Consider the following 136417-nt stretch of genomic DNA (forward strand, 5'->3'; position numbering starts at 1 on the left):
GTTGTTGAACATCGACCTATAAACCAGGAGGTCACAGGTCTATTCCTGGTCAGGGCACATGTCCAGGTTGTGGGCTCAATTCCCCAGTAGGAGGCATGCAGGAGGCAGCCAATCGATGATTCTCTCTCATCATTGATATTTATACTTACTCCCTCACTAAAATCAATAAAGATATATTTTAAAAACAATAACAAAACACAAATGAAAAAAATCTCTGGCTGCCAAATAGAGAATAGACAGGGCAGGGGAGGGCTACTGAGAGGGCTGGTGCTTCACTCCAAGGGAGGACTAGGATGGGGCAGTACCAGCAGGGAAAATTTGATAGCAAATAATATAAAGAATTCAATATAGAGAGCATCAGATGGTAATACTATGTGCTATGCAGAAAAACAACAAAAAAGGAATATGTGCGATGGAGGAAAATAAAGCAAGAAGGTTATACTCGTAGAGAGTATGGAGGATGTTACAATTTAATTTTTAATTATAAGACAAAGTTTACTTAGAAAGTTGCAGAGGTAGTAGAAGTGAGCCAGCTGAGCTTCTGAAACAAGTTACAGCAGCAAAAGAAGGGCCCTTGGAGCTTAGGAGAGAGAACGGCAAAGGTAACGCGCGCCTAAGGGGAGAAGGGGAAGGGAAGGTGCAGGCGTGCTCTGAGAGGAGAGGCGGGAAAGCCAGCGAGGACCTTGCACTTTGGAATGGGATGGTGGGGAAGACCTCACCAGGACCTTGGAGCAGAGGGTGCAAACATGGAGATGTCTGGGGAAGTGCTGAGTCCTGCAGAGGCCCTGGGGCGGGAAGGGCCTTTGGGAAGGAAGGAGCCCAGGACCTGGAGTAGCCTGAGCCTGAGGCAGAGGGAAGGGGAGGGCTGAGCCACAGGGCACTACAGGCGCTTTGGGGAAACCAGCAGAAGGTTTTGAGCAGAGGATTGACACAATCCAATTCACATGCTCATTCTGGCTGCTGTGTGAAGAGCAGAGTATCACAGGGCAAGAGTGGGTGTGGGAATACGATCAGGAAGCAGAGGCAGCGATCCAGGTGAGAGGGAGCGGCAGCTGCAGAGGTGACGGGGAGCAGTCAGATTCTGGACACGTGGGCATGGGAGACAGACCCAACGAGATTTGCTAACACACTGAATGTGGGATGTGAGAGAAAGAAAAGCGTCAAGGCTGACTCCCAGATATTGGGCCCAAGAAACTGGAAAGATAGGGGCGGCTGGCTGCAGGGGAAATGCGAGGGGAGGTCAGGAGTTTGATCTCAGAGTTGTTTTGCTTGGGGCCTTCTATGAAACACACTGTAGAGAAGTCGAGAAGCCAAAAAATGTGCGAGTTTGAGGTTTAGTGAAAACAAATACAATTTTTTGGAGTTAGTGGTCCTTAATACCACAAGACCGGCAGAACTCACCTAGGCAGAGTGGAGCTGGAGGAGGGCGAGCCCGGGGTGGAGGCTGAGCAGAGCCCAGGAGGCTGAGCAGGGCAGCCGCGCTCAGGAGGCCCGGGAGGGCGGCCGGAAGTGAAGACGCTCATCCGGTCCTTACCCAGGACGCCCACCGCTAGTTACCGCGGGGAGACAGTGCTCATCGGAGGCGACTTGGGGGGAAGCAGCGTATGAAACACAACGTTAATCGTGCTTTTCTGTACGTGGTGGTGGCTGAAGACCACTGTTTTCTTTACAATTTTCGATGTTTTCAACTCTGAACATGAATTACTTTTATAAAAATTCTTAGACAAGGATATTTGAAAATAAACAGTGGAAAGGAGCTCTTGCTGCTCGGCGAGTTCTCCAGCCTGTTTCGACCTCAAACGTGTGTGCACAAAAGGGAACTTGGGTCCTTCTCCCTGCAGCGATGCCATGGAAGGGGCAGTCCCGGGGGCCTCGGAAGGGCCTTGGCCAGTAGAAGCACCCTTGGGTGGGGAGGGGGAGGTTGGTCCGATAAGCCCTGGAGGCCCACTCTGAAGAGCTGCTGAGCTGGTATCACCTGACCTGCCAGCCACGCTTCTCAGAGCCAGGGGCACCAGAAAGGCCGCCTGCATCCCCGGAGCACACAGTAGGTCCGCCCTGCTTGGCCCGGCATGGACGGACGGATGGACGGAACGGCACTTCATTAAAAAACGGTTTATTAGCTTCTGTGCTGCCCGGTGCCTGTGAAGACAGGCCCCCGCCCCGGCCCCCCCGCCGGAGCCCCTGGGGGTCGGCTCCGCAGCTGACCCCCGTTTCGAGGCAGTGTCCTTGTTCCTCTGACTCCAGTCCCGTCGCTCCTGGCCCAGGGCTAAGCCCCACCTCGAGAAGCCATAGGGATCGTCTCTCCCGAGCGACTGCTGCCCCCGGCGTCTGAGAAGGCGCCCCGGCTGCCGGAGGCCGGGGCCACGTCCACCTGGATGACGCCATGCACCTGCGAGAGCTGGGGGCTGTCCAAGCTGGCGATGAGCTGGCGGGGCCCGGGCCGCACCGGCACGAACGTCTGGCGCAGTGTCACTGTCTCGTTGCCCCCGATGTCCCTGTGGGCAGAGACAGGGTCATGGGCCTGGGGTGACTGGGGGGGGGGGGGGCGCGGAGGAAGGGCCGATGGGGCAGCCGGGAAGGAAGGAGCGGGAGGTGGAGCCCTTCAGGCACAGCTGGGCTCAGCTAGGATGCCCACACCCAGGACCAGGACAAGCTTGAGTCCCAAGGCCACCTCCACACAGATCAGCAGTCACCCACACAGCTGCCCGAGTTAGAAGTGTCCCGAATTAGAAGTGTCCCAGTCATCCCGGACTCCTCCCTCCCCTTCCCACAAACACCTGGGCAAAGCTGCTGCACCGCCTCCCCCTCACCACCTTTGCCAGCTGCTGCCTAACCAGACCATCTCCGCCCCTCACAGGGTCTCTGAGGCCGAGGAAACTTCAAATGGAGACTTAGGGGCTCAACACAGAATTGCCAAATACTTTCAGTTTTGCCAGGGAAGAAAGTGGAGGGAAATTATCTTCTGCCACAATCATCTTTCCAAAGATGATTTTAATCCCCCAAACATTGGGAAAATGTTATCTCAGAAAAAAAGGGAAGTCTTTCCCAAGAACATGCATGTTTGTGTGTATGTATGTGCAACACACACACGTACACACACACACACACACACACACACACTACAGTGCTTTTATTTTCTCCCTTCTTAATGGATCTCTGAACATCTATTCCCAGACCACACCTCTGAGAATCGGTTTCACCAGCCTTCTAAATGCCCTTCTTGCCTTTCAGCTCGTTTTTCATTCAATTCTCTAACCACTCGAACTTGAACTGAACCCTTCTAGGGCTTGGCTTCCTTGGTGCTTAAGGAATGAGACTGCAGCTCCCTAACCCGACACACAGGCTCCCTCTGACTCAGCCTGCCTGCCCGCACGACCTCATCATCCCCCACCATTCCTCCTGCCCACCAGCCTCCTGGGCCCCTGCCCTGCCCTGGACCCACCTCCTCTTTTGTGCTTTGCCTTGGCCTCCTGGGCAGGCTCACCCTACCTCCTTGGCAATGGCTCCTTGAGCACCTCCTGCCCTCAGGAAGATGAATGAACCTGGCCCTTCTTTGATAAGGTGACCAGACATCCAGCTTTTGGCGGGACAGTCCTGATTTTTAACAATTTGTCCCACATCCCTAGGCATTTAAAAACAGTCCTGATTTTTGAAAAGAATCTTTCAAAAAATCGGGACTTTTTTTAAAACATCGTGGGATGCGGAACAAATGGTTAAAAAATCAGGACTGTCCTACCAAAAGTGTCTGGTCACCTTATTCTTTTAGCTTCTCCAGCATCTGAGTGTGTGCTTTATTTACTGAACGTGATTGTACTTACATCACACCTGCTCATTCCTGTTAGCATCTACTCTTTCCTCCTCCGCCTCAATCCTTACCTCTGTCTCCCCACGCAACTCAAGCCTGCCATGAGGACCTTCCCTGGAGCCACACCTGGTGCAGACACCCCAGTCCTCCAAGAGAATACACCAACACCCCAACTTCAAGGATAAGCTCTCCTTGGGGCAAAACATTTAGCTTGAAGCCTGCTTGCTTACAAGAGGTGTCCCTGGAGCATTCTGTACTCCTACCATCGCCAGCTGTGTGGTTTAGGACACGTTACTGAACTTCTCTGATCCCCACTTTCTGGTCTACAAAATGAAAGTGACTATACAACAAGGGGTGGTATCAGATGGTCTTGAAGATGCTTCCAAGCTCCATGCAGGAGGAGGCAGAGAGATATAGAAAGCCTAACCATTAAGTTATAGATCCGATTGCTAGACTTCCGATCATAGCAGGTAACGAGAAATTAAGTCTACAATTTAGTAGGTAGGTTATACTCTGGCTGGTTACAAATGAGTATTTTTAACTTGTTCCCACTTTTCCAAAGGTACAAAAGTAAAAGTGTTTAGGCTCAGACTGTAAAGGCCTACTTGCCCTGTACTATAATCAACCTGTACTATTTCAGAACCTGGCCTTTATTTATAACATTATTTCCATGAGAAATGGCTTTCCAGTTTCCAGCATGGATGTCAAGATTTCTCCCTGCCCTGGGCTTAGTGCCAGGTGAGACTTTTGCCACACCCCTGTTTGGAAGTTTAGCTGAGCACATCAGCTGCTGAAGCTGGAATGTGCCTGTAACAATGAGTACAGGCAACGAAACCAACTCCCTTAGACATCCCAAATTAGCACTGTCCTTCCATTAGGCACTAGTTCAGCCAGGTGCCAGTGCTTGAAACACCTTTTAAAACTTCTCCTGGACTTTTCTTCAGAGCCATTGAAAATCATACACACATCACGAGCACCCTGCCCCCTCTTTATAGCTTCATTTCTGATTGAAAAGGGCATTATTCCCACCCTGTTTGCCCACCTAGATGACTTCACAGGCTGTTTCCCTAAAGTTAAATGCACCCCCAGAAAGACCACCCTAGGAATGTTCTGGAGAGTATGATTCAGACTCCGGGGAAATTCCCAAGAAGGATTTGAGAGAGACATTCAGCCTCTGCTGGTGGTGGTGACAACAGTCATCTGGAGGAGTAAGTTGTGGAATGTTTATTAAATGGCTCGTCACCACTCTAGGTGGCACACCTCCTGCTATAATGGGGTTCCATACCACAGTCTTTGATGTGCAAACGGGAACAAAGTAACACCCATCTTGGAATCCAACGTATCTGAACCAGCAGCTCAGGGACTTCCCCTCCGGGTTCTCAATTGTCCTGGTGGCCCTGGCCTGGGACAGCAGTAGCTGAGGAGCCACAGGATGTCCAGGGAGAACCTGCCTTGAGAACCCATCTTACAACCCTGTCATGGACTGGGGGGGAGACTGGACGTTTAATGGGAAGGGGGTCTTATACAAGCCGAGGGGGAAGAGATGGGGCAGGTCTCCCTGCTTAGCTCGGTGGCCCTCTCCTTTCCGGGAGGAGGCAAGTCCAGCTCTGGGACCCTAGGAACAGGGGAATCTCCTTCCATCATTTGCAGGTGAGAGACGCCGGCAGGGAGGAGCTATCTGGGAGCCCTAGTTCCACTCTCTTTATCTCGTAGGGAGATAAGGGAAAGCACTCCTCTGTGACATATGACATCATCCAGGGTTCGGGCTGGGGCAAAGATCAGGAAAACCACCTTTTCAGCTTTGGCCTGTTGGCAAAAGTGGAGGCTACCACCACGCAGAGCCTGCTGCGCGTGCGCGCGTGTGTGTATGTGTGTGTGTGTGTGTGTGTGAGAGAGAGAGAGAGAGAGAGAGTGTGTGAGTGTGTGTGTGGTGTGTGTGTGAGTGAGTGTGTGTGTGTGTGTGTGTGAGTGTGTGAGTGTGTATGTCTGTGTGAGTGTGAGAGTGTGTGTGCGCATGTGTGTGTGTGTATGTGTGTGTGTGTGAGAGAGAGAGAGAGTGTGTGAGTGTGTGTGTGGTGTGTGTGTGAGTGAGTGTGTGTGTGTGTGTGTGTGTGTGTGTGTATGTGTGTTGGGGAAGGGATGTTAGGCAGGGCGGGCAGGGACCGTCTGCTCCCCACACCCAGCCCCTCATACAGGCCATCTCTTTCCCTCAGGCCCTCTTTGTCTAAAGAAGAAAATGCCAGAACACTGATCTTAAGTGTCAGCCTCTGGCCTTCCCTGCTTTCCCTCCGTGCTGTTCCCTCCTGAGGAGGGAGAGGGCACTTGGAGGTCTGTGTCAGGGATGACAGCACAAGCCCAGGAGCATAAGCATGTGTGAGGCCCTCCCACGGCCTCGCCTGGCTCAGGCCCAGGTCCAGGAGGGCAGGTAAGGGCCTGGGGTACATAGGGCCCTCACTCCTGTGACTGCTGCTCAGCCCTCATGGCTCAAACCAAGCAACAGCCTTAAGAGTCTTAACGCGGCGGGTGCCACGCACAAGAGCAGAGTCTGGCCCTCGTGAGCCACGGGGCCCTGTGAGACGTGGCCATTAGGTCCCCGTCTGCAAAGGGGGGCGGGGGTGATGGTGGCAATAATCAAAATGAGCACTAACTTTGCTCCAAGCACTAGGCTAAGTGTGTTCGGTGCAGCATCTCATTTAATTCTCAGGATGACCCTCAGAACCAGGTACTATTGTTTTCCCATGGGGGGACGGTGAGAACAGTGAGGCTCAGGGGAGGAGTCGCCTGCCCGGGGCTCCCAGCCAGTGAGTGATGGAGGTGGAACGTGAACCTGCTTTGGGATCCCAAAGGGTTGCTTTTAATTATATGATGATCTCTAATGCACTTTAAAGGGCTTTTATGGTCTCCTGAGTGAGAAAATGTTCCTGAAAGTGCTGGGCAACTCCTGAGCGCTGGGCAGTGTTAGTGGCGAGCTGCTAACGATTCCTGTGTGAGTGTGAGCTCCCAGTGAGAGGGTGAGGCAGACGGGGGCACAGCACTGCCCACACAGTAGGTCTCAAACGTGGCTTGGACTGAACTCAGTCAGGTGCTATTGCTGGCTGGCCCCAAGCTGCTTTCTCGGACCCTGAGAGATGGTACCATCCTGACCAAGAGAGGAAGCCATGTGGGGCCCAGGCTGCCCAGGAGGCAGACAAGGCGGCATCAGACTCACCCAACGTTGAGGATCTTGGGCCTCTGTAACCCGGAGCCCTCGAGCCGGAAGACGACGTTGGTGAGGGTGACAGGCACGGGGTTCTTGAAAACAATCTGTACTTCGCACTCCTGGCCCACCACGGCTGCTCCCAACAACTGAGAGAGAAAGAGACACATCCCCACGTCAGAGACGTCGGTCACATAGAGGGGGTCCATACACCGCTTCAGGGAGGGATCCAAACCTCCTGGAGTCCCACACACCCGTCTGCCCCCGAGAGGAGGGTCTGCAGCAGCCGAGAAGCCACCACAGAATCGGGGAGACGAGATCTCATTTTACAGAGGAGAAAACGGAGGTCTGAGAACCTTCAGCCAACCTCTGACCTCCTCCCCCTAGAACCGCTGGTCAGGCCATCGTGTTCCTGACGTAGCACCCTGTCCCCTTCCACTCCAGGGCCCCTCAGCCCCTGGCCCCCCTCAGGCTCTAGCCGGCTGCCCTCACCGTGAGGGAGAGGTCCGGGGTGCGCAGACGGAAGGTGTGCTGCTTGGCCAGCACCTGCCCGCTCTCCTTGACGTGGCCTGAGACGTTGAGCAGCATGGCCCCCTGGTCCACAAGGTGGGGCTTGTATTCCTTATAGGCCACGGGCATGGTCACACGGTCCGCTGGGGAGAGAAGGCGCGGCGTCACGGAGGCCTGCCTCCCCAGACATGGCTTCCCGGGGTCTCCAGGGCCACAGCCCCCGTGCCTGGCCGTCTAGGCGGCAGGGCTGGGGAAGCAGCACTTACAGGCGCCTGGAGCCAGCACCACTTCCTTCTTGCTGTCCTTGAAGACGGACCCGGTGACACCCGTGTAGAAGGTGACGGAGAGGTAGAGGTGTAGCTTCACAGTGCGGCTGCTGCTGCCGTTGCGGTTGGTCAGCACCACGCTGACCGACAGGTCCTGCCCCATCACCGCGTCCTGGGCCTCCACCTGCATCCCCACATCCTCAGCGGAGTCCCGGGTGGCGTACACATTGGGTTTGCTGCCGTGGGCAGTTGCTGTCTCCACTGCCTTACGCTCCGCTTCTGAGCCTGGGGGTTGAGGGTCAAGGGTGAGGTTATCGCTCCTGTGAGGGTGGGGGTGGGGGGGAGTGCTCAGCGGGAACATCCGGGCGGGGCCTGCGCTGGCTGGGTTGGGGGGATGGTACCTTCTGGGTGCTTATAAAGGTGGGTGACATCCTCCTGCATGTTGGAGCCAATGGCCTTTGTGATAATGAGTGTGCCGATGGCCTTCTCCTCCACGTACACGATCTTGAAGCTGCCATCGTCCTGTCGCTGCCAGTAAACCTTGTCACTGTTCACCTGTGGGGAGAGGGCAGGGGGTGTGAGCTGCAGTGAGCGAGCCATGGGGTCGGAGATTGGACCTTCCCTGGATCCTGCAGGAGCCGGGAGGGTTAGGTGTGAAGCTGGGAGCTTCCCGGCAGAGTCAAACAGGGACGCTCCCAGCTGAGCCAGACGAGGCCAGAGAGCAGGGAGGCTGGTCCCGGAGGCTCCTCGCAGAGCACTCTGGCATTAATAACAGTAATCCCTTACACTCGTTTGCCGACTTTATGACTAGTAAAGCCGTTCCACACCCATTACTGCTTTTGATCCTGAATACAGGAAGCACAGCGGCCATTATTATTCCCTTAGTGGAGGAAAGGAAGACTCTTAGAATGACTTGCCCAAGGACACACAGCTGATCGGTCAGCGGTGAAGTCAGGACCAGAGAACCCACAGCTACACCGGGCCTTGGCCTGCAGAAGGCACTTGGTGCACGACCCTCACCTCGGCGAAAATGAAGGGCGTGTCGTACTTCATATAGACCAGGCCGTTCTTGATGGACTGCACGGAGCAAGGGCCGCAGCAGAAGATGCCTAGGGGAGTCAGGGCAGGATGGAGGTGAGAGACCCCAGGGTCCTGGGAGGAGCCCACCCATCCAGGCCTAGTGCCCACTGCCTTGGGGTCAGCTGCCACCCAGTCCACCTGAGGGAGGGCAAACAGAAGAGTGAAGTTCCATTTGGCCTCAGTCAGTGGGGGCGGAGGGGAGGGGAGGAGGGCAGGGCCAACCCCGAGGACAAGCCTGCCTTGTTAACCAAATCATTGACACTCTCTTCCTCCATTGGCTGACGCTGGCTGTTGGCTGTCTGTGATCCCCAGAGGTCAGGACCTTCTACATCAAGACCAGTCCAGAGCCCACGGTAACTCTGCTTGCTGTCTGGGAGACCAATGACACCACAGACACCATTCCAGAAAAGTCCAGGACAACCCCTCGGCTCTACAGCCCAGTGTGCCCTCTCTGTGGGGAGCGGAGGGGGGCTGGTGGGAAGCAGAGCTGGCCTCGTCTGCTCAGGAGGGTTTTGAAGAGGAGATGGGCTAACAGGGAAGGTGCTTGTCAGGAGAGGACGCCCTCCAACAGGAAAGAGCACTACAGTCTTCTTTTATAGCGGGGAAAACTGTGCCTCAGAAAAGCAAGGTAGATGCCCAGGTCTCACAAGACAGCTGGGTACAAGAGAATGGAAGGAGCTAATATTTATTGCGGTCTGGGGATGCTGCTAGTCTCTCTGATATACAACAGCTCACGCGATCCTCCCAGCCACCCTGTACGGTGTATGTTACCCTCATAGAACAAACAAGAACACCAAAGCCCAAAGACGCACGGGCCTTGCCCACGAGGACCTAGCTGAGAAGTAATCAAGCTGGCAGCAAGCCCGGGTCTGACTGGCCCCAGAGACCCTGCCTGCCGCCCTCCCCGCCGCTTCCCACAGCAGGGACAGAACTCAGGTCTCACAGCGTCCTGGGCCCCACGTTTCCAGCATCGCAGATGCCTCTGGGTTGCGTGACTCAGGGGGGCACTGTTCACAGAGAGAGCAGTCTGGCCAGAGACCAGAGGAGAAACATAGGCTAGGCCAGTAGTCGGCAAACCGCGGCTCACGAGCCACATGCGGCTCTTTGGCCCCTTGAGTGTGGCTCTTCCACAAAATACCCTGGCCTGGGCAAGTCTATTTTGAAGAAGTGGCATTAGAAGAAGTTTAAGTTTAAAAAATTTGGCTCTCCAAAGAAATCTCAATTGTCGTACTATTGATGTTTGGCTCTGTTGATAATGAGTTTGCCGACCCCTGGGCTAGGCGAGGGCTATCTGACCCAGAGAGAAGGGAAGGCAGAAGACAGATAGCAGGAGGGCAGGCTGGCTGCTTGGGCTGCAGTGTTAAGGTGAAAAGGAGAGGGCCCTCTTTGAGAACAAAGGGCATGACTGGCCTTATTTCTGCAGTCTTTTTCTTTACTTTTGAGCCATCTGAGTACATTAGCCATTACAAAGAAATAAAATGTAAGCATATAATTATGCAGAACGGTAAAAATAAACCAAAGGCCGCGTGGCTAATGAGTTTGTTTAAGGACCCATGGCACTGAAGGACCTGGCTCCAAGGCCCCGTCCAGCACTGACCCTGGAGCTTATTACCCAGGTTGGGGATATGGGAACAAAGCCAAAGGGGGGTACAGGAGCCAGACAGGGCCCCGCCTCACCACTGCTGGTCTCCTGGGGTGTGGCATCCACAACCTGCCAGCCATCAAAGCCTTTGGGCAGATCCGGCCTCTTCATCCAGCAGTCATTCCACACGTGGAAGTTCCTGGGCAGACAGGAGGGAGTGCGGGGACTGAGCAGCCCACCGGGCATCCCAGCACCCCTCGGCATCCAGGTCCTAGGCCACTGTTTTTTGTTTTATTATTCCTTTTTAATCCTCACCTGAGGATATGTCTTCATTGGTTTTTAGAGAGAGAAAGAAACATCGATGGGCCCTGGCTGGTTGGCTGAGGGTTGTCCAGCCATGCACTGAAAGGTTGCTGGTCAGGGCATATGCCCGGGTTGTGGGCTCCATCTCCAGGTGGCAGCAGATCTATATTTCTCTCTTACAACCATGTTTCTCTCTTTACCTGTCCCTTTCTCTCTCTAAAACTCGATAAAAAAAAAAGAAAAAAAAAAAAAAAAAAAAAGTCTTTGCAAAAAAGAAATAAGTGAAAGAAACAGCCCTAGCTGGTTTGGCTCAGTGGACAGAATGTTGGCCTGCGGATTGAAGGGTCACAGGTTTGATTCCAGTCAAGGGCTGGACCCAGGTTGTGGGCTCGATCCCAGTAGTGGGTGTGCAGGAGGCAGCCAGTCAATGATTTTCTCTCATCATTGATGTTTCTATCTCTCTCCTTCTCCCTTTCTCTCTGAAATCAATAAAAATAAAAATAAAAATAAAAAAAGAAACATTGGCCCTAGCTGATTTGGCTCAGTGGATAGAGCGTCGGCCTACAAATTGAAAAGTCCCAGGCTCAATTCCGGTCAAGGGCACATGCCTGGGTTATGGGCTCAATCCTCAGTGGGGTATTTGCAGGAGGCAGCCGATTAATGATTCTCTCTCATCATTGATGTTTCTATCTCTCTCTCCCTCTTCCTTCCTCTCTGAAATCAATAATATATATATATATATATATATATATATATATATATATATATAGACAACAATGGGCTGTCCCTCATATGTGTCCAGACGGGGAATCGAACCCAAAACATAGGTATGTGCCCTGACCGGAAATTGGACCCGAAGCCTTTTTGGGGTACAGGAGAACACTCCAACCAACTGAGCCACCTGGCCAGAGCTCGGCTCACTGTTCTTGGCGGGGATGAGCCATCCAGCTCCAGCCCCAGCCCCAGCCCAAGCCCCAGCCCCAGCCCAGCCCCGGCCCCCGCTCCCGCCCCAGCCCTAGCCCCAGCCCAGCCCAAGCCTCACCAGACAGAATCATGGTTCAGGTGCTCGAGTGGCTTCATGTTCTCGTCGAAGTAGATGTCCATGGTGAGGGACGTGTCTGTGTCATGCGCTGAGTTGAAGTTGGTGACGGTACGGGTGGCCAGGCCCAAGCAGCGCAAAACTGCAGAGGAGCCAGGGTTGGGGGTTCAAGGCCCAGGGCCCAGGGGCAGGGCAGGAGTCAGGGGCAGAGCAGGCATCAGGCGAGGAACAGCAGGGGGAGAAGGGCAATTGGGTTGCCAAGCTGGGCCAGCGGTCATTGGAGTCAGGAGGCCTTTGGGTCAGGGTGTGTTGGGGGTGAGGGGAAGCCAGGCAGCCTGACTGGCTTTGTCCCTGCCTGCCTCCTCTCCCTCCCCTCCCCTAGGCTTCTCTCCGGTCGTTAACATTAATTAACGATAATTAAGGCCAGCCTACCATCCACCCCCACCTGCCCCTACACCGGGGCCCAGCTGGGCCTGGCTCACGAAGGTGCAGCCCGGCTCCCCCCACCCTTGTCCAGCCCAGGCCCCGCCCTGTGCTAGTCCCCCCACTACCTGTGGTGGTCACACCGGCAAAGACCCAGCACTGGCCATAGGGGACAGAATAGCCGGTGCGCAGGTAGCTGAGCAGGATCTCCACGCTGCCCACCCACGCTGATGGGTTGGTGCCTCGGGAGTAATCGCCAGACCAGTTCCCAATCAGGACCCCATTGTCATCTAAGGAGTTCACCTGTCCAGGACAGAACGGGATGGGAGGAGTTGGAGGAGGTGCTCAGGACCGGTCCAGCCCCTGGCACTGCAAACTCTCTCACCCCTACATGCCTCAGGATGTAGCTGAGCCACACCCACCCCTCCTAGAGTCATTCCCCCCTCCCCCACCTCCACCTCTGGTCCGACACAAGAATGTGAATCCTGGGTGTGCCAAGTATTGGGTTTGGCCCTGCATTCCACAGAGCTGGGACGGGAGCCAGGAAGGGAGGGGTGGGGGACTGGCAAAGGAGAGAACAGGAGTGAGACCCCTTTCCAGGATACCATGTGCTAGGACAGGGCAGGGCTGGCGTCCTGGAGGAATCAGAAAGGCCAGGCGAGGGAGGTAAGAGAGGCAGCAGCAGACACACAGTAGGGCTCAGAGTCAGGAGGGTGCTCACCATGGCAGAGATGACCCGGGAGACACTGACTGGGTCCCCACGGCCTCCATATGGCATGCCCCGCCGGTCCAGGATGTACAGGCAGGCATCCAGCACCCCATGATCAAACTGCAAGGAGGGAGGGCAGAGGTGACCGCAGCCCGAGGTGGCTATGCTTGACCCTAGGCCAGCATCTCCTCTCCCCTCCCTTCCACCCCACCTGCCTCTAGCTCCCCCTAGTGTGTGTACCTGGCCGTAGTTCCACGTCCGCTCGCCAATCTGTGCCTCAGTCCCATAGTAAATCCTCCCGGACTCGTTAAGCACATACTCCTGCCGCCAGTCCTCACGGTCCACGTACACGATGTCCTCTGAATCCCCAAACACACATGCCTGGTTCCCTCCAGCCCTCTCCCTGCCCGGGCCAGCTCTGCAGGACTCACGCCCACAGAGGAAGAACAGGGACCCCTCTAGCCTGAGAGCGCTCCTCCCAGGAAGGACCGGGGGAGCATGTCAGCGATGGTGGGAGGAGGATGGGAGGAGGATTCTCACCAGGAGAATCGAGGCTGTGTGACCTTGAGGTGGTCACCTTTCTCCATAGGACCTACATCGCCTCACCTGGCTTCTCCCAGGGTCAGGCACCCAGCTGGGTCCTAGGAAAGGAAGCCCGACCTTCCTCCTGTCCTGTCTACCCCCTGCCCCGGACCCCAGCAGGCTCACCTGGGCACCACGGATTGAAGAGGATGTAGATCTCATTGTGGGGGTCGAAGGGCAACAGGAACTCGCCAGCATCCGAATGTGTGCGGACTGTGAACTGGAACTTGCCGATGATGGCGTTGGGGGAGGTGTGGACCCGCAGGTTCAGGTTCTGCCCGCTGGACTTGGTCACCTGGGCCTTCCAGCCCCCACTGCCGCCCTTGCCCACCGGGATGATCACATGGGTGCCCTTGCCCACTTCAGGGTTGTTTCCTAGGACGGGGAAAGCAGCAGTCAGCGGGTGAGGGGGGATGGAGCCTGTGACTTGTCCCAGCCCCACCCAGGATGTGTGTGAGCCGGTGTGTGTGTGTCCCTGAGTTGGGCCATCGCCTTACAGTCTGAGAGCTGCTCTGTCCCCGCCCAATACTTGCCCACAAGCCAGGACAGAAACCCAGTCCAACGTTCCAAACCTGTTCCCCTGACACTGAACTCAGAGGTGGGCAGGAGAGACCAGGCCACTGTCACCCTCTGCCTGCCGGCCCCAGCTCCTGCCCTGGCGGGCCCAGATGCCGGCGCCTCAGGTGGAAGGGCAGTCCCGACCCTGAAGGCCAGCCCTGCCTGCTCCCTGGGGCTGCCCCTTCCAGAACCCAGGGCATCCCCGGTGGAGGTGGCGGGTACTTGGAAAATTAGAGGCGGGGTGGGCAAGGCCAGGGCCTAATCAGAGGGTACGAGGAGTCACCCGCCCCCGGCAGCTGGGTAATCACCGGCCTGCGCGGTCAACGGCCACCAAGCAACGCGGTGAGGGAGGCACCTGCCCTGGGCCATGGCGACGGAGGAAACAGAGACAGAGCTGGGCAGAGAGAGCAGAGCAGGAAGGAGAGCAGAACCAGAAAGACACACAGAGGCAGCACCGCCCAAGCAAACATCCGAGGAGAAAGAATATTGAGCAAGATGCCCCTGGAAGCTTGAAGGTGAGCTTAGGAAAACGGGGACACCAAGACTCCCCTCAGACACACCCCTAGGGACACGCACTTGCACCAGCCTTACCCGGCAGAGGGTGGGGAGTGAGGTGAGGGAGGCGCCTCTGACCCTAATACCAGGACTGGGAGGCCCTGCTTGCCAGCCCCTCGGCCCAAGTTCCCCTCCTTCCCCCTGCAGGCCCCACTGACCAATGTGCAGCTCCAGGACGACGCGGTCGGAGGACTCGTAGGGCCGGGACAGGAAGAGCACCACGTGGAAAGGCTGCCCGCGGCGCAGGATCAGCTCGTCGTACTCGAACTCGTCCGTGTGGTGTTCTCGGCGGTTCTGGTCCGAGCGTGAACTCAGCAGATCCACGCCCGTCACCACCAGCATGCCCTCTGCAAAGTCACAGCTCCCGGTCAGCGAAGGCCCCGGGGGAGCCCAGGCCCCCGACATCCGCCTCCCAGGCTCTCCGAGATGCTGGGATGAGGCTCAGGCCCCCCTGAGGCCTTCCGACTCTTCGCGCAGGGGGACTGGCCAGCCTCACCTCGGATGGCACCGTCTCCGGCCGCATTCACACCGCCGCCCCGGGAGATCGGCCGGCGGGAGTCCGAGCCCCGGGAGCCAGGCCTCCGTCCCCCTGAGCTGGACCCTCGGCCCCGGGAGTCTCTGTGGGGGTCGGGCCCCCAGTCATCGTCCGCCCCCCTCCGGCAGGAGCAGCAGCTGCAGCACCGAGCCCAGAAGGAGCGGCTTCCTCTGCGGGACCGGCGGTCGGGCTCCGGCTCCGGCTCCGGCTCCGGGGAGGGTGTGGGGGGCAGCCAGGGGCTCCCGCCCCAGCGGCCCACATCGGAACGAGGACCGTCCATCATGCCTGCGGGGGAGAGGCAGGGCGGCTCGGGTCAGTCACCGCCCCGGTTTCCTTTACCCAGGACACCAGCCAGCCCAGCCAGAGACCCGCTGTTGAGAGCGCTGCTCTGATTCCAGCCGGCGACAAAGAGGGTCTCATGTTTTGATCCAGAGATTCCCCCAGGCCCCCCATCCAGAGACCCTCCCTGAACACCCCTCTCAGGCTTACCTCGGGACCTCCCCCTGCAGGGGAGAGCTCCCTCCCCCCAGACACCCACCAAGCCAGACACCCAGTGGAGACACATTCCCAGGAAATGTGTGAACGCTGTCACAGCTCTAGACCCCCCACCCCCGTCCTGCTCCCTCCACTCCACGCGCCTCTCCTCAGTCTAGATAGAGGTCGGTGGGCCAGCTGACCGCCTTAGGACTCCTTCCTTCCTCCCTTCCATTGATTTCAGAGAGGAAGGGAGAGGGAGATAGAAACATCAGCTGCCTCCTGCATGCTTCCCCACTGGGACCAAACCCATAATCCGGGCATGTGCCCTTGACTGGAATCAAACCGGGGACCCTTTAGTCCGCAGGCTGATGCCCTATTCACTGAGCCAAACTGGCTAGGGCTCTTTCCTTTCCCTCCCTTCCTTCCTTCTTTCCTTCCTTAATTCTCATCAGAGGATATGTTTCCATTATTTTTTAGAGAGAGGGAGAGAGAAAACGAGAGAGAGAGAGAGAGAGAGAGAGAGAGAGAGAGAGAGATCAATTAGTTGCCTCCTACCCGGCCCCAACCGAGAATCAAACCCACAACCTTTCTGTCTCCTGGATGATGCCCCAGCCAACCAAGCCACCCAGCCAGCTAGGACCCATTTCTTGGCAGAGATATCCCACCCAAAGCTCCTTGCAAAAGACAAGCGGGTGAGGAGTGAGACTTGGGGTCCTGGGCATTCCCCACGTCGGGTCAGACCCGGCGGGGCTGCGGGAGCCCGCGCTCTCCCGCACATCGGAGCGGGGCTGGGCCCGCTCTGCTGGGGCCGGACCTGGGCGCGCGCGGCCCCCGGACGGCTTTGGGGGGCTCGGCATCTCAGAGCCCGTGGGGCCTCACCTGGAGGCGGTGCTGGCGAGGGCAGCGCGGGTGGCGCGGCCGGGGCGGAGCAGGTCGGGCTGCCGGGACGGGACAGACGCGCCGGACGCCGCGGCTCCAGTGGAAGGTGTGGGGCGGGCGGGCAGGTGGTTTATGTGGGGGGAGGGCGGGGCCGGCTGCTAATAAGGGGAAGCGTGGTTGCTCCATCGAGGCCCAGCCCCTCCGGAGGGGGTGATAAGGCCCCGTCTAAACCTCGTTTCCGTGGGAACAGGGCGGTGCAGGCCTGGGCTGGGGCAGGGAGGGCAGGGTGGGGGTCTGTCAGGGCTGAAGCTGGGGGAAAGTGGGAGGCGGTGGTGGGACCGTCACACCCGGCGGATTTCTGTCAGACTGCGTGCTTCAGGAGCCCCTCCGAGGGCAATGGGGCAGGGAGCCCTTCACCCACACCCTGTCCAGCCCCTGCTGTCCAGCTCAGGCTGCCCGCCTGTGGTCCCACAAGCCCCTGCGAAACTGGCCTGGTTCTGGTCTTCATCCCGCCCAGGGAGGCCCCTGGATCCCATCCCACCCAGGGAGGCCCCTGAATCCCAAGGTGACATCAGCAACCCGGCCCTCAGACTGGCTCCACCAGATCCTCTGACACCCACCCTCTTCCTGCACGCCCCCTGGCATGAGTGAGCAGCTGCCAGCTTCCTGTGTCTCCCCAAGTTTGGGATTGGAGGGTGGTCAGAGTCGTTTTCTCCCTGTGGCCTGGGGGGTTTGGGGAAAGCTGAGAGCTTCCTCTGAGGCTTGGGTGAGAACTGGCTGCACAATACCACCCTCTCTCACTGAGAGGAGTGTCTGGTCAGCTGGAGTCCTGGCTTCTCCAACCCTGAATTCTTCCTGGGAATCCTGACCAACCAGCTCTAGGAACCTGCCCTGTGTCCGTCCCAACTCCACCCTGGCACGGGGGAGACAGCGTAGAGGAGGCCAGTGACTTCAGGGAGGCTTTCTCGGGGGTTCTGCAGAAGGTTGGGCCCCTTTCTTAGGGCCTCTTCCCTCCATCCCACCTGTGTCCCAGCTCTGTCCACCCCCCACTGAATAGAAGACAGTGAAATCGGGGTTGGCAAGAAGCCACAAGGAAGCCTGAGTTTGATGATGCATCAGGAAGGGAGGAGGCTCAGGGAGTGGGGACAGAGGCAGGGAGCTCTCCACACTCACGCTGACCTTTTTCAATCCATCTTCAAGCCCCAGCCCTGCAGGGAGTCTGCCCCGCCTCCAACACTTTCAGACAAACCACGAGTGGAATAAAAATCCCAGGCGGACGTGAGGCAGGTCAGCCAAAGGACTTTGCTGGAGGGCTATTTATTCATTACCAGGTAAGGAGAGGGGCGGGACCCTGAGGATCCGGATGTGTGTGAGCCAATGTGGGCCCAGGTAGATCCTCAGAAAACCAGGAAAATGCCTTGTCACACTCTCTCCCTCTAGTTTCAATCTATTTTTCTTCCCCCACCCAGCCAGGTTGACTCAATACCCTAACCCGAGCCACTCCTTCTTCCTCCCTCCAGGAAGTTCAAGTGTCTCAGGGATTTCAGGCGGGACAAGGTGTTTGTATGTGTGTGTGTGTGTGTGTGTGTGTGTGTGTGAGTGAAAATGCATGAGGGTACATGTGTGCACGGCCTGTGTATTGGGGGTCCCCATGAAGCAGACTCTGGGCTCAGCACCTCAGGGGGTGAGGCCAGGCTCTGCCCAGCCATTCCATAGCCACAGAGAAGCAAGAACATGAGCCTGGAATCCCCGGGCAGGTGTACAGGCAGCTCTGGCTCTAGCACTGAGCTCAGCAATCGTGGGCACGTCTTAACAGCAGTTTCCTCATCAGTCCAATGGGCCTAATCATCTCAACTCTGAGAGCTTATGAAGATCAAACGGGGTCAAGTATTTTCAAGGACTCTTCAACCAAAGAATGGAGACGGATGCTGTGGTTCTGAGGGTGGAGCGAGGCCGGGAAACAGCCTCCTCAGCTGTGGTGAGAGCCAGAGCCCCTGGGCAGAGTGCATCTGGGAGGGGCAGGGGCCATGGAAGAAAGTTTTAGGAGTCCTTCCATTTGGAGACTTAGAGCTGACTTGGAGCCTAACACCAATCAGAACCCGGTCTTAAACCTGATCCCAGCCTGGAACCCAGCCCCGGCACTAGCCTCAACCAGAACGTAAATTCAAGTCCAGCCTTCACCCTGATTTTGCCTAAACACAGAGGCTCTGATTCTCCATGACAGGGAACAGCAGGCCTGAGCATAAAATAAACAGGCGAGTCCACACACCCTAACTCTCTCCCTTTCTTTTCCAAAAAGGTGGCAGTAATGGTGGTGGCAGCAGCAGCAGCTTAGCAGCCTGAGACGCCTCTCTGTTCTTTATTCAGTCCTAATAAGTTAGAGGGCAAGGATGGGGGCAGGGTCTCTTAGGTGAGGATGCTGCTGACTGAAGGCAGCAGCTCGGCCAGGTGTTCCGAGGTGCCCGCTGTTTGGCACAGAGGGTTGCCCTGCAGGTTGAGGAGCACCAGCTTGGGGCAGGAGGCAACGGGCTGCAGTGCTGCAGGCTGCTGGAGACCTTGGGCAGGAGAGTCAAGGAAAGGTCGGCAGGTTCCCCCAGATCTGGTCTGCTCCTGCGTACCCAGCACTGTTTTCCCTCAGGAGCGGGGACTGCTGCCTGGCGTCCTGGTGGTGGGCATCTCGCACACGTCCCCAGAGGGAGTGAGGCTCAGGGCAGGGACCGCAGACACCTGCCCACGGGGACCAGGCGAGAAGCACAGAGGAGGGCTGGGTGTGGTACTAGGAGGAACGGTGGAGACTGTGGTCAAGGAGAAGGCTAGCCCTGGCTAGAGGCACCCATGTCTCAGCAGTGAACAAAGACTGCAGAGTGAAAGTGCAGCGAGGATTAAAAAATGCTTTGTTAAACATCATTCTACAAATAAATACATAAATGGCATCCGGACTGAAGGATACGGTTGTTGCACAGTGAGAGCTCCTGCAGCCGGGGCAGGTTAGTGACGCCGCCCAGGGACTCTATGGCATTGTCGCTGGCCTGCAGCACCTGAGGAGCAGAGAGGGTAGGGGAGACAAGGCGGGCAGGCTGGCAGCTATCGGCCTGAGACTGGCACAAGCACCTGGGAGCCCAACAGCTTATAGTGCATGGAAGCGCTCCTAGGGTCAGGCTGGATGATGGGAGGGGGAAGGCGGGGATTGTGTGCTGGGGCTGGGCGGACTGGGCAGTCTTTGCAGGGAGGGCAGGCTTCTGGAGGAGAGGATGGAAGGGAAAAAGGGCCACCAGAACAGGGATGGAGGAGTGGGTGCTTTACCTCGAGACAACGCAGGGCTGCCAGGGCAGGGGGCAAGGCTCGGAGACGATTGTGCGACAGGTCAAGGTGAGTGACCAACAGCAGCTGTTCCAGGTGGCAGAGCACCGTCAGATCCTGAGGAGACGGAGTGATATGCCCAGAGGGGAGGGGCCTCAGCCATCATTTATGAGGCGCTTGCCCTCTGTGCCCCGCACAGGCCCTTGGGGACCGCAACTGAGGGGAGGATGGGGCAGGTGGGAAGCTTACCTTACAACCCACCGCAGCACATGCTACAAGTCAAGGACATGGGACAGAGTGAGTGCTGTGGGCGACGTGGCCAGGGGAGTGAATGGAGTCGGGGCAGGTAGAGGGGACAGAGGAGGGCACTGGGGCACTGGCAGGGGTGGGCCTGGTGAGTGGGGGGCGGGTGGGTCTGGTGGGAGCAGAGGTGGACTGCAGTGATGGGGTAAAACGGATGTGTTGGGAAGATTGGCTGGGAAGGACTTCAAACAGAGGAAAACCAGTCTGGACCGTTGGTTAGGAATCTCTGGGGACTATTCAGGCGTTAGGAGCTGGCCTGCTCCGATGAGCAGAGATAGCAATATCCAGAAAGGCACCCGAGACTGATGGCCGGACAGACAGGGCCTCAGCTGAAGGCCCGGGAACGACCAGAAAAGCTGGCGGGGCCACGAGGAAGGGGGTGGGCCGCGGGACAAGGGCACATGCACAGCCCATACCTTGTGGCTCAGGTGCAGCACGCGCACCTCCGCGTACTCCATCTTGAGCACGCTGTTCTCCAGCAGGAACTTGCTGCGCAGGTCGTCCAGATAGGCTGCCCGCATGGGGTCCACGGCCTGGCGACGGGGCCGGCAAGGAATTGGTGTCAGCCGCCCTCCTCCTCCCCACAGCCCCCCCACTCCCCCGGTCTGTTCCTGCGGGCCCCGCTCGCCTTGAGGGTCTGGAAGTACTGCAGCGTCTCCTTCTCATACAGGAGGGGGTCCAGCGCCCGCATCAGCAGGATGATGGTGAGCAGGCACCCTGAGGACAGGGTGGGAAAAGGAGCGTCTCTCGTGCACCCGCCTTTGCTCCCATACTATTGGGACCCTTCCTGCTCCCTGTCCCCCCAGCAGACAGAGAAAGGGGCTCCCTGAGAGGAGCAGGCTCTCAGGAAACAGGGCCTCACATCTCACATTTATTCTCAGGCTCCAGCTCCTGCAGCTCCTTACAGGATTTCAGCTCAGACTGTAGCACCGTGGACTTCTCCACCGACAGCTCACACCTGATGGGGGTAGGGGCAGGGGGAGGGATGATGCCCATAGCACTGGGGGATGGGCCCTCCCTCTCTCCAGGCTGAGACCATCTGCCCCAGCACCCTGCCTCCCGCCCCAGTTGCCTGATGCCCAGAACCCTTTCCTGTAGGCGTGCTTCCCTGTCGTCACCTGAAGAGCTGCTCATCTGTGGCCGAGTCCCGGCTCCAGCCCTCATGGTGGCCTGGAAGAAACAGCAGGTGGTAAGAGGGGAACACTCGTGAGAGGAGGAGGGGGCGGGGGCTGCAGGTTGCATCACCTTTTAAGAGCACGCACTCCTTCTGGACGTCGCCTGCCGTCCAAACGACACGAAATGTGTGTTGGGGCAACTGGTCGTTGAGGGAGGCAGCAGGCAGGTCACAGAGCTGGGAGCACCAGGTCAAGGAAACCCCGAGCCGCACGGCTTTTCTGAGGGTCCCACCCCAGCCCTGCCTCCGCCCCCACAGCGCCCCACCAATCCTGGGATACCCAGACGGGGCTGGGCCGGTTCCTGCCATCTGGAGTCCTCCACTCCACAGCCAGGGGGGATTCATCAACTATGAGCAGCAAGGTCTCCGTCCCGGGGTCCACCTGGTACAGGAGGCAGAGAGAGACGCTGTCAGCCCGGCAGCACGAAGCTCACAATCCACAAGGTCCTCTGGCCAGAGCTGGAGGACTCACCAAGAGGGGCCGAGAGAAGGACACCGTCAGACAGGCCTCGTCCCGGCTCACGTGCAGGCAGCGCAGAGCATCCTGGGGGTCAGCTGGGGTGGAGAGACAGCTTCGGGTCTCCTTTAGTCCTCTCCCGTTCCCTCCGAGCCCTAAACACCCAGCCTCCTCCCGCACTGCTCACCTCGCCCCAGGAGCCAACGGTGATAGAACCAGGCGCTCTGATCGTTGGGGTCAGTGAAGAAGGCGTTCTGCACCAGCTCCAGCTCTGCAGAAGCCGAGGAGGCACGGGGTTGTGGTTAGGAGTCTGGTGGGATCCTGGCTGTCCCAGCATCCCCCTCTCCTTGGAGTACCCCCGGTCCTCAGTTTCACTATATGCTGGCTTTGTACAATGGCTGTATCCATCAGCTTTATTTCCCCCCACTGGACACGTAAGCTCCCTTCTGTTAGGGGCTGACTGTTATGCACCCCCAGAGCCAGGCATGAAGTAGGTGCTCAATAAACCCAAGAGCAGACTCAGGAACAGGACGGGGCTGGAAGGGCAGTGCTGCAGAGTCCTCCCCAGCACCCCTGGCCCTGCTTACCTTTGAGCAACACATCCTCAGGGAGGCGCCCCCGAGGTCCAGAGTCTGGCTGGGGATGAAGCTGGGGCAAGAGGCAGGAGCGGTAATGCCAGGAAGAGTAGTTGGAGAAGTTTCGAACAATGAGGCTGTCCGCGAAGGCAAGCTCCTCTGCAGGGGACACCGCTGCCTGTGCAGCCACAAAACGCCGGTAGTCCCAGCAATGAACTGGGGGAAGGGTTACAGCGCATCTCAGAAACAGGGCAGGGGGAGCTCCCTGGCCGGTGCCTCTGGAGTTCCCTTAAAGGTGCCAAGGAAGACCTCTGCATCCCACACTGGTTGGCTCCATCATTCCTTTGCCATCAGCTTAGTGGGCCCATCCTGGTCATCCCTCCCCACTCTGGGCCTTCCTGAGGCCCCAGGACCAGGATGCGGGGCAGGTGAGGGCTGCAGGGACAGAATCTGCAGGGACAGAATCTGCAGGCACGTACAGTTCCGTTCATCAACCTCGAGGAAGCGGGCACACAACTCCAGCTCCCGCGCCCAGTTGGGCTCTGGCAGGCGGCTCAGCAGCCAGCAGCGATGGTGCCAGGTGCCATAGGACTTGGGGTTCACTCTCAGGCAGCTCTCTAGGAAGCCCAGTTCTGCCTTCACCAGAGTGGCCAACTCCTCAGGGGACCTGCACCCAGAGAGGCATAGGGATCAGGGTCCTCCAACACCCAACTTCACCTCACCCCTGGCTTTCTGCATCTACCGCTGGACCCAGGCAGGGCAGGGGTAGGGCTAGTGTCATCTTCCTGGGGCCCTGAACCCCTACACACTTTTGGGCCTCCAGCCGCTGCAGCACCTCTCGTCGGCAGTTCCAGAGGGTAGCAAAGTCGGGGTTGGCTCCCAGAATCTGGCTTGTCAGTTCCAGCACTGACTCATCCAGCTCGCCAGCCTGGCGCTGAGGAGATAGGAAGCAGGGTCAGAAATCGTATCACTCACCCACCACAGGGCTAAATAACATCAACAGAACTACGTTCCCTAAATCCCATGCCATACAACGGGTAGTATGTAAAGCACTCCATGGGTTTACATGTATTCTCATTTAGCTTTCACAAAAGGCTTATTGCAACTACGAGGCTTATTACCATTATGAGCCCCATTTTACAGATGAGCAAACCTGAGGCCCAAAGAGACTGGGTAACTTGCCCAAGGTCACACAGGATTTAGTGACAGAGCCCAGATATAGAGCCAGACAGTCTGATTGTGAGGCCCAGCTCTTGGCCTCAGTCCTATATATATACACCAAGGGTGGCCACGTGGAGAGAGGGCTACTTCTGCGGGCCCCACCTTCTGGAAGACAGCCTGGGTGGCCGACTGGTACAGCTTCAGCTTCTGTTCCCGTTCTAGCCTTTTGGCCTCTGCCTGCTCTTCCGAAGTCTTCACCTTCAGGCGCCCGTGCTACAGGGACGGGCGGGTTGGAAGGGAGCGAGCTGACTTGCAGGGGCAGAGCCACCGACAACCCACTGCGGAGCCCCGGGTTCACACAGGGAAATGCAGAGGCCAGGCCGCTAGGGGCAAAGGCAGGGGCGTGCTGAGGTGAGCGGCCTCAGGGTTCTCACCATGGTGTCGGCTCAGGGTTCAAGACCGGAGGGGTCGAGTGGCAGCCTGTGAAACCTGGTGGAAGAAGTGTCAAATCACGGGAGCCCCGCCCCCAGCTGTCTCCCGGAAGCCGCACGCGGGCCTGGACCGAGACCCCCAGGGGTGTAAAGTAAAGGGGTTCTGGGCGGCCATCGCATGTCCAGGAGGAGTTGCCCACCGGACTGGGACTTGCACCGATGCGGCCCTGCCTACAGCCCTGTCCGCCGGGGCTAGCTCGGAGCCCAGGCATTCAGGCGATCGGGACCACTCCGCGCCCGGCGGCTACGTCCCTGCCCTCCCCGCAGCTCCCCGGCGCTCCCGCCCCCCGCGGGCGGACCCACCTGCGCCGGGAGGGAGGCCGCTTGGGGGACGTGGAGCGGCGGCACCCACCACCGAGCCGGGACGCTGGCTAGAGCGCCGCCCCGTCCCGGCTCTCCGAGGCGCAGCGCCCTCTGCAGGCCTGCGGAGGCCGGAGCTGAGTCGGTGGGTTCCGAAGGCGCGTGCGCGGGGTCCGGAAATGCCTAGTCTGTTAGCCCTCCGGGGAGTGAGAGTGCGCATGCGCGGCTGTGGCCTGTGCAGGAAAGCAGCAGGCGTGGTCGTCCGTGTCAGCTACTCCAACAGCAATTCAGTCCAAGAGGTTTCTCTCCAGCAGAGAAACAATGTCCTCACTACTCTACTGACCATTCTGCCCACACCTCCTAGTTGCCAGATCTAATGGATGGAGTTTCCTGTCCTTAGCGTTCATGACCTCTGTAGCATTTGACGCTATTGACTTCCTTCGACTTGACACTTTTTCCTGGTTTCTCCTCCTGCACCTTTGCCCCTCCCTCTCCCCTAAAAGTTGGTGATCTTCAGGCCCTTTCCGCACCCCCTTTTCACTTTACATACTGTTACCAGGAGAACGGTCACAAATCAAGCCTTCACTTGCTAGGAGTTGGAGCTCCCCAGAGCTCTGTCCTGGGCCCACCAGATCTCCTGAACCCACTTTTCCTGGGTGACTGCTGCCTCACGCATGGCTTCAATTGCTACCGGTAAGCTGATGTTATTCCAACTTATATTTCCAACCCAGATATCTTTAAAAAAAATTTTTTTTTAAATATATCTTGTTGATTTTTTACAGAGAGGAAGGGAGAGAGATAGAGAGCTAGAAACATAAATGAGAGAGAAACATCGACCAGCTGCCTCTTGCACACCCCCTACTGGGGATGTGCCCACAACCAAGGTACATGCCCTTGACCAGAATCGAACCCGGGACCTTTCAGTCCGCAGGCCAACGCTCTACCACTGAGCCAAACCAGTTTCGGCCCAACCCAGATATCTTGCAAGCTTTACATATTCAAAAGCCTACTAGATAGTACATGGGTGTCCCAGAGATACTTTGAACCCCAAATGTCAAAAGGTATCATTGGGGGAAATGATGAACAATGTAGACTGATGAACAAGAACAGACCCAGAGATAAGGAGCCATGGGTCAGACTGTTGGACCTCAAAGGGAGGGTGGGGATAAAAGGGAGAGATCAACCAAAGGACTTATGTGCACACATATGAGCCTAACCAGTGGTCAAGGACAATAAGGGGGAGGGAGCATGAGGGGGAGGGGTGGGGGATTAGAATGGGGGGTTGAAGGCAAATATGTAATACCTTAATCAATAAAGAAATTAATTAAGAAAACAAACAAACAAAAAACAAAGTCCCGCCCCTCAACAACCATTGGGTGAGGTTGGAAGTGGGTCACGCCCCTCTCCCCCCCCCAAAAAAGGTATTGCCTCTCCTACATCCAGGCTGAATTTTGGCTTTTATGTTTCCTTATTCACTATTCCCTCCACCACTTTCTTAATACTGTATCTATTAAATAGAGATGTCTACCAGTATTCCCAATGCACTTAATAATTTAAGCTCATTTCTTCCCTGGATTGTTGAATGTCGTTTCAATGTTCCCCCATCTCCACCTTGTCCCCTCTATGATGAGTTCATCCTCTGTGTTGCTGGATTAGTCTTTCTAAAATGCAGACTTAATCATGTCACATTTCTGCCTAAAAGACTTCCATGGCTCCTGACAAGTTTTCAGGACAGATTTTGGATTTCTCAGGTTAGCACAAGAGGCCTTTTGGCACTTGGGCGCTGCCCACTGCTCTGGCCTCCTGTCCTGCCTGTCCCTGTTAAAAACTCTTCATCACAGCCAATTGCACTACTTGCAGTTTCCCAAACATATTAACCTATTCTCTCTTTTAAAAAAATATATTTTATTGATTTTTTACAGAGAGGAAGAGAGGGATAGAGAGTTAGAAACATCAATGAGAATCATCGATCAGCTGCCTCTTGCACACCCCCTACTGGGGATGTGCCCACAACCAAGGTACATGCCCCTGACAAGAATCGAACCTGGGACCTTTCAGCCCGCAGGCCGATGCTCTATCCACTGAGCCAAACCGGTTTTGGCCTATTCTCTCGTCTTGACCCTCCTTCCTTTGCTAGGTAACTCCTGTTCATCTTATAGAGTTACCTCAAATGTCAGCCCCAGGAAGTTCTCCAAAATACGCCAGCCTGATTTAGAAGACCTTCATATGTGTTGTTAAAGCTAGTGCTTATACGCCAGCTGGTATGGCTCAATCGCTGAGTGCTGACCCATGAATCAAGAAGTCGCTGGTTCAATTCCTGCTCAGATTGTGGGCTTGATCCTCTGTAGGGGGCATGTAGGAGGCAGCCAATTGATGCTTCTCTTTCATCGATGTTTCTGTCGCTTTCTCCTCTCTCTCTCTCTCTCTCTCTCTCTCTCTCTCTCAAATCTATAGAAACATATATTTTTTTAAAAGATAGAAAAATACCCATATATACCCTGCACCTACTTTATTTGTATACAGCCTTTCCTATCAGATTCAGAGTTTCTGGAGGACACCAACACTTTTGGTCTCGCCTCTCCGATACTATCCCTAGTTCTTAGGAGTTATTGGATACCTGTTTGAAAGAATGAACAAAACACCACAGCGGGTGAGGGCTGGCTTGGCTGGGCCTAATAGTGAGTTCTGTTGGCATTTAGGGATGGGAGAGTTTGTGTGGCCTGGACCAGTTCAGAAAGGTTCCCAGGTGGAGCCTTCATGGGGTTCATGGTGACAATGTGTATGTGTGTGTGATGTATTTTTGAAAAGTGTATGTCCATGTGACATATATATGTTTATAAATCACATTTGGGTAAGAAAGTATGGCTTTAAATTCTTCATATTTCGTCAACACCATTTTTTAAAACAAAGTATTTTTTATTGATTTCAGAGAGGAAGAGGGAGAGAGAGATAGAAACATAAATGATGAGAGAGAATCATTGATCGGCTGCCTCCTGCATGGCCCCTATTGGGGATTGAGCCCACAGTCTGGGCATGTGCCCTTGATCTGAATCAAACCCGGTACCCTTCAGTCTGCAGGCTGACGCTCTGTACATTGAGCCAAACCAGCTAGTTTCCACAACTTTTAATAATGCCTACCTACTAGGGTTAGAATGAAGAGGAAATGAAATAATGTATGTAAAAATTATTTAGAACAGTGACTACATGGAATGAGGGCTCAGTAAATAGTAATAGTAGTAATTTTCCAATTTTTGTGACAAATATGCAAGGAAACTGAGACTCAGAAAGATTAAGTAACTTGCTAGATGTCACCTAGAGTGACCAGATGGGACCTATGTCTGGTCTGGTCTAACCTCCCATATCACCAACAGCCTTTTTTGGTCACCACCTGCTTATGCTTCCCACTCTATACACACCCATGTGCACAACCAGCTACCTGGGAAGACAGGTGCCAACAGGTGCAGATAGGCCAGGTATAGTCTTACATCATAGTCACGAAGAGAAGAGGAAAGGGGTGGGTGAAGGCTGAGACAGGCATGAACTATTATTTAGTAATTACAATAGCAATCTTAAAACTGGGAATGTTGAGTCAACCAGGCTTAAGGGAGGAAATGAGTATTATAAACAAATCTGCTTCTGAGAAGGTAGGGCCTGGTTTTGGAAAGAGAGGGCAGGAAAGGCATTTCAGGAACGTACTACACTATGAAGGTGGGGAAGAGAAACCAAACAGACTTAGCTGGCTGGCAAGACAGAAGGTGAGCCAAGTGCTTTTAAGATAAGAGCAGGGGAAGCAATGACAAGCCTCTTGCTTTAAGGCAAGATGAGCTGTCAGGAGTTATATTTAGCCTCCTGTTGTAGGAAAAGTGGGAAGCCTGCAGGTGTCTCAGAGCCATCATCTCAATGATGTTTGAGGAAGGAATTGTACTGTTTTGGGGCCTGGTGCAGTGTGGGGGTGTGGAGAGAAAGGAGTAAGCAATAGAGAGTTTCGATGGAGCCCCAGACTTGTTATGTACTCATTACATATGTGAAGTAGGTATTGTCATCCATAGGTCACCTGAGAAGACAACGCATACAGTGGGTTTACAGAGGTTATGTTGATTGCCCAAGGCCACACAGCTGGGAGGAAACACAACCAGAATTCAACCAAAGCCTGGGTGCCTGCCCACTGCATAGGTAGGAGCAGAGATTACCATAGTTGAACTTGAACTTCTTTTGTCCTGGAATCACCTCCTGCCCTACCAATCCTTCCTTTACTCCTACTCTCCAACACACACACACACACACACACACACACACACACACACACATTTACAATGCCTCTGAGACCCTGAGTCACAGATCAGAGATGGTTTGGAGGGAGGAAAGAGACCATGAGCCCTGGGTTAGGTCCTGGAGGCAAGCGAGTAAGGAAGAGGCAGGTACCAGAGCTGTTTTGGGGCTCGGTGCAGTGTGGGGGTGTGAGCATTAATTAATTCAATCAGCTGATAGATATTTAGCATCAGAGCTGGGCAGGCATCAGAGGGCCCAGGGAGGCATGCCAGGGAGGCAGTGTCAGACCACAAAGCCTCAGTCTCTGCCTTCCTGGAGCTCACAGCTTAGTGAAGTGTTGTGCTAGACTAGAACTTTCTGCGATGTGGAAATAGTATCCGCACCATCTCTATGGTCACCACTAGCCCCAGATGGTTGTTGAGCATTTGAAGTGTGGCTAGTGCAATGGAGGAAGCCAAGCTTTCCACCTTCCCTTGCCGGCTTATGCCTGCACTCAAGACTTTGTAGCCTTGAGTGGAGGCGTAAGCGGCAAGGGAAGTTGGAAAGCTTGGCTTCCTCCGTTGCTGGGAAAACTCCTCCCTCCTGCTCTCTCTGGCTGTAGTCATCTTGGTTGCGTTTATTTGCATACTCACTCTGATGGGCTCATGGGTGTGGCTTATGGGTATGGCTTGTGAAGCGGAGTGATGTTAATTTGCATATTATTCTTTTATTAGGTAGGATTTGCTTCTCGTATAACTTAATTTATATGAGACCTTGATTATAATCTAGAAAGCTAATTTATTGAGTAATTAAAGTAGGTATCTTTATTGAAAAAGGAAAGCAAGCATGTATTTGATCCATGAGGCACAAATGCTGTTCCATGCCAGCCCATTTGAAATGCAGGCTGCCTGAGGGCTTTTTGTCTTTAAAATTTCATTGCTGAGTAATTAGCCTTTACTTAAGAAATATTTTAGCAACTTTGCCTGTCCTTCCTTATAGGTTAAAACTTTATAATATTTAAAATATAAGTATATAAATAAAATATATTTATTAATTTTTATTTGATAACACATTCCACATGATTTCAAGTAGTATATTAGATTTGGCCTATTTAAAAATATATATACTTTATTGATTTTTTAGAGAGAGGGATAGAAAGTTAGAAACATCAATGAGAGAGAATCATCAATCAGCTGCCTCCTGCACACCCCCCACTGGGGATGTGCCCGCAACCAGATACATGCCCTGACCGGAATCGAACCTGGGACCTTTCAGCCCACAGGTCAATGCTCTATCCACTGAGCCAAACTGGCTTCATCTAGATTGGCCTATTTTAAAAATATTTCTTTTAGCCAAAACCGGTTTGGCTCATTGGTAGAGCGTCGGTCTGTGGACTGAGGGGTCCCAGGTTAGATTCTGATCAAGGGCATGTGCATTGGTTGTGAGCACAACCCTGGTGGGGGGTGTGCAGGAGGCAGCTGGTCGATGTTTCTCTCTCATCGACGTTTCTAGCTCTCTATCTCTCTCCCTTCCTCTCTGTAAAAAATCAATAAAATATATTTCTTTTACGAAGAGAGAGCAAACCCTTTGAATTATTCCAGGGCCATGAAATGTTTCAGAAGCTATCCCTAAGTTAAAGTCTTGAAATTGAACTTGGAAAGATTATCAAACACACACACACACACACACACACACACACACACACATATATATATATCCCAAATATTATATTATGTACTTTTTATAATTATTCTAAAATATATTAATTAATTTTAAATTGGTTTTTATATTAAAAATTTGGTTGAGACCACAGGATTAATTCTCTCTTTTTTTTTTTTAATATATTTTATTGATTTTTTACAGAGAGGAGGAGAGAGGGATAGAGAGCTAGAAACGTCGATGAGAGAGAAACATCGACCAGCTGCCTCTTGCACGCCCCCTACCGGGGATGTGCCCGCAACCAAGGTACATGCCCTTGACCGGAATCGAACCCGGGACCTTTCAGTCCGCAGGCCGACGCTCTACCACTGAGCCAAACAGGTTTCGGCTGGATTAATTCTCTTTTTAAATTAGACCATATAAAATATTATATCTTAGGTTGACATTTTATCACACTTGATACACACACACACACACACACACACACATATATATATATTTAACATTTTTGCAAATGTCTTTAATATGTGGTTTAATAGAAGAGAGCTGATTCTCGTATCTGCTTTTGCATTCAGTCTGTTAGCACAAATCACGTAGCATTGAGAAAACTCTTCAGTATACTCAGAAGAGTAAAAAAAGGCAAATCATGTCTTAGTATTAAAAAAACAGCTTGGATCTTGAGTATCCTTCAAAGGGCTCAAGGACTTCCCCAAATCACATTTGAGAACCACTGCTCTCGTCTAATCTCCTTATTTTACATTTAAGGATACTGGATCTCAAAGAGATTAAGAGAGAAATCTAAAATTAGATGGCTTGCTAATGATAGAATACAGATCTTAGGAGGTATTTCTCACTTTTCTTGGTTTACGGTCCCAATCAGAAACCTAGGAAATATACCTCCGGGCTGGCGCACCCACAAGCCACCTCCCAGGGACACATCAATGTATTTTAAACTACTAATTTCCTTAGAGAAAATACAAGAATTATTTTTTTTAAAAACTGATAGATCCTCCCTTCCTCAAGTTGATGAACAGACGTAAACCCCACTTGCCACCAGACATTCCTGAGCACTGAACCACCAATCAGCACCTGCCAAATACCCTAAGCCCCCATTCCTAAGTCCCTAGGTCCCTAATCATAGGCCTTACATGAAACCACCAATCAGAGTGTGCTGAGTGCCCTAAGCCCTGTCCCTTCTCTGTCCTCCTCTTAAAGGTGCTTGTACCCCAGCCCTCACTCTCTTCTGCTCCTCTCTCTGGAAGCAGCTGGCAGTGGTACTCTTCTCTTCAGTAAAGCCTGTGTCCTGGCATCCCGGTCTCTGGCCCTCTCTACTTCATCTTTCAAAAATAAATTTTTATACTTTATGCATTTTGTTACCATAACTATATAATTTCTCCTAATTTAATTTGAACTTTAAACTCTTAGAAGCCTTAAATTTTAGCTGGCAAGTTAAATATTTAGCATTTCTCAGATTAGTAAGAACACCTTTCCCTTTTTAAGAATATATTTTTAAAAATACAAGATATACTTAATAGATTTAATTCTACCCTCCAGATGTTTTTATGCAGCAAATTCAGGTGAGCATTTCAGTACTTTGTCATTTCAAAATACCTAGATATTCAACAAGTTTTTTTATTATTTAATTCAGTATACTCTCAAAGTTTTAAGTTGCCAAGATTTTGGAGGCAAGCTTGTAGCCATTTAAATGCAAAATAGTCACATTCTTTCCTCAGCGCTGCCTTGGGAAGGCTAGCCCCCTACTCCATCAGAGAAGCGAAGCTAGATTCCCCCTGGGCTACTGGACCCCTACTATTAATATATTATTACTGAAAAGTTTTACTACAATTTCCTTATTTTAGCTATATTTATATTTCAACAATTTTGAGATTCTAAAAGCAATTATTACTATCCAAGGCATTTACTTTGAAAAACTCTATAACAGAGATAATTTATTGACTTTTTAGCAGCCTTAATGTTAACTTTGGGATGCGGTCCATTATTATTCAAAAAATTACCCTTTATTATGGAAACACCAATCTTATTGCTTAGAACCAGCCCGTATCTTTCTTTTGGGTCCTTTCCACCATATTTCTTTTGAGAAAAAAGTCTTGGGTTTTATTTTGTAGCATTCATAGGGAATTAGGTTGAGCCCAAAACTATCTAAAATCTGAAATCAGGTGGTGAGCACATCTGTCTTAAGTCAGCTTTCTCTCTCTCTTTATAAGTACAGAAATTCCAGATGCATTTCTGAATTCGGTAAAACTGTTGAATTACGAACTGGGAGAGAAAAACATGGTGGAGATGAGATTTTCCTAATAGTATTCGGGGGGGGGGGGGGGGGGGAGGAGACACGCCCGTCGATTTTTATAGGATCACCATGTGTCTCCCAATCCCCACATCCTGATTGTTTTGGGAAAATTTTAGTAAATGGTCTGGCTATGTTTCTTTTCTTATTAAATTAAAGACATGCTTAGTAGAAAATGATAGATAAAACTACATTCAACAAATAACATAGTATAGACTTAATAAATCAAAGTTCTTTTCTTGAATCTTTTTCTATTCCACTCTCCATGGCATTGACTAGCTTTTATTTATTTTTATTTTTTATTTTTAAAATATATATTTTATTGATTTTTTACAGAGAGGAAGAGAGAGGGATAGAGAGTTAGAAATGTTGATGAGAGAGAAACATGGACCAGCCGCCTCTTGCACACCCCCTATTGGGGATGTGCCCGCAACCCAGGTACATGCCCTTGACCGGAATCGAACCTGGGACCTTTCAGTCAGCAGACTGATGCTCTACCACTGAGCCAAACCGGTTTCGGCAGCATTGACTAGTTTTAAAATTATTTTTGCTAAAATTTGCTTGTCCCAATGCATCCTATGGTAATTTTTAAACAAAGCAGAGTCTCCCTGCGAGAGAGCCGCCCTCCCTAGCTGCCCAGCCTTTCGATACTGTAGGCAGATTTGGCAGCGGGGCTTTTTGAACAAGAACCCACATAGTTAAATATGACAACGGCACTCTTTTTCCTTGAGCCTGATTTTAAAAAGTACCTTTTGACATTTTAATGTTTTTATCCTTGAGCCTGGAAGTTAAAAATTTACAATGATATTTTTGCCTTTAAACCAAGTTCTTCCCCATTATAGTCTGACTTGAAACAAAAGACTTTCCTGCTCACTCTGGTTCTCGAAATCCAAAGCTTGGTAAGAGCTTTACGCACACAGTGACCCCACTTTTACCGGTGACTAATTTCTTCGCTTAGGAGAAACTTCTTCTCCAGACATCCTTGTCTTGGGTGCCATTAATGCCAGGGTGTTTCTGCATCTCCTAGGGTCCAGGAATCTGGAGAAGGGCTGTGAGTAAATTAATAAAGAGACTAGACATGAAATATAAATTTGGGCTGAAACCGATTTGGCTCAGTGGATAGAGCGTCGGCCTGTGGACTCAAGGGACCCGGGTCCGATTCCGGTCAAGGGCATGTACTCTGGTTGAGGGCACATCCCCAGTAGGGGGTGTGCAAGAGGCAGCTGATCGATTTTCAGTCTCATTGATGTTTCTGACTTTCTATCCCTCTCCCTTCCTCTCTGTAAAAAAATCAATAAAATATATTTTTAAAAAAAGAAATATAAATTTGGAATACATGGGGGAGCCAGAGGAAGCTGAGTTCTAGTGACTAAGTTCTCTGAATCTCCACACACAGGGCTATTTATTCACATATCATGCCCTCTAGCAAAGCAGATATACATATCAAAGGTAAAGTTTGGTAAACAATAAAAAGATGATCAGATTGGGGGAACTGCCCTCAGCTGTCTGACAGCAGACAATAATATATGTAAATCTTCAGCCCTGTTTATCAGCCTTCTGATGAACTTCTCAAATTTATTATGCTAACTTCTAGAATTTGCTTTCATCACCAGTGAGTGGATTATCTAGGGGTGTCGAACTCAATCAGAGAAGGGGCCAAAATCTAAAATCCAGCCTAAATCGCGGGCCGAATGGTTTACTGAACAGTCATAAACTATCATTGTGATGGAAACGCAGCGGAGTGCAGTGATGACAGCACGGTGCAGGCCACATTGCAAGGCCTGGCGGGACGGATTTGGCCCGAGGGCCTTGTGTTTGGCACATGTGATATAGACTCATGAGGAAAGACTTTCTAATAATTAAAGCTGTCCAAAGGTGGAATGGACCTCAATTAGTGGTGGTGAGCTCACCATCATGGGAGATAATCAAGCATGTGTTGGTCAACCAATTTATGAGAATGTCATAGAAGGCATTCAAGGATCAGAGTCTCCCTACCCCAAAGTTCTGCAAGGTTTTGATTTTTGGGATGGACCAAGGACCAGAATAACTCAAAGTGCAAGAAGATCCTCTACACTGTCTATCCCAGGGTTCTGAGGTTCCTTGGGAAGTTGGTCTGAGTGCTTGGATTTTTTTCTCTCCTCCCTGCTCCCCAGATTCTTTTGCTAGGCTGGGGAAATTCCTCAATGGCCAGCGGTGCCACCATGTGCTCATAGCATACTTCTTGGCTGAGGAAGAGGAAGAGGAAAGAATAAGCTGGCTGGTGAGAGGGGAGGGTGGGGCCCCAAAGGGAAAATCCCCAATATAGAGCATCTGATCTTACCCAGCGAGATGGGTGCTGACTCAGGTTGGCTTCTCGGAGGAAGGAGATACTGGAAAAGCAAGCAAGCAGTGAGGCTGGAAATCTGGTAAAACTTCTGTTACAGGAGTCAGGCACTGCACTGTGGGTTTTGAAGATGACAGCGTTGCCTTAAAATTGCTGAGACTGGGAGCACTGGTGGGCTGGGAACATGGCCAAAAAACTTGCTGCCTGGCAGAGCTGGAGTAGCACCCGCTGCTGCACAACTCCAGGGGGCACCTTGAGTTTAGGGAAAACACAATGTGAGTGGTGCCAGCAGACGGCAGCCCTGAGGTTCTCTGCCCATGTGAGAAGCCAAAGCCTTAGAACAAAGTGAGACTGTGGGGCCTGGGGAGGCAGGGCAGTGCGCTGGCTGGTAGATGAGCACGGGGACAAAGCACCAGTCCCTGAAAGAAGAGCTCTCCGCTGGAGGAGGACCCAGCCTCTGCCCCTTCCCTATTCCATTCATCCAGCCACCAGCCTGGGTCTGAGTCCCTCTGTCCTGAACACTGTGCTAGGCCTGGGGGCCATGGCAGTGAGCCAAGCACAGACACAGGCCTTGCCCTCATGGAGCTTATGGTTCAGAGCAGGGCTGTCCGATAGAACTTTCTGGATGATGGGAATAGTGCTGAGAGGTAGACACGCCTGCATCTGGGGTGGGGGAGGTTTCCTAGGGAAGGGAGCTTAGAGCTGGGGCCTAACCGGAGGTGAGGAGCCTGGCTTGTCCTCAGTGCCCCTCCAGCACTGGGGCCTGCAGTGATGTGTTCTCGCTCATCCCATGGTGTGTGACATCCCCTTTCCCTGCACATCCACTCCGCTGGCCTGGTGTCTGCACCTCAGTGGTTGCTCAACAAACATTTACATAATTCAGCCAATCACCAAGCAATACTCATTGAGCACCAATAGCAGCTAGTCTACAGCAGTGTCCCAGACTGCCAAGGCCCCAGCTCACACAGAGCTTCCACCCTTGAGTCAGGGATATGGACTCTGTAGAAGCAAGTGCACACGAAAGATGATTTCAGAGCGTCCTAAGGGCCCCGAGGAAATGAAACAGGGTACGGAGATAGTGTCATTCTTGTTATTGGTGGTGTTGGGGTGTCCTGGGAAAGAATAAATGAATGAGTGAATGAATGAATGAATGGTAAGAATGGAGGCCCAAGAAAGGTACACCCCTAGTCTCAGTGGGGATTAGGAGGGAAAGCTGGGGACTCTTAGATCCCAGGGTGGGGCGTTTGGGGTGAGGTGGAGAGGGAGTGGACAGGAGATGGGGTGGAACCTCAGAATTCATTGAAGAAGGAGCACACCAGGAATCGCTGACACTATAAAGGGAACACCACATCCCCTTTGCATCTCATCATGACTCAGGCTTGAGTTCGGAGAGGAGGGGTGGGGCGGGGAGGACCTGGGGGTTAAGGTTCAGGGAGCTTGCCTTAGTTTCCTCAGCCGTAAGAGAGTGCTTCCAGTAGATGGCAGATGAATAAGGATTAAGTAAGACCCAGAAAGACTGTTTAGGTCATGGCTGGCGCTCAGCAGACACTAATTCTCTCAGTCTTGCAACATTGCGAGCCTGTGGCTGGCTCAGCTGTGTTCCAGTGACTAAACAGCCCACAGCCCAGTCCCCTTTGCTTCCTCTTGCACAAGCCCCTCTGCGGATGGTGGGGTATAGTCTGCTTGTGGAGTTTCAGCTTTGCTTGTTTCTTCTGGAACCACCTCTTCAAGGAAGGGGTAGCCGGGGTAGGGGCATAGGTGTTCAGGCACGCCTACAGAAAAGAAATAAAAGATCCCACCTCGTTCCCCGGCCTCCATTTCCGAGGGTTTAAGAAAGGTTCCTCGCCGAAACCGGTGTGGCTCAGTGGATAGAGCGTCGGCCTGCGGACTCCAGGGTCCCAGATTCGATTCCGGTCAAGGGCATACATATTGGTTGTGGGCACATCCCCGGTAGAGGGTGTGCAGGAGGCAGCTGGTCAGTGTTTCTAGCTTTCTATCCCTCTTCTTTCCTCTCTGTAAAAAAATCAATAAAATATATTTTAAGAAAAAGAAAGTTTCCTTTTGTCTCTGATTCCAAGTTCAGCACAGGTGGCTTCCAGCTCCTCCTCCGGCACACAAGTCCAGGCAGGCGGTGGCTTGTTGGCCTTGCTGTGAGGGAGCCTGCTTGGGCCCTGGCTTGAGACAGGCAAGGATGACCTTGGCTCCTGAAGACAGGAGCGGAGGCAGTGGGAGGCTTTGCAGAGAAAGGCAGGGATTAGAACACTGTAACACTCCCAGGAGGGTGAAACCTGAAAGGAACAAGAGTTGTGCGTGACCTGGCGAGCAGCCTGGCCGCACTGACGCTTTCTGCTCCTGCGAGTCCCCACCCAGGGATCACCGTGGTTGTCTAATTGTTTTGTGACGATGACTGAGCTGGACCCTTGTCTCATAAGGCCAGCCTGTGCCTGTCCGCCCTGCCATGTCTAGGGCACAGCAGGAGGCTGCAACGAAGGCCAGCTGATTAGGAGATGGAGAGGGGCCAGGGGAGGTGGGGTTAGAGGTCTGGTGATGGTGAGAGTGGGCACAGGAGCCAAGAGGAACAGAGGCAGGACGGGAGGTCTGAGAGGGCACAGGCAGAGAGGTCCGGGGAGAACAGGCTCTGTGGAGTAGTGGACCAACTTGGGGGTAAAGACCAGGGACAGAGTGATGGGCAGGCTGTGGCAAAGTGACTTCTGAGATACAGTGGGGTTCCTCCCCAGGGATGGGGAGGCCAAGAAGCTGAAGGGACATCATTCAACATCTCAGAGACGTGTCATGAGGACCATGGTGGGTAGCAGCCAGGATGAGGAAGGAAAAAGGACAAGTGTGGGCCCAACCGTCTCACCTCGGTTTGTCTGTTGGGCTGGGGCTCCTCATTCCTGTGCCTAAATCCCACCACTCTCACTCACAGCACCCAAAGGGGCCTTCAGGAGCCAAGGAGAACTCCTCCTCAGACGTCCCAAAAGCTGGGATCTGAGACACCTCGGTCCAGCCCTGCTTCCACCACCGTCCTGCTTTTGTGTTGGCCAGTTGGTCAGGCTCACATCCCTGGGGGCACCCTGGGAACGAAGGTGCCACAGCCTGCCTGTTTTAGCACCCTAACTATCGGGCAGTTGCTCTAGGGAGAGGAATCCACTTCAGGTGTGACGCGCACCTCACAGCTGCACTGTGGGCCCTCTTCTGTGCGGGCTGGGTCCCTCGGCATTCACACCCCTTCCCGGTGGCCGTTCTTCTCCATTCCTTAGGCCACCAGTCACTCTCTTCCCCTCTCTGCTGATGGAGTAGGGAAGTTTCTGGTGATGGGAACAGCTGCATAAGGACCTGGAAAGGGGAGGGGCCTCTGGACCCAAGGCTGCTCCTCGTTTAGAAGTAAGAGTAGGGCACAAGGGTTAGGACAGGCCTCCGAGACTGAAGATACAACCCCTCTTAGCTGGAGAAAGAGAGTTCCTGATGTGCATGCAGTCAAATCTCTTCTCTGAAGATCCTCAGCTATTTGCTTAGAGCCACTTGTCTGGGCTCGTTCTGGGGCTACCTAAGAATTCGGAAGCACTAGTTGTTTTGCCTCCGAGTTGGAGACTGGGCACTCAAGGGCAGGGATGGGAGGGGACTTTTCACTGTTTTTCACTGAACACTCTTTTATTATACCTTTTGGATTCTGAGACACATAAATTTGTGACCTTTTAAAAATGTAAATAAAAAATACAGCCCTAGCCGATTTGACTCAGTGGATAGAGCATCGGCCTGTGTACTGAAAGGTGCCGGGTTTGATTCCGGTTAAGGGCACATGCCCAGGTTATGGGCTTGATCTCCAGTGGGGGCATGTAGGAGGCAGCCAATCAATGACTTCCTCATCATTGATGTTTATCTCTCTCTCTCTCTCCCTCCCTCTCCCTTACTCTCTGATTAAAAAAATAAATAAATAATTTAAAAATGCAAATAAAGCCCTGGCTGGTGTTTCCCAGTGGTTAGAGCACCAGCTTGCTCACCAAAGGGCATGTACCTGGCTTGGTTGCAGTTTCAATCCCCAGCTCATGCTGGGGAGCGTGCAGTAGGCAACCAATCGATGTTTCTCTCTCATTCTCTCTCCCTCCTTTCCACTTTCTCTGAACAATCAATGGAAAAAATATCCTCAAGTAATGATTAAAAACATTTTTTTTTTTTTAAGAGAGAAAATAAAAATTCTCTTCTCAATCCCTCCCTGGGATCCTTTGGGGGATTGACCATATTCTGGGGACTGGTCAAGCTGGTGAGGGTAGGGGCTGCATGCATCTCAGCCAGCTTCTCAGTGTCCCACCAGGGCTAACCTTAGGCAAGCTGGCATCTCCTTCCCAGCTCAGGTACATCCTTTCTTCCTCTGTGCCTACTGCTGGTTTCATGGTTTCCCATGCCAGTGGTAACACCACAGTAGTCCGGCTATTATGGCCTCACTTCCCTTCCCACAGGCCCCCAGTCTGTTGACTCTGCCTCCTGCCATCTCTCCTTAGCCCACACCTCCTTTACCATCACATCCTGGATATGGTATGTTGACTCTTCTGATGGCTGCCTCTCCTTCTGGCTTATCCTCCCCATACCTCAGTCCCAGTGAGCTTCCTAAAATACAGATCTCACACTACTCTCCTGCTTACTTCCTCTCATAGCTGACAATGTTAGTGCTCTGCCCACACCCCTCTAGGTGCCCCTCTCTATTTTTGTGCATGACACTCCCCTCAGTGTGCTTTTGGAGGATTGCCCTTGGCCTCCTGGAGCTGCTCTACCCTGGGTCACAGTGTAACCGGTGACTGCCCCAGGCTGGGCTGCCCTGAGGCCTTATACTCCGGAGCTGTTTGGGTGACTAATTTGCTTGTCGGCCCACAGCCCCCACTCACTGACTCTGAGCACTTCTGTCACTCAGCATCTGAGATGAATCCCTCACCCTGGCTGGTTTGGCTCAGTGGACTGAAGGGTCCCAAGTTCGATTCTGATCAAGGGCACATTCGTGGTTGTGGGCTCAATCCCCAGTAGAGGGTGTGCAGAAGGCAACCGATCAATGATTCTCTGTCATCATTGATGTTTTTCTCTCTCCCTTTCCATTCCTCTCTAAAATCAATAAAATATATTTTAAAAAAATGATGATCCCATCAGTGGAAACCTATTGTTCACAACTTAAATTTCAAATCACCTGTCTTTACTCACCTTTCTCTCTGGAAATCTCTTCCATATCACATCTAAATTTAACCCACACCAAAGTTCTAGCTGTTCTACTCTGCCACATTTTTATATCTTAGTACCAGCCTTTAAAAAAAAAAATAAAATAAACCTCTTTATTCCTCTCCCCCCCATTCTTTACATCTCTGGTCAATATAATTTCCTTTAACTCTATAATGGAGCTACCCTGTTTCCCTGAAAATAAGACAGAGTCTTTGTCTTATTTTTCCATGAAGAAGAATACTGTACACATTTATTGTTAAATGAAAATAAACAAAATTTATGACTTGTATACGGTACGATAGTACGGTAGTTGTCAACACAAACCAGACAAACTGTGAATCCTACAGTATCAAGAATTTACTCATTTATTCAATGACAATCATGTCATCATCTTCTGGAACATCATCATAACGATCCAATTCCTGAATTTCCTGTGACTCCATTTCTTTCAGAATCAGTGGACCAAATCTTTCATGTTTAGCCTAGGGGGGCCTTATTTTCGGGGGATGCCTTATATTTCACTCAGAAGGAAACCTGTAAGTAGGTCTTATTTTCAGAGGATGTCTTATTTTAAGAGAAACACGGTACTTGGTTCCTCCTGTACTAGTATTCTCAGGGTACGTATGTAAACTTTATTATAGGACCCATCTCGCTAAATTTAACTAGTCTTCCCTGGTGCCTAGCACGGTGCTGGGCACAGGGTAGGCATCAAATAAATGTTTTTAAATGAATATCAATCCTCCAGGAAGATCCAAGATGGCTGCGCCCAGGTGAACACCTAGCCACAGCCGCACACAACAATTTCAATAAAAAACAACTAAAATATAAAACGGACATTGCCCAGAACTACAGGAAGGTTGACTGACTGGAAATTCTACAGCGAGAAGCAAGGAGAAAACCAGAAGGAGGCGCGGAGGAGCTGGAAAAGCCCAAGGTACGGAGACACGGCGCGCCGAGAGGACGGAGCGGGAGAGGAGGGAGGCCGAGTGCCTGGCGGGCGTTCCCTACGGAAAGGAGATAAAACTCCGACTGTGCTGGGCCCCCGACTGCTCTGAACCCCCGACTGCTCTGAACCCCAGTTCTAGGCCAGACCCTGGGGACTCAGGCTCAGCCATAGGGAGCCGGGCTGTAAGGCGGGACCCCGGGGAGAGGCGAAAGGAGGTCTGGGAGGTGCGCACACTGTGCGCAGAGAAGGGACGGTCGGCTGTGCCGCGGGATTGCCCTGACGGGAAGGAGACTGGGGCTCCAGACTGCTGTGAACGCCACCTCCAACTCCACTTCCAACTGAACTGAACCCCAATACCGGGCTCATTGTGGGAGAGCATAGACTGGCAGCAGGCGAAAATCGAGGGCACCTTTCTCTCAGAGGCGCCGGCAGCAGTGAGCACTGAAGGACCCGTATAGGGCGGGGCTGACGGAAGCCAAAGCTGCAGGCTCCACCCTGAAACCCCGTCCCATCTGTAACTGCGAAATGCGACAACAAAATAGATCACAAACGAAAGAAATGGAGGACAAAAAGCGTCTGGATATTGAGTTCAAATCTACGCTTATAAGGTTTTTCAAGAATTTCCTAGAAAAGATGGATAAGACCTATGAGGATATGAAAAGAGATCAACTAGAATTAATAAGGAGTCAACAAGAAATGATAAGGGATCAACAAGAAATAAAGAATACATTGTCTGAAATAAAAAATATTTTACAGAGTCCTAAAAACAGAAGGGAAGATCGCAAGAATCAAGTCAAAGATTTGGAACATAAAGAGCCAGAAGACTCTCCTCCACAGAAGCTAGAAGACAAGAGAATCCAGAAAGTTGAAGATAATGTAAGAAACCTCTGGGACAACTTCAAGCGAACCTCAGAATTATGGGGGTCCCAGAAGATGAGAGAGAGCAAGATATCGAAAACATACTGAAAGAAATAGTGACAGAAAACTTCCCCCACCTGGTGAAAGAATTAGACTTACAAGTCCAGGAAGTGCACAGAACTCCAAACAAAAGGAATCCAAAAAAGACCACACCAAGACACATCATACTTAAAATTCCAAGAGCAAAAGACAAAGAGAGAATATTAAAAGAAGCAAGAGCAAAGAAGGTAGTAACCTATAAAGGAGCACCTATACGATTGTCAGCTGACTTCTCAACAGAAACCATGCAGGCCAGAAGGGAATGGCAAGAAATATTCAAGGTGATGAATAGTAAGAACCTACAGCCAAAGATAATCTACCCAGCAAAGCTATCACTCAGAATCGAAGGTCAGATAAAGAGTTTCACTAATAAAAAAAAAGCTAAAGGAGTTCATCAACACCCAGAATTATATGAATTGCTGAAGGAGGTTCTTTCAGAAGAGAAAGTAAACAAAGATAAAAATTATGAACAACAAATAGGTAACTATCAACAAGTGAATCTAAAAACCAAGGAAATTAAAACAACAACAACTGATGAACAATATTAACTGTTGAATATAATAGAATCAGAAGTATAGAAGGGAAGTGAACTGACGATTCTTGGGGAAAAGGGGAGAGGGGGGCGTGGGAAGAGACTGAACATAAACTGTGCACCTATGGATGAGGACAATGGGGAGTGGGGAAAGGGTAGAGGGTGGGGTGGGAACCTGGTGGAGGAGAGCAATGATGGGGGGGAAAAAGGAACATTTGTAATAATATGAACAATAAAAACTTATTAAAAAAAATAAATGAATATCAATCCTCCAAATGTCCTAAGACTCTCCACTATTGGGCTTCTCAGTCTTGAATGTCTTTCACCTCCAATCAAAACTCACTGTCCCTGCTTCATTCTTGGAGCTTTGTACTCTATTATGTTGCTAAGACTAATTAAGTCTTGTCGGAGGAAAGCAGGATGGTAGACTATAAAGAACACTGTTCCTTCTGGTATCTTGGGATATCAGAAACTCAAAGTCTAACTGTGTTGTGTGGACTGTTGGAGGTCTAGTTTGCTCACTTCTTTCACTAAGTGGAAGGTGTATATGACTTCTAAGATCTTCCAGGGCTGAAATGAAAGTCCTTTGTAGACTGGGGTCTGGTCTGTCTTATTCTCCATTCTCCCAACACCAAGAATGGCGCCTGAGGCAGAGGATGCTCTTAAATAGTCATTGAGAGAAGAAACTACTTCAGTAGCTATATATTGCTTGGTACTATATATATATATATATATATATATATATATATATATATATATATATATATATATAAATATATATATATAAATATATATTTGTATTGCTTTCAGGGAGAAAGGGAGATAGAAACATCAACGATGATAGAGAATCCTCCTGCATACCTCCCACTGAGTATCGAGTCCGCAACCCGGGCATAGGTCCTGATCGGGAATTGAACTATGACTTCGTGGTTAATCAATGCTTAATCAATGAGCCATTCCAGCTAGGCTGCTTGGTGTTTTACATGTTATTTTATGTAATTTCCAAGGTGGTAGATTCAGGATTTATATGTAGATTTGGAAGACTTTAAGATCATGTCCTTCCCAAAATACCTTGTGGCCTTTAGGAGACAAGGCCATCACACAAGAATTTGTTCCATTATAGCTTTTAAAATATATTTATATTGCCGAAACCGGTTTGGCTCAGTGGATAGAGCATCGGTCTGCGGACTGGAAGGTCCCGGGTTCGATTCCGGTCAAGGGCATGTACATTGGTTGTGGGCACATCCCCAGTAGGGGGTGTGCAAGAGGCAGCTGATCGATGATTCTCTCTCATCGATGTTTCTAACTCTCTATCTCTCCCTCTTCCTCTCTGTGAAAAATCAATAAAATATATTAAAAAATAAATAAAAAATATTTTTATTTATTTCAGAGAGGAAGGGAAATAGAAACATCAAAGATGAGAATCATTGATTGGCTGCCTCTTGCACACCCCTGCTGGGGATTGAGTCTTCAATCCAGGCATGTACCCTGACCAAGAATTGAACCATGACCTTCTGGTTCATAGGTTGATGCTCAATCACTGAGCCATGCTTGCCGAGCCCATTAATGGCTTTAATGGTGGCTGTGGAAGGGTGGAGGGGATTCTGAGGTCCTTATTCTTCATATTATAGCATACTAGTGGCCCAGTGCATGAAATTCCTGCACATTAAAAGGGAATTAAATTAGAGGAAATATTTTATTTTTTTAAAAATATATATTTATTGATTTTTTATAGAGAGGAAAGGAGAGGGATAGAAAGTTAGAAACATCGATGAGAGAGGAACATTGATCAGATGCCTCCTGCACACCCTTCACTAGGGATGTGCCCACAACCAAAGTATATGCCCTTGATGGGAATCAAACCCAGGACCTTTGAGACCACAAGCTGACGCTCAATTCATTGAGCCAAACCGGTTTCGGCTAGAGGAAATATTTTAATATTGCTATCTGCCCTTTCTCTATAATACAAGTATCAGAGATGAAAGAAAATTAGTAAAATGTATATGAAAATCTTCCTCCTGTCAGAGTCTGGGGCATGCTGTGGGACTTAGAGTCAAGTCCTGCCCACCACCCAAATGCCCTGCCCCACCCCTGTCAAGTCCCTCCAGGCCGAAGGCACAGCCCTGGGTCCTACAGCCCAGTGCCAGGTGTGGGGCAGTTTCAGGTCCCCTGTCAAACCCCGTGGCAGGGGACACAGCCTCAGGTCTCCCAGCCTGGGGCAGTGGGCGCGGCCTGAGGTTCCTGTCAAGCCCCACCAGGCAGGGGGCATAGACTGAGGTCCCCTATCAAGCCCTGCCAGGTGAGGGGCATGGCCTGAAGTCCCCCAGCCTGGCGCTGGGGTGGGGGGGGGGCACAGCACGAGGGCCAGGACAAGCCCCACTGGGGCAGGGGGCACAGCCTGAGGTCCCTCACCCAGGCCAGGCACCATGCAGCCCCAGGTCCCTGCTGTTCGGTCTTGACATTACAGTGTCCTGGCTAATTTGCATATTCCTCTATTATATGAACAGGCAACTGCCTCTTCCCGCACAAACCTTGGGGGATAACAGGAATGTAAAGTGGTGAGGAAATCTAATCACTGTCATCTAAATGGGGTGCCTGGGCAAATGGTGGGGGTTACTAGGTACACAGCTCTAGCCATGAGCTGTTAAGCTAGCTCTCTCTAAAAATAAGTGTTAATAGCTTTTGTTGATTTCTGTGGTATATATTCCCAATATGGCTGACTTTAAGCAACCACCATGCAGTCACTAACTGCAGACTTGGCAGACCTGGGCATGGTCAGCTCTCACAAGCAGTGAGCTGCCATGGCACACCAAATGAACGGTAAGCAGGACGATTGCAGCTGCTGCAGATCCCAAGGGAAGTCTCAGCTCTTAACCTGCCTTTTTTGAAGACCAGGGTTGGTCTCTGCCCCTCTGATTTACTACCGTGTTTCCCCAAAAATAAGACATCCTCCGAAAATAAGACCTACTTACAGGTTTCCTTCTGAGTGAATTATAAAGCATCCCCCTGAAAATAAGGCCCCCCCCCCCCCCTAGGCTAAACATGAGAGATTTGGTCCTCTGATTCTGAAAGAAATGGAGTCACAAGAAATTCACCAGGAAATTCAGGAAATGGATTGTTATGATGATGTTCCAGAAGATGACATGATTGTCATTGAATAAATGAGTAAATTCTCGATACTGTAGGATTCAGTTTGTCTGGTTTGTGTTGACAACTACCGTACTACCGTACCGTATATAGGTAATAAATTTCCTTTATTTTCATTTAACAATAAATGTGTACAGTATTCTTCTTCATGGAAAAATAAGACATCCCCTGAAAATAAGACCTAGCACATCTTTGGGAGCAAAAATTAATATAAGACACTGTCTTATTTTTGGGGAAACAGGGTAGTACAGCCGCGATCCCTTCACCTCAATGGCCATCTCAGCTGCTGGCTGGAGGGCTCCCCCCAGTGGCCCTCGGCTCCTCTTTGGAATACACCATGGCCTAGCCCCAAAGTGTTCTTGCAATTAGTTCTTCACTAAGTAATTCAGGTGGTGTTATCCTGAGAGGAAGGATGGGGGTGTGCTAGTTCCATCAGCTCTCCCTCTGCCCCTCACTTGAATTCAGGCAGTACTTTCTCCCAAATTCCAGAAAATCCTCAACACCGAGGAAAGTGCGCTCACGGGTCAGGCACGGTGGAAGCCGCAGGCATCTCTGAAGAGTGTGGGATGAAGGGGTGGGGAAGCAGTGTGAGAGTGAGAAAGCCTGCTTCTGGTTGGGGAGGGCACCCGGTCCCTACTGGGGCAGGAGAAACAGGCCTTCTGGCCAAGAGCAAGTGACCCCGAGATGGACAGGTCTCCAGGGGAGAGTAAGAACTGCTTGGAGGAAGGGGCCTTGTCCCAGGGACCGGACTCCATCCTGCGTACCTTTGAGTCTTCCTCTCAAGTAGTTAACAACTGCCCAGGACAGAATCAGCACACAAATGTGTTGGAGAAATGAGAACTTTATTAGTACCAAGAACATTTTTCAAAACTTAAGCAAAACGCAGGGACAAGGGAAACCAAGGCACAAAGAAGGACCGATGGGGCCCAGGGCACACGCAGAGGCCTTCTCTTCGTGTCAGGCGCGTGTGGTGGTGGGAAAGGCTGCCTTGCTCCTCAGATGGGCTCAGCCGCCCAGTCCAAGTGAAAAGACAAGCAGAGTGGTGACCTCAGGTCAGCAGGACTAGAACTTGCTTGTGTAGAGGGTCATAAGCCACTTGGGTATTCGGAGGAAGCCAGGCACGTAGGGGGCCAGCCAGCCCAGGCTGGAGGAATGGGAGAGAACCGAACTCAAAGACAAATAGTCCTGGATGGGGCGGCCTAGGACAACAGGAAGAGAAGGAGGATTAGACCCTCATTTCCCACTCCCTGGCGAAGAGACTGACTGAATGGGATGTGAGGGAGGAAGGAACAGGGAGAGAGGGAGGAAGGAGTGAGCAGGAAACAGAAGAGAGGTCCAGGCTGGATGCTGGGCTAGAGCTTTTACCATCCACATCCCGAAGGCCGTAGCGTCGAGCAAGGTCATAAGATGGCAGCACCTTCCCGCTCAGGCTCAGGATATTGGGGTCTGTGGGCACACATACAGCTGATATGACATGGCAGTGTGCAGGGTGACAAGCTTTGGGCCCAATGGGACAGAGCACCACCGAGACAGGCTTAGGAGACCAGAATTGTTTCTCTCTGTCCCTAGGAAGGTTCCCAAGCCTCTGGCTTCTGGCCATACCTCCTAGGAGCTAGTTCTTGGAGCACCCAATCCTCAAAAAAATAGGAATCCTGATCCTCTGGGCATCCAGAAGCCAGAGAAAAGAATGGCTTATTCCCCAACCACCTCCTGAGCCAGACCCCAGAACTGGCTGCCACCACCCTGCAGATCCTCTAGGCCCTTCTGGTTACCAACTGCCCCAACCTCTTCACCTGTTGCCAAAGCCACCACGCATTTGCCACTCATTTCCGTGGTCTCCGCGGATGAGAAATAAGTTTTGAGCTGAAACATAGGAGCAGAGAAGTGAAGGGTTAACTTCCCAGAGCACTGCCCAAGTCCCTTCTCTGCTTTCAGCTCCTGCTCCAGAACAGAGGCCCTCATCACGCACCTGTAGGACTCAGCATCTTGGAAAGTGCTGGAGCCATTCCTCCCCCCATCCCTGTGAGCCTTGTACCCTGGCACCAGGACCCACTTCTTTCCTAAGTGGAAGGATCTGGGGAAGCCAACTATGTTGACCTTCTAGGTTAGTACAGTGTGGAGGTCAAGACCATGGGCTATGGAGATGGGCAGTCTTTCCACTTAAGCCATCCGTGGCCTTAAGCAAATTTCTTACTTCTCTGGGTTTCAGTTTCACAATCTATAAAAAGGAGATACTATCTCCCTTGCAGGATCAGAGGATATAACGTGTGTACGGTGCTCAGCCCCATAATTTACTGCCATGGTAAACACCCGGGTATTTGCTCCTTGCTGTTGCTACTGTCTTGACATTAGGATGGAGAGCTGATTCCTCTGCATTCTCTGCTACCCTCGGCTTCCCCTTGCCAACCTGCTTAACCATGGGGTCGTTGGCAATGTCACTCTTCTCCAGATAATCCTTAAACAGTTCTGTCTGCACCATCCCTGGCCAGAGAGACACGTAGCTGACCCCGTGGTGCCGCAGCTCCAGGGCACAGTCTGCAGCCATCCTGTCACACTGCAGAGATAGAAGACAGGGTGAGAGCCAGGGCGCTGGCCATCTCACCTTCCTCCCCTGCCCTCCCTGCTTCAGCTGAGGATGTCCTGTTCCATGCCCTTCCTAGGTGCTCTGTCCCAGCTGGCCATCTCTCCCAGTGCACTACTTACTCTGGCCAGCAGAGGAGCCCACGTGAAGGAACTGTCCATGGAAGGCCAGGAGGAAAGGTGAAGTTGGCCTCCCACTCTGATCACTGGGGATTTACCTCCCGAACTAACTGGGTACCGTCACGGTCCTATACAGTCCCAACCCCTGTGCCACTGGGTTCTTACCGCAGCTTTGCCCACGCAGTAAGGAACATTGAAGAAATGCAGTATCCCTCCAATAGAGGAGATGACCACAATGAGCCCCCGGCCAGCTGGTACCATCAGCCGAGCCCCATACACCGAGCACAAGTAGTGGCCTCTAGAGGTTGGGACAGAAAAGGAATGGACTGTGCTCAGAGCTGGCCAGGGCTCTGTAACCTTGGCAGCTCCCTCTGCCCTCTAGTGGCTGTGGTCAGCCAGAAGAAGGCAGCATGAGGGTGGCCACAGACCTGGAGAACTAAGGGCTTGAGGCTACCTTCTGAGAGGAATACTGGTAAAATTAACCACTGAAGGAGGGGAAATGGCACCCTCTGGGAAATGTAATGGAAGAGCTCTGTCATAATAGCAATTACAAACCTAAAGTAGGTCAGGGGGAATATAGCTATATATAAGATCTACAAGGAAAAACTATAAAGTGCTGTCTATTGTAAAAGAACAGGTACAGGCATAATTTATTTGGAATAGTCAACATGTAAAACATCAGTTCTACTTAATTTAATCTACAGATTCAGTCAATTTGAGTTATCAATGTACATATATTGTAAAAGCCTAAGTGACACTTACGACCAAATGACTGGTCGCTATGATGTGCACTGACCACTAGGGGGAAGACACTTAAACAGGAACTGTTCCCTGTAGTCAGTGTGCTCCCACAGCCAACCTCCTGCTGTCCCTCCCTGGGCCAGCCAGCCAACCTCCCATGGTACCTCTCCTTCAGCTAGCCAACCTCCCATTGTCCCTCCCTGGACCAGCCAGCCAACCTCCTGTGATCCCTCCCCCGGCCAGCCAACTTCCCATAGTCCCTCCCCCTGGCTGTTGCTGGCCAGGCCGAGGGGCCCCACTTGTGCACAAATTCGTGCACTGGGCCTCTAATATCTCTATAAGACTTTTGGAGGAACTGACAAAATAATCTAAAGCACCATTATAATAAACATGGAATATCCAGGTAAATTCTGAAAAAGGAAGAGTAATATCTGTGGGTGGGGGATATGCTACCCCATCTTACCACCCTTTATTAAAATGTCATACTAAAAACATATTTAATGGAGGAGAAAGATGGCTGCTAATGGGAAGGCAGACTGCAAGATAGTGTGTAAGTGAGAGAATGAAAGGAGAGTGTGTGGACATATGAGGAGTGTATATTTGTGGGTGAGGGACACTATAATCCAAAGTAGGGGTGTCGAACTCAATCAGAGAAGGGGCCAAAATCTAAAATCCAGCCTAAATTGCGGGCCGAATGGTTTACTGAACAGTCATAAACTGTCATTGTGATGGAAACGCAGCGGAGTGCAGTGATGACAGCGTGGTGCGGGCCACATTGCAAGGCCTGGCGGGACGGATTTGGCCCGCGGGCCTTGTGTTTGACACATGTGCTCCAAAGGACTGTTGGGGACTACCAACCAGGCAGCCTCCACTGCTGCTGAAATCTCTGCCAGAGCAACCGGTTCTGCAGCAGATACCACACTATCTTTAAGGGGAGAGTGGCTGTTATCAACACCCAAGGACCAGTTGCAAACCCAGGAACACCAGCTCTCAAGCAGCGCGAATATGTGGACTTGGATGAGCTCTGCACCTTCTCACGGAAAGGAGAGAGAGAACTACATAACCAGACACCTGGAGAAGAGAGATCATGGGGAGATAAACAGCCTGAATAATGAAAGAAAAGGAGGCATCACTGGAAAAGGAAGTAACAAAATAGAGGCAAGCAATTTTTCAGAGAAAGAATTCAGAGAAATGGTCATAAGGTCACTGAAAAGAATGTAAGGCAAATTCAACAATATGTGTAAAAACCAAGAGGAAATGAAGAACCAAGAAGAAATGAAAAATGACATCACTGCTATAAAGAAATCAATAGAAAGCATCAACGATAGAATAGAAAAAGCAGAGGACCACATCAGTGAGCTAGAAGACAAGGTAGGAAAAAATACACAAGCAGAGCAGCATCTAGAATAAAAGCTTTAAAAACATGAGGAGAGCCTAACGGAACTGTGGGACAACACTAAACGAAACAATATCCTCACAACAGAGAGCCAGAGGGAGAGGAAACTGAGAAGGAATAGAAAACCTGTTTGAAAAAATAATGACAGAAAACTTCCCTGATATAGGGAAGAAAAGACTCACACAAGTCCAAAATGCTCACAGAGTCCCAAACAAAATGAACCCCAAAAGCCCAATGCCAAGGCACATTATAATTAAACTGGTAAACGCCAACGATAAAGGAAGTATTTTAAAAGCGGACAGAGAGAGACAGAAAGTTATCTACAAAGGATCCCCCATCAGACTAGCAACTGATTTCTCAACAGAAACACATCAGGCAAGAAGGGAATGGAATAAAATACAAAGTCATGCAAAGGAACGATCTGAATCCAAGAATACTGTACGCAGCAAGGCTATCAATCAAAATTGAGGGTAAAATCAGGAGCTTCACCGACAAAAAAAGGTCTCAGAGAGTTTATTACCACCAAACCAGCAATGCAAGAAATACTAAACGGTCTGCTGTAAAAAAAAGAAAAAAGAAAAAAAGAAATAGGAAGTGAAGAAGGAGCACAGTCATAAAGAATAAAAATGGCGATAAATAAGTACCTATCAATAACTTTAAATGTAAATGGAATAAATGTCCCAATCAAAAGACATAGGGTAGCTGAGTGGGTAAGAAAACATGATCCATATATCTGCTGTCAACAGGAAACCCACCTCAGAAAAAAAGGACTCACTGATGGTGAAGGGATGGAAAAAGATTTTTCAGGCAAATGGAAATGAAAAAAAAAAAAAATAGCAATACTTACATCTGACTAATTAGATCTTAAAGTGAAGGACATAACAAGAGATAAGGAAGGCCACTTCATAATACTAAAGGGAGTAATCCAACAGTTAAGAAATAACTCTGGTAAACATATACGTACCCAAAACAGGAGCACCCATATACATAAAAAAAAAAAAAAACTTCTGGAGGCTATCAAGGGAAAGATTGACAGCAATACAGTCATAGTAGGAGACTTTAATATCCCACTATCACCATTAGACAAATCCTCTAAACAAAAAATCCCAAGAAAACAGAAATACCAATCAGAGAGAATATATGCACCCCTATGTTCACAGCAGCACAATTTACAATAGCTAAGATTTGGAAACAGCCTAAATGCCCATCAGCATATGAGTGGATTAGAAAACTATGGTACATCTACACAATGCAATACTATGCTGCTATAAAAAAGCATGGATGGAATTGGAGTGCATTATGCTAAGGGAAATAAGCCAGGCAGTGAAAGAAAAATACCACATGATCTCACTCACTTATGGACAATAAAGAACATTATAACCTGATGAACAAAAAGATACAGAAGCAGAGAAGCATCAAACAAACTGTCAAGTTACAGCAGGAAGGCTGGGGAGTGTTGGGGGATGGGGGTAAGAGATCAACTGAAGGACTTGTATGCATGCATATAAGCATAACCAATGGACCCAAGACACTGGGGGTGGGGTGAAGGCATGTGCCAGGGGGAAGGGGAGGCCAGGAGAAGGTCAATGGGGAATAAAAGGAGGCATATGTGCTACTATCTGTAATACTTTAAACAATAAAAAAAAAAATATTTAATGAAAAGTCATACTAGTTAAAAGAATGTAGTACTAGTATAACAATACACAGATAATCAGTGAAACAAAATGGTCAATAACTAGATCACGTGTAAATGAGAATTCAGTGAATTATTAAGGGAACATTTCAAGTCTACAGGGAGAGAGGGGTCATTCAGGAAATGAATTTGGGATAACTAGCCACTTATTTGGTGGGTGGGACTGGCTGCCTACTTCATTTATGCTTTCAAAATGCATTCTAAAAGGATAAATTATTGGACTATACAAAATGAAGGCACAAAAGCACTAAAAGCAAGCATGGCAATGTGCTCATAAACTTGGGGTGGGAAAGGCTTGTCTTAGCATCACAGCAAGACAGAAAATATAAAAGACTGACTTCTTAAAATTAAGACATATCCTATATAATTAAAGGTTAATATGCAAATAGACCAAACGGCAGAACAACTGGTCACTATGATGTGCCCTCACCACCAGGGGCCGCGTGCGAAACATGGCGGGCATTGGCTGAGGTGGATTGGTGGAGCAGGTGAGCGGGGGTGCCAGACCAAGGTGGGCACCGGTTTCTGTCATGGGGGCGAGCCTCTGCTGGTTACTGAAAATTCTTTGCTCCCGCGTGCTGCACTTCCGCCCGGCGCTCGCACCCGCCTCTGGGGATGGTGCCATTGCTTGCACCCACTGCCAGTGCCCATCAATGGGTGCAAGTTCTGTGAGAGCAAGTACCAACTGTTTTGTCTGCCATTTTATTTCCAGCTCTTGTTTTAGTATCAGTCTTTAAATCTACCCAAACCTGCCTTTTGTGTAAATCCTATGTTCTCTCACCCTTACCCCCACCCTCCCCTACCTTCCCTCTGAGGTTTGACAGTCTGATTGATGTTTCCTTGTCTCTGGATCTGTTTTTTTCATCAGTTGATGTTGTTCATTAGGTGAGGTTTTTGTTTGTTTTGTTTTAAGGACAGTTTGATGTCAATTAAATCTTTAAGAAGTACATTTTCCCCCTCCCCAAGAATTCCACTACTGCAAGAGATGAAAGGGTTAGGTAAATAAATTATGATACCTACTCCCGAGTCAAATATTTAAAAGTATGGTAGAATATTACATTATCAACAGTAGATATAACTCAGTCAAGGAAGGAAGGTGGTGATGACAGAGTAAAATAATACTGATTTTCACATTTTTAAAAAATATATATTTTATTGATTTTAAAAAAATATTTTATTGATTTTTCACAGAGAGGAGGAGAGAGGGACAGAGAGCCAGAAACGTCGATGAGAGAGAAACATCGATCAGCTGCCTCCTGCACACCCCCCACCGGGGATGCGCCCACAACCAATGTACATGCCCTTGACTGGAACCGAATCCGGGACCCCCCAGTCCGCAGACTGACGCTCCATCACTGAGCCAAACCGGTTCTGGATGATTTTCACATTAAAAAAAATTTTTTTAAAAGAATATACACATACTTGGTAACCACCCCCCAAAAACAAACAAACAAACAAACAAACAAACAAACAAAACAAACAACCCCAATACAAAACATAAAATAAGAACAACAATAAAAGTCTTTTGCCTGGGCAACTTGAGCTTCCAAATGAGAACAAGTAGAGAGACCTGTGGTTTCAAAAGGAAGCCCAGCCTAAGGTAATGCAGAGGAAAGGCACAGTGAATATGCATGTGAATGCGTGTTCAGGAGGTGGGAGGAGATGGTGATGGGCTTACAAGAGGCTCACAAAGTGATCTTTATCCTGGAGAATTTATCAGGGCTGGCTTTTGCCTTATAGGCTGAAAACCCGATCAGCAAGAGATGAGTGTAAAACGCCCATATCCTGTTTGGAGGACAAAGGATGTGGGCGTTGCCTTTTACCAGCTGTCTGGATTTTCTTTTCTTGCCTCTTGGCTAACCATCCCTCTCTGTCCTCATAATCTTTCTTCTACTTTGGAAATCACGATTGGATTCTCATTCTGCCACTGGAAACCACAGATGTTCTTAAACACTTTAGTCTCAGATTTTCAGATAATATCTTCAGTTATTCCCACAAGTAGTATTCAGGGAGTGTAGTTTATGAGAATGCCATAGTTCCCAAAATAATAAACACAGACATGACTGGTGTAGATCATGTCAAGCAAACTAAATTCTGTGTTTCATCTCACTCCTGTACGACATGTACATGTAACCCGTGACACCCCTGCCTTCCAAACTCTGACTTGGGAGTACCCATGCCTGTTGGTCTGGAGTGAGGATCTGGAGGCTACAATGACTGAAACTCACTCTTTTTTTTTTTTTTTTTTAAATAAATCTTTATTATTCAGATTATTACAAATGTGATCCTCTTCCCCCCTCAATTGCTCCCCTTCACCAGGTTCCCACCTCACCCTCTGTCGTTTCCCCATCCCCCATTGTCCTTATCTATAGGTGCACAGTTTTTGTTCAGTCTCTTCCCGCACCCTCACTCCCCTTTTCCCCGAGAATCGTCAGTCCACTCCCCTTCCATACCTCTGATTCTATTATATTCACCAGTTAATATTGTTCATCAGATTTTTTAATTCCCTTGGTTTTTAGATTCACTTGTTGATAGCTACTTATTTGTTGATCATAATTTTTATCTTTGTTTACTTTCTATTTTGAAAGAACCCCCTTCAGCAATTCATATAATTCTGGTTTGGTGGTGATGAACTCTTTTAGCTTTTTTTTTATTTGTGAAGCTCTTATCTGTCCTTTGATTCTGAGTGATAGTTTTGCTGTGTATATTATTTTTGGCTGTAGGTTCTTGCTATTCATCACCTTGAATATTTCTTGCCAATCCCGTCTGGCCTGTATGGTTTCTGTTGAGAAATCAGCTGACAATCTTATGGGTGCTCCTTTAAAGGTCACTACCTGCTTTTCTCTGCTGCTTTTAATATTTTCTCTTTGTCTTTTGCTCTTGGAATTTTAATTATGATGTTTCTTGGTGTGGTCCTCCTTGGATTCCTTTTGTTTGGGGTTCTGCAGGCTTCCTGGACTTGTAAGTCTATTTCTTTCCCCAGGTGGGGGAAGTTTTCTGTCACTATTTCTTCTAGTATTCTTTCGGTATCTTGCTCTCTCTCTTCTTCTGGAATCCCCATAATTCTGATGTTGGTTCGCTTGAAATTGTCTCAGAGGTTTCTTACACTATCTTCAACTTTCTGGATTCTCTTATCTTCTCCCTTTTGCAGAGGAGGTCCTCTGGCTCTTTGTGTTCTAAATCTTAGTCTTGATTTCTTGCGATCTTCCAGTCTGTTTTTAGGACTCTGTATAATGTTTTTTATTTCAGACAATGTTTTCTTCATTTCTAGTTGATCCCTTATTATTTCTAGTTGCTCCCTTTTCATATCCTCATAGGTGTCATTTATTTTATCGGCCTTTTTTAGGATATTGTTGAATAACCTTATAACTGCAGTTTTGAACTCAATGTTCAATCTTTTCTTTTCCTCCATCTCCTTCCTTTGCGTCCTTCTTCTTGTCTGCATTTTAGTTGTTTCCCTGATTTGATGGAATAGCTTTGTGTGCTAGGTGTTCTGGTAGAGCCCAGTAGCACAGCCTTCCCAGTTACCTGTGGTGGACAGTCTTGGTGTAGCTCTTTGTGGGCTGTGTGTGCAGTCTTGTTGTTAAGCCTTGCTTATTGTTGGTACCACTGGGAAGCATTGATTTCCAAGCCAATTGGCTGTGAGGATCAGCAGTGTCTCAGCTAGGAGGGCTTCTGTACTCTGCTTGGATAGGGCGGGGTCTCGGGGTGGCACAGACAATCTTTGGTCCCCTTTCAGTCTCGCCTTAGAAAAGTCCTGTTCGTGGAGAGTTTCGGAAGATTGGTTGCAGGCACACGCACCTCTTTGGTAAAGGTGCAGACAAGCTTTGGATTCCAGCCAGTCCCTCCTTAGAGAAAGCCAGCCTCTGGGAGAGCTTCTCTGCTCAGCCACAGATGGGGCGGAATCTCGGGTTGGTGCAGACAAACTTTGTTCTCCCTTCAGCTCCTCCCCAAGTCCCACAGTAATGGCCTCTGGCTTCACACACCTCCAAGAGATCTCTGCCCACTGCCTGACAGTCTGGCCTCTCCCTGTCTGGGGCCGTCTATCAGAGCAATAGGGTGATTCTGTTTTCCTATAGAACACTGGTTAGCTGTTCGCCCTCTCCGAGCACCAGGAGTAAGCCAGTAGCGAACTCAGTCCGGCCCGCCCTCTCTGCGTGCCAGGAGTAAGCCAGTGCCTTTTCGCGCACACAGTTCTCCGTACCTTCACAGTTCCTGAGGTTCAGTGTGCCTTCTCTCTCTTTCCCAGATGGCAGAGCCTCCTCTCAGCTAGCTGTCAGGCGCTTCCGGGCAATGCCTCCCCTGTTTTTCAGTTCTAAATTCAAATTTGTTGTGGTAGGCTGCATTTGGGTGTCTACCCTATGCCGCCATCTTGGTTTCTCTCTGAAACTCACTCTTTCTTACTGACTTTCTTTCTTTCTTTTTTTTTATTTTATTGACTTTTTACAGAGAGGAAGAGAGAGGGATAGAGAGTTAGAAACATCGATGAGAGAGAATCATCGACCAGCTGCCTCTTGCACACCTCCTACTGGGGATGTGCCTGCAACCAATGTACAGTACATGCCCTTGACCAGAATCGAACCCGGGACCTTTCAGTCCGCAGGCCGATGCTCTATCCACTGAGCCAAACCGGTTTCGGCACTGACTTTCTTTTGATCTAAAACAAAACAATTTCTGCCCTAGCTGGTTTGGCTCATGGTAACAGCATCAGCCTGATGACTGAAGTGTCTCAGGGTCGATTCTGGTCAAGGGCATGTGCTCTGGTTGCAGGTTTGATCCCCGGCTACAGGCAGTGCGTGTGCGGGAGGCAACCAATTGAAGTGTCTCTCTCAGATAGAAATTCCTCTCTGTCTCCTCCTCCCTTCCACTCTTTCTAAAAATCAATGAAAAAAAAAAATACTCAGGTGAGGATTGATAAAACAAAACAATTTCTTCTTCTAATTTTTTTTGGTGTGCATTATTGAGGGATGCAAGTTCCCTTCTGGGTCATGCATTTGGATGGGCAGAGAGTGAAGCAGGAGGGAAGCAAAGGGTACGGTCAGATGAAAATTGCTGACAAAAATAAGACAAAAGTTGACATTCCCAAGTATAGATTTACTTGGATGGAACTTCTCCAGAGATGAGTGGAGTAAATGGGACAAAAGGGAGAAGAAAGAGATGGGAGGTCAGAGGGAAAAAGGGCATACGTGGAAAGATCTGGGCTGTCAGCCTGGCTAAGTGGGTGAGGAACCAGGTCCTTACAGTGGGATAAGGGGATCACCTACCTGAGTCCAACATTGTTGATATCATCCCAAATGGAGGCAGGGCTTTCCCAGAATGCCTTCTTAAGGTTGTCTAGGACTGGCTAGAAAGCACAGGGAGAGTGATGAATTAGATGGCCTGAAGGCAGGAAGGTCTGAGGGGCTGGATCATGAAAGGACAATTAGTGGGGATAAAAACTCAGGGGTCACAGTAGGAGGTCAGAGTGTGGAGTTGGGATCAAAGTTTCAAGAGTACCTGAACCCCAGCATAGGCATTGTTGACCAGCACATCCAAACGTCCGTTCTGTTCTCGATCAACCTGCTCAAATAGGTTTCGCACTTCAGCCTCCTGGCTTGAATCACACACCACGGGCACACACTGGCCCCCTCGGGATTGTGCCTGGAGAGAGACAGAGAGGATAGGAGCTCACAGTTGCACAGGAGGGTAGACATAATGCAGCTTCCCTCCACTCCCAGCTTGGGAGCTAGGCCATCATAGGAATCAAAGCCAGCAGCTGAGGGAACATGGTGGGCAATATCGCCCTCTGATGTCGTTGTGAGGAATTTCAGGAGTGCTAGGTCTCTTTTCAGAGCAAGGTGGATTGGAACCTCAACTTTAAAAACACTAGTAAACAAACATTTCCTGAGGCCTACCATGTGCAAGGCATTGTACTTTGCAAGTGGAGGGTATGGGACAAATAAGATACGGAGGCTGCTTTTAAAAATGAGTATCCAGCCAAAACCGGTTTGGCTCAGTGGATGGAGCGTTGGCTTACAGACTGAAGGGTCCCAGGTTCTGTTCCGGTCAAGGGCATGTACCTTGGTTGCAGGCACATCCCCAGTGGGGGGCTGTGGGAGGCAGCTGATTGATGTTTCTCTCATCGATGTTTCTAACTCTCTATACCTCTCTGTAAAAAAATCAATAAAATATATAATAAAAAAAAAGAAAAAAAGAAAAGAAAAAGAAATGAGTATCTTTCTTTTTCCTTGCCCTTGGCTACTTCCATCTCACATGCCCTTAGCTCCACCCTTCACCACTCATGTGGAACCCCTACTCAGTCCCAGTCCTCTTACCCTCACGCCACCTGTGCTCCTTCCTGGTAACAAGGAAATAAAAGTTCTCAGGCATGACCTATTTCTACTTCCCGTTCCATCTCAGCTTCTACAAATGTGCCCCATCCTCTAACTTGAGAGGAAGAAGAGTACAGGCCTCCTATTCTCCAAGTCCAACCCTCTTACCTCCTTGCCTTCTAAGTGCTCACTTGGCTTCCAGTCTTTCTGCCTTAAGTTAATTCTTCATACCACAGCCAGAAAATATGAACTATTTAAAACACAAATCTGTTTTAAATCCTCCAATGGCATCATCATCTCAAGAGAATAAAGCCGAAGCTATCTACCAGGGCCCATTCTGTTTCCTTCCCAGCCTCTCATCTCCGCTCCTGCTTTGTACCTGTGTGTTTTGGAATTCTTTCTCATAGGATCCACACTCTTTCACCATTGCTTGTAAAGTTCCCTTTGCCCTTAGCTTCTTTGACCTAACTCTTACCTTTCAAGACTCAGTTCAAGAACCATTTCCCAGAACGCTTTCCCTAAATACTCACATGTCATCTCAAAACCCACCCCTCAATTCCAGAGCATTCTGTGCACACACATTCACCTCTTATCACTTACCATATCCACATTACATTGACAAGAACTGTTTCTACCTCTGCTAGAACAGACCTAGCTTTTAATAGCAGAAGTTATATCTTATTAATCTTGGTAACCCCACTACTTCACCCTGTACCTAGCAAATCAAGTGTACCCAAGTATTTAATTGAAAACAAGTAGAAAAGTCAAGTAAAAATGTACAGTTCAATAATGTCTTGCCTAAAAAAAAAGGAAAGCACAGGCCCACAAATCTTTAGTTATAATTCCAAAGTCCCTAAAGCTTTCAAACGGAACTTCTTTCCCCCCCCCATAAAACTCACTTGGTGGTAACTGTGACCTGATCTGGAGTTATTTGTGGGGTTCATTTATCCCACTTGGAGAAAATATTCACGTTTTATTGAGGAATATTATGGGTTCTGGTAAGGGACTGGGAGGAGTGGTTACGAGGAAGGGATTCCGCAGGAGGACGCACTCACCTCCTTAGCAGCAGCCCGCAGTGTGTCCAGATGCCGGCCAGTGATGTAGACGGTGGCACCTGCTTGGCAGAGCTGCAAGGCGATGCCGCGACCAATACCCCTGGAAGCACCAGTCACCACGCACACTTGGCCCATCATGGGGGCTGCCATGAATAACTCACCAGCAAATGAATAAAAACTGTGGAAGCAAAGATTTGCTCTGAGGGAGGCCTGCAGATTGTTGAAGGGGGACCCCGGATAGCAGGAGGAGCCATGGTGAGGATGGTACAGGCCCAGGGCCAGGCAGGCTGTCCATTTCGGGACGCCCAGAGTGACGAAAGGGGCTGTTCAGGGCAGGACACCTAGAGTGAAGCTGGCTGGGCCCTCAGGCCCTCGCGGAGCGTCCACGCCGAGCCCGGGGCCATCTGGAGTTCTGGCCGAGTTGTGGCCCCGGCCTGGCCCAGTCAGGCCAAGCTCCAAGCCGGGTGGCGAGGCTTCTGAGTGGGAGTGAGCCAAGGACGGGGACCCTGAACCCTACCTGGGAGGAGCTGGCGTCTCTTACCTGCCGCCCGTGCCGCTTCCGGAGACCGGCCTCACGGGGCTCCCCAGGCTCTCCAAAGGCGGCAGAGACTGCGGCCGCGGGGCGAGAGCAGCTGACTGCGGCGGAGTCCAGCACGCGACCGATTGGCGCGGGAAGCGGGGCCTGCGGAGTAGGGGGCGGTGCCGTGGGGGCGGTGCCGCGGGGGCGGTGCCGTCGGGGGCGGTGCCGTGCGGGGCGGTGCCGTGGGGCGGTGCCGTGGGGCGGTGCCGTGGGGGCGGAGCCGTGGGGGCGGAGCCGTGGGGGCGGTGCCGGGCCGTCGCGGGCCTGTGACGTTGCGGCGCCCGGAGCGCCGCGTTCGCACGCTCGTGGGAGCCTGCCCACCAGGCCCGGATTGCTCACGCCGCCGCCGAGGCAGCTTTCGCGAGCTGACCGGAACTGGAGCACTCATGGGGCTGGGGCCGCGCTCCCCCCACAAGGCCGGGCGCCGGTTCCCAGCTGGTGGCAAACGGGGGCGCGGGGCCCAGGGGTCGGGGCGCCCCTCAGGCCCCCAGAGATGTCCGCCCCCGGTCGGGCGCTCCCCGGACGGGCGCTCGCCGCCGGCTCTCGACGCGCACCCTCACCTGAGCCCCGAAGCGCTGGGGTACTTCCGCCGGGCGCTGTCGGCGCTGAAAGAGGCCCCGGAGGCCGGAGAAGAACGAGGTGGGGAGGCTTTTCCGGGTGGGACCGAGGGAGGGGTTTGCTGGGCATAAAATTCAGTGCGGGCGAGGGCTTTGGGTTCCCGGGGCTCGGGGACTGTTTTCATCTCTCGTGTCCTCTTCCTCACTTCAGCCCCGTGGTTAAGTGATGGAACATAACCTTCTCCTCCTCTCAGTCTCTTTAAAACATTTCTTTCTTGTCTTTCCAGAGCTGATGGTGCACAATGTTTTGAAGGAAGTGGAGGCTCAGGCCCTCGCCTTGGCCACAAACAGGACTGGCAGTGAGATGCTGCAGGAACTGTTGGGGTTCAGCCCCCTGAAACCTCTGTGTCGAGTATTGGCTGCTTTGCGCTCCAACTTGCGCAGCGTGGCCTGCCATCGATGTGGGGTCCATGTATTGGAAAGTGCTTTGCTGCAGCTGCCTCGATTGTTGGGGAGCTGTGAAGAGGAGGAAGAGGCTGAGGAGGAGGAGGAGAAAGAACCTCCCTTGGACACCCTGGAGGAGCTGGTGCTGGGACTAGCCTCTGAGGTGTGTGATGATTTTCTCTTCTACTGTGGAGACACACATGGCAGCTTCGTGGTCAGAACTCTGCTGCAGGTGTTAGGAGGGACTCTTCTGGAGGCCGAGAGAGCCAGACACCGGGGCTCCCGGTCACCTGGTAAGTATTACAAGACAGGGAAGTGGGCCGAGAGGAAAGGAGAGTGTAGGAAGTTCAGAGGAGATAGTGGCAGAAGAGTAATTAATTCTTCACGACCTTGAAGAACTAACAGAGAAATTAGTTGAGGGCTCAGCAGGCCCAAGATTAGTGTGCTGCAGAGGCCCAGAGGTAGGGTGCGTTTAGGGAAAGCTAAACCTGACACAGTGTACATTTGTATTTAGGCACATATTGGCAGAAGATAAGGAAATAATACCCTCACTACATGCAACCCACTCTAATATTTCCTTTCCTTTTTTATTCTGTTCTAAAGCTAAACCTGACACAGTGTACATTTGTATTTAGGCACATATTAGCAGAAGATCAGGAAATAATACCCTCACTACATGCAACCCACTCTAATATTTCCTTTCCTTTTTTATTCTGTTCTATTCCATTAAAAAGGTTCTGGTTGAGACCCACGAAATTGATTTCGTGATTCATTCATAGGCAGTGAGCTAAATTTTTAAAAAATGGGAAATAAGGTTAGAGAATTTAGATAAGGCCTGATTTTGGGACATCTTGAATTTCTGGCAGAGGAGTTTGGACTATCTCCCCTGATCCATAGGAAAGCCGGTTGAAGTTTCTCAGACAAATTGAAACAGAAATGTGGTCTCAATCCAGTCATCTAGATGAGAAGAGAAATTCAGTTGTGTTCTGCATTTTTAAGCTAAATCATTGTTCATCTGTTCCAGCGATTTTCAACTGGTGTGCTGTGACACACTGCAAGAATATTTAAAACATGTGATAATCTCTTATTTAGTCAGGGGCACTGACCTCATTTCCCTTAGATTGTCAAATAAAAAAGAAAAAAGCAACACCTAACACAACAATAGCTGTCCAGTGTGAATGAATCAAAACTATAAATATATTTTTGTCAGGTTGGCAAAGATATATTTTTTGTGTGGTGCAGAATTTTAGTAATTCATTTATGTGTGCCATGAGATGGGAAAGGTTGAAAATTCCTGACCTTGGAATTCTCCCTCTGGTATGGTGGCTTGTGATCTTGCCACTTGATCTTCCTTCAGAAGCACAAAGGACTCCAACTCGGGAATGTAAACCAGCTGATTTTGAGGTTCCTGAATCCTTCTTGAATTGTCTTCGGGACCTGAGTTCCTGCTTTCTGAAGGACATTGCTGGTAAGGTGGGAAATAGGAGGAGGGGCTAGGATCTACTTTTCTGGAGGTGATTATCTTCAACCTAGTGACCCAGTGCACGAAATTCATGCACATTAAAGGGGGATTAATTAGAGGAAACAATTTAATATTGCTTTTTGCTCTTTCTCTATAATTGAAGTGTCAGAGATGAAAGAAAATTAGTAAAATGTATATAAAAACCTTCCTTCTGTCAGAGTCTGGGGCTCACCACCAGACCCAGAGTCAAGCCCCCCCCCATCCACATGCACCTCAAAATCGTGTGAGACCCAGACCTGGCCACTACCCCCACTCCCCCAATTGGGCTAGATTTAGTCCCGGCCAGTCCCACCCTTGTCAAGCCCTGCTAGGCAGGGGGCGGGCATAGCTTCAGGTCCCTTGGCCCGGCGCCAGGATAGGGGACACAATTCCTGAGATCCCCTGTAAAGTCCCAATGGGTGTTGGGCACTGTCTGAGGTCCCCCAGCCTGGTGCTGGGGCAGGGGGAGCAGCCTGAGGTCACCTAGCCCAGCACCAGCATGGGAAGCACACCTTGAGGTCCCCCATCAAGCCCCGCCAGGTGGGGGGTGTGGCCTGAGGTCCCCTGTCAAGCCCTGCTGAGTGGGGGGCATGGCCCGAGTTCACCTGTCAAGCTCCACTGGGTGGGGGCATGGCCTGAGGTCCCCTGGCCTGGTGCTGGGGTGGGGGGAGCAGCCTGAGGTCCCCTGTTAAGTTCCATGGGGGCGGGGTAAGGCGTAGCCTCAGGTTCCTGCTGATTGCTCATTAAGGCTCCTTATGGGACCTTGGCCTCAGCTGTGGGTGCAGCCATCTTTGCGATGGAGTGATGGTTAATTTGCATATTCCCTCTTTATTATATAGGATAAGGCCCTTACTTAGTCTTCTTTTCAAATCTGATCTGATTTGTGTTGCAAAGACACTGTATACCCGTTGTCCATGGTTCCTTGTACCTTGTGTGAGGTTGCACATGTTGTCTGGATTTTGGGAAAGCTACCTTTATTATTTCTGCTCTCTCACAACAGTGTTTATCACTGACAAGATCTCCAGCTTCTGCTTTCAAGTGGCCTTACAGATCTTACACCGCAAACTGCCCCAGTTGTGTGCCCACCTCTGTAATGCTGTGATTGACTATCTGAGTAATCGCAATTCCTCAGCAGATGGCAGGTAGGTCAGGCCTCAGGATTGATTGGGATTGATGGGGTGTGTATAATAAGTGAGGTGTGTAGGTGTTTTGGATGGAGTGGAGTTAAACTACCTTCTCCTTGTCTCCAGTCCCCTACTGCTGTTTCTGCGGGATCAGACGAGCTCCAGACTTCTGGAGCAGGTGCTGCTGGTGTTGGAGCCCCCGAGGCTCCAGAGCCTTTTTGAGGATCATTTCCAAGGGCAGCTGCAGGCCATGGCTGCGCATCCCATCGCCAACTTCCCTTTGCAGCGTTTACTAGATGCTGTCACTACCCCTGAGCTCGTGAGTCCCTGGGAACTTGGCTGGGTCTGTTTCTTTACGCTGTTGCTTCTAGTAGTTCTTGTTCATTGGGCCTTATTTTATGGTATGCCTATCTCTGACTGTTGCTGGCTGTTCTCCTTAAAAAGTTATTCCTGGAGGTTTCCCAGAGCATAGGGTGAAGGTGTCTTCTTCCCAGAAAGGATTTGCTTTGGCTTTTTTCAAAAGTCAATACCAACAGGAGACTGGCTTAATCCAAGTTAGCAGCTTGAGGTTCCACCCAGACTGGGTACTTGGCTACAAATCCAAATGAGCACTGGAGCTGCCACAGCTTCTCTTTTCCTTTGCTGCTTAGTGCCAGGGCATGTTTCCTCTGGAACTCATGGGTTGGGAGTTAGAGTGGAAGGTTTGATTTTCATTCTTCTTTACCCTGACAGTATGGTAGTTTAATGTCCCCTCTCCAGGTGAGGCAGCTCCTTTAAGATTACACCCTTGTTCTGAACCTTTTTTATCCAGCCCAACCAAAGTCCTGACATTGGCAATGCTTTTTTTTTTTTTTTTTTTTTTTTTTTTTTTTTTTTTTTTTTTATCTTACCTAGCATTTTTAGTTGTTTTGGGCAGAAAGATTTCTCTGAATAACTTAGTCCACAGTTACCAGAATGCCAAAAATTCTTTACCCCATGTCTTCCCACAGCTGTCCCCCATATTTGAGGAGCTGAGTCCTGCCCTGGAAGCTGTGCTGGCACAGGGTCACACAGGGGTAGTCATTGCCCTGGTGGGAGCCTGCCGCAGAGTTGGGACCCAGCAAGCTCAGGTTCTGCAGCTGTTGTTAGAGGTGAGTGGGTGTTACTTGCAACCCATTTATGCCCTTGGTTCAAATTTTATCTCTTTAAGACTTATCGAATCTTTAGTCATTATATCTCTGGCCCCAAGATATTCAATGCTCAGGGAGTTCATAAGATAACAAGGGGAAATGAGGCCAAATCCATCTCATAGCCTTAGAATGAAAATTGTATCCCAGTCGAAACCGGTTTGGCTCAGTGGATAGAGCGTCGGCCTGCAGACTGAAAGGTCCCGGGTTCGATTCCGGTCAAGGGCATGTACCTTGGTTGCAGGCACATCCCCAGTAGGGGGCGTGCAAGAGGCAGATGATAGATGACTCTCTCATTGATGTTTCTAACTCTCTACTCTGTATCTCTCTCCTTTCCTCTCTGTAAAAAATCAATAAAATATATTTTTAAAAAAAAAGAAAAGAAAAGAAAAAGAAAATTTTCTCCCAGAACAAAGAGAGAAGTTTATTTAAGGAATAAATACTTATTGACCCCTGTTACATGTATAGAGGCTGGAGATACAGCAGGGCAGACGAGATCCTGTCCTCATGCAGCTTATATGCTTGTGAAGTTAGGCATTCTCACCACTCCTAAATGCTTTCCCTTATCTAGAAATTCAGGGTTAAAGTCAGTTCTCATATTCATTATGTTTTGTCTTCTCATCTAGGCATTCCACTGTGCAGAACCCTCTTCCCGGCAAGTGGCCTGTGTGCCTCTCTTTGCCACTTTGATGGCTTATGAGGTGTACTATGGATTGGTGGAGGAGGAGGGGGCAGTGCCTGCGGACCACCAGGTGAGGTAGGGGAAAGACCAAGCCAGTGCCTGATTGGGGACCAGGTCTCCCTGGGCTTAGGGAGCCTCTCACTATGGAGGTGAAGGTGGTGAGAGCTCTGGCTTCATCCAAGTGGAGGTGGCATTTTGGTGGCTGCCTCCTGATTGCCTATTCCTGTTCTCAGGTTGAAATGGGCACAGCCAAGGCCCTGGGGGAAGTGACAGTCCTTGGATCTCTACTGCTCCAGCATCTGCTGCACTTCTCCACTCCTGGCCTTATCCTTCGAAGTCTGGGTGCCTTGACAGGACCACAGTTTCTGACTCTGGCCCAAAGCCCTGCTGGTTCCCATGTGCTTGATGCCATCCTGACCAGCCCTTCTGTGACGCGCAAGCAGCGCCGCCGTGTGCTCAAGATCCTAAAGGTTAGACTCTGACTTCTGCTTTGATTCCTCCACCATTACCCATTTAGAGCTTCCCCCGGACTGTCTTTCCTAGATTCTTTTGACTCAGTCTTTAAATGAAAACTCCACTCCCTTCTGCCCTCCCCAGTACATTTTTAAGAACTGCCCTAGGGGGACCTACCTTGTCTGTCTCAATGCAGGGACAGTATGTGGCTCTGGCTTGCAGTCGCCATGGCAGCCGTGTGTTAGATGCCATCTGGAATGGAGCAGCCTTGGGGGCCCGGAAGGAAATTGCTGCTGAGCTGGGTGAGTACCATCAGGTCTCTTTCCAAACTTCCCTTTCCTTACTCCAAATGGCTGGGTGGCTGGGTGGTTGGGGGATGGATTTAAATTCAGCAGAGACTTCAGTTCCAAAGGGTGGTTTGGCCATGGTGCTTAGCAGTCTGCTCTCCCCTTCCCTCTGTTGATTGTGCAGTCCTATGTTCTTATCCTCCTCCCAGTTCTTTGGAGAGTGAGGGGTTAACTTTATCCCAAAGCAGACCCAGGGACCAGGTAGAATGGAGAGACCTTCACCCCAAGTAGAGTCTCTTCACGCATAGGTGGTGATTGCATGCTGATACTGAACATGATGGTTCCCTTTGCAGGAGAGCGGAACCAAGAGCTGATAAAAGACCCTTTTGGCCACCATGTGGCTCGAAATGTGGCCCTGACTACCTTCCTGAAGCGCCGAGAAGCTTGGGAACAGCAACAGGGGGCAGTGGCCAAGCGGAGGCGGGTTTTGAACTCAATTCTTGAAGACTGAGGCCTTCAGATCTGGGACTGGGTGTTTATGGGTAGGAGGAACGGGAGTATCTGTACTCCCCTCACTAATTTAAATCAGTCATTGAAGTCAAAAAAGTGTTATTGATAAACATTTTTATATTTGTATTGGAAATGTCTTTGTTATTCTTCGGGGGAAGGGTATGAAGAAATAAGAGATCTCAAGGTAAAGTCCAGGAGGGCTGTCTTCAGCGTGCTGGGGAGCTCAGCGAGAGACGTAGGAACTCTAGAGGCAGCAACAACCAGTGCTATCAAGATGCCTAGGGAAAGGTTGGGCCTTTCAGGGTAGGTGGGAGGCTGAGAGGATGGCTAAGGAGGGACAGCATTCTTCAGGAGTGGGTACAGGTTAGGGGTATAAGGCGCTATGCTGATGGGGTCAGAGGGCAGTGGAAAACCAGGTGAGTTATCTAGTCTGCACTAACTGCAGGTCCCTAAACCGGATGTCATCACAGTCCCTACAGCCATCTCTAGGGCAGAAGCTCTGAGCCCCTTCTCAGTAGGGATGAAGGTGACCCTGCTGCTGCCACTGTGTAGCCCCTTCCACTACATGGCGAAGGGTAGAGGAAATTCCCAGCAGCATTTGGCCCAGGCCATACAGCAGTGTGGAGGTCCATCGGAGGAACTCCCTGAAGGACAGAGACAAGAGGCAGTCAGGTGACCAGGAGGACATAGAGCTGGGGGGTGGGGCTGGGGGCTCTCCATAATTGAGAGCTAATGGGTTAGGTGAGTGCAGGAGAAGGAATTAAGGAACTGAAACTGGGGATGGGGAAGTAAAACATTTTGGTCTCTGACCTGAGTACTTTCTTTGGGCCAAGTCCTTGAATGTCACAACTCATGGAGTAGAGCCCGTAGAATGTGGCTTTGACATTCAGGCTCCCAAAGAGGTCTCGAGGGTTTTGCTTGTACACGTCAAAGGTGATGCGGGCGATGTCCTTGCTGTTCTTGGGCTTCTCCCGGCCCAGGCCATATGACAGCATCCCACTCTGAAGAACACCTCCATGAGTACAGTGGTCCCTCACATCCACCATCAACCCCCATCAGTAGTGGGACAGACCCACCCTTGCCTGGACTGTTAGTCCACCATAAGGTGTCCTTAAAAACTCCTTACCTCTCTCATCACTTCTGCCCTCACGATGAGGGGTAGGCAGGAGGATAAGCTTGGGAGAGATATAAAGGATTGGTGGCCTAAAGCAGCCCACCCGGTACAGGCCTCACCCTGCTGGGACTCCAGCTCTGCCCAGACTCCAGCACCATCAGGCATGTGTCATCCTCCAACAGCTGGAAGAAGTCTTCGCTCTCCACGGCAGTCCCATCCTCCTCTAGCACCAGGGTTAGCACTCCGCTCAGCAGCAGGGTCTCCAGTGCCTGCCCAGTAGCAAGAAGCAGGAGGGGAATGGCAGAGCCTTCCCTCTACAGCTGCCAGCATCTCCTGGCTGGCCCCAGACACTGGTTGATGTCCCAACTCTACTTCCTGGTGCCTTGCCATCCCTTCAAACAGCTCCAGCTCTCTGTTCTTTCATTGGGGAACCCTCACTGGGAGCTGGCCTTTTTTCCTGTTTGCTTCTGCTTTGCTCCTACCATGTTGTTATTTACCCCTGCTCCCCTCCAAGTCACTCCTGATTAGGAATTGGAAAGCTAGCCAGGCTCTCTTGAAGTCCATCCTTTGGGAGTGGGCATAAGGCATTATGCTAATGGGGCCTGATGCAATGGGATCTTATCTCCCACCTCGCTCCCCTACTCCCTACATAGAGTTCTCCAGAACCGTTTTCAGTAATAATGACCATCTTTTTGTCTTTACTAGTTCCAGGTACCTATGTACAATAGCACTTTACATACATTATCCTCCTTTATTTTCTTCAACAATCCAAGGAGGTGTATTATTATTATTCCCTTTTTATAGATGAAGAAATTGACTTTTTGACTTCTCCCCAACCAGAGGGTAAATAGCTTAAATCACCCTAGTTAAGGAGATAGAAATTCAATTAATGCCATTTGCCAACCACAGCCAAGGACAGATGAAGTTAAGAGAATAAATTTCATTTTTGGTACATCAACATAAAGCTGATGAATATTCTATTGAGATCTGCCCCTAAAATCTCCCCTAAACACCCAGCTTTTTAAAACCCCTCAAAAATGAACGCACCAGTGGGTGCTCTCACCCCCAGTAGTACTCAGGCGCCCCCTTTCCCCCAACTTCCCCAACAGTCATGCATCTCCTAAACTCAGGGACCCCACCAGGCTTGCAACCAGTGCAGCAATGGGCAGCGGCAGCTCATCCCAGACAAACCGCCTGAACCTATCTCCAAGGCCTCCTTTGCTCTGCCTTCTTAGTCAGCCAAAGCAGACCAGCCTAGGTTCACTTTCCCAGGCCTTTCTTGTTTCACGTCCTAGCTTTAACAATTGTCCTTTAAAATTCAGAAAAGAAAGAATTTTTGACATTTTTATAGGTTAGTAGCTTCCTAAGGTTTGACAGAAGGAGGCGACAATCACCCACCTCAGGATTTGAACTTGATTTGTCACACAAATTGCCAGTCCACACTATCTTCTAAATCCTATCCCTCCAACCCTCCCTACTCCTTCACCTATCCCCAAAGAAAAGCCAGCTTCTTGGTGGAAAAATAGATTGACCAAACGCAGCAGAGATCATTCCCCGCCCCTATCTCTCCCCCCCCCCCCCCCCCCCCCCCCCCCCCCCCCCCACACACCTGCTTTAGTTTTCAGAGGGAGGGGTAGCTGCATAACCTCAGCCCTTTCTGCTGGTCATTCCAAGTTCTCGCTCTTTGAGCCCCTTGGATAGGAACCCAGGGACTTGGCTCACTCACCTTGTCTAGCAGTTCCTGGCGGGTGGCGGCTGTCAGACCTTTCCGTGTGGTTCGTTTGTGATCACAGACTCGGAAAGGGCGCTGGGGTGGTGGAGCTGAGGTCCAGACCCTGCGGCCAAACTCAGAGCTCATATTGGATACTGACCTGGAAGATGGGAAAAAAGGTCAAGGAATGAGGGGTTTGCTGGGTGTAATGGGATGTTGGGGGTGATGCAGCTGGAGCGTTAGAGAAAGGGGGATTTAGGTTGTTGGATTAGAGTAGCGTAGGGAGAGAGGCGGGTGGCAGAAGCCGGACAAGCCCACTGTGGAAAGTGGAGTGGGAGGGAAAGGGGTACAGGTTCATGAGCTTCCAAGGGGCTGAGTGGAGATTTGTTGCGCTGCCCCTATCTCCAGTTAGAGAGTGGAGAGGAAGATCAGTAGTCACCTGAGCAGGCTGCTGGGGTTCATGGCAGAGAGGTACTCCATGGTGTAGGGAAAGAGCAGAAGAATTCTGGGCTGGGTTGTTCTCGGCTGTGCTGGGCTGAAGTCGTGATGTTTTCTGTTACAGAGCTGGGACCTCAGCCCCAGTGAGGTGGAGGATGAGTCAAGCGGACTCTGCCCCCCCCCCTCCCCCTCCTCCCCCTCAGGGCCTGCAAGAAGGGCAAAGTCCCAGGGGAGGGAGAAGAGGAGGGGCCTAGATGGGGTCCTGGAAGAAGGATTGAGGCCCGGAGTTGCCAGGCAGAAGCCAAGGAAGCGTTGTGTGAATGTTGTCTCTGGTGGCAGCTTGTGATGTGAGGTCAATGGTAACTATGTAAGAGGGTGGCGAATTTCTAGGTATAGAAGCTACATTATGTGATTTGTGCTGTGCATACTGCCACCTACTGAAAAATCCATAAACTGCTGCATTAGAAAAGGGAGGCGGGGCTGAGGGTGAGATCATGGGTAGGGCGTGGAGAAATGGGAGGTGAGGCAGTGTGTCTGGGTGGGGCGCCAGAAGAGGATGGGTCCTGATCCATGGACCACCAGGATCCTGTGGCAAGGGTCTTCTTGCTTTCCTGTGCTTTCCTTCGCGGTCTAGGGGAGCAGCTGGCTCACTTCTCTGATTTAATTCTGCAGAATTGCCTGCTTCAACCACTCTGGATTTCTCACTTTTCTTCTTTGGCCACTTAATAGGCATGACGATGTGAAGGGGGAGTGTCCTCTGATGGCATCAGGACTTTAGCTTCTGGTGCTCCACGCCCCATCCCTGATTTCAGCGGCAGCTGTGCTGGACAAGTTGCGTGGAAGCTCAGACTCTCACTGACAATGAATTCCTCGCTTGAGTGCAAGTGTCTGCTTTCCTGCCTAGAAGCCTCGTTTGAAGCCTTGGCAGTCTGGCCTGCCCCCTGACAAATGCAGGCTTCAAGTGTGTATAGGAGTGTCAATGCCTCCTCTTTCTCATTCAGTGGCACTTCTTAGACATTCCTGATGCCTACTGGGGGAGCTCAATAACAATCTTATTGGTTTTCCTCTTCCCTCTCTTCTCTCACTCCTGCTTCCCAAGCTGTGTTGCTGTGTCTATGAGTTTGTTTGTGGCTTCCTGATTTATATCCAACATATGAGTGAAATCATATGGTTCTTGTCCTTTTCCATCTGACTTTCTTTTACTCTTCTTCTGGAAGTTTAGTTATGCTTCTGTTTGATCTCTAATATTATCCCACAGGTCTCTGAAGTTTTGTTCAGTTATATTTAATGAGTACAGGATCACCTTAACTCAGACTCTGATTTGGAGGGAACCCAAAAGGAGACAGTACTGGTGTTCTGGCTCCCAAGGAACCCCCAGTTCTGGCTGCTGAATGGCACCGGCCTTTCCCCTTTCCTCAATGTTATCAATGAACCAGGTCCCCTCAAATTTCTTAATTTCCAAGTTTTGGTCTCACTTTTCCACCCAGAGAAAGGTCAGCATGTCTCTACCACTGCAACCTTTCCCTTTTTCTTGTAACCTGGTGCAGCCTAGGAATGTGGTCTCTTCATGGTTGTGTGTGTTAACTCCTCAGCCAGGTTATATGCCCCTCAGGCCTCCAAGCATCCCCCCAGGCCCCACAAGATTTAGCACCGTGCTTTATACTGAAAGCTGTCATTGACAGCCCAGTGGGAGCCCTGGGGGTGGAATGACTGGGGCAGAGCCCAAGGCCAGAGGCGAGAGGGGTAGGTAGGAAGCTGAGGAAAAAGCAGGCTCAGCAGGATTAGGAGTCTAGAAACAGGGAAAGAAAAGAGCAGCAGGGAAAGTGAGTAGTTTGGGTCACCTTTTATGCTGAGTGCAGACCAAGGAGGCCAGAAAGCATAAGGCTGCAGGGTGAGGGGGGTTGGGACCAGAGCTGGGGGAGGGATCTGCACAGAAACAGGACCCAGGGTCAGGATTCCGCAGTGTCCCTACTCACCCACCTACACAACCAGGGAGCCTTATCTGCACCCCTTCACTTATCCTGTTTCCTGGGAGGCAGGACCTCACATGCCTGGACGAGTTAATGATGGGAAGGAATACGATGAGGGAGGGGCCCCAGGCAAGGCCCCACCTTAATCCTCCCCATTCTCGCCTCACCCACTGCACATCTGACAGGCACCGGACAGGAGTAGGCACCAAGCCCATAGCTGTTTGCCTTTCAGCCTCCCCAGGACTCTTGTGGACCCTCACCCTGCTAGCTCGAAGCTGGGTAAGTAGATCTGCCCAAGGGCCTTTACTCACCACCTCTCACTTTTGCCCTGAGGCATAGGGAAGGGGCTGGACAAAGAAGGGTAGAGGTGTGGAGGTGGAGGTGGAGACAGCCTGGGAGTCAGGACTGGGAGTCAGCTCAGCTGACTGAGAGCAGGGGATCTGGATTCCAAGAGGTAGTGTTTGAGCTGTGGCTGGGGTCCCAGAGGAAGCCAGGGGTCCCAGACAGAAGAGAGGCAGGGGTCAGGGAAGCGAGGGGAGGCACCGTTCCTTCTCCCCTAGCATCAGGGGTCACGTTGGCTTTTGCCCCAGCCCCTGAATGCGCACCCTGGTCCTTCCTAGCCCCCTGTAGGTACAGAAGGATGACAGACTGCTACCGCCCCCCGGGGAACGAGACGCTGCTGAGCTCTCCCGCCTCGCGGGCCACAGGCACGGTCTTCCTGCTGCTGGCGGCGCTGCTGGGGCTGCCAGGCAATGGCTTCGTGGTGTGGAGCCTGGCAGGCTGGCGGCCCGCGCGGGGGCGGCCGCTGGCGGCCACGCTGGTGCTGCACCTGGCGCTGGCGGACGGCGCGGTGCTGCTGCTCACGCCGCTCTTCGTGGCCTTCCTGGTGAGGCAGGCGTGGCCGCTGGGCCAGGTGGGCTGCAAGGCCGTGTACTACGTGTGCGCGCTCAGCATGTACGCCAGCGTCCTGTTCACCAGCCTGCTCAGCCTGCAGCGCTGCCTCGCCGTCACCCGCCCGTTCCTGGCGGCCCGGCTGCGCAGCCCGGCCCTGGCCCGCCGCCTGCTGCTCGCCGTCTGGCTGGCGGCCCTGCTGCTCGCCGTCCCGGCCGCCGTCTACCGCCACCTCTGGGGGGGCAGCCTGTGCCAGCTGTGCCACCCGTCGCGGACCCACGCCGCCGTGCACCTGAGCCTGGAGACGCTGACGGCCTTCGCGCTGCCCTTCGGGCTGGTGCTCGGCTGCTACAGCGTGGCGCTGGCGCGGCTGCGGGGCGCGCGCTGGGGCTCCGGCCGGCGCGGCACGCGGGTGGGCCGGCTGGTGAGCGCCATCGTGCTGGCCTTCGGCCTGCTCTGGGCCCCCTACCACGCCGTCAACATCGTGCAGGCGGTGGCCGCGCTGGCGCCGCCCGAAGGGGCCCTGGCGAAGCTGGGCGGAGCGAGCCAGGCAGCGAGGGCCGGTACCACGGCCCTGGCCTTCTTCAGCTCCAGCATCAACCCGGTGCTCTACCTCTTCACCGCCGGCGACCTGCTGCCCCGCGCAGGCCCCCGCTTCCTCACGCGGCTGTTTGAGGGCTCTGGGGAGGCCCGAGGGTGCGGCCGCTCCAGGGAGGGGACCATGGAACTCCGAGCCACCCCTCGGCTCAAAGTAGTGGGGCGGGGCTTGGGCAACGGAGACCCGGGGGGCGGGGCTGCAAAGGACAGCCAGGAATGGGACCCGTGACACCAAATCCTGCTCTTCCCTGTCCACTTCCATCACCCCTCAGAACTCAGAGACCAATCGGGAGCCTTGGGAAGACTCTGACCAGTTTGGATCTGTCGGGGCAGAATTATGTACCTGGGCAGGCCCAGGTTCCTCCAAACTGAGGGATTGCCAGGGATGATGGTTCATGCTAATGAAATTGTGCACTTGCAGGTTGGCATGTGCCCATGTGCCAGAGCTGCTAATTTGTTGCCAACAGTTATTGTGAAAGACCCTGTGCAGCCATTACACCATGGCTTAAGTGTGCTCTCCGGAGGTTCAGCATGCCTGCGTTGCACTGAAGCCACCTGGTTTCCCTGCGGGTCAGGCCAAGGCTGGGCAGTGGCCTTGACCCATCCTCCCCAGCTCAGGTGGCCTACTTCCCTCAGGCCATACAACCACTCTGCAAATAAGGGGAGAATGAGGAAATAAAGGTATAGGTGCTTGGGTGTGGGGTGGGGATGAGATCCATTCTCTGGGGTCTATAAGAGATTGACTGGCCCTGGAAGCTGAAAGTCAATCTGTGGGGTTTGAAAGGAGCGTTTTCCTGTCTGCCTTGTGGTTGGTGCAGTGGGGGAGGGGCCGTAGGAGTCCGAGACTTAGCCTCCTCTTTGAATCTAACTCTCCCCACAAAGGTCACCTGACTCAAAAAGAGCCCAGGAGCAGGCACTCAGTTATCCAGAGGGCATTTGGGGTTGGAGATGAGGGAGTATGAGGAAGAGTGTGGATATCTGGAGGACAGGAAGAATTTTTCAGGGAAGTACCATTTCTCCTTTCTCCTTTTTTCTCTCTCCTGACTGCGAGCTGTTCCTCATCCATCCTCCCCAACATTTCCCAGACCCCATCTTTTGGAATTTCTTTACCTGTAGGCTTCAAAACTGTTCTGGATCCTGATACTTTTGAGTTTGGGGTGCAGGATGAGAGGCACACACATGTGGTTACTAGGGTGACCAACTTGCAGTTTTAGCACTGAAAGTCTTTTATCCTAATCCCCTAAATCCCTGGCCAACCAAGATGGTTGTTAAGTTCTGGACAACCTGACTGTTACCCCCTGTCCTGCCTTAGTGACTGTTCATATCACCCAGGGAGATGCAGAGATAGCAAAGGAAACCCAGTCCTCAGGGTCACGCCAGGGCCACCAAAAACGGGTTGGGACTGGAGGGACAGGGATGCTTAGCGTGTCTAGACTAGGGTGGAAGAAGGAAGGTCATTGACAGAAATGGAAATGGGGAGCAGCTTGTATCAGAAGGAACCTCTGATTGACCCCAGAGCTTCTGCAGAGGCTTCCTCTGTCCTCAAGCACTGGGGAGGGGAGTTCCTAACTTCCTCTGTTACATATTTCCCGACTAACATCCTCTGTGGTCAGAAAGCCCTTCCTCAACTCTGTGGAGGAACCTGTGTGCTGTGGTTTCAGTCCATTTCTTTTCATCATATTTTCTGCCTGACAGCTACTGGGTGAACTCTGCTCTGGCTTTTCTCAAAGCAGAGAAAGTGGGGGCACTGCAAAGGTAAGGGACTTCCATGACCACTATTACACTCTGCACATTTCCTGAGAGTGATTGGGTTGGAAAGGAAGCAGGAAGGTCAGATGGAAGGAAAGACTTCAGTTCTTAGCTTCTTCAGGAGAGTTCAAGAAGAGGAGAAAAGGGGAGAGTGACCCTTTCCTGGCCCTGGTTTCCCCTCTTGTCAGAACAGGCATGAAGTACCATCTCCCTCATGCCTGTTCCCTATGCTCAGCCTCTACTGCTATATGGTGGGACTGGACAGTTGGCTGTGGGGAGGTAAGAAAAAAGGCAGTACTGACCTTGCCCAGTGCCCAGATTTTAGGGTAAGCCTCATGTGTCAGGGTAAGCCAAATGGGCAAGCACAAGGCAAATGGTTGGGGAAGGGGAAGAAATTGGCATTCTGTGTGATTGGACTTTGGCTTCTACCAAGAGAAGGGAAAATTGATTACCCTAGAATGAAACCAATTCCTTTAAGTGAAGGGAGCGACTGGGTTGCTGGAAGAGGGACTTCTTTCTTCAACTCCACTCATGGCTTGAATGCAAGCCAAGAACAAGGTGCTGACCTCTTTAGGTCACTATGTTACAACCCAAACCTGGAACCTAACCACAGCTGTACCCTACATTTCCTATTACTCTACTTATTCATACAAATGACAAATATTCTCAACATTCTGCCCTCCCAATCCGAGCCCACTTCCCCTCTCTGGCTTCCCTCCCTCCCTCCTCCTATATGACACACTTTATTATTCTGTTCAATGATCCAGTCTAGACCTGCATATGAGGCCACACCCCAGCCTACTCACTCCTGCACCCCTCGTTCTTCTCTCCCTTCCCCCTTTTGGGCACTTCTCATCAAGTCCCACCCCTGAGGGTCCTCCTTCCAGCTGGCCTCTTCTGGACTTCAAAGACTATCCTCCCTCCTGGTGAAGGGAGGGGGCAGGAGTTTCAGCCCCACCCTCAGGAAGATGTGTCTTCCCCCTGCCGTGTGGTACTTCCTCTCCGAGTGACTTAGCTGACAGCATCCAGACCTGGGTCCAGACCCCTGCCACTGAGACCGATCTGGGGATAGACTCCGCCACTCTGGGATTGGCACCAGCTTCCAACCAGTGCCCAGCAAAGCCAGTAAGTAAGGATCCTGGGAGCAGGGGATTTGGTGCAGTAGGGTGGGGTGCAGCCATGAGAGAAGGTACAGAGGAATTTCCAAAAGAGCCTGACCAGTGGTAAAAAGATTTGGGAGGACTTGTTCTTCTCTCCTCTTTATGAACTCCTCCCATCCCTGTTATTCCTGGTGGGCCCTGGGCATCTCTGGGAGAGTGGGTCGGGGATTGGAGGACATCCATGGGACTGAGGGGACTAAGGACTTGGCAAGGGACAGAGGAGTTAGCCTTTTAAGGGGTGCAGCACTGAGAAGGAAATCTCCCCAGTTTGGCTCTGAATCTGAGAGTCTCCTAAGGGAAAGAGGCAGAAAGAGTCCAGACATGCTACTACTGCTGTTGCTTGCTATTTTGCAATTGGGTCTGTGGGCCGGAAGGAGCCATGTGGCTTGTTTAGGCAATTCGTCTTTCTACTCGGCCAGATCCCTTAAGACAGACTAGTTGGCCGTGATAAGGACAGTATATTGTGAAGGTGCACCGATGCTGCTGATTTAGAGAAAGACTTGAATCCTCAGGCTCGGTGTGTCCAGGATTTCAGAAAACCCTTGGATCCCTCGCTCACGCACATGTCCACCTCGCCCTCCAGATCCTTGCCATGGCCACGAACACTACATCTCCTGCAGCACCCTCCTCGCTATCCTCGCTAGGTGTCATGGCCATCACCCTCTTGTCAGTGGCTCTGGCTGTGGGGCTGCCCGGCAACAGTTTTGTGGTGTGGAGCATCCTGGTAAAGATGCGAAAGCGCTCTGTCACCGCCCTGCTGGTGCTGAACTTAGCCCTGGCAGACCTGGCCGTCTTGCTCACGGCCCCCTTTTTCCTCCACTCCGTGGCCCGAGGCACCTGGGTGTTCGGAGTGACCGGCTGCCGCCTGTTCCATTATGTCTGCGGGGTCAGCATGTACGCCAGCGTCCTGCTTATCACGGCCATGAGCCTGGACCGCTCGCTGGCGGTGGCCCTCCCCTTTGTGTCCCAGAAGCTTCGCACCAAGAAGGTCGCCAGGTGGCTGCTGGCCATCATCTGGGCGGCGTCAGTCCTGCTGGCCACGCCCGTCATCGTGTACCGCACCGTGGTCCCGATTTCCCCGGACAACAGGAGCCTGTACTGCTTCCCGAAATACAACACGGAAAGACACAGGGCCTTCCACCTGCTCTTCGAGGCCGTCACCGGCTTCCTGCTGCCTTTCCTGGCCGTGGTGGCCAGCTACTCCGACATCGGGCGCAGGCTCCGGGCCCGGCGCTTCCGCCGCAGCCGCCGCACCGGCCGCCTGGTGGCGCTCATCATCCTCACCTTCGCCGCCTTCTGGCTGCCCTACCACATGGTGAACCTGGCGGAAGCGGCCCGCTCGCTGGCCGGCCACCCGGCGGGGGTGGGGCCGGTGGGTGGGCGGCTGCTCCTGGCGCGCAGAGTGCTGATTGCGCTGGCCTTCCTGAGCAGCAGCGTGAACCCCGTGCTGTACGCGTGCACCGGAGGCGGCCTGCTGCGCTTGGCCGGCGTGGGCTTCATTGCCAAGCTGCTGGAAGGCACCGGCTCCGAGATGTCCAGTACGCGACGCGGGGGCACCCTGGGCCAGACAGGGAGGGGCGCCCCCGCCCCCACTGAGCCTGGCCCAGCCGAGAGCCTCACTGCCTCCACCAACCCTCTCGATTGAAACAGGCCCCGAGGGGTGGTGGGGGTGGTGGTGGTGATGGAAGGGACACTTGCTTTCCTCCTGGCGGCACGCCCCCACGCTGGCCTGACCCAGTTTTGCACCCCGAGGAGAAGGTCTGTGGGTGTGGAGCGGAAGAAGAGGAAGGGGAGGGGCAAGTAAGGGCAGTCAGCTCCTGGGAAGCTTTGCAATTAAAGCCAAGTCTGAAATTGGGTTAACCCTGTGTATGGGACATGTGTGTTATGGGGGATAGGTGTCTTTGTGGGGGTCGTTCTCTATAGTGGAGAGGCACATCCTTTAGTTTACCATGATTTTCAGTCTTAGAAGGGACACAAAGACAGATATAGAAATGACCCCCCCTCCACCACCACCACTTGCCCCATTCGGACAAGGGTGGCTTGCAGATCACACTTAGAACAACACAGGTTTGCAGACTCCTGGAAGAGCTGGTCCGGGACGATCAACCATGTGGACTCATCACTCCAGACTCCCATTCAGCCCACCTTCTGAGAAAAGTTAGCACCGCCTGTACCCAGATGCTAGTGATAGTTATCTTTGTCAGCATGACTCCAACTTCCTGCTACTAATCTTCATCCTCTCAGTGGTAGGTATTCAAGGGGATTGCCTTCCTTCCCTCCATCTTCCAAGAAGGCCTCACTTGAGAACCAAGTCAGCAGATCTTATCTTAGGTTAAAATTCAGATGAGGATCTCACAGGGTGGGGCAGAGGGTACTCTGGTCACCCTTAGGAAATGAAGATGCCCCAAAGGGAAAAGGATGAGTCATTCTTTTCTAGAGATGACTGTTGTCTTAGAGCCTCTATTCTGACATTTTAGGAAGATGGTGGCAGCAGTGGTAGTGGTCTACTTTTTAAATCTTTCCCATTAAAAAAAAACACAAAAAAAACAAAAACAAAGAAAGAGCAACTAGGAAAAAAAATTAAAAATCCGTGTGCAACATCTGCAACAAAGCCTCATGGACCCCAAAATATGAGCAGTTGGGAATGAACCATAGATGTTTCAAGACCCACATAATATCAGCAGAAGGGAGCAAGGGCCTGAGAACAGGAGAGCCCCAAGGTGCCTACAAATCCTCACTGGAAAGCATCATGGGTCAATTTTAGAAGTTGGGAGAGACCTAATAGATTATTTCCAAGTCCTCTTAATCGATGTTGCATAGTAAGCACAGAATAAAAAGTGTCTGTTTAGTGTTGAATGAATAAAGGTCAAATGACATTTTCCCTGGAGATTCCTTCCAATATTTGTGAGTGGAGAGCAGGAAAGGACAAATCCTTGTGTTGAGTTATGTGGCTAAAATTCTTCATACTTCCAAGGTTTACAAAATACTAGAATCGGGTTGGCAGGCAGGCAGGGAGGCTGAGGCAGTTCTCTTCCCGAACTTGTGAGAAGAAACACACCCTCCATACATTCATGCTCATGCTTGCACACACACAAACACTCATTTCGACCTGGGAAAAAGCAGTCCTGCTGAGAAGCAAGGAGGTGATCCCAGAAGCCATATCAGCAGCTTCTGGCATAAACTGGCTCCAGACATACCAGTCTCTTTATCGAGGATTGTTGAGGTGAAGAGAAGGGAGTGGGGCCTCAGCCTAGGGTGGCTGAGGGAGGTCCAGCTCTTGTCAAATCTGTGTTGAGGAAGTAGGTACACAGCTGCCCTTTGCCTTTGACTTTGATAACACCCCTGCTGTAGCAGGTATAGCCTAAGGACTGCAGGGCCCGGGCTGTCTCCTCAGTCACCTGCAATTGGAGGAAGGTGAGGGAGTATAGGCTTGGCCCCAACCTTAACCGCTGCCCCCATGACGCCAATGTGGCTCCCTCACTTGGATCTTGCCCAGGACTCCTGTACTCTCCATGCGACTGGCCACATTCACTGTGTTGCCCCAGATGTCATATTGTGGTTTCTGGGCTCCTATCACTCCGGCCACTACTGGTCCATGGTTTAGCCCTGATAAGAGATAAAAATGTGGGAGATATGAGGAGGGATAGGGAAAAAAAGACCTTAAGGAAACTAGGGAGAAGGGCCCTGGGGCGTTGGAAGAAAGGAGTGTGGGGCTGGAGGAGTGCTTAGGGAAGGGAATGCGTGTGCCTCATAGGTCCCTGGCCCAGCAGCTTCATGCTCCATCTCAAAAGGTGAGTCTGGAGGGAGGGCCAGGGCTGACCTGGAAAGCAGCTTACCAAGGACATGGGGGAGGGAGAGCTTGGGAAGATGTGGAGGAGGTCTCAGACTGACCCAGCAAGGGGAGGCCCTTACCCACACGCAAGCGGAAGTTGTTGAATGAGTGCTTGTTGATAACGTCCAGCTTAGAACAAAGGGCCACTGCAAATTCCACCATGGTGCCTAGGTGGCTGCAGCTTCGCTCAGCATCCTGGCAATGGGATGGCCACCAGAATGGGCCAATGAGGGCCCAGGATTAAGGCCCATTCACGAACCCACCAATAAGTGCACAGGTGAGGGACGGTAAGTAAGGAAGGAATGCTGTACCTGCTGTGCATCCTGTCCGGAGGTGGCATTTAAGCCTGTAGCTGCCATGTAGGTGCTGCCGATGGTTTTGATCTTCTCCACCCCACTGAACTTGGGCTTAGAGAGCAGCTGTATAGATGGGAGGCTGTGTACCCATTCTCTCTTGCTTTCCCACTCCTCTCTCCCCAAAACCCAGCCCCAGGCTAAAGGACCGGTTAGAGGTTAGGAATGGTGGCAGGAGGGAGAGATGGTAGTGAACACAGTTGCTGGAGAAGGTAGAGTTGAGGCATCAGAGGAAGAGTGGAAAGGCTAGAGAGGGCAGAAGGGGCTAATGGCCAGAAGAGCAAAGCAGAAGGATGGACTGGTAGGAAATCCTAGAACTCCGGACATAGGATCTGGGGAACCCTCAGAGTTGTCACCTCATCAAAATCAGCAATGATCTCATTGAGCAGCCGCAGACACTCTAGCCCCTCGTGGTTGATGTTGGATTCAGAGTAAAACTCCTTGAAGTCTGGGACTGAGGCGAAGAGGACACAGACACACTCATAGGACTGGTGGTAGAGGTCCTGGGAGGGTGAGAGGCTGGGGTGAGACTGTAGGCCACATTCTTTCCCTTCCTGTACTGGTGTCCCTATGCCTTTCCCTCTGTGTAAGAAGGATTGGAGAGGAGGGGAAGGAGGAAAGCCAGGTTACCCTAAGGATGTGACTCAGGAGTCAAAGATTGGGTCTCATTTTGATTCCAGGAGAGGCAGAGATTTGGGGTCAAGATCACCTCATAGCAATATGAAGGGAGTCACTTCTAGAACTGGGATCATGCTGATGGGAATTATCTTTATATCCTTTCTATTGCTGAAAGTTGTTAAGTGAGTTAAATCAGATTATAAAGATGTATAATTTGCAAGATCAAATAAATAAATAATAGGGAAAATAAGGCTAAGAGAAAATAAGGGTAAGGTTGTAAAGATGGAATCAGATCTGAGGTTGGTTCACTATATGGGTGCCATCTTAGTCCTAGATTCTGGCTTTGAGCTTTCTAGAGCCAATGTGAACACAAAAACAGGATCAGTTACAAGATACCCAGAGCCCCTAGCAGCAGAAACCAGAAGTAGAAGTATGTCTGACCTTGAGAGTAGGGAGCAGGTGGTGAGCATATAAGGCTGTGAAATAGTCCCTGAACTGTTTTTGCCAACACCCCTCGATATAGGCCAAGAGCATTTCCATAGCAAAGAATGGGGTGGTGGTGCTACAAAGAAGGTGGTACAAATATGTGGGTGACCTTCTGATGGTCTGACTGTAGCAATATATTTGAGGATCTAGAGCAGAGTCATCCAATAGAAATTTTTGTGGAGATGGAAATGTTCTGTGTATGTGTTGTCCAATATGGTGGCTATTAGCCACATGCAGCTATTGAGCACATGAAATGAGGCCAGTGTGACTGAGGAACTGAATTTTCTCCCTCTCCTTCTCTTCCTCTCTCTTTTAAGATACAGGTTTACTTACAAGAACTGAAAATTATATAGCATGCCTGAGGTCACACAGTGAGATCATGGGTAGAGAGAGAGAGAAAAACAGTGCCCAAGGACCGGGGCCTGGGATTCTGCTTTCATTGGGGTTAGGGGTGAGAGCCTGGGGTTTCTCAGGCCCACTTTTTAAAAAAATTGTCAATTACAGTTGACATTCAATATTATTTTATACTAGAGGCCTGGTGCATGGATTCGATCCCTCCTAACTGCCAGACATCAGTTTGTTCTCTATATCTGTGAGTTTGCTTCTGCTTTGCCATTTATTTTGTTCTTTAGATTCTACATATAAGTGAAATCATATGGTATTTGTCTTTCTCTGTCTAACTTATTTCACTTAGCATAATATCCTCTAGGTCAATCCTATGTTGTCACATTAATTTTCCATTTAATATATTTAAGGTTAAATGATCACACATGGCTAATGGCTACCATACTGGATAGTGCAGGTGTAGAGAGATGGGTGGACTGTATCCTCCACACAGCTCTCATCAACACTTGATAAAGCTTCTGAAGGTATGGTGTGGTCATGGGTTGGAGAAGACAGTCTTTCTAAGAACTTGGAATGCAGAGACTCTTTGCTCACCAAGACCAGAGCCTAAGATCTTGTGAAAATGGGAGGTATCTGACAGGGATATGGAGGGTCTTGGGTGGCTTCCTGACCCACTCTGGGGGTGTCCAGAGAGGCTGGGCTAAGGGCCAAGACTTTCATCCAAAATGAGTCCCTATAGTGTCTGAGGCTCAGGAGTCAGAGGTAGGGTGTCACCTCATTGCGCCGGTTCTGGCCAATAAACTGGGGGGCCACGTGTGCAGGCAGCACATTCTCCAAGAGAAGCCGAGTCAGATTCTCCATCGTCTCTGTCTCCTCCCGCTCCTGCCTCAGCTTCTTCTTCCACAGGAAATCCAGGCGGCAATAATATTCATTCTGGGGAGGGTGACGGGGGGCCATGGGGAGACACAGCACAGGAGAAACCCCAGATTCTGAGCATTCACCAAACTCCATGATGCCTAAAATCACCCCACCCACAGTTTAAATGTATTTTTATTGATTTCAGAGAGGAAAAGAAGAGGGAGAGAGAAATAGAAACATCAGTGATGAGAATCCCATTGATTGGCTGCCCCTTGCACACACCCCTTCTGGGGATTGAACCTGCAACCCTAAGCATGTGTCCTGACTGGAATCCAGCCATGGTCTCTGGGTTCATAGGTAGATGCTCAACCACTGAACTATGCCTGCCAGGCCTACCCCACAGTTTAGAGATAAGGCTTAACGTGAAATTAGCCCTGGGGAGACTCCCTTAAAACTAGATTCAAACTATGGTGGGGAGAATTGACAGCAATTTTTTTCTTAAGCATGGGCATGCCTAGATTGGTGGTGGAAGGGAGAAGGGAATGGGGAGAAGAGAATTTGAGGGCACTCTACTTGGGGAGCGGAGAAGTGAAAAAGGGAACAAGAAATTTTACTTAAAAAATTTCAATGGGTACACCTCTGGGACTCAAGCCTGAAGACACCAGATTAAGAAAAGGGTAGGAGACACCAAGTCATAACTGTGGGGACCCACACCACACCCTTCATAGGGAAGAACTGGGTAACTTACCTGCCGAGCCAAGACAAGGAGTGTGAAGAAGAAGATGAAGAAGGAGATGGCTCCCATCAGTTTGGGCTCTTTCAGCACCCCTGGCCTGAGGAGGCCATGAATCAGGGTTGTCTCTTGTCCCGCCCTTTCACGATAGCTTCCACATGCCCCTAGTGCCCAAGGAGTCCCCAGCCTCCCCCCTGCTTTGCCCAGTGGGTGGTTCAGGTCAGTGAAGTAAGGGCAGTTCTGCCCTATTCTACCTCACCTAATCCCAGAGCTCCTGGGCACCTCTCTCCAGATGCCACACTTACCTGGAGTCCAAGGAGCCCAGATAGAGGCGGGCGACGAGGCAGTCCGACAGCCAGGCGTGGGAGTGCAGGAAGAGACAGCAGGAGGCCACCAGCCATAGCAGGAGCAGCAGCAGCTTCAGTTCGAAGCTCATGTGCAGAAAGAGGGAGCAGGAGAGGAAACCCAGCACGCAGCAGTGCATGGAGTACTGTGGGTCCAGGCAGGCTGGTCAGGAGGTGGGACATGTTCCACAGGCGGGGTAGGAGGATACCTGAGAGCTTCCGGCCCGCCCCTCCTAGGTCCTGTCTGGAGGCAGGGGGTTTCATACATACAAACACACACCAAGTGTGACTTATGTCTGTCCCAATCATAGCGTGGAGTGTTCTTCAATTAAGGAGGCAGGGGAGGAGCCAGGGAAGGTTCTGGGGGAAGGAGAGTCAGGGCTGTTCCGGACACTCACTGGAATACTGATGAGAGGCAGGGACCCAGGGAGCTCCCAGGAGAGGTTGAAAGCCATGGAGGACACATTGGGAGCCCCAAAAGGGCAGTTTGAAGTTGCCGGTAAGAAGAACTGCAGAAAGAGATGAGGAGCTGAGGTGATCAGGCAGCTCCTTGGGCACAATGGGGCTTGTGCTGGGTCTCTCTGATCCAGGGATAAGTCAGGGACAGACTCCAAAGGAGCAGATTCCACTATTTCTGGATGATGAGGGCCCTCACTGGTGGGGTGAGCAGGGATTAGGGGAGTGGGTGTCATGAGTGCTAGACTTCTAGGGATCCACTGTGTGATCTCTTGCCAGCCACTCAACCTCTCTGGGCATGAGCTTCCTCTTCTCGGCTGGAGGATGATTCTTAAAGTGGCTTTCAGGGATAGAATTCTAGGAATGAAAAATCAGCCAAACTCCACTACAAAATCATAGTGGGTGAGCTACGTAATATACATGAAGGATGTCCATCTAAGAGTTAATAATGATTATGCCCAGATAGTAGACCATGAGTGATTGTCATTTTTTTCATTACTTGTCCGACACTTTCAATATCCCCTGGCCTTGGTCTAGCTGTCCTCCCAAATTCAAGGGTTCCCTTTCAGATTTGGCATGCTCAACATGCCCTGATGGGATTGCGTAGGGCCTCCTCTGCCCTCACCAGGCTGGTAATGGCCATGGTAAAGATGAGGAGGATGGTGGCAGTGCCCAGGACGACTCGTAGTCCAGGCCGTGTGGCCACCAGGCCGGACAATGCAGGCAGCCAGTGCAGCATCTTGGGGCCTTTTAAGACGCACCTCTGTGGAAGAAGCGTGGGAGTCTTAGCCACAGGGTGGGAGCAGGCTGTGGTCAGAGCTCCCATTCTCCACTTCCACCCCACAGCCCACCTCACCGTCAGGTGCTCTGAGAAGCAGACGAAGAGGAGGAGGAGGAAGAGGAGGAAGGTGATGCTATAGGTGATGGCCAGAGCTGGGGGCCTAAAGGGAGACAAGAGTGAGGCCTTGAAGAACCACAATAGGTTCCCTGTGTGTGGAAAAGTCACTGTATCATCTGGTTGGAAGGGGGAGAAGTGGTTCTGGGGATCTGAACTGGCTGCCAAGGGGGTGTGGGCTGGTAACAGGCATTGCATGATGATATGAGAAAGCTGAGGGGTCTAGGGCAGCGTTTGAGTGGGACAGGAACTAATAAGACAGGAGCAATATTGGAAGGAGGCAGGGTGCTCACAAAAGTGGCTGAGGCTGCATCAGACTGGTCTCCGGCCTTGAGGCCAAAGCTCTTTCACCTGGCTGAGTTTTGAACAAGTCCTCGCCACTCCTAGCTGTGGACTGGGAGTGAGGACCTACTTTCTATGCTTGTTCACTGTGAGATTCGGGCTTCTAGTGGGAAGAAAACCTCCTTCCTGGGAACGTTGTTAGAATCAAGAGACAGGCATGTGAAAATGCTTGGGTCCACAGGATATAGTTTATCCTCAGGATTTCTGGTAGTAAGTTGGGCAGGGATATCATGGTTCCCAGAACACATATTTCCATTTCCTCTGTGAATTGGTGCCAGAAGTAGTCAAAAGAAGAAAGTGGGTACCGGGGATCAGAAAAACCAAGAGGGCCCATTTTTTGAGAATCGGGACTTCCTTTTCTGGGCTCTTTTACCTGTTTGTCACCAGCATCTGGATGATGAAGTTGGAGAGAAAAACCAGGAATGTGCAGGCTGCATAGTATTTAAAGGCAGGGAGTGCAGAGAGTCGATACTGCAAGAGAGGGGGTCAGGGTGGAGACAGGGTCACCAGTGCTGCTCATGACCTTGAAGGTGTCAATCCCAGGGCAAGGAGTGGCCCCTCCAGACTCACGGCCCCACCCTTCAGTGCAGTCCCAGGTATTTGCTATGTATTCTCCAAGGAGGTTCCCTCCCCTCCCCCATCACCACTCAATAATTCAATCTACAGGGTGACTTTCCTTTCAGAGAGAGGCACATGCCCTCCCTCACCCCCAGAACCACAAACTGAGCAGACCTGGGGAGGGGAGATGGGACCACAGGCCATTCTCTAACGCCCTCCCCCCACCTGCGCAGCCCACCTCTTTCTCCATTTCCTTCTCTCGGAAGTAAAGTGTCAGTGGGTTGAAGTCCTTCGACTGCTTCCACTGTCTGGTGGGAGGTGGGGGCAGTAAGACCCAGAGAGAAAAGAGCAGGGCAGGAGGGGATGGTCAGGCGGGTCTTTCCTGAGGCTGGAGCAGGATAGAAGCTCCCTTCCCTCCAGATCATCGGGGGAACACCATCCCTGCCCTACCACGCGAGCCCAATACCCGCAGCACTCCCAGCCCTCTTTTCTTTTCCATACTTCTGAGAGTTGAGCTGTTCGATGACCTGGAAGAACTTGGCATCCCCAGTGTCCATTTCATCATCTAGTCCTCGGGGTGTACGACTCCTATACAGGGAAAGGCTGGCTTGTCACCATGGAGACCTTCAAAAGCATCTGGGCAAAGCAGGAGCCACCTCCACTCCACCCGAGGATGGAGGTAGATCACCCAGACAGTCCCACTGTCAAAATTACTTGGGCATGTCCAGCCGGTGTGACTCAGTGGTCGAACATTGACCTAGGAATCAGGAGGTCGCAGTTCGATGCCCAGTCAGAGCACATGCCCAGGTTTTGGGCTCGAACCCAAATTGAAGAACCACATGGAGAAGGCAGCCAGTGGATAATTCTCTCTCTCATCATTGATGCTTCTATCTCTCTTCCTCTCCCAATCTGAAAACAATAAAAAATAATTTAAAAAAAATTGCTCAGGCCTCCTTACCGGTCCAGGCTCCACTGGGGGCTGAAAGAAGCCAGGGCCTTCTCCTGTTGAGAGAAGACAGGGAGGAGAGAAGATGGGAAGATGGTGAGCATCCTTGGAAGCTCTCTGGAGTGAGGCATTCGTATCTACACACATTTTTGACCTTGAGCATTTGATCTGGCTATTTCCCCTGCTTCTAATAGTCATTAGAAGAAGTTCAAGCCACATTTGCTCAATGATTCTTCCTGACTCTTTATTTTCTTATTATTTTTTAAACTTTTAAAATAAGAGTTTAGCCAAAACCAGTTTGGCTCAGTGGATAGAGCATCGGTCTGCGGACTGAAAGGTCCCAGGTTTGATTCCGGTCAAGGGCATGTACATTGGTTGCGGGCACATCCCCGGTCAGAGGTGTGCAGGAGGCAGCTGGTCGATGTTTCTCTCTCATCGATATTTCTAGCTCTTGATCCCTCTACCTTCCTCTCTGTGAAAAAAATCAATAAAATACATATTTAAAAAAAGAGTTTATTTGAGCCAAAGGCCTCCGTTTCCCTCTTTCTCTTTCAGCCTTTGTAATTTGGGTGACAGCTGCTTTCACCAGGGTCAACTCTCTACCTTATTGACCCTGCTTTGCCTTTTTCCAGGTACATCAGCTCCAGAAAAGTGCTTATTTGGGGCAATGTTAAATGTTGTCGCAGTTTTCAATCCTCCTCCTGACTCTTTTGACTCTCAGGGTCTTTATACTCTGATTTCCTCATAGTTAGTTTCTATCATTTACAAGGCCACACGTATCTTCTACGGGCTTGAGTGCTGGCTCCCTTGTGCTGCATTTCCCCTAAGGACTACATAGTGCCAAGGTCAGGGACTTTTCTATCACCCTGGGATGCCAAAAAACCCTTATCGGTGCTCATTGAAGTGACAATGCAGAACATTCTCACTCCCCTCTGACCTTTTGCCACAGTCAGGCTGAGCTGGAAGGTAGTGGGGGTGGAAAACAAAAAAATGGAGAAGAAGGAAAGAGAGAGAGAGAGAGAGAGAGAGAGAGAGAGAGAGAGAGAGAGAGAGAAAACAAGGTTCAAGTCATTTCCAAGGTTCAAGTCCGCATGTGGAGTGTGTGCAGAGATAAGAAAATGGGGAGAATCCAAGATGGCTGAGGGAGAATCCAAGATGGCTGAACAGGTAAACACCTAGCTGCAGCCACACACAACAATTTCAATAAAATACAACTAAAATATAAAATGGACATTACCCAGAACTACAGGAAAGTTGACTGACTGGAAATTCTACAACGAGAAGCAAGGAGAAAACCAGAAGGAAGAGCAGAGGAGCTGTAAAAGCCTAAGATACGGAGACACATGGCGGGCGGAGAGGACTGAGCCGGAGAGGAAGGGCGGGGCGGCTGAGTGCCTGGATGGCGTTCCCTAGCAGGAAGGAGATAAAAGCTCTGACTGTGCTGGGTTCCAGTTCCGACTACTCTGAACCCCAGTTCTAGGCCAGACCCCGGGGATCCAGGCTCATCCATAGGGAGCTGGGCTGTAAGGCGGAACCCCGGGGGAGCGGTGAAAAGAGGTCCCGGAGGCGCGCACATTGTGCTCAAAGAAGGGATGGTTGGCTGTGCCTCTGGATTGCCCTGGCGGGAAGGAGACAGGGGCTCCAGACTGCTCTGAACGCCACCTCCAATCTCACTTCCAACTGAACTGAACCCCAGTTCTGGGCTCATTGGGGGAGAGCCTAGTCTGTTTGGTACCAGGCTAAAATCGAGGGCACCTTTCTCTCAGAGGCGCTTGCAACGAGTACTGAAGGACCCTGAGATGCAGGAGCCCCATAGGGAGGGGCTGACAGAAGCCAAAGCTGTAGGCTCCACCCTGAAACTCCGCCCCATCAGGGAAGCTGCGAAAATAGATCACAAATGAAAGAAATGGAGGACAAAAAGCGACTGGATATAGAGTTCAAATCTACGCTTATAAGGCTTTTCAAGAATTTCCTAGAAAAGATCGATAAGAGCTATGAGGATATGAAAAGGGATCAACTAAAATTAATAAGGAATCAACAAGAAATGATAAGGGATCAACAAGAAATAAAGAATACATTGTCTGAAATAAAAAATATTATACAAAGTCCTAAAAACAGAATGGAAGATCGCAAGAATCAAGTCAAAGATTTGGGACATAAAGAGCCAGAAGACACACCTCCGCAGAAGCTAGAAGGCAAGAGAATCCAGAAAATTGAAGATAATGTAAGAAACCTCTGGGACAACTTCAAACGAACCAACATCAGAATTATGGGGGTCCCAGAAGATGAGGGAGAGCAAGATATCGAAAACATACTGAAAGAAATAGTGACAGAAAACTTCCCCCACCTGGTGAAAGAATTAGACTTACAAGTCCAGGAAGCGCACAGAACTCCAAACAAAAGGAATCCAAAGAGGACCACACCAAGACAAATCATAATTAAAATTCCAAGAGCAAAAGACAAAGAGAGAATATTAAAAGCAGCAAGAGCAAAGCAGGTAGTTACCTATAAAGGAGCACCTATACGATTGTCTGCTGATTTCTCAACAGAAACCATGCAGGCCAGATGGGAATGGCAAGAAATATTCAAGGTGATGAATAGTAAGAACCTACAGCCAAAGATAATCTATCCAGCAAAGCTATCACTCAGAATCGAAGGTCAGATAAAGAGCTTCACTAATAAAAAAAAGCTAAAGGAGTTCATCACCACCAAACCAGAATTATATGAATTGCTGAAAGGGGTTCTTTCAGAAGAGAAAGTAAATAAAGATAAAAATTATGAACAACAAATACGTAACTATCAACAAGTGAATCTAAAAATCAAGGAAATTAAAAACAATCTGATGAACAATATTAACTGTTGAATATAATAGAATCAGAGGTATGGAAGGGTAGTGAACTGACGATTCTTGGGGGAAAAAAGGGGAGAGGGGGATGTGGGAAGAGACTGAACATAAACTGTGCACCTATGGATGAGGACAATGGGGGGTGGGGAAAGGGCAGAGGGTGGGGTGGGAACCTGGTGGAGGAGAGCAATGAAGGGGGGAGGGAAGGAACATTTGTAATAATATGAACAATAAAAATTTATTAAAAAACCCCAAAAAGAACAAAGAAAATGAACAGCAGCCGAAACCGGTTTGGCTCAGCGGTAGAGCGTCGGTCTGCAGACTGAAGGGTCCCAGGTTCGATTCTGGTCAGGGGCATGTACATTGGTTGTGGGCACATCCCCGGTAGGGGGTGTGCAGGAGGCAGCTGGTCGATGTTTCTCTCTCATCGACGTTTCTGGCTCTCTATCTCTCTCCCTTCCTCTCTGTAAGAATTCAATAATATATATATATATATATATATATATATATATATATATATATATATATAAAGTGTGTGTAAGCAGAGCACAAATATATCTATAAAAAAAAGAAAAAAAAAAAGACAATGAACAGCAAACAAAAAGGTGAGGACAGCATCAAGGAAGAGGGTGAAGCGCTGCAGCCGTGGCCCAGGGTAAGAAGTGTGGTGATCTTATTCCCTGTTCCCTTGCCCCTGTGAAGGAAGAGGGTCATCGGGGCCATATCACCCCTCTCAAGCAAAAGCTTACGTGTGTGAGAGGCAAGGGAAAGACTGAACAAGAGAGAAAGACTGAGAAGTATGTTTTAGGTATGAAACATCTATGCATCTAAGCATGGGCCTAAGTTTTTTCCAGACTTCCTATCTGCCGATTCCCTCTTTCCCCCCTTCCCCCAATGCCTGTAAGTTATTTGAAGGCAGGGGGAACATCTTATTTACTCCTGTCTTCTCAAGAACTAGCCTAGAGCCTGCCGCATAGCAGATACTCAACATCGTGGAAGGAGTGACTGGATAAATGGGATCTACCAGCACAAACATAGACCCACCACCCCACAGTTCCACATTGTTTAAGAATAAGCCGGTTGTGATTCTCAGCATTTCTAACACGTGACTGGGATCCTGGGACTTTGAGGCTGAGAAGTGAATTTCTGGGCTGGTGAAGTCCTGTCTATAAATCAAGGGACTCCTACTCCTCCACTATGATATTTCTTAGCCTGCACCTTAGTTGGGGTTGTGAAGGTCTGACATGGGTCCTGGGTGGGGGGGCATCCCCACAAGGGGGATTGCACCCAAATGTTATCTCACTTCCCTGGGCTCCCAGCAACAACCCACCCCCAGAGGCCTCAGCCTGCAACAATCAGCTCAATCAACTAGGTCTTGGGTTCTTCCTTCCTCTCCCTCCTGCCAGCTTAGACCTTCTGACCCCTCCCTCCCCCTAGATTGAGGCTTGAAATTAACTACTCAGCTGCCAATGTCCCCTCACTCCCCAGTGGTCGCTGAGCTCTTGCTTGCTTTCCTGATGAATGGGAAAGGAGCGGAAGGAAACATGGAAAGGGCACTCTGGAGTCATCCCATAAAACCCAACCAGTTGTATTAGCAGGCAAGATTCTTGGAGGATCTGCAGAAAGGTGGCTGGAAATGCATAACAGGTTTGGGGAAGATCAGGGAAGGTGGAAGAGAGCCGACAGAGGAAACTAATCCTGGGGGAAGCCTTGAGGAACATAGCCTGACTGCATGAATGAGGGTTCTGGTCACTCATCATCAAGCACCATCCTCAGAGCTAGAGGTAAGGAAGATCCAAGCTCCTGCACTAGCTGGGGGTCAGTGATGACCTGAAGGTGTTATGCATAGGATCAGCCAGCAATTGGCCCTGCTCTAGCTTCCCCTACAGAAGGTGCAGGTCTGCTCCCTGCTCCCTCCATCACTCCTGCCTGCTCATGGTGACTTCCTTCTTCAAAGCCATGTGAGATTTTTACTGCCACCTCATTTTACCTGTGTACAAGTGCCAAAGAGTGGGGGTAACAACCAGTTGCCCCACTTTCCCAGTCCTAGTGGGCATTGAAGAAAAAAAAAAAAGAGCAAGTAGTTGCAGGAATTGAGTTTAAAAAAGACATATTCTGGTGGGAATGGGTACGACCACTAGCTTCAGAGTCAGGAGGCGTGGAGTACCAGGGGAAAGGGCTTCCTGAGGGGGGGTTGGAGAGCAATGGACCCGGGGTCTATGGGAATCTCACATCTTCTCCGTGGTGAGCTCAGAGGGCACTCATCTTTGCCCTTTCTCTGGAAAGAATGGCAAGAAAGTCCAGAGTCAGCAACTGGGGTGACCAGAGAGCTCAGGACCTCGGGATATCATCAGGTGGCTGGTGATGGGGGCAGGAGGCTAGGAATGGGCAGTGGGGGTGGGTTTATGTAAATGCTGGAGCTCATGGTGGAGGTGAACATACCGGGAGAGGAGTAGAGGTGGACACAGGGCTCTCTACATGGCTCAGGTGGGCAAAAGGCTTGGCTGCACCCCAGGATTCCAGGTAGCGGGTCATCAGCAGTGATGGACGCATCTTGGGGCCCTCAAGAGAGGACAGCAACCCGCCTGCAGTGCCTTTCTCATCCTCTTCCTCAGCCTGGGGTGTAAGAACGCTGACAGTCAAGATTACAACCCCCCTTCCACCGCACGCCCGCCCACTGCGCCGCCACTCCCTCTCCCCCAACCCCCTCCCCCCATTCTCCCCATACCCCTTAGAGGCTCGTGTCCCTTCCCCTGAGACATATACACACTAGGACCCAGGAACTCAGGTCTGGCAAAGAAGAGACCAAGCCTGTGGCTGTGGGTGGTTAGGGTGGGCCAGCCCCTGGGTTCCAGGTTAGGCTTTTACCCGGGGATCGATGACCAGGTACGTGGGCTCCCCTAGCTCCCGAAGGTACGGGTCCCTGTGTTCTGTGGGTGCATCCTCCACAGCGTAAGCTCCTGCCAGCAGGGCCAGGGTAGCCCCTGTGATATGGACTCGTCTAGAAGGAGGGGACAATGGGAGTTAGGAGGGAGCACCTCCAAGCTCTCATTTATTTCCAGGATCATTCCCGAGGTTCTCACTTCAAGCAAGGCCCTGTGCTACAGGAGGTGTCTTCCAGCTCCCCTTCCTGCACCCAGGATCTCCCTGAGCCCCACATGGGACTGTGCTCATTTTCATGAATGATGAAAAGAGAGACAGCCAAGGGGAGACCTGGTTGGCCTCCTGTGGTAGCTTCCCGGAGCCCCAGGTCTCACCCTGGCACGCCACCTGCCTCCATGTGGTTGGCCAGTGTGACGTCATGGGACCAGACATCGTACTGCCACTTCTGCAGCCCGATGACTCCACAGAGCACGCTGCCCGAGTGCACGCCCACGCGCATGTTGATGTCCACACCGGTGGCTGCCCGTAGTTTCCTGAGCAGGGTGTGTGAGGAACAGTCTGAGTGCTGCCTTCAGCCCGGCCTGCGCCCCACCCCTCCTTTTCTCCAGGAAGACTTCCTTTGCCCTGCCTGCTCCTCTCCCACACCCATCCCTCAGGACTCCTCCTGCCCGCCCGCCTGCGCTGACCTGATGGCCCGGCACATGTCCAGCCCCATGCGCACGCAGTTGATGGCGTGGTCTGGTAAGGAGAGGGGCAGCCCGGAGACACAGTAGTAACAGTCTCCCAGGATCTTGATCCGCATGCATTCATGCTCCTGGGAGTGTGTGTGTGCAGGGGGGAGAGGGGTGCCCGGTTAGAGGCCAGAGGAGGCGGGAGGAAGTTGGAAAAAGTTAGAGTAAATATGGTGTTCCTGAAGAACTTCTGATTTTGGAAATGTCTAGGTAAGATTTAGGGACTCCCTTAACTTGATGTGGGGCTGCCTGAGGTCTCCCATTCAGGTGTCTTTCTCAGAAGAGTTTTTCGAGGGTTAGGGTGTCTCTGGCTCTCCACCTTTGGCATGTGTAGGGTGCATTCAGATTTGAGCCCATCAATGTAGCCCCAGCATTGAGGTTTTTTGGGTGGGAGATCCAAGATTAAGTTGCTTGGGTGCGCCCTAAGGTCCAAGCAGGCAGCTGCAAAGGGCCTCCAAAGGTTAGAGCATCTGAATACCTAGATTTGGTTATAGTTTCCAGAGACAACTGTGTTGGGGTTCTGAGCATATTGGGGTGCTGTGGCTGGGGCATCTGTGGAGCTATTGAGAGACCTTTCCAGATTTGAGGTATGTAGTAGATGGGATGCTTGCAAGGGTTTCCTACTTCCAGTGCTGTATCTGGGAGCCCACATGGGTTCTGATGTGGGATTGGGATTTTATAAGTTAGGGATTCCCTTAGAACGGGTTCTCCAGAGTGGGGTGTTGGGAGCCGGGGAGGCAGGCTCCCTTTTACCTTGGCGATCTGGTCAAACTTGCCAAAGAGCTCGTTGAGCATGAGCACCAACTCCTTTGGGGAGCACTCACTGGCCAGCCGTGTGAAGCCCACGATGTCCGCATACAGCACGCTGGGCAGAGCAGACTACAGTTAGTGGGGCCAAGGTCTCAGGCCGTGCCCCCTCCTCTCCACTCATCCTTGCCCGTACCTGACTCCCTGGTGCCTCTTGACATAGAGGCTGTGGAAGTTGTTGGTGCTCTCTGGCCTTGACCCCTGTCCAGCCTGCAGCCGTGCCATGATCTCTGCCTTCATCTCTCGGGCCAAGTAGGCAGGAAGGATGGACAAGAGAAGGTGTTCCTGGGAGAGATCACTATGAGAACCAACCCTCTTGCTCCCTAGAACCAGGAGCCGGGCTTCCCAAAGCCTGAGGAGCCCACACTCTTTCCCAGCCCCGCCAGGGGCTCCCCAGGGCGCTGTCCCAGATCCTTCATACCACGTATACTAGCTACGCTCCAGTATCCCCATCCTGCACTGATGCCGTTAGGGACTGAACTCCCAGCACCAAAGTCGGAATTAGAATTCCTTTAGTGTCATAGGGTTCTAAAGGGTTTTAACCAACTTCAGTCTGAGCCTCCCAGCAGCCTTCCAAGCAGGCAACAGCCGCTTTTGACAAAGGAAAAAATAGGTCAGGTGACCCGCCCAGGTCACTCAGCTTGGGAAAGAGCCCAGCTGTGCGATAGAAGTAACCTCTCTCTCAGCCCAGGTCCCTCCCGGCCCCCGTTACCCGCGGACCTGGTGCTTCTTCTCCGTGTCCAGCCGCCGGCGCGAGTGCAGGGAGCTGAGCGCCTCGCGGAAGGTGGCGCGCAGCGCACGCTCCATCAGCGCCTTGTGGTAGGCCCCCGCCACGTTCCCGCACAGGAACAGCACCGCGTTGGCTGCCAGCTGTGGGAGAGGGCCACCTCAGAGGGCGCTAGGCCGGGCAGGGGTGGGGGTGCCTATGTGTGTAGCTGGAGTTGGTCTCCAAAGGGGCTGGGGAGGACACTACCATGTGAGACCCAAGTATTTCTAGGCAATGCGTGCCACACAGTGGGGTACACAGAGGTCACTCCCCCCCACCCCACCCCCCCAGTTCACTCTGCTCCACACTCTTGGCTGCTGTACCAACATGGCTTCTTAGGTCTAGAAACTTTTGCACATACTTCTCTGTCTGGAATACCACTCCATCACACACTGCCCCCCCCCCCCCCCCATCCCACACACACCATAGCACAAAACTACTCAAGCTCCAACTTTTGCATTCTCTGTGAGGGTTCTATCATCTACATCTATACCCAGCACCCTGGCCTCCTGTCCAACTCCCTTCCCCGGGGGTGCAGAACCCTCTTCTGGTGACTGCAGGCATGGCACTGCCGTGGGTACCAGGGCATGGTAGGGACCTCTCTGTGTTTGTGTCCTGTGCCCAGGGTTGCATGCTGCCATGGAGTCACAGCTCGTCACAGGGTTGGTGAATGCCCTGATGAACCCAGCAGTGCCTAGTGGAGCCGGCCCTGGGCGCAGCCTGTTCTGCATGCACGCTCACCTGCGGCAGCAGCGCAGGTCTTGAGTCTCGTTGAGGCCCAAGATACAGCCCGAGGACCAGCAGGTGTGACAAGGAGGAGGTGAGGCCCGCGACCGTGGCATCCCGCATACCCAAGGGCAACATGGCATACGTGGTGAAGATGACAAAGAGGAAGAAGGACACCTAGGGGAGGGAAGAGGAGCTGCAGGCTGGCACTGCTGCTCTGCTCTATAGGGGTCCTGGTGCAAGTTCGAGGCCCAGGATCCCTCTCCCTACCCGCTGCTCCGCCTGCCGTCCCTCTCACCTGGTCCCAGGCGCTCACCACGCCCCCGGTGAACAGGAAGCCATGGCCTAATGCGAGCAGCGCTGCCCACACGAGGCCGGACAGCGCACGCGTCCAGCGCTGCAGTCGCTGCTCACAGGAAGCCAGGCCCAGCAGCAGCGAGAAGCCGCCCAGCGCGCACAGCACCGTGGTCAGGAAGCCCGGGTCTGAGGCCAGCTCCTGTGGGGAGGGCCGCGTGTGGGGTTTGGGGGCTGGTCCAGGAAGAGAAAGAAAGGACAGCCCTTCGCCCCAGACCAGTTCTGAAAAGTGTCTCAAACCCAAGTACAAAATAAGGCAGGGCACCTCCGCTTGCCATTTATATTAGGTCGAATCGAATGAATTGCTGATCATCTGTAATCTACACAGCCAGCAATTTTGTATGGTTCCACCTCACATCTGCAGGCTGCAGAGGCCGCTCAGTCACCGGCCGTCTACCCAGAAATTCTGGCTCCCGTCCCCTATGGGCCATCTGTGTATCCTCGATCATCCCGAGCCTCAGTTTTCTCATCTGTCAAATAGGAATCCTGGCACCATCCTGGGGTTGGGAAGTGAGTAAAAAAAATCCCTAGCGCATAGAAGGCACTTAGAAATGAATGCATCCAAGTTTGACCAATTTGCTGGGGAGAGTCCCCGCCCCGCACAAACCTCAGGGTTTCCGGCCCTGCAAGCAGGGCTTTGACAGCAGGGGGCGTCAAGAACCTCCTATCGCTTCCAGAGGCTGGGCCTCGCCACCCCCCTCAGGGCGTAGAAGTCCCGTGAGTGCCTTCACCCTTTGTCCCCCCTCTCCCCTAGCCGGTGAGGTGTCTCCCCACCTCTCCTCCCAAGAATGAGAAGAAAACGTGGAGTGGGATGTTTCCAGAAATGGAATGACTCCCCCCCACACACACAAAAAAAAAAAAAGAAAAAGAAAAAGAAAAAAAGAAACTGGAGATGGGCTTATTTGGGGACTAAATGAGAGTGGGATGGAGGTGCCTTCTGGAAGTCTGTGGGTACAACTGCCCACAGCCCCTAAGAGGGAAAGAAAACCAGGAAACAGATTCCCACAGGGCCCAGTGTAAATCTCCATCCTCCCCCTCTCCCAGAAAATCTCAAAACCTGGGGTTGGATTTATTCTAGAACTAGTAGAGTACAGAAGCTGGTAAGGTGTGTCAGTACCCCGAGGGAACTTGGGAGCCTCCAGAGCTCAGTTACCTCCCGGTGTAGACCCTGAGAGGTCAAGTGACTTGACCAGGGTCACCATAGTTCCTAGTAAGGTTCAGCGCTTCTTTCCTGGGTCCCAGCAAAGAAAGCACAGGCGAAGGAGACCCCACAAGTCTCACCCCCGAAAATGCTCCCTGGGCGGGGACCCTCCCGCCCCCGTGGGGCCTGCTCACCCTGCCGCTGGCCCAGGCCACGGCCAGCAGCGCCAGGAGCGCGCAGAGCACGACAGCCAGCAGCAGCAGCAGGAGCGGGTACTGCTGGCTCAGGCTGTAGTAGGTCTCATAGAAGAGGTCTTCGCTGGGTGGCGGCCGGGGGCTGAAGAGTCGGGCCATGGCCGCCCCTGGTCCCGCGCGGCACCGCCTGGATGCAGGCCCGGGGCTGGGGAGGGTTGTGGTCCGGGTGGTTACCGCCCGCCCCAGCTGCGTCTCTCTCACCTGGTACGAGCCGCCGCCCTCCCCACCCCCGGCCTCGGGCAATCCCATCTCCTTCCAGACACACCCTGTGGCTCCCAGGGCTCTCCCAGTTGGCGGCAAGGGCACTCACTGCCCCATCCTTCGCTCCTGCTCCCCCAAACCTGGACTCCGGAGGAGCCTGAGCAAAGCCTCACGTCCAGGGCGGTCAGGATTTGGGATTGAAGCAACGGGTAGTCCCTCTCTTCCCCAACTCACCGCCTGCGAGGCTGCCGCAGCTGAGCGTGCCAGGCCTGGGCAGGGAGCTCGGGGAGCCAGCTGTGGAGTCACTCCTCGCCGCTAAGTTAGTGGCTCTGAGCCCGGGGCGACAGGCGCTTCCCTCCCGGCGCCGGCCCCCTCCCACTTCCCGATGAAACGGCCCGGCCCTTCCCGTGCAGGAGCAGGACTCCCCAGGTCTCCTCCCCCCTCTGACCGTCTCTCCTAACAGCACTGCCTTCCCCCTTCCCCCATCTAGGAGAGAGGGTGACTCACGAGAAATTCGAGGGGGGTGGGCCCACAGAGTGGCAAGTGTTAAAACAGAGGTGGAATGCTTGGATGTGGGGGCGCTGAGAGAGGGCTGGGGAGATGAAGATGGGGGCTCATTTCCCCCTCCAACTCTGGGCCTGGACAGAGCACACCGTGGCCCTGGCTAAACAATTGTCTATTCTCCCGCCATCCCCAGCTCCGGGGTTGGGGGCAGGTCTGTGCATAGCTTTGAGAAGCCATAGCTTCCCACTCCCGGACACACACAGAGACCCAAAAGGCTCCCACCTCAGAGGTAACGTGCATGTGAGTGTGTGTGGTGGAGAGAGGTGGTGGTGTGGGGGCTGACCTCGGAGAAACTGGAGGGGTCTCTCCTGCTGGGCAAAATTCCCATGGAGAGCCCCTCCCCAGCACCCTCCAGCCCAGCCTTTGTAGCCTAGAAGAAAAGGAGGGACAGTATCTAATCCCAGAGTTTGGTTTAGGGTCAGGTTTTGCCTGCTCTGGAGGAAGTGCCCTGCCCTGAGGTTAGAGTGGGCCCAGGAGCCAGGCCTCTGGGATTCCTTCCTGCCACGGCTGGGCCCTGACCTTGTGCGCCATGGCATTGTCCACCCCCAGCTCTCAGCATTTTGCTTCCAGTATCAGGGAGACTGCATTGCCTCCCCCACCCTCAATGCTCTCTCCCCAACTTCCCATCCACGTCCCTTCCCTCCTATGTCTGACACCTTAGCTTCCTGCGTGATACTTTGTTTAAAATACCACCATTTTCATAGTCAGCAAAATAGCAGACACATGTCGTGGCAATATCTTTACTGCTACAGCTCCCTAGGGCAATGGAGACTAAGGAGAAAATAAACAAATGGGACTACATCAAAATAAAAAGCTCTGCACAGCAAAAGAAGCCATAAAAAACAAACAAACAAACAAACAAACAAACAAAAACAACAACAAGAAAGCCCACTGCATGGGAGAATATATTTGCCAATGCTATTTCAGATAAGGGCTTAATTTCCAAAATTTACAGGGAACTCATACAACTTAACAAAAGGAAGGTAAACAATCTAATAAAAAAAAAATGGGCAAAGGACTTAGATACTTTTCAAAAGTGGACATACAGAAGGCCAAGAGACATATGAAAACATGCTCAAAGTCACTAACCATCTGAGAGATGCAAATCAAAACAGCAATGAGATAACATCTTACACCTGTCAGAACAAATCAACAAACAGACAAGTGCTGGAGAGGATGTGGAGAAAAAAGAAACCCTTGTGCTCTGCTGGTGGGAATGGAGACTGGTGCAGCCACTGTGGAGAACAGTATGGCATTTCCTCAAAAAATTAAAAATGGACCTCCCATTTGACTGAGCCACCTCACTCTTAGGAATATATCTGAAGAAATCAGAAAGACCAATCAGAAAGGACATATGCACCCCTATGTTCATAGCAGCACAATTTAAATAGCTAAGATTTGGGAATAGCGTAAGTGCCCATCAGCAGATGAGTGGATTAGAAAACCATGGCACATCTACACAATGGAATACCACGCTGTGGTAAAAAAAGAAGGAATTCTGTTTTAAAATATATTTTATTGATTTTTTGCAGAGAGGAAGAGAGAGGGATAGAGAGTTAGAAACATCGATGAGAGAGAATCATCGATCAGCTGCCTCCTGCACACCCCTACTGGGGATGTGACTGCAACCAAGGTACATGCGCTTGACTGGAATTGAACCCGGGACCTTTCAGTCTGCAGGTTGACACTCTATCTACTGAGCCAAACCGGTTTTGGCAAAAAAAGAAGGAATTCTTATCATTCACAACAGCATGGATGGACATGGAGAGCATTATGTGAAGCAAAATAAGCCAGCCAGAGAAAGATAAATATTACATGTTCTCACTCATTTTTGGAAAATAATGAACAAAATAGGTCCAGAGACATAGAAGCATCAAACAGACCATCAAACTTTAGGCACATGTGTCAAACACAAGGCCCGCGGGCCAAATCCGTCCCGCCAGGCCTTGCAATGTGGCCCGCACTGCGCTGTCATCACTGCACTTCGCTGCGTTTCCATCACAATGACAGTTTATGACTGTTCAGTAAACCATTCGGCCCGCAATTTAGGCTGGATTTTAGATTTTGGCCCCTTCTCTGATTGAGTTCGACACTCCTACTTTAGAGGGAAGGCAGGTTGGGGACAGTAAGAGACCAATCAAAGGACCTCTATGCATGCATAAAAACAAAACCAATGCACACAGACACTAGGAGGCTGAGGGCCTATGCTGGGGGGGAGGGGGAGGAAGAGGGAGAAAGGAGTGGTTTGGGAGAGGTCAATGGGAGAAAAAGGAGACATATGTAATACTATATGTAATACTTTAAACAATAAAGAAATTTAAAAAATGCCACCACTTTATTGGTTCCTGGGGGCACAAAGTTAGTTTGGGTGCAGGCCTGGTGGCCTTCAAAGGAACTCTCAGCTAGTTGCCTCAAATCCAGGAGGCAGTTTAGATGCTCCATCAAGTTCTGTCATTATTATACTGGCCCCGTGGCCTAGTCCAGGCGTCAGGTTCTTGTGGCACTTCTTTTGTAGCTGCTTGTGTGTGGGCAGTGCTACCAGCTCCACCAAAGACATAAGGTATCACCATGTAGTTGTTGTTTCCAATTTGCACTCCTTGGCTGTTTTGGATGCAAGGGTACCATGGCTCTTTAAAAGAAACAGAGGTGTTAGTGTGAGGGTTACTTAGGGGGAGCAGAGAGGGGAGGGGCAGCAGCACCTCATGTTCACCCTGGGGAAACACAGAGACAGCAGCATTGCAGGGCCTCCCCCGGAAGGTGTCAGGATGCCTTTGCCTTTCCCCGGCAGGCTGCCCCTTTGGAACTGGGTGTGCAAAAGCTCAAGAAGTGGTGGCAGCTGATGTTTTTGACCTTGGATATTTGGATCTTTTCTGCTTGGAGGCCCTCAGTATCGACATAGCCACAATGGAATCTGGGGGTTCACAGAGTTGGTGCTGGAGAGCTAGAAGGCCTAGGACAAACCCAGGCTTTGCTGCAATCTCAGCAGGATTCAATCCCAAAGGGTATCAGTTTCTTCATTTGTGAAATGAGAAGACTAGAGTAAGTGGCCTCTAGCCCTTTCTTTCCCCCTTTTTACCCTTCCTTGGGTAGGACTGGCAGCACCCCACACACAAGGAGCTTCAAAAGAGGGCTTCTATATATGGTCTAGACTCTAGGATGAAGCTGGTGGAAGAATGGGGGGGGGGGGGAGATATAGGGGGCGGGTGTAAGGAGTGGCTATGGTTACCTTTTGTTGGATTTGGTCCTGGCCAGTGGGTGCCATATCTCTCAGACCCCTGTGAACAACACAGAGCTCTCAAGACTCCCTGTCTCGAGGCCTGTTTCCCGAGCATACTTCCTCAGTTCCAAGTTTTCCTTGAAAAGAGGACACTATTTGCATCCCCTAGACCTGCCAAAGTCTCACCGGATTTCCTTGGGGTCCAGGACCTGGGGTCCAAGCCGGGGTGGTGTTTCTGAATGGTGAGGTCCCTGAAGTTGGGGGAGGTTGGGCAGTTGAATCAGAAGGTGTCCCTGCTGTCGAGGCAGGCGGAACATGCTTTTCCTGCGCTTCGGTCTTCTCAGGAAGGTTTGTACATTTTTCAGAAACAGAGTTGGGAGCCTCTTTCAGATTCAGGTCTTTCAGCATGTCAGAGACCACGGGATCGGGGCTTCCTGGGTGTGCCCCATGGCCATTCATTTCTGTCCCCTTTGAGCCTGGCTCAGAGGCAGACAGCCTGTTGCTGTTCCTGCGCTCTGACAGGAACTTCTTCACCTGTAAGAAGAGAACTTGCTGGTGTGGAGGTGGGAGAGCCAGTGTAAGCCCCAGGAAGACGAATCCTGGTCCATAAACTGCTGTCAGAACATCAGGAGCGGGGTGGGGAGAGTGGGATGCGGGTTGAGGCATAAGGAGCAGTGGTCAGTGGGGAGTCACCGGGTGGCCACGGGAGCCGTGTGGTGCCATTCCTTCCCAGCTCTCAGATTGGGGCTGGTGTTGGCTACTCACTGTGGAGACAGCAGCATCCATTTCTGTACCAGCTTTATTTAGTACCAGGCTGAGGGCTTTCTCAGTGTACGATCGGCAATCTGGAGAGAAGGCAGAGTGGGTGGCAGGTGAGCAAAACTTCTTTCTCTGGGAAAGCTCTCTGCTGACAGATCGAGGCCCAACTCAGCTGCCAGTTAAGCGGCCAGCTCACCTTGGAAGAAAAGCCTCTCCTTGGGCTCTTGGGCCCAACAGTGCGGCATTAACTCCAACAGTCCTTCCAGGCCAGGAGTCTCAGGGCCGGGCTGGGGCAGCTCTGACAGTGGGGGCCGGGCTTGGAACTCACTCACAGATTCCTGCACCACTGATGTCCGGCTCACTACTGAGGTGGGGGTGGGGGACATGAAGAGAAAGCATTCAGAGTAGGAGGGTGACCTGCTCCATCAAAGAACAGGGCAGGGAGTGTAGTCCAAGGGGAGAAGGGGAGGGGGTAGGACAGTCTAAGCAAGTAAGCAGAAAGTTGGAGCGCTTGGAGGCTTTCAGGAGGAGGGCGCCTGGCGTTAAGGACCCAATAGTCTGCTTCAAGTCTTACCCTCAGCATCTCTTCCTGCAAGCACTGCCCACATTAAGATCCCGAAGCTGCAAGAGACAAAAAACTGAGGCTTCTCCTAACCTCTGGCAAAACTTCTTTCATACATCTTCCCCTAGAAGGGGCCAGAGAGGTGTACACATTGAGGATGTGTGTTTGGCATGGGTGTCTTACCTGAAGACATCACTCTTCATAGAGGCTCTCTTGGACAATAGTTCTGGGGCCAAGTAGGCTGGGGTGCCCCCTGGCTCCCCAGAACTTGCTCCTGACTGTGAGCCTCCCAGAAATGTGGACAGGCCAAAATCTGCCAGCTGCAAAGGAAGGAAAGGAGGAGGAAGTGAGGGATGGACAATGCCAGGCAGCTTCCAGAATCCTTTTCTCCTCCCCTTACCCCTTCCCAAACCAGAAGATACAGGTTCAGCCTTGTAAAGGGGGTGAGGAGGGCTAGGGAAACAGCAGGATCAATTGGGCCTTGGTTTGAAGGTCTGCATTCTCTCTGAGGGTGGGTCAAGGTCTGAGTCAAGGCCTGAGCTGTCAGCCATGGGTCTTTGGAGAGCTTAGTGGGGTGGGCATGTGGAAGTGGCTGTGTTGGTCAGGGCCTCTATCACTTGGTGTGGCAGGGGCTAAAGCTTCTGGATAGGCCTTGACACTTGGGCAGCCCTATGTCCAGAGGGAGATGCTGAGGGTATTCCGTAGACAGAGCTGCAGCAGCTGCAGCAGTTGGTGGGGCTGGAGTGGCTCTGGGGCACGAGCTATCTAGAGGCTGGGCTGGGGTGTGGACAGGCTGACCTTGGCATGCAGGTCCGGGTCCAGCAGGACGTTGGAAGGCTTCAGGTCCCGGTGCAGAAGCACGGGGTTCAGGCTGTGCAGGTAACACATCCCGAGCACCAACTCGTGCAGCAGGCGGCAGATAAGTGGCCAGGGCCGGGGGCATTCGGGTTTCAGCAACCCTGCCAGGGAACCGTTCTCCATGAACCGAGTCACCAGAGCCGGCCCCGATGCATGGTTCCACTCCAGCTTCTCGGTGATCCCCATCAGGGACAGCACGTTGGGGTGACGCAGACTTGCCATGGCCTTCACTTCAATGGTTATCCTCTTCCTATACTCCAGGAGAGAGTTGGAGTCTTGCTCTGATGGGCAGATCCCTCCCTTCCCCACTCAGGCACGCACCCTCCCCCCCCCCCCCCCCCCCCCCCCCCCGCCCCTCTCCCGCCCCAGGACAGCAGCCTGCCTCCTCAGCAAGACCCTGGCTAGTCAACCAGCAGTGGGAACACTCACGAGTCAACGATCTTGACTGCCACATCGTAACCCCATGTCTGGTGTTGCGCCTGGAACACTGTGCCAAACCCGCCCTGGCCGATGAACTTCGGGTTCTTCAAGTCCTCAATGGACACCAGGGGGGCTGGGGTATGTTTTTGCCTGGGAGAAGGGGCCTCTTCACCAGCTGGTATTGGTCCCAAGTCCCACAACCCCTCTGCCCTATGTGCCACCCCCAGCCTAGGGACTCAGAAGGATCAGTACAATCCACAGCCTCCCCCGTGAGCCCCACTGTCCCCTGGACTTGGTACCGGCACAACTGCAGTCCCAGAGTGAGTCCAAGGGGCACCCTGTGTCTCATTCTCCACTCACCATAACTTGCTGGAAGACATCAGACTGGAAGGTGCCAGGGGCTTCTGGAAGTTTCTAGTTCACACGGATGGAGTGACTTCTGGGAAGAGGGTTTGTGGTAGAGAGGAGCCTATGGATGGGGAGAAGGATTAATCTCCAGGCCACCTAAGCCGCTGCACTAATTCCACTTCCCTACCCAGAGAGACTGAAGAACTTCCGGTTATAAGAGCAGCAGACGTTTCTTCCCACCCCTGCAGTCCCGCCCCAAAGGGGCTGGGCCGAGGGAAGCTTAGGGTTTGTCTTTTCTAACTAGTATTTCCTTGAATACCTGGCAGCCTGGTTAGGTGTCACTTGCATTTAGGGTACCATGAAGGAGTCCTCACATTCCAGGAACCCACAACCCATTCCTACAGCCAGTGTCTTTCCTCTCCCACAGGCCTTCCAGCTGCACCTGCCAGGCCTGGGCTGGGGATGGGATGGAGCTGAGGAGGGTTTTGTGGTCCTAAGGCTCATCTCCCCCACAGCTACCCTAAGACCCTAGCTAACACTTCTGTTACTCTCACCATGTGCCAGGTACGAAGATGAGCTTATTTATTCTCACCTCTTTATGGATAAGAAAATACAGGCATTGATAGTTTACCTCGCCCAAGCCAGTGTGGTACTTCAAAGCCAGCCTCCTAACCATCAAGCTTTCCTCTTTTCACACAGGCTTCAGGGCTGTCCACTCAGGTGGTGGTGAAGGTGGCTGAGGAAGGTGTGAGGAATCCAACCGTGTGCCAACGGGTCCCTGTCTGTATTCCTGCCCTTTCTTCCCTGGATGTCATCTTCCTATTCCCAGGAGAGAGTTGGAGTCCTTGACAGCTGCTCTCACTGAGGCAAGCCCCTGGCATTGGTAGTGACTTGTCTGCTGGGCCTGTGGTAGGCTTGATGAATGGCCCAGCCAGCAGCTTGTTGACAGGGAGGTGTATGCTGCAGTGGAAACACCTCAGTGAGTCCCTACCCTCTCCCCCACATGCCAACTCCTTCATGCTTATTCCCTGGTTTACACACCTTCCCCACAAGCATATGCTCTGGACAAGGGCTTTTCAGAACTCAGGAGCTTGGGGAGCCTTAGGGATTTAGAATAGTCAAAGAGTTATTTTACCCATGCAATGCCTGACCAGGGCTGGAGCTTGTGCGAACGATACAGCCAGCTCTGGGCACCCAGTCCTTCTCAGGGAGACGGTAGCTCCTAGGGCTTCCTTAAGAAACCATCACCCCAGCTGGGGCTCCATACTCACTGGGAGGAAAAGGAGGTGGGGCTTCTTTATGGTTTAGGTGTTGTCTCCTGCACAGCTGACAGAATCAATCTGAAATAGACTTTATTATAGAGATATGACAGTGTCTCACAGACTATAAAGGCAGTGCATCAGGTCCTCAAAAAAGTGTAGTCAAGAGCAGAGAGGGCAGCCATTCCCTTCATGATCCTCTTTAGGGAGAAGATCCTGGGATCAACATCTGGGCTCCATTCAAGGGGAGCAGGCAGAAAGGAGGTAGGGGGGTGTTTAAAGACCCCACCCCCCCAACAAAAAAGGCCTTTCTATGGTAGAATTTCTTAGATTGGGACAAGACCCTGAGAATCATGAGTAAGCCGCTATAAAGTATGAAGCTGGAGATAGTTTCAGAGCCTGTACTGCTTTAAAAAAAATTTTTTTTTAAATTGATTTTAGAGAGGAAAGGAGAGGGAGAGAGAGAGATAGAAACAGAAGCACACCCCCTACCAGGAATGGAGCCTGCAACCAGGACATGAGCCCTTGACCAAATTGAACCAGGGGTGCTTCAGTCCATAGGCTGACGCTCAGTTCACTAAATCAAACCAGCTAGGGTCCTATACTGCTTTTTAAAGAGGAAGGGAGAGAAATAGAGAGTTAGAAACATCTATGAGAGAGAAACATTCATCAGCTGCCTCCTGCACACTCCCTACTGGGGATGTGCCTGCAACCAAGGTATAATATATGCCCTTGATCAGAATTGAACCTGTGGCCCTTGAGTCCACAGGCCGGCGCTCTATCCACTGAGCCAAACTGGTTAGGGCTGTACTGCTTTTTGACTCAAAATAAGCCAAACCCCTTTAAAAGAAGGAGGAGTGTCCGAGAAGACCCTCTGCTTCAGGCAGAAGGGAACAGGTGAGATGAGATTTGAAGCTTCAGCCTTTCCTGAGGCCTGGTGCCTCTGACCACAGTTGTCCCAGACTTTTAGATTCCATTTGGTGTCTGCCATCCCTTCAGCTCTCTGCTCCTGATAGTCCTCGGTTACTTTCAGTCCAGCCCTAGTACCTGCTCTGGCTTCCTATCCCTAGTTGTTGGGGTGAGGAGTGAAGAGCCCTACCTACTTTTCATCTGTTGTTTGATTAAGAGATTCCAATTATAGACCAAATGGCATTAATTAATAAGGTAATAGCAAAAAAGATTGTGGATAATTTTTATTTTCCTTAGTGTTTGCATATATTATTTTTACAAATACTTAAAGAAGGAAGAAGATTGTGATTATGCAAAGATTTGTTTAAAATAGTAAGAAAAAACAAACAAACCCCAGAACCCTAAATATCCAATAATTAGAAAAAGATTAAATAAATTATGCAATAGAATACTATATAGACCCTGGTCGGGTAGCTCAATAGTTCTCATACACCAACGTTGTGGGTTCAATCCTGGGACAGGACACATATCAAGAATCAACCAATTAATCCATAAATAAGTAGAACTACAAATTGATGTTTTTTTCCTTTCTCCCTGTGTCTCTGTCTAAAATAAAATTTTAAAAAAATGTAAAAGAGAAGACTATGTAACCATTAAGATGATGTTCTAGACCTATTATTTATTTTTATAATAAACGTTTTTCATATTTCAAGTGGGGGAAAAAACAGGTTAGAAAACAACTTGCACCACATAATCACTTAAGAAAAAGCTCTTCAGTACTATGAGTTCTCAAAAGCTTCCCATAGCAGAAAACTTAAATGCTATATAAAACACAACAAATACATATTTTTAAAATTCCTCAGTGAGCTCCCCCAAATAAAGGTAATCCAGCAAGGGCATCCCCCTGAAACCAACAACACAAAACAGAAGGTAAATAGTAAATAAACGAAGAGGTCAACTTACTAGAAACCTAGAGCATTAGGGACTGGGTTTCCTATGTATGGAAGGTTGGGGAGAACCAGACACTAAGCCCTAAGGTCGAGGAGGACGGAAGAGCTAAATGTGAGACACCGTCTGCCGAAGCTGGGACCTTTAAAAAGGTTAGATTCTTAGTGGAAAGGGTAAAGTCCACCTGCCTACCGAGGGAACCTACAAGGAAAACTGTCTGCAGCACTCGATGTTAAAGTTAATAAAGATGTTAGTTTCCATGTGAGGCCTGCTCTCTTCCCTTTGATTAAATAAGCCACACTCTGAGAAATGTAAGTGGCCCAGATTATTAATGCCCCCGGGAGTCCAGCAGGTGCAAACTGAATCCTCCTTAGAGGAAAGCATCCTCCATCCAGGCTTCTGGTTTAAATTTAGTCAAATTTAAATTAAAAAAACATTACTAAGTATATAAGAATTCAAATCATTATGAAGGAGAATCAGCAGGAACAAAAATGAACAGGTTTAGATTTTTTTTCAAATGTATTTTATTGATTTTTTTACAGAGAGGAAGGGAGAAGGATAAAGAGTTAGAAACATCGATGAAAGAGAAACATTGATCAGCTGCCTCTTGCACAGTGGGTATGTGCCCACAACCAAAATACATGCCCCTGACTAGAATTGAACCCGGGATCCTTCAGTTCGCAGGCTAACACTCTATCCACTGAGCCAAACCGGTTTCTGCTGAATAGGATTAGACTTTTAAGGACTTCAGCATTTTGAATAATCAGATAATCTAAAGAAGTTATTAAGAAAGGCTTAAAGAATAGAAGATAGAGCAGAAAAACTGAGTAAGGAATATGAGATTATAACAAATGCTCAGACAGATTTAGGAAAAAAATAGAATATAAAAAATATACAATATGTATCCGTTGAAATTAAAATTGCAATCCTTGATTAAATAGAAGATACAGCTGGAGAGAGAAAAGATGCCAAGTTCACAGTGTGAACTTTGAGACTGGCCAAATGGGCTTTTATCCCCCTCTCCCCTTGCATGGGTCATTATTACCATCATATCATCAACAATGATAAAAGCTAGTCTGGCCGAAGCCGGTTTGGCTCAGTGGTAGAGCTTCGGTCTGTGGACTGAAGGGTCCCAGGTTCCATTCCTGTCAAGGGCATGCACCTTGGTTGCAGGCACATCCCCGGAGGGGGTGTGCAAGAGGCAGCTGGTTGATGTTTCTCTCTCATCGACGTTTCTAGCTCTCTATCTCTCTCCCTTTCTCTCTGTTAAAAAATCAATAAAATATATATATATAAAAAAAAAAAAGCTAGTTCACAGTCCACAAAACACATTCACAGTATGTCATCACAAACCTGTGCGGTGGGACCAATTGTCCAGTTTTGTCCTCGAAGAAATAAAAAGACTTCCCTTTTTGTCTGGATGTGAAAGTGACAAAACTCTCCCCCTGGCACAAGTCTGCTCTACTCATCAGGAAAATCCTTATCTCTGCTCCCAGCTGCGGAAAAACAAACCTTGACCAGAGAAGGACCGGTGCAACGATGAGCAAATGAACTGAGCCTGGGCTGCACTGATCTTGGAAAAGTCTAAATACAAGCCCCAGGGTTTGAGCGGAGGATGGAAAGGGGTCTGTGATATTTCGATTTATAATAAAAATATACATTTGTTCTTTGGCCCCATTCCTGGCAACAGTCCTGCTAAAACCCTTGGAATTTCCTCTGAAGAAAGTGGGAAAGGTGCCTTTTTTAAGTCAATGAAGTGACTTTTGGGAAAACCCTTAGGTAAACTAAGAACCGGGCTGGTTGCCAGGGGAAACAACCCGGTGTTTGGAGAGCTGGAACTTTCAGTCACATCTGCTCCAAGGAGGGCAGAGGAGCTGCAGTTTGAATCAACTGCCAAAGCCACCGATTCAGTCACGCCCCCGTATGAAGCCTCCATTAAACCCCAGAAAGGATGGGACTCTCAAAGAGTTTCCAGGTTGATGAACAAGTGGAGGTCCTGGGAGGCTGGTGCCTGGAGAGCATGGGAGCTCCGAGCCCTCTCCCGCATACCTGGCCCTATCCATCTCTCCACCGGCTCCCCCGGAGTTGTCAATGTGCTCTCTGGCCCCGTCCTCCAGGCCACTGCTTCAGTTGCTCCCCTAGCTGGACGCCTGATGGTCAAAACACATGCTCTTCGGACAGGCTGCCTGGGATTGAATTCTGGCTCTACAAGTTACTACCGGTAGCTGTTTGACATTCGGTGGTTTACTCAATCTCTCTGAGCTTCAGTTTATGATAATACCTATTGGATTGGGTTGCTGTGAGGATGAAATGAAATGAGGCATTTCTGGGTGCATAGTATGTGCTTGATGAGCGATAGGCATTAATACAATAACCATCACAGTGTTTCCAATCGGAGGAACATTTCTCACTCTCCATGTATTTGTACAGGAGAGACAAATGGTTTAGCTGCTGCTCAGTGAAATAGCTAGCATTTCCTTTTCTTGATAAATTCCCAGCCCCGCCCTTCCTCCCCTTTAATGACTAACCCCCTCAGGTATTCTCTCTCCTCTCTCCCGGATGGATGCCAGTTCAGAGTGAACAGTTGGGGAAGTCACTCATGTCCCAGCTTTGGTCTTGAGGAGAGAGGGCTTTAGTCCTGGGTCTCTAGCTTCTCCCACGGAAAGGCCCTCCAGGTTGTCTGTTTGGCAAGGAGTTGCTCACCAGGATTGAGAAGATTACACTGTTAACCCAAGCGTGGGTTTTGGGTCCAGGCAGCTGCCTTTGCTGCGCCAAGACACAGGTCCTCAGGCCACCTTTGAGTTGAGCTGCAGGTGTGGAGGATGGTCCTCACAACTCTGCCTGGCCTTGTCTCTGTTTTTCTCCCTCAGTTGACAGAGGTGTGGCCAAAAGAGAGAAGAGTTAATGCTCTGAGTATAATCTTCACCAGCCTCCAGATCTTCAGAGTTAATTCTAAGCTGGATTCTACAGATCTTTAGGAGGTTCTCGCTGGGCTGAGCTCCACATCAGTGGCTAGCTCTGGCACCTTTTTATTGGCATTTTCTCCTTCCCTGATTTACATTTTCTTTTCTTTTTTAAAAAAATATATATTTTTTATTGATTTTAGAGAGAGGGGAAGGGAGAGGAACAAAGCGATAGAAAGCCTGACTGGAACTAAACCGGTAACCTCTTGGTTCATGGATGGAAGCTTGATCCCTGAGCCACACCAGCTGCCGGGCCCCTGAGTTACATTTTCTGTCCCCACCTTCCAGATCCCTGGGGCCACCGGCCAGGAAGTCTCAAGTTCTGGTCTCCGGCACTGTGTTCAGGGGACACAATCCAAGCCCTCTGCCCTGTTTCCTCCTCATTGTTTTCCTTCTGAATATCTTTGTGACTAGGACCCTCCCTATCTGGAAGGAAAGAGGAAAGGAGGGGAAAGGAAGGGAATAGAAAGGAATCTGACTGCCTCAGAGATGAGGCATAAGGTATTCTGCCATCTAGGATGGGTTAGGGCACTCTCATCTGGCATCTCACTCAAACTTAAACAACAAACAAGTGAAGCAGATTATTATCAGCCCCATTTTAGGGCTGAAGGAACTGAAGAGGCTGTGAGAGGTTAAGTAACCAGCCCTGGCCAAGCTCATAAACAACTTTGTGGCAGAACAGGGTTTTAAACCCAGATTCATGCTCTTTCAGACACTTCCCTTTATGGGTGGGGTTCTTTAAAAGAATCTGAAAGCAAAACTTTTAAAAAAAAATCATATTTCAATTTATTGGCATTGTCAATCTATGAACAGGACAGGTATGTTCCCCCACTCATGAAGTTAGATCATTATCTCTACCCCCCCCCCCCCCCCAAATCCCTTTCTTCCTTCTTTCTTTTTAAATAAGCAGAACTCTGTTGGGGCTTTGGAGAGTTTGCAATTTTCTCCTCTTTTTTGAATGTATTGGGGTGACACTGGTTAACGAAATAGTGTAGGTTTCAGGTGCACAATTCCACAACACTTCATCTGTATACCGCACTGTGTATTCACCACCTCAGGTCTCAAGTTAAGTCTCCATCCACCACCATTTATGCCCCCTATATCCTCCTCCACCTCCCTCTACATCCCCACCCCCACATTCACTTCGCTGTTGTCCATTTCCTTGAGTTTTTTTTTCTCTTCTTTTTGTTCAACCTCTCTACCACCCCCATCCAGCCCGTCGCCCACCTCCACCCAGCTATCAGCCTCCTCTCTGAGTTTGTCACTATTTTGCTATTTTCTTATTAATTAATTTTGCTCATTAGACCCCACATATGAATGAAATCATATAGTACTTGTCTTCCTTTGACTGGCTTATTTCACTTAGCATAATGCTCTCCAGGTCCATCCATGCTGTCACAAAGGGTAAGATTTCCTTCTTTTTCACAGCCAAGTAGTATTTCATTATGTAAATGTACTACATCTTTTTTATCCATTCACCCACTGATGGGCACTTGGGTCATTTTCAATCTGCCATAATATGTGTTCACACACCTTAATCCTGAAAATGTAGCATTTCAAATTTTGGTCAGGGTAGATTATTCCTTTTTCACTTTCACAACATTTATGCTGCTGCCAGAAGTCTTCTTGGCATTTGCTTTGAATTCTGTTTTCCGTGCATCTTTCACTGCTTTTGCACAGATATGGGAGTATGGGATGTGGCTGAGTCCAGCTTGTTACCAATAGCCACCATGATGTTGGACCCACTCATGAGGTTGCATCAAAGTTAGCTCAGTGGTGACCCAGGAAGCAGGATTTTGAATCATGTAAGATTATTAGTATTTTTAATTAAATATTTTAATAATGTTATTGAAGTAGAAATCTAGCTGGTGCTGCTCATTGATTACAGTGTCAGCCCACAAACTGAAGGGTCACAGGTTTGATTCCAGTCAAAGGCGGGTACCTTGGTTGCAGATTTGATCTCTGGCCTAGGTTGGAGCATGTGCAGGGGCCATCCAATCGATGTGTCTCTCTCACATCAATGTTTCTTTCTCCCCCTCCCTTTCACTCTTTCTAAAAAGAAATCAATGAAATTTACTTTCAATAAACTGCACATATTTAAGGTGAACAATGTGGTAAGTTTTGACATATGTATATATCCATGAAACCATCACCACAATTAAGATAGTGAACATATTTATTACACCAAAAAGTTTCCTTGGGCCCATTTCCCATTCATCCCTTTTGCCTTTCTATGCCACCACCCCCCATGTCTTGGCAATTACTAATTTGCTTAATATCACTTTAGATTGGTTGTCTTTTCTATTTTATATAAATGAAACCACATAGTACCGTATTTTCCGGCGTATAAGACGACACTGTGTTCTAGTAAAAAGCCTGCTGAGATTGGCCAGAGTCAGAGAGGCGGTCTATTAAAAAAAGAACTGGTGTTGCTTCGGAAGTGGGGGGTAGTCTTATACAGCAAATATACAATAGGTCTAAACCTATGTTTTAACTGTAAAATTAGGGGGTCATTTTATACGCTGGAAAATACGGTATGTATTTTTATTGTCTGATCTCTTTCACTCAATGTAATTTTTTTGAGATTCACTTACATTGTTGTGTGTATTAATAGTTCACTCCTTTTTATTGTGGGATTGTAGGGTAGTATTTTATTGTACTACAATTTCTTCATCCATTTACCTGTTCATGAACAATAATTTTTGGCTATTACAAATAAAGCCCCAATGAATATTAATGTACAAGTCTTTGTATGAGCATATGCATTCCATTCTCTTAGAAAAATATCTAAGAGTAGAATGGCTCTATCATATGATAGATATACACTGATATCTGAACACATAATAATCTGGCCACTCAGTATATATCCTATCGAATAAAAGAAAAATATGCAGATTGACCATCACTCCAACACACAAGATGGCTGCCCCTATGTGGTCAAAGATGGCTGCCCCCATGTGGACACAAGATGGCCACCAAAGGAGGGCAATTGGGAAGGACCAGGCCTGTAAGGGAGCTATCAAGCCTGCAGGAGATGGCAGTTAGGGGTGACCAGGCCGACAGGGAAGGGCAGTTAGGGGTGACCAGGCCTGCAGGGAAGCAGTTAGGCATCAATCAGGCTGGAAGGAGAGTGGTTAAAGGGTGATCAGACTGGCAGGCAAAAGTGATTAGGAGCGCCGAAACTGGTTTGGCTCAGTGGTAGAGCATCGGTCTGTGGACTGAAAGGTCCCAGGTTCGATTCCAGTCAAGGGCATGTACATTGGTTGTGGGCACATCCCGGTAGGGGGTGTGCAAGAGGCAGCTGGTCAATGTTTGTCTCTCATCAACGTTTCTAGCTCTCTATCTCTCTCCCTTCCTCTCTGTAAAAAAATCAATAAAATATATTTTAAAAAAAAGTGATTAGGGGCAATCAGGAAAGCAGGCAGTTGAGCAGTTGGGAGCCAGCAGTCTTAGATTGTGAGAGGGATGTCTGACTTCCCGCTTAGGCCCAATCCTACTAATAGGATTGGACCTAAACGGGCAGTCAGACATCCCTTAAGGGGTCCCAGATTAGAAAGGGTGCAGGTTGGGCTGAGGGACTTTTCCCCCCACCCCCCCGTGCATGAATTTTGTGCACTGGGACTCTGGTCCTATATAATAAAAGGCTAATATGCAAATTGTCTCCTCGACCAGGAGTTTGACCAGCAGGCAGGCTGACCAACTGCCCATGTCCCCTCCCCCTGGCTATGCTGTCCAGACCCCACCCATGCATGAATTCATGCACTGCACCTCTAACACACACACACACACACACACACACAGAGTGGCCAGATTATTATGCATTCAGAGATCATTATAATCTGGCCACTCAGTCTAAATCTAACTTTAAAAAATATATATATGTATATATTTTATTGATTTTTTACAGAGAAGAAGAAAGAGGGATAGAGAGTTAGAAACATCGATGTGAGAGAAACATCGATCAGCTGCCTCTTGCACACCCTCTACTGGGGATGTGTCCGCAACCAAGGTACATGCCCTTGCCTGGAATCGAACCTAGGGCCTTTCAGTCCACAGACTGACACTCTATCCACTGAGCCAAACCGGTTTCAGCTGTAAATCTAACTATTGAAGAAACTGTTAAAATGATTTTCCAGAGTGGTTGCACCATCTTATATTCCCACCAGCAATGTGAGAGTTCCAGCCCTTCTTTATCCTTTCCAGGGCCTGGAATGCCCAATACTAGCTGTTCTGACAGGCATTGCATTGTGGTTTTAATTTCCATTTCCACGATGACTAATGATATTGAGCTTCTCTTCATGTGCTTACTTGCCATCCACATATCTTCTTAGATAGGTGTCTGTTCAAAATTTGTCCATATTTTATTGAGCTCTTTGTTTTCTTATTATTGAGTTTTAAAATTTCTTATATATTTGTTTTTCTCTTTGGTGGACTGTGCTTTTGGTGTCATCTATAAGAGAGCTTTGCAAATCTAGTGTCACAATTTTTTTTTTCTTGTTTTCTTCTAAAAGTTTTAGATAAATATTTTTACATTCATTTCTGTTAGTTTTATTTTAAAATAGATCTGCTCAATTTAAAGGTTCAGATATCTCTGATTAAGGGATATGTGTGGGTATTCATCTTGGATCTTTTTTGACCTTTTTCTCTTGTTTTAAAAAAATATTTTTTTAAAAATTAATTTTAGAAAGGAAGAGAGAGGGAGAGAGAGATAGAAACTTCAATGATGAGAGAGAATCATCACAAATCCTATTGGTTTTGTTTCTCTGGAGAACCATGGCTAATACAGACCTGAAGCAGAATGTGAAGGTCCAGGTGCAGACCTGAAGTAGGATCTTGGCAGTGCAACGTATGTATGAGCTCACACAGAACCGTTCACTACAGCTGAGGCCGAACTTAGGATGTGACCATAGTTCTCTGATAAAGAAAGTAAACAGGCGAGGACTCACACAGTTTGCGGGATTTGAAAGTAAAAAAGAGACCATGGTGACTGTTGAGAGAGGAGTTTTATGTTTCAATTTGAGTGAGTTAATGAGTGTGTGTGACCTGCAGAAATTACCACTGAGATGTTTGGTAGTGAAGGAAAGGAAAGAGAAATGAAGGTTAAGTTGAGCAAGGAAAAGGATGAGGGATTTTAAAAAATCTTTTCCTCTTTTTTTTAGGATGGGGACTTGAGATCATGGAGAAGAGGGAATAGTGGTAGAGAGGGGAAAGTTACAGACTAAGAGAGGGAGTGAGGACTCTGAATAGTGGGTAAGCACAGATTCAGAAGGTAGAAGAATTAGCCTTGTTCAGAATTAAGAATGTCTTTTTATGAAAAGAAAACAAGAAATAGGAAATAAGCTAAGATACTGAGTTACACTGAAGAGATAGGAAGGAAATAGTGTCTATATGCTCAGACAAGTAGGGAAGAGAGAGGTCATGTGTAGTTTAGTGGCAAGCATGCAGGTTTGGAGTCAGATTGATAGACCTCGGCTGGGATTTCAGCTTCAACATTTCAGCTGTTTGTTTTGGGGAAAATTCCTTAATCTCTGTGTCAATTTCCATGTACTGTATATATAACAGGGAACTAGTTAATATCTACTTAACAAGGTTAGTGGGTGGAGAGAACTATATGATATATGTATTACAGTGCCTGTCACATAATGGACACTTACAAGGTAACAACAATTATCAAGTAAAGCAATTTTCTGAGTGGAAAAAATTAAGTGGGACTTGGGTATGGATGCACTCTTATGAAAAGTGGAAATAGAGACAAATATATTATTTATAGTTTTTTTTCAGTTCTAGATTTTACATTTAATTATTTTTATAGATTTCACTTCTCTGCTGAAATTCTCCATCTTACCATCCACTTTCTCAATCTCATAAATTGCGGTTATTTAAAAATTCATGTCTTGCTGAAACCGGTTTGGCTCAATGGATAGAGCGTCGGCTTGGGGACTGAAAGATCCCAGGTTCGATTCCGGTCAAGGGCATGTACCTTGGTTGTGGGCACATCTCCAGTAGGGGGTGTGCAAGAGGCAGCTGATCGATGACTCTCTCTCATCGATGTTTCTAACTCTCTATCTCTCTCCCTCTCTGTACAAAATCAATAAAATATATTAAAAAAATTCATGTCTTATAAGTCCAATATTTAGATCAGCTGTGGGTCTGTTACTATTGAGTATTTTTCTCTCTCTTGGTTTTCAGTAATTTGATGATAACTCCTGAGGCATCTGGTAATTTCTGACTGAATGACAGTTATTGTGTCTAAAAAAATTATAGAGATAGTTGTGTCTGGATAATATTATATTTCTTCACAGCTAATTCACTTTAATTTCTGGCAGGCAATTAAAAGAGGGGAGAATCACTTTAATCCAGTGTGGGGTTGAGTTGACTAGAAGCTGAGTTTCAGTCTTAGTGCAGGCTGATCTATTTCTAGACTGTCCTTTGTGCCAATTATCAATTAACCCTAGCACTAGCCCCACCCTTCACTTCCTGCTTTACAATACAGGAGCTGGATTCTGTAAATATTTTTCTTTTGTCAGCTGGCACAGTGCTAAGCATTGTCAGTAGAGGGTGCTGGAGAAACACTGGAGGAGGAAGAGGTCTCTCCCCAGTTCTGACGTTCCTTTGGCTCCAGTGGCATGAACCACTTCCTTAGTGCATGGCTGTCAACGGTGCTCAGCAGCCAACAGCTTCACCTGTCACCTCCTTAGGTAGCTTCTCAGCGAACTGCAAATGATGAGGCTCCTCCCCATAAATGACTTCCCCTGGCACCTTCTGGTACATCTCAGCAGCTCCTTACACCAGCTAGTGAGCCAGGTTCTCTTAAACTAAGCCTGGATCCCAGCCCTGGGAGAAAGTTTGGGGCAGGATGGGTGGTCTTTCTTGGATATTTTATTTCGGTTCTAGGAGGGGTAGCTCTTTTTCATATCTGCTATTCCCCCTTTCTTTAGAATTATCTTTTCTTCTTACTAGCCAATCTCTCAGTGATTCTGTGCCCTATTAAAGTTAATACTTCCTTATATTAAACTTGACCAGTTTAGATTCCTGTGTGATATCTGCCTCTTGATTAGGCCCTGACTGATACAGCTGTAATCCTAGGATATAGTTCTTCAGGAGCTCTGACTGAAATCCTGGGGGAATTTATCAGGGCCCTCCTTCTTGGACTTTAACTCCAATTTTTGTTTCCCCAGTACCACAAGATCGCTGAAAGTTCTCTGAGGCTCCTACCTAATAATTGGGGGCCATTATTCTGTCTACCACATCTTGTTTCTCAGAACTGTGGATTCTGGTAATAGATAAACAATACCATTGATTAGTCACTAGGTCAAAGTATAAAGAGGTCTTAACCTCAATATATATCTCCTTGATGGAGAATTAAAGGATTGTTCAGTAAGTCATTCCACTAATTGATAGGTAGGATTGCATGCAGCAAAGCCCTAGGGCACATGTGTCAAACACAAGGCCCGCGGGCCAAATCCGTCCCGCCAGGCCTTGCAATGTGGCCCGCACCGCGCTGTCATCACTGCACTCCGCTGTGTTTCCATCACAATGACAGTTTATGACTGTTCAGTAAACCATTCGGCCCGCGATTTAGGCTGGATTTTAGATTTTGGCCCCTTCTCTGATTGAGTTCGACACCCCTACCTTAGGGAATAAGTGGGGCACTTGTAATTGGATACGAGTAAAAAAAAAAGAGACCCCTTCCATATTCTAGCAAGGCAAATTATGTGAGTTTCTGAGGGGCCAGATAGCAGTTCCTATAGAACAAGTTAAAGATAATGAGCGGTATGGAATTTTAGGGTTGGAAGTTTGCTCCTAATGTCATTGGATAGTTAAAGATAAGAGAACAAAGAACTTAGAATATCCACCTTGAATCCCAGAAGAAAATAAGCATTGTTTCATGCAACTTTCTCTCATAGATGTCAGATATAAACTAAATTCTGAAACTGATCTTGCACATCATTGAACTGCAGATGAGTTTACAATCTCACCAGGATTGAATGTATATAATCATGAATTTAATTGGATCATAAATTCATCAAAAAAAGAAACAGGACTTAATTTCACCTGGAACCCAATTGATCGCAGTAAAGGTCTACAACATATATTGCAAATGTTTAGCCTATAAAAAGCCTGAGTATCTGCCATTGTAAATGTCTCTTTGGTTTTGTCCTTTGCCTAATGATTCAGGAGAAGCATAGTTCTTCCTGGGAGCTGAGAGAAAAGTGTGTCTGGTTACAGTGAAGACTCCGAATAGTTGCTATAGACAACGTCCTTAAAATAGGATAACCATAAAGCTCACAAATCCATTTCTTCTTAACTATGTAAAGAACTTGATTTTACTCTGTAATACCTAGTGAGAATAATTACGTGGTAAGTCAAGAGTATTCTATATTAGAGGAAAGGACAATATGAGTAATTAGATTTATGAATAATCTTCAAATCCCATTTCTCTAGTTGGCAGACGCTGCTAACTGACCCCAGTGACCTTTCTTCCCATCTTCCTTAGTAATAAAACCTGACATTTTTAGCTTCACATATGTGCACTTGGAAGAAATTCACTTCCCAGCCTCCCTTACAGCCATATATGGCCATATGACTAAATTTTGGCCACTGGGAAGTAAATATAAATGGTGGTGGTGGGGAGGGCAGGGGGAGGGTGTGTTCTCTTCTGCTCTTATTTTGTTGTTCTTGGTTTAAATATGGGTATGGTGGCTGGACCTTGAGCAGCCATTTTCCATGAAATGGAATGCTAAGGATGGTGCAACAGCAAGCTAGAAGGAGCTTGGGAGCCCGTGGAACTGCCAAACCAGACCTTGAGTGCCTACCTGCAGAGCCTTTGCACGAGAGAGAAGTAAACTTCTATTTTACTTAAACTATAGATTTAAGGTTTTTATGTCATACACGGCCAAGCCTAATTCTAATGGGTGCACCTAGTTATTTAAACACCATCTCCTACCAACTGTTCAATTAGTCAACCAGCATCTTCTAGCAATCTCTGTGTCCCAGAACTTAGCATGGTGTAGGGCACATAATGTATTTTTGTTAAATGTGAGAGATTGAATAGACAATGGACAGTGGTCAGGCCATATATAACAATAGAACTCTGACCCACAATCTGCAGCAACTAGCCTGAGAAACCAGCTCATTGTTTATACCACTCAGTCCAGGAAGCCGGTCTACTGTCTGTAAGACAGACTTGTAGGAAGTCAGATCACTGCTTTCAGCAGCCAGCCTAGGAAGCCATGTAGTAAGCCCTGAAACAATCTTCCCAAAGCCAGTTCTTGATCAATATGCTACAACTTTTATAATTCCCCGCCCTCTCTTTCCCCTCTCCCCCCTTCAATTTAGGACCGATTGGGGAAAGCCAAATAGTGCACCCTTACCCAGTCACGTAGGGCACCCTGCTTCCGGTCAGCCCACCTACAGCTTCCCTATCCAGTCGTACCCAAGGCTTCCTTTTTTTCACTATAAAGCTTTCCCCCCCCCCCCTTTTTTTTTTTTTACCTGACTTTGAGTCTCTGCCAAAATGCAAGTGATGGCTGAAACCGGTTTGGCTCAGTGGTAAAGAGTCGGTCTGCGGACTGAAAGGTCCCAGGTTTGATTCCAGTCAAGGGCATGTACATTGGTTGCGGGCACATCCCGACAGGGGGTGTGCAAGAGGCAGCTGGTTGATGTTTCTCTCTCATCGACGTTTCTAGCTCTCTATCTCTCTCCCTTCCTCTCTGTAAAAAATCAATAAAATATATTTTTTTAAAAAAATGCAAGTGATGGTGACTAACTCCATTGCTGTAACAAGCTCTGAATAAATAGCTTTTGCCTATATCATTTAATTGGTCTTCATTTATTTCCACAAATGTTTGTTTAATGGATAAAACTTTAAAAGTAAGCCAAAACCGCCGAGACCGGTTTGGCTCGATGGATAGAGCGTCGGCTTGGGGACTGAGGGGACCCGGGTTCGATTCCAGTCAAGGGCATGTGCCTTGGTTGCGGGCATGTCCCCAGTGGGGGGTGTGCAGGAGGCAGCTGATCGGTGACTCTCTCTCATCGATGTTTCTAGCTTTCTGTCTCTCTCCCTTCCTCTCTGTACAAAATCAATAAAATATATAAAAAAAAAAAAAAAAAGAAAAAGAAAAGTAAGCCAAAACCGGTTTGGCTCAGTGGATAGAGCGTCGGACTGCGAACTGAAATGTCCCGGGTTCGATTCCCATCAAGGGCATGTACCTTGGTTGCGGGCACATATTCAGTGAGGGTGTGCAAGAGGCAGCTGGTCAATGTTTCTCTCTCATTAACGTTTCTAACTATCTATCACTTTCAATTTCTCTCTGTGTAAAATCAATAAAATATATTTTAAAAAAAACAACTTTAAAAGTAAGAGACTTTTGTAGGAAAAAAAAAAGTCAAAGCCCCTCTCAGAGAACTGTACACTTTAGTGAGATACACAGACATTAAATGAATACATACATAATACATTATGTATGTGTTCACAGTGTTAGGAATGCTATGAGAATGCTATGGGATGGTAGCTGAGATCTAGAGATGAATTAAAGTTAGTCAGGCAAGAAGGGTTGTGTGCAAAGAGAGAAGAAACAGCATCTGTGGAGTCCTAGAAACAGGAAGGACTTGGTACAGACCGAGAACTGAAAACATCCAGCACCATGAAGGGACTGTGCCTCAGGTTCTGAGGACTCACTGGTTTGCATCCTTCCTGAAGCCTCATTCTCTTTTTCTGTTAGTTCTGTGATCTCATCTTTCAATATGTCCCTCTTTTGTGTAAGTTATATGGAGTCACTTTCTGTTGCTTCCAACCAAACATCTCTTACTGATATAATTGTTTTGTTACATTTTCAGAATTGTTGGTTTTTGTTAAACTCTTTTATTAGTATATAACCTTTCATATATTTATGTCTTCCTCCCAATCATAAAATACTAGAGGCCCGGTGCATGAAATTCATGCAGGGGCCGGGTGTCCCTCAGCCCAGCTTTCACCCTCTCCAACCTGGGACCCCTCGAGGAATGTCTGACTGCCCTCAAGGGATGTCCAACTGGGCCTAGACGGGCAGTTGGACATCCCTATCACAATTCAAGACTGAAGGAGCCACTAACTTTGGGGGTGATTTGTTACACAGCATTTGCTCAGGCTTGAGGTTCAGGATTTAGGTGACAAGATCTAGTCTCTTGTGCCTGAGCTTGGTTCCATGATACTTAATCTCCCAACTGCCTCCTGCCTGCCTTCCTGATTTCCCCTAACCATTTCTGCCTGCCAGCCTGATCACCCCTTAACTACTCCCTGCCAGCCTGATTGATGCCTAACTGCTTCCCTGCCAGCCTGTTTGCCCCTAACTGCCCTCCCCTGCAGGCCTGGTCCCCCCTAACTGCCCTTCCCTGCAGGCCTGATCACTCCTAACTTCCTTCCCTTACAGGCCTTGGTCCCTCCCAACTTCCCTCCTCTGCTGGCCTGATTGCCCACAACTGCCCTCCCTTGCAGTCCTGGTCTCTCCCAACTGCCCTCCCCTGCTGGCCATCTTGTGGTGGCCATCTTGTATCCACATGGAGGCAGGATCTTTGACCACATGGGGGCAGCCATATTGTGTGTTGGAGTGATGGTCAATCTGCATATTACTCTTTAATTAGATAGGATAAAGGCCTGGTGCATGAGTGGGGGCCAGCTGGTTTGCCCTGAAGTGTGTCCCAGATCAGGGTGGGGGTTCCCTTAAGGCATGGGGCAGCCTGGGAGAGGGGCCTGTGGTGGTTTGTAGGCTGGCCATGCCCCCTGGTGACCCAAGCGGAGGCCCTGGTATCTGGGGTTTATTTATCTTCTACAATTGAAACTTTGTAGCCTGGAGTGGAGCCAAGCCTTCTGCTTTCTTCATGGCAGCAGCCATTTCTGTTTGGATTTATGTATCTTCTATCATTGAAACTTTGTTGTCCTGAGTGGAGGCCTAGGCTAGCAGGGGCAGGTGGAAAGCTTGGCTTCCTCCATTGCCGGGGAAACCCAAGCCTTCCTCCTGCTCTCTGTGGCCGTAGCCATCTTGGCTGGGTTTATTTGCATATTTGTTCCTGATTCCTGGTAGCCATGGCTGATGGGTGTGGCTTGTGGGTGTAGCGGAGTAATGGTTAATTTGCATATTACTCTTTTATTAGGATGTACCTGGAAGGAGCCACTAACTTTGGGGGTGATTACACAGCATTTGCTCAAGCTTAAGGTTTAGGATTTAGGTGACAAGATCTAGTCTCTTGTGCCTGAGCTTGGTTCCATGATACTTAAGGGTCTATGGGGAGAGTATAAATGTGGGAGGGGTGTGAATTGTGATCAGCAGAAAAACTGTGATCATCTAAAGATGCCCACAGGGCCCTACCTGGTTTGTCTCAGTGGATAGAGCATCAGCCTGCAGACTGAAAGGTCCCGGGTTTGATTCCAGTCAAGGACACATGCCTGGGTTGCAGGCTTGATCCTCAGAGTGGGGCATGCAAGAGGCAGCCGATCAATGATTTTCTCTCATCATTGATGTTTCTATCTCTCTCTCCCTCTCCCTTCCTCTGAAATCAATAAAAATATATTTAAAAAGAGATGACCACATACATGTGTTCATACTGTTCTACCTGCTCATTTTACAGAGTAATTGCTACTCTTTTTATCTGGAGGTGAGGTCTATGTTCCCACCCCTTGATTCTGGCCAGGGACTTGTGACTGCCTTCACCTAGGAAATACACATCATAAAAAGGATGTAACTCCTACCTGGAGTGTTCTCTCTCACACTTGCCCAGTTGTAAGGAAGCCCAAGCCACGTGGAGCAGTCTCATGTAGGTGGTACAGCCAATTGCTCTAGCTAAAACCTTAGCTGAAAGGCAACGTAACTGCTAGATGTATGGTGATTCAAGCTCCCAGCCTTCAAGTCTCCCACCAGGTACTTCCTCAGGGTACCCTGCCTGAATTTCTTACTCATAGAAACCATGAAAGATAGTAAATTATCATTGTGCTTTGAAACCACAAAGTTTTGGGAGTGATTTGTTATGCAGTAAGCAAAACTAAAACATTATATAAAAAACTCGTAGTGTTTATTTGAGTTTAAATTTTTTTTCAACAAAGGAGATAATGGAAAGCTATTAGCTTCAATCCTGGAGAAACCAAGATAATTGCAATTTATTATGAGATGGGATTTTTATGAATCTTGCCAATCTTATCCATAGGTTTAATATTTTTTCCAACTATTTATATATCTGCTGTTTTATGTGAAGAAAATGTTCAAAATTAAAGTTAATATTTAGCTATAAAAGGGAATGAAATACTGATACATACTACAACAAGAATAAAGATTGAAGACATTATGCTAGCCCTAGCTGGTTTGGTTCCATGGATAGAGTGTTGGCCTGCAGACTGGAGTTCCAGGTTCGATTCCTGTCAAGGGCACATGCCCAGGTTGCAAGCTCAAATGAGATCCCTAGTGTGGGGCATGCAGGAGGCAGCCAATCAATGATTCTCTCTCATTGATGTTTCTATCTGTCTCTTCCTCTCTTTCCCTCTCTGAAATCAATAAAAATATAGTAAACAAACAAAAAACATTATGCTATGTGAAAAGAGCTAGACACAAACAGCTCTTTTCCTTTTATGTAATTCCATTTATATGAAATGTCCAGGATAGGCAAATCTATGGCAACAGAAAATAGACTGGTGGTTTCCAGGTGTAAGGGAATGGGAGAATGGGAAGTGATTATGAATAGGTATGAGATTTTTTTCTGGGGGTGATGAAAATGTCCCAGAATTAGATATGATGATGGTTGTACAACTTTTGAATATACTAAAACCCACTAAGCTATACATTTTGAAAGAGTGGATTATATAGACTATATGTAGACTATATCACAATAAAATATTAAAATTACTAAATAGTTTTCTTTAACTATATGTGAGATAGAGCAACATATCTGGTAATACTGTCTATATGTGAAGATCAATTTTGACAAAATCATTGACAAATTTGTAAAAATTAAGAATTAGAACAGAAATTGTAATGTTATAATTTATTAGGGGCCTGGCGTATGAAATTCGCACACTAGGGTGTGTGTGTGTGGTTGGGGGAACAACAGGCCACTCCGCCAGGCCTGCACAGTGCCTCAAGAGGAGGAGAGGCTCCCACCACTGCCTCTGTGCTGACCAGCCATGAGCTGGCTTCTGGCTGAGCAGTGATCCCCCTGTGGGAGTACAATGACCACCAGGGGGCAACTCCTGCATTGAGCATCTGCCCGTCTCGCACCCCACCCCTCCTCCCTGCCCCTGTCCGTGCAAGTCATAGTGACCATTCCACTGTTAGGATGATTCGTATTATATATTAGCCTTTTATTATATAGGATTCCTATTACAGAACAATATGTAAGTATGTTTTTACTTTTTATTTAAAATAAAAGGTATATGAGCCCTAGCCGGTTTGGCTCAGTGGATAGAATGTCCCAGGTTTAATTCTGGTCGAGGGCATATGCCCAGGTTGTGGGCTCAATCCCCAGTGGGGAACATGCAGGAGGCAGCCAACCAATGATTTTCTCTCATCATTGGTATTTCTATCTCTCTCTTCCTTCCTCTTTGAAATCAATAAAAATATATTTAAAAATATATGAATATAATTACAATTATTAGTCCATTGGTGTTTTTCCTTTCTTATACTGTCACACATATATACTGTCACACACACACACACACACACACACACACACACATACACATATATATCTTTAACCAGTGTAATTATACATATGAGCATGAGTTCAATAAAATGATTTTTACTCTTTGCATTTCCTGTTTCATAGCATATTGTTTTATATTATTATTAGTAATTGAAAATAACTTTTATTATAGAGTAGAAGGGCTTTAAAAATGCTGTTTCAGTTGTCAAATATGTAAGGTATGCCATTGACGTTAGAAACTGTTGTTGAGTGTCCAAATCAAAAAATAAAATCAAGGCCTACACTGGAATGGCAGTGGAAGGAATAGAAAGGAAGGATAGATAGGTAGATTGATCCTGAATGAATAACATGAATACACTGATAGTTCTCTATAGTTATGGGGGCAGGGAAGAGGGAGGTGTTGAGTATGAAATATACTTGCATCCTGATAATAATTGGAAATTCTTGGGAGCTTGGTTTATAATTATAGATATCCAATGCCTAGAACTGCCTCTGAACATACAGGTTCCTCAATAATTATTTTTTGTTTGAATGAGTGAATGATCTTATGGATGAGTGAAAGATCACATCTTACCTGCCTCACATACTCTCCATCCATCTTTTTACATCAGCTATTACTGTGGAACCAACAGCTTGCAAGTGTTGCCTGACAGTACCTGCTCCCAGCTACAGCTTCTATCTTTTGCCTTTTTGCCTGGGGCCTTTTTTTTAATGCAACCTTGTAGGACATCTACCATTTTCTCTTCTTCCTTTCTTTTTTAAAAAATATATTTTATTGATTTTTTACAGTGAGGAAGAGAGAGGAATAGAGAGTTAGAAACATCGATGAGAGAGAATCATCGATCAGTTGCCTCTTTCACATCCCCTACTGAGGATGTGCCCACAACCAAGGTATATGCCCTGGACTGGAATCGAACCCGGGACCTTTCAGCTGACGCTCTATCCACTGAGCCAAACCAGTTTCGGTGACATCTTCCATTTTCTGACACTTGTGTAAACCTGGAAGAGTAAGAGAATTAACACATAAGGGGCAACTTTTGACCAGAGAGAGTGGATGAATATTCTCTTTTCTGTTTGTTGAATCACACTGTATATGGCTCCACAGAAGGTCCCAAGTGGAACAATGTTCCATCTCTCCAAGTGGCTCAATATTACACCCTTGGCCAAGCTTTCCCTCTTCCCATTTCACTCTTCAGGGTCCCTCACTTCTTAAAAGTGTTTTTTTTTTTTTTTTTTTTTTTTTTTAATTTATTTTAGAGAGAGAGGGAGAGGGAGAGAGAAACATTCTTGTGAGAAATATCCATCAGCTGCCTCCTGCACACCCCTATTGGGTATCGAGCCTGCAACCTGGGCATGTGCCCTGGCTGGGAATTGAATGGTGCATAGGGGAATGTTCAACCAACTGAGCCACATGTATTGCTTTCCACAATAAACTGTATGCATATAATTCTTTTCTCAGGCTCTGGTTTTTTGGGGGAGCCCAGCCCAAGACAGACTTTTATGTAAAATAGAATTATCTCTGAAAGTCTGAGTTCCAGACAGAGGTCTATCATGAACCTCAAATAGAGAAGGGCACTTCTACCACAATTTTCAGACACACATGTGTTGACAGGCAAAGTTCTCTAAGTCATTTGTTAACTGAGGAGGTGCCAGGGGAGGGAAAGCTAGGGGAAAAAATGCTTGTAGTATGGTCTCATATGGATTTTGCGTGTGTACATATATGTTAGTAAATGCATACAAAATGGTAGACTCTCATGGTATATTTTTAATATATTTTTATTATCCCACTTTTAGGAATATATCCCAAGAAACTAGAAACACCAATCAGAAAGGATATATGCACCCCTATGTTCATAGCAGCATAATTTAAAATGATAGATCTTCCCTTCCCCCAATTGATGGACAGACGTAAACCCCACCTGAGGCCAGACATTCCTGAGCTCTGAACCACCAATCAGCACCTGCTAAATACCCTAACCCCCGATTCCTAAGTCTCTAGGTCCCTAATCACCAATCAGCGTCCCCTATCCTTAAAGGTGCTTGTACCCTGGCGCTCGCTCTTCCGCCCCTCTCTGTGGAAGCAGCCAGCAGGGGTACCCTTGGTGAGAAGACACCTTAGGGGCATCTGGATTGAGAGGTTCCCATGACCAGAGGGGAAAGGGCCACCAAGAAGTTGGGGCGGGAATAAGAAGTGTCCTTCTTTTCCCTCAAAGCCAACATGTAGATAAAGAGACGAGAAAAGGTCCCAAGGTCGTCACTCTAAAACCTTTTTGGTGGAGTAGAACAAAGTTTTCCCGGCCAGGCGCCTGGGCTTTCATAGGATGTAGATCATGAACGTAGAACGTAAAACGTGTAGCCGAGTAGACTAGAAAACTCCGAGGCCCTTCCAGGTCAAGGGAACCAGGGTGGGGAAGGGGGAGGACCCTGAGGCCTACCGATAAGAAAGCGACAAGATTCCCACGTGTCCTGGTACAGCAGGGTTCCAGAGGTTCTGAATGGGCCAATCAACTCAGGTCCATGCCACCGAGCAGGGCCAGACGATTTTCCATATTCAGCCGAGTCTGAGGCACCATCATGATAGATTAAATAAAGAGGGTAGCTGGAGATCGGGATGGCAGGACACACAGAGGCTTTATTGGAGTGAAGGGTACCCCTGCCAGCTGCTTCCACAGAGAGGGGTGGAAGAGCGAGCGCCAGGGTACAAGCACCTTTAAGGATAGGGGATGGGGCTTAGGGCACTCAGCACACGCTGATTGGTGATTAGGGACCTAGCGACTTAGGAATCAGGGGCTTAGGGTATTTGGCAGGTGCTGATTGGTGGTTCAGAGCTCAGGAATGTCTGGCCGCAGGTGGGGTTTACGTCTGTTCATCAACTGGAAGAAGGGAGGATCTATCATACAATAGCTAAGATTTGGAAACAGCCTAAGTGTCCATCAGCAGATGAGTGGATTAAAAAAATTGTGGTACATCTACACAATGGAATACTACACTGCAGTAAAAAAGGAGTCCTTATCATTTGCAACAGCATGGATGGAACTGGAGAGCATTATCATTGTTTTCCAAACTTTTGACATATGTGTACCCCTTCTATAATTTTCGTAATGCTGAGTACCCCTCGTACTCATGAGAACGTAGAATTAGGCACAGCTAAGCACAGTGCAGTGCATACCCCCACCAAACTCTTCCCGTACCCCTGGGGGTACGTGTACCACATTTTAGGAAACACTGTGTGAAATAAGCCAGTCAGAGAAAGATAAATATCACCTGATCTCACTCATTTGTGGATCATAATGAACAACATAAACTGATGAACAAAAACAGATCCAGAGACAGGGAAGCGTCGATCAGACCGTCAAACCTCAGAGGGAAAGCAGGGGAGGATGGGGGTGAAGGGGAAAGATCAACCAAAGGACTTGTATGCATGCATATAAGCCTAACCAATGGACACAGACACCAGGGTGGTGAGAGCATGAACGGTAGCGGGGTGGGGGCAATGGGGTGATAAGGACACGTATGAAATACCTTAATTAATAAAACAAAAAATATATTTTTATTGATTTCAGAAAGGGAGCGGGAGAGAGAGATACAAACATCAATGATGAAAGAGAATCATTGATGGGCTGCCTCCTGCACGCCCCCTACTGGGGATCGAGCAACCGGGACATGTGCCCTTGACAGGAATCGAACCCTAGAACTTTCAGTTCTCAGACCGTCGCTCTGTCCACTGAGCCAAACCGTCCAGTGCTCTCTATATTTTAGAATGCCCTGCATAATTTAAAAGAAGAATGTATCTTGTGTAATTTTTCTTTTTTAAACCGACCACCTCCAAGGCCGTGGAATTATGTTTGTGAAAGTGCAGAGCGGGAGGCCAGGTGGGAGAGCCGGGCTGTGCTGCGGTGTGCGCGCTAGGGGGCAGCGCCGCCGGGACTGAGACTGAGCCTGGGCCTGGGCCGGCGAGAGATGCGGAGCTGCTGCGGGGCGGGCCGCTGGGTCTTTGTAGCCGCCAGCGGGTGGAAGTGAGTGCAGGGCGACCTAAATTTACCGCTGCCCGCTCTTCTCCAGGCAGGGCATGGCAGAGTCATAAATTCCATACTTCGCTGCAGCCGGGCAGCCCGGAGTGGGGACCCTCCACTCCTCCGAGAGAAGCTTGGCCCCTGAGCAGCCTCCAGGCTCGCTGGTCCCACATTTGCGCTTCCCAAATCTCTCCTCCGCTCCCCCCCCCCCCCAACTCCACCACCCCCAACACCCGCAGAGGGGAAATTGAGTCACCGGGAGGCGCGGCCAGAGTCCCCCGGGGAATGTGCGCCGCCGCCAGCCCTCAGGGCCTTCCAGATGCTGGGAGGAGGGGCAGGTTCTCCAGGAAAATACACAAAGCGGGGGAGAGGGGGGAGGCTGCTGGCTGAGCAGGAGCTGAGCCAGACACATGGAGAAATGCTGCCCAGGATCAAAGGAAATAATGACATTTGAAAAGAATGCGCGTCTGCCTGCGGTGCGGAGGGGGGCTGGGCGGCGGGTGGAGGCGGCGGGGCCGGGCCCGGTCCCGGGCGCATCCGCCCCTCTCGCCTCCGCTCCCCCCGCCCCCCGCCCCTCCTCTCCCTTAGGTGGACGCCGGCCGGCTGCAGGTCTCGGGGGTTGCTCGCTCTCCCTCCTCGCACGTCTCTCCTTTATTTCCGAGTTGGAGCTGGAAGGGAAGTGTAACCCGAGGAGACCGACCGGAGGGGGAACATCAAACCCGGCCGCCTCCCGCTCGGCCTCGGAACATTCTTCTGTCCCCGCCGGCCGGCCCCCTCTCCCCGCCCCTCCCGCGGCGTGGCCTGGGCGCGGAGCCGGGGCAGCTCCGCGCGTCATTGGGGTCCCCGGGGGCTGGGGGGGTCCCCAGGGCGGGCCAGAGGGAGGATGGAGGGGAGGGCAGAGAGGCAGAGGGAGGGAAGGGAGCTCGCGCCGCCCGGCCAGCCCGCCCCTCGTCCCCGCCCGGCAGCGCCTGTTTCTCATTAGAGTAGCGGGCGCGGTCCGCCCGGCTCCGAGTGTTTGTAAACGTCTGACCCGAGGGCCGTCGCGTAACCCTTTAGGTGCGGGGCTGGGTGGGTGGGTGGGGGGAGGGGGTGCCACGGGAGGAGCAACCCTGAGCCGGAGGGACTTAGAGGAAAGATCGAGTGTTAGAAAAGCTCGAAGTACATCATCCGAGTGGGGCAGCGGGGGAGGGGGTGACACCCCACCCCTTCCGCAGTCTGAGTCCAGAATTTGGGATCTAATGCCCTCTCTCACACACACCGGGGGCCCTTCCTCGCCTGCCCTTCCTCGAAAATCCAGTCCAAGTTTTCCTTCCTCCTCCCGCCCAGGTGACAGGTGTCCTACCGGGGGCCCTCGGAGTCGCAGGGCTCCGGGCCCCTGGCAAATCTGGCCAGGATTCTCAGGAGAACCGGAGCGGGATGTCAGAGTCTGAGATTCCTTCCAGACTTCAGTTCAGGGGCGGGGGGGGGGGGGGGGGCGCGACTTCCCTAGGAGGTTAATTAATGGCCCCTCTGGGTGCCTGGGTCAGGGGCAGCGGCAAAGCCCGGCCTGGATCCTCGCCCATCTGGGGCCGTGGACCTATGAACAGTTCTGCAGGAGAGCGGAATGTTTCTTCACTTTTGGGGTGGGGTAGCGGGTGCGGGGGAGACGCAGCCACTGGAGGGGCTGCTTTGACTGAGCCAAGGCTACTCGAAGGCCCAAGCAGGGCGGGCTCAGGCGAGAGGCTTCGAAGGAAGGGCCTTTCGCTCTTGAGATCAGCCTGGGACCACTCTGCACCCCACAGTCCGCTTGGGGGGAAAGAGGAGGAGAGGGGGTCCTTTCTAGCTAGTGGATGGCTGCATAACTCCTTCCTAACTTCAGAAAGCGTCTTCCGTGTACCCTCCACACGGTGAGCCCCAAATGTGGCCTCTCTAAGGCACTCAGACCCGGAGCCCCCGAACTTAAACTAAGTTGGGGGCTGGTGGTGGCAGTACTCCAGGCATCGGGCCGTGATTGTCACAGCTGCGGGCCAATCGGCACCATTGCGGTCATCCCACGCTGGAGGGACCGTTTTCCAATTCAGTTTTGTTCTCTCTCTCTCTCTCTCTCTCTCTCTCTCTCTCTCTCATTTTTCGAGGGGGAGGGACTGGAGGGAGGACAGAGGGAGAGAGGGAGGGTGGGGACGGACGAGGGGCGCGTGGTTTTCCCATCTCATCCCCGGAGGAGGGGCCGGAGCATCCCGGGCAGCCAATCAGGGACGGGCCGGGGGGGGGGGCCGCTTTGAAGAAGTTTGGGGGAAAAAGTTTGGAAAAGTTTCTATAATAACTAGGGGGCGTCCGGAGGGAGGGAGGCGGCAGCGGCGGAGGAGGGGGCGTCTCGCAGAAGGGGCGGGAGGGAGCCGCGGGCGCAGCCACCGCAGCCTCCTGAGCGCCCCCTCCCACCCGGACCGGGACTGGGACCGGGGGCTCCGGCCGGATCCATGGGGGCCGCGAGCTGCGAGGATGAGGAGCTGGAGTTTAAGCTGGTGTTCGGGGAGGAGAAGGAGGCCCCCCCGCTGGGCGCGGGGGGGCCGGGGGAAGGTTAGTGCGGGGCTGGGAAGGGGGCTTTGGGTCAGAGAGGGGAGGAAGGGCCCGGGGATCCTGAGTCTGGGGGCCTTAAGGCAGCGGGACCGGGGTGGGAGAGGAGGGGGTCCGAGGTTGAAAGGAGTCGCGGGGCTGCGGGGGGCTGCGGAGGTCTTCGGGGGGCCGGGCACCACTTTCTCCTTTTTAGGTCGTGCCTGGGGTGGGGGTGGGGGTGGGGGTGCCGCTGGCTGCGCGCCGCCTCTCGGCTGGGCCGCCTGTCACTGGAATGGGGGCGAAGGGAGCGGCGGCCCGGAGAGCCCCCCGCGCCGCCGGGGGAAGGGAAGGCTGGGCTCCGGAGTGCGCCCCTTGCAGACCGAGCCCCGGGCCGGCGGGCCCGACGTCGGGCCCGGGACCCGGGGAGCTCGCGGGGCCCGCCGGGGCGCCCTTCCCCCTCCCCCTCCCGGCCTGGCCGCAACTAGAGGCAGATGGCTGGGACCGTGCCGGGGGCGGCGGCCGCCGTTCGCACGGAATCCGTGCGGCGCGCCGGCCCCCCCTCCCCACGGGCCTGGCAAGTAGCACCCCCGCCCCCAAATTGGTGGGGGGAGCGAGGGAGGAGCCACCTCTCCTCGTCACCACTGCCCTGGCGCCCCCCCCCCCCTCCCCTTCTTCCCTGGCCACTGTTGCGATAGCAACTGGGGCTCCTGCCAGCGCCGTTTGGGGGTTTGGGAACCGCTACTAATTGGGTTCATGTGTGAGTCGCCCCCAGCCCAGCCGGGCGCCTCTCTAAACGCGCCTCCAGGCCCAGCTCCAGCTCCTCTCGGCCGACCTACATCCCTCACCTTAACACCCACCGGGTCTGGTGCCCCAGATCCCGGGGTCCCAGGGCAGGGGGCACACAGTGTGAGCTTTTCCGTGTGGGAATAGGCTTGGCGCTTCGAAATCTATCTCTTCCACCTTCCGAGGTTCAACTTGCTTCTGTCTTTGTGGCTCTGAAAGTCCCCGTAGAGACCCCTCTTTGCTGAGGAGGGGGGTGGCATACAAGACTAAAGGGGCTGATCTCTCAAGGAACCCAGACATCTCACCTGCTTCTCTCTCTTCCCATCTCCTGTGGTGTCCCTCTCTCTGACCCCCTCCCTTCCCATTTTGACAGAACTGGACTCAGAGGACGCTCCGACATGCTGCCGCCTGGCCCTGGGGGAGCCCCCTCCCTATGGCGCTGCCCCTATTGGCATCCCCCGGCCGCCACCCCCGCGGCCTGGCATGCACTCGCCGCCACCCCGCCCAGCCCCCTCCCCTGGCACTTGGGAGAGCCAGCCTGCTCGCTCGGTGAGGCTGGGGGGCCCAGGAGGGGGCTCGGGTGGGGCCGGGGGAGGCCGTGTCCTTGAGTGCCCGAGCATCCGCATCACTTCCATCTCTCCCACGCCGGACCCGCCAGCCACCCTGGAGGACAACCCCGATGCCTGGGGGGACGGCTCTCCCAGGGATTACCCCCCACCAGAAGGCTTTGGAGGCTACCGAGAGGCAGGGGGCCAGGGCGGGGGCCCCTTCTTCAGCCCCAGCCCCGGCAGCAGCAGCCTGTCCTCCTGGAGCTTCTTCTCAGATGCCTCCGATGAGGCTGCCCTGTATGCCGCTTGCGATGAGGTGGAGTCTGAGCTAAATGAAGCGGCCTCCCGCTTCGGCCTGGGCTCCCCGCTGCCTTCCCCTCGGGCATCCCCTAGGCCATGGACCCCTGATGACCCCTGGAGCCTGTACGGTCCAAGCCCTGGAGGCCGGGGACCGGAAGATAGCTGGCTACTCCTCAGCGCTCCTGGGCCCACCCCGGCTTCCCCACGGCCAGCTTCTCCCTGTGGCAAACGACGCTATTCAAGCTCCGGAACCCCGTCTTCAGCCTCCCCAGCTCTGTCCCGCCGGGGCAGCCTGGGCGAAGAGGGGCCCGAGCCACCTCCACCACCCCCATTGCCTCTGGCCCGGGATGCTGGCTCCCCTGGCCCCTTTGACTATGTGGGGGCCCCACCAGCCGAGAGCATCCCCCAGAAAACCCGGAGGACTTCCAGTGAGCAGGCGGTGACCGTGGCTCGGTCTGAGGAGCCGGCTCCGTGCAACGGGAAGCTGCCTTCGGGAGCCGAGGAGACCGCAGCTCCTCCAGGTGGTCCTCGGAAGGAGGGAGCTGGCATGGACTACCTGGCAGTGCCCTCCCCTCTGGCTTGGTCCAAGGCCCGGATTGGGGGACACAGCCCCATCTTCAGGTGAGGGTTGAGCCGGCACCACTGCCATTCCACTTTGGAGCAGGTCAAGGGATAAGTCTGAAGAAAGGTCCGAGTTCTGTGCCCTTGACATTTCAAAAGGGAGTCTGTAACCAGCTTTGCTGCTACCATTTTTACCCAGTTTTAGGGAGGATTAAATCAACAACAACATACCCCTTTTACAAACCGATGATTTATTTGCAAAAAGATAATCATTCCCTGTGGATCAATAAGAAAAGCCCCACCCCCACCCCTTAGGCAAAGGGGGAGTTCCTCTAGGGCTCCTCCACACCTGGCTTTGGCCTGGCACTATCTGGACACGGACTGTGGACTGGATTTCATACTTACACGGGGTAGCAGAAAGTCCCCATTCTTTAACTTTTAACTTCTAGCGTCCAACTTGTGCCTTAAAAGTGTAGCTGCTCATTTGAATTAAAATAGCATATATTCGCAAGACAAAAATTCATATTAAAACAAGCAATTCTGGCATTCTTTTACCCATTTCACCCTCAAGAATCCTGCCCATTTCAATATTCCTGAATCCTGGGATGTCAGATTGAGCTGGCTCCATCCAGGAAAGTTTCCCGGGAAAAGAAACCCTAACACCTGTTCTCCTCGGTTCCTCTAGGGCAGGGTTTCTCACCCTCAGCACCATATATATATATATATATATATATATATATATATATATATATATATATATATAGTTTTTTTACAGAGAGGAAGAGAGAGAGATAGAGAGATAGAAACATCGATGAGAGAGAATCATCAATCAGCTGCCTCTTGCACACCCCCTACTGGGGATGTGCCCGCAACCAAGGTACATGCCCTTGACCGGAATCGAACCTGGGACCCTGCAGTCCGCAGGCCGATGCTCTATCCATTGAGCCAAACCGGTTTTGGCGATATTTTTAAAATATATATTTTATTGATATTTTATAGAGAGGAAGGGAGAAGGAGAGGGAGAGGGATAGAGAGTTAGAAACATCAATCAGTTGTTTCCTGCACACTCCCTCCTGGGGATGTGCCTGCAACCAATGTACATACCCTTGCCAGAATCCCTGGAACCCTTCAGTCCACAGGCCGACGTTCTATCCACTGAGCCAGATTGGTTAGGGCAGCACTATAGATATCTTGAGCAGGATAATTCTTTGTTGTGGAAGTTGCCTGGGCATTGTAGGATAGTTTAGCAGCATCCCTGACCTCTACCCACTAAAGGCTAGTGGTACTCCCTCCTCTAGTGTGACAACCAAAAACGTCTCTAGCCATTGCCAAGTATCACCTGCGGACAAGCACCAGTTGAGGTTCCCCTGGCCTAGGGTATCTGGGAGCTAATAGAGGAAAGTTAACCTTTGTAACCCCTAGTTTCTGGACTGGGCCTGTCCAGCCCCAACTGGTGGAATGGGCACTGACCTGGGAACAGGGCTTGTGCTCATTCCTGGCTTCTGTCGGTCCCTGGCTTGCTTGGCTCACCATGTCTTATCATCTGGGTCTCAGTTTCTTCCTGCCTTTCTTCTTCCTTCCTTCCTTTTTTTTCCTTTTCTTCTTTCCTTCCTTCCTTCCTTCCTTCCTTCCTTCCTTCCTTCCTTCCTTCTTTCCTTCCTTCCTTCCTTCCTTCCTGCCTTCCTTCCTTCTTTCCTTCCTTCCTTCTTTCCTTTCTTCCTTCTTTTCTTTCTTTCTTTAAAAAATATATTTTATTGATTTTTTAGAGAAGAAGGGAGAGGGATAGAGTTAGAAACATCAATGAGAGAGAAACATCCATCAGCTGCCTCTTGCACATCCCCTACTAGGGATGTGCCCACAACCAAGGGACATGCCCTTGACCGGAATCGAACCTGGGATCCTTGAGTCCACAGGCTGACACTCTATCCACTGAGCTGAGCCAAACTAGTCAGGGCTGGTCTCAGTTTCTTTATTTGAAAAACAAAGGGGTTTATCTCTGAGGCCAAGTTCAGTCTGAAATAGTGCTTCTTTGCTTGACTCTTTTCCCATCCAGCCTAAGGATTAGGATGGGCTCTGGGTTCCTCTGTATCCGAGTGAACCATTGCCACCTCAGACCCTGGGCTCAGAGCTGGAAAGGAGGGAGTCTCAGGCCTGGTGCCAACTTCCACACCCCCATCTTGAGGGGTTCTGAAGGGCCTTTCCCCTCTCACCTTGCTTCTGGGCTTTTGGACTACTTTATTCCTGTTGTGATTTCTCCCACACCCAAAGCCCATCCTCCCTCACATGCCAGGGAGCTGAGCCTTGGTGCTGCCCTGACCAG

General features: G+C 50.4%; 10 protein-coding genes and 1 pseudogene across 21 annotated transcripts in view; 4 read left to right on the top strand and 7 right to left on the bottom strand.

Moving 5' to 3' along the window:
- Nucleotides 1-2097: 2097 nt before the first annotated feature.
- Nucleotides 2098-16639, bottom strand: TGM1 (transglutaminase 1). Of its 3 annotated transcripts, XM_036449913.1 has the most exons (15): nucleotides 16500-16639; nucleotides 15105-15428; nucleotides 14767-14955; nucleotides 13622-13870; nucleotides 13154-13272; nucleotides 12926-13033; nucleotides 12333-12507; nucleotides 11785-11923; nucleotides 10535-10638; nucleotides 8798-8886; nucleotides 8179-8332; nucleotides 7778-8062; nucleotides 7494-7654; nucleotides 7014-7150; nucleotides 2098-2495 (listed from the first exon to the last, which is right to left on the bottom strand). In XM_036449913.1, exons 2-15 carry the CDS (start codon nucleotides 15424-15426, stop codon nucleotides 2267-2269), a joined length of 2460 nt encoding a protein of 819 aa, XP_036305806.1. In that variant the 5' UTR covers nucleotides 15427-15428; nucleotides 16500-16639; the 3' UTR covers nucleotides 2098-2266. The 3 variants fall into 3 exon arrangements, with proteins under 3 accessions (XP_036305806.1, XP_036305815.1, XP_036305825.1); XM_036449922.1 differs by lacking the exon at nucleotides 16500-16639 and having other exon boundaries at nucleotides 15105-15431; XM_036449932.2 differs by lacking the exon at nucleotides 16500-16639 and having other exon boundaries at nucleotides 14767-14990; nucleotides 15106-15278.
- A 2196-nt stretch (nucleotides 16640-18835) lies between these two features.
- Nucleotides 18836-24423, bottom strand: RABGGTA (Rab geranylgeranyltransferase subunit alpha). The gene is made up of 17 exons (XM_036449998.2): nucleotides 24264-24423; nucleotides 23904-23958; nucleotides 23632-23742; nucleotides 23118-23242; nucleotides 22788-22975; nucleotides 22321-22524; nucleotides 21921-22004; nucleotides 21749-21831; nucleotides 21557-21658; nucleotides 21348-21453; nucleotides 21221-21272; nucleotides 20972-21060; nucleotides 20731-20819; nucleotides 20519-20635; nucleotides 19803-19916; nucleotides 19450-19537; nucleotides 18836-19054 (listed from the first exon to the last, which is right to left on the bottom strand). Exons 2-17 carry the CDS (start codon nucleotides 23904-23906, stop codon nucleotides 18906-18908), a joined length of 1704 nt encoding a protein of 567 aa, XP_036305891.1. The 5' UTR covers nucleotides 23907-23958; nucleotides 24264-24423; the 3' UTR covers nucleotides 18836-18905.
- A 21984-nt stretch (nucleotides 24424-46407) lies between these two features.
- Nucleotides 46408-60147, bottom strand: DHRS1 (dehydrogenase/reductase 1). 2 transcript variants are annotated; one of them, XM_036450361.2, is made up of 9 exons: nucleotides 60020-60146; nucleotides 59479-59656; nucleotides 57609-57752; nucleotides 57377-57456; nucleotides 48448-48580; nucleotides 47990-48136; nucleotides 47376-47445; nucleotides 46948-47028; nucleotides 46408-46781 (listed from the first exon to the last, which is right to left on the bottom strand). In XM_036450361.2, exons 2-9 carry the CDS (start codon nucleotides 59626-59628, stop codon nucleotides 46645-46647), a joined length of 942 nt encoding a protein of 313 aa, XP_036306254.1. In that variant the 5' UTR covers nucleotides 59629-59656; nucleotides 60020-60146; the 3' UTR covers nucleotides 46408-46644. The 2 variants fall into 2 exon arrangements, with proteins under 2 accessions (XP_036306254.1, XP_036306263.1); XM_036450370.2 differs by lacking the exon at nucleotides 47990-48136 and having other exon boundaries at nucleotides 60020-60147.
- A 177-nt stretch (nucleotides 60148-60324) lies between these two features.
- On the top strand, nucleotides 60325-66908 carry NOP9 (NOP9 nucleolar protein). Of its 5 annotated transcripts, none has more exons than XM_036450310.2 (10): nucleotides 60328-60697; nucleotides 60903-61352; nucleotides 62417-62527; nucleotides 63561-63702; nucleotides 63811-64003; nucleotides 64674-64814; nucleotides 65477-65602; nucleotides 65766-66002; nucleotides 66130-66287; nucleotides 66626-66869. In XM_036450310.2, exons 1-9 carry the CDS (start codon nucleotides 60445-60447, stop codon nucleotides 66280-66282), a joined length of 1806 nt encoding a protein of 601 aa, XP_036306203.1. In that variant the 5' UTR covers nucleotides 60328-60444; the 3' UTR covers nucleotides 66283-66287; nucleotides 66626-66869. The 5 variants fall into 5 exon arrangements, with proteins under 5 accessions (XP_036306219.1, XP_036306211.1, XP_036306189.1 ...); XM_036450304.2 differs by having other exon boundaries at nucleotides 60333-60697; nucleotides 66182-66287; nucleotides 66626-66908; XM_036450318.2 differs by lacking the exon at nucleotides 66626-66869 and having other exon boundaries at nucleotides 60326-60697; nucleotides 66130-66434.
- On the bottom strand, nucleotides 66882-70210 carry CIDEB (cell death inducing DFFA like effector b). The gene is made up of 5 exons (XM_036450383.2): nucleotides 70047-70210; nucleotides 69623-69767; nucleotides 68016-68165; nucleotides 67593-67783; nucleotides 66882-67426 (listed from the first exon to the last, which is right to left on the bottom strand). The coding sequence occupies exons 1-5, from the start codon at nucleotides 70085-70087 to the stop codon at nucleotides 67294-67296; spliced, it is 660 nt and encodes a 219-aa protein (XP_036306276.1). The 5' UTR covers nucleotides 70088-70210; the 3' UTR covers nucleotides 66882-67293.
- A 1360-nt stretch (nucleotides 70211-71570) lies between these two features.
- Nucleotides 71571-73984, top strand: LTB4R2 (leukotriene B4 receptor 2). Its single transcript, XM_036450339.2, has 2 exons — nucleotides 71571-72294; nucleotides 72636-73984. The coding sequence occupies exon 2, from the start codon at nucleotides 72656-72658 to the stop codon at nucleotides 73730-73732; it is 1077 nt and encodes a 358-aa protein (XP_036306232.1). The 5' UTR covers nucleotides 71571-72294; nucleotides 72636-72655; the 3' UTR covers nucleotides 73733-73984.
- A 266-nt stretch (nucleotides 73985-74250) lies between these two features.
- On the top strand, nucleotides 74251-78244 carry LTB4R (leukotriene B4 receptor). The gene is made up of 2 exons (XM_036450350.2): nucleotides 74251-76377; nucleotides 76996-78244. The coding sequence occupies exon 2, from the start codon at nucleotides 77005-77007 to the stop codon at nucleotides 78055-78057; it is 1053 nt and encodes a 350-aa protein (XP_036306243.1). The 5' UTR covers nucleotides 74251-76377; nucleotides 76996-77004; the 3' UTR covers nucleotides 78058-78244.
- Nucleotides 78245-78909: 665 nt separating this feature from the next.
- Nucleotides 78910-98239, bottom strand: ADCY4 (adenylate cyclase 4). 4 transcript variants are annotated; one of them, XM_036450261.2, is made up of 26 exons: nucleotides 98121-98239; nucleotides 97626-97830; nucleotides 96235-96432; nucleotides 95952-96113; nucleotides 95165-95314; nucleotides 94581-94729; nucleotides 94391-94502; nucleotides 93593-93720; nucleotides 93281-93439; nucleotides 92892-93024; nucleotides 92466-92639; nucleotides 87191-87234; nucleotides 86734-86820; nucleotides 86471-86540; nucleotides 86048-86145; nucleotides 85294-85378; nucleotides 85063-85200; nucleotides 84380-84490; nucleotides 83943-84127; nucleotides 83653-83737; nucleotides 82821-82979; nucleotides 80954-81100; nucleotides 80556-80663; nucleotides 80325-80439; nucleotides 79894-80018; nucleotides 78910-79810 (listed from the first exon to the last, which is right to left on the bottom strand). In XM_036450261.2, the coding sequence occupies exons 2-26, from the start codon at nucleotides 97782-97784 to the stop codon at nucleotides 79658-79660; spliced, it is 3234 nt and encodes a 1077-aa protein (XP_036306154.1). In that variant the 5' UTR covers nucleotides 97785-97830; nucleotides 98121-98239; the 3' UTR covers nucleotides 78910-79657. The 4 variants fall into 4 exon arrangements, 3 of the variants coding, with proteins under 3 accessions (XP_036306154.1, XP_045440920.1, XP_045440925.1); XM_045584964.1 differs by having other exon boundaries at nucleotides 97626-97812; nucleotides 98121-98202; XM_045584969.1 differs by lacking the exon at nucleotides 97626-97830 and having other exon boundaries at nucleotides 98121-98216.
- A 2532-nt stretch (nucleotides 98240-100771) lies between these two features.
- On the bottom strand, nucleotides 100772-104834 carry RIPK3 (receptor interacting serine/threonine kinase 3). The gene is made up of 10 exons (XM_045584984.1): nucleotides 104627-104834; nucleotides 104276-104416; nucleotides 103787-104096; nucleotides 103172-103308; nucleotides 103001-103047; nucleotides 102623-102790; nucleotides 102433-102512; nucleotides 101854-102201; nucleotides 101677-101725; nucleotides 100772-101079 (listed from the first exon to the last, which is right to left on the bottom strand). The coding sequence occupies exons 1-10, from the start codon at nucleotides 104644-104646 to the stop codon at nucleotides 100892-100894; spliced, it is 1488 nt and encodes a 495-aa protein (XP_045440940.1). The 5' UTR covers nucleotides 104647-104834; the 3' UTR covers nucleotides 100772-100891.
- Nucleotides 104835-112196: 7362 nt separating this feature from the next.
- On the bottom strand, nucleotides 112197-112498 carry LOC118715080 (annotated as a pseudogene).
- An 18566-nt stretch (nucleotides 112499-131064) lies between these two features.
- Nucleotides 131065-136417, top strand: part of NFATC4 (nuclear factor of activated T cells 4) — a 10563-nt gene continuing 5210 nt past the window's right edge. Inside the window, exons 1-2 of one of the 2 annotated variants that reach the window (XM_045585005.1) lie at nucleotides 131065-131259; nucleotides 133062-134157. In XM_045585005.1, coding sequence (XP_045440961.1) covers nucleotides 133172-134157 — 986 coding nt within the window. In that variant the 5' untranslated portion in view covers nucleotides 131065-131259; nucleotides 133062-133171. Of the gene's footprint in view, nucleotides 131260-131632; nucleotides 131930-133061; nucleotides 134158-136417 lie in introns of those variants that run through there. The other variant, XM_036450403.1, reaches the window with a different exon arrangement.

This window comes from Pipistrellus kuhlii, unplaced genomic scaffold (genome assembly GCF_014108245.1).
Source record: "Pipistrellus kuhlii isolate mPipKuh1 unplaced genomic scaffold, mPipKuh1.p scaffold_m20_p_1, whole genome shotgun sequence".
In the NCBI taxonomy this organism is placed as follows: domain Eukaryota; kingdom Metazoa; phylum Chordata; class Mammalia; order Chiroptera; family Vespertilionidae; genus Pipistrellus; species Pipistrellus kuhlii.

Coding starts and splice junctions, on each gene's coding strand:
- TGM1 (XM_036449913.1), bottom strand. CDS start 15,426: ATGATGGACGGTCCTCGTTCCGATGTGGGCCGCTGGGGCGGGAGCCCC. Junction 14,956..15,104: donor CGGAGACGGTGCCATCCGAG/GTGAGGCTGGCC, acceptor GTGACTTTGCAG/AGGGCATGCTGGTGGTGACG. Junction 13,871..14,766: donor CGTCCTGGAGCTGCACATTG/GTCAGTGGGGCC, acceptor TCCCCGTCCTAG/GAAACAACCCTGAAGTGGGC.
- RABGGTA (XM_036449998.2), bottom strand. Junction 21,273..21,347: donor GGAGTGCGTGCTCTTAAAAG/GTGATGCAACCT, acceptor TGTTTCTTCCAG/GCCACCATGAGGGCTGGAGC. Junction 21,061..21,220: donor ACAGATGAGCAGCTCTTCAG/GTGACGACAGGG, acceptor TACCCCCATCAG/GTGTGAGCTGTCGGTGGAGA.
- DHRS1 (XM_036450361.2), bottom strand. CDS start 59,628: ATGGCAGCCCCCATGATGGGCCAAGTGTGCGTGGTGACTGGTGCTTCC. Junction 57,753..59,478: donor TGCGGGCTGCTGCTAAGGAG/GTGAGTGCGTCC, acceptor GTCTCTCTCCAG/GCACAATCCCGAGGGGGCCA. Junction 48,581..57,376: donor ATCAACAATGTTGGACTCAG/GTAGGTGATCCC, acceptor CCCAACCTCTAG/AGGCCACTACTTGTGCTCGG.
- NOP9 (XM_036450296.2), top strand. CDS start 60,445: ATGGGGCTGGGGCCGCGCTCCCCCCACAAGGCCGGGCGCCGGTTCCCA. Junction 60,698..60,902: donor GGAGGCCGGAGAAGAACGAG/GTGGGGAGGCTT, acceptor TTGTCTTTCCAG/AGCTGATGGTGCACAATGTT. Junction 64,004..64,673: donor CTGTCACTACCCCTGAGCTC/GTGAGTCCCTGG, acceptor GTCTTCCCACAG/CTGTCCCCCATATTTGAGGA.
- CIDEB (XM_036450383.2), bottom strand. CDS start 70,087: ATGGAGTACCTCTCTGCCATGAACCCCAGCAGCCTGCTCAG. Junction 68,166..69,622: donor GCCAGGAACTGCTAGACAAG/GTGAGTGAGCCA, acceptor GCTACTGGGCAG/GCACTGGAGACCCTGCTGCT. Junction 67,784..68,015: donor AGAGCTGGAGTCCCAGCAGG/GTGAGGCCTGTA, acceptor GGTGTTCTTCAG/AGTGGGATGCTGTCATATGG.
- LTB4R2 (XM_036450339.2), top strand. CDS start 72,656: ATGACAGACTGCTACCGCCCCCCGGGGAACGAGACGCTGCTGAGCTCT.
- LTB4R (XM_036450350.2), top strand. CDS start 77,005: ATGGCCACGAACACTACATCTCCTGCAGCACCCTCCTCGCTATCCTCG.
- ADCY4 (XM_036450261.2), bottom strand. CDS start 97,784: ATGGCCCGACTCTTCAGCCCCCGGCCGCCACCCAGCGAAGACCTCTTC. Junction 92,640..92,891: donor ACCTGGTCATCGATCCCCGG/GTAAAAGCCTAA, acceptor CTTACACCCCAG/GCTGAGGAAGAGGATGAGAA. Junction 84,128..84,379: donor TGCCTCTCATCAGTATTCCA/GTGAGTGTCCGG, acceptor CTGGACCCACAG/TACTCCATGCACTGCTGCGT.
- RIPK3 (XM_045584984.1), bottom strand. CDS start 104,646: ATGTCTTCCAGCAAGTTATG. Junction 102,791..103,000: donor TGCAGGAAGAGATGCTGAGG/GTAAGACTTGAA, acceptor CCCCCACCTCAG/TAGTGAGCCGGACATCAGTG. Junction 101,726..101,853: donor CTGGACCCCAAGGAAATCCG/GTGAGACTTTGG, acceptor TGTTGTTCACAG/GGGTCTGAGAGATATGGCAC.